At 38.9% G+C, this 143,689-nt stretch overlaps 6 protein-coding genes and 2 long non-coding RNA genes across 15 annotated transcripts in view; 4 read left to right on the forward strand and 4 right to left on the reverse strand.

The window, feature by feature from the left end:
* LOC103137404 (uncharacterized) overlaps positions 1–2,818 on the reverse strand; it is a 5,299-nt gene extending 2,481 nt beyond the window's left edge. Inside the window, exons 1-2 of the long non-coding RNA XR_476131.2 lie at positions 2,541–2,818; positions 1–2,438 (exon numbers count right to left, since the gene is read on the reverse strand). The exon at positions 1–2,438 is cut by the window's left edge and continues 2,481 nt beyond it. This is a non-coding gene — a long non-coding RNA (uncharacterized LOC103137404). The remainder of the gene's footprint in view (positions 2,439–2,540) is intronic.
* Positions 1–29,869, reverse strand: part of LOC103137405 (uncharacterized) — a 106,922-nt gene extending 77,053 nt beyond the window's left edge. The window contains exons 1-3 of one of the 5 annotated variants that reach the window (XR_476133.2): positions 29,518–29,869; positions 20,993–21,149; positions 11,494–11,583 (exon numbers count right to left, since the gene is read on the reverse strand). This is a non-coding gene — a long non-coding RNA (uncharacterized LOC103137405). Of the gene's footprint in view, positions 1–11,493; positions 11,584–20,992; positions 21,150–29,377; positions 29,438–29,509 lie in introns of all 5 variants that reach the window. The other 4 variants (XR_476136.2, XR_001661975.1, XR_001661976.1 and 1 more) reach the window with 4 other exon arrangements.
* Positions 29,870–38,760: 8,891 nt separating this feature from the next.
* anapc1 (anaphase promoting complex subunit 1) lies at positions 38,761–89,791 on the reverse strand. Of its 3 annotated transcripts, none has more exons than XM_007551130.2 (53): positions 89,592–89,791; positions 88,709–88,948; positions 88,459–88,623; positions 88,203–88,245; positions 87,759–87,856; positions 87,413–87,495; positions 87,235–87,308; positions 86,998–87,143; positions 86,744–86,904; positions 85,859–85,984; positions 85,537–85,755; positions 84,961–85,056; positions 83,482–83,572; positions 82,915–82,980; positions 82,646–82,783; positions 81,778–81,921; positions 80,873–80,933; positions 78,494–78,549; positions 77,915–78,046; positions 77,605–77,679; positions 75,496–75,609; positions 74,798–74,967; positions 72,242–72,333; positions 71,819–71,967; positions 71,093–71,171; positions 68,867–68,903; positions 68,653–68,726; positions 67,237–67,415; positions 64,967–65,053; positions 64,713–64,852; positions 64,344–64,462; positions 64,011–64,141; positions 63,692–63,832; positions 61,372–61,524; positions 61,172–61,253; positions 60,098–60,189; positions 59,568–59,702; positions 59,294–59,376; positions 58,320–58,398; positions 58,146–58,220; positions 57,032–57,084; positions 56,632–56,776; positions 56,313–56,506; positions 51,090–51,176; positions 50,494–50,611; positions 48,681–48,758; positions 48,520–48,587; positions 48,244–48,382; positions 47,364–47,450; positions 44,715–44,810; positions 43,921–44,110; positions 39,675–39,806; positions 38,761–39,260 (listed from the first exon to the last, which is right to left on the reverse strand). In XM_007551130.2, exons 2-53 carry the CDS (start codon positions 88,922–88,924, stop codon positions 39,115–39,117), a joined length of 5,934 nt encoding a protein of 1,977 aa, XP_007551192.1. In that variant the 5' UTR covers positions 88,925–88,948; positions 89,592–89,791; the 3' UTR covers positions 38,761–39,114. The 3 variants fall into 3 exon arrangements, with proteins under 3 accessions (XP_007551192.1, XP_007551191.1, XP_016526509.1); XM_007551129.2 differs by having other exon boundaries at positions 56,623–56,776; XM_016671023.1 differs by having other exon boundaries at positions 56,313–56,509; positions 56,623–56,776.
* Positions 89,792–104,102: 14,311 nt separating this feature from the next.
* Positions 104,103–108,501, forward strand: vip (vasoactive intestinal peptide). The gene is made up of 6 exons (XM_007551131.2): positions 104,103–104,250; positions 105,010–105,114; positions 105,398–105,502; positions 106,688–106,810; positions 107,017–107,128; positions 107,683–108,501. Coding segments are annotated over exons 1-6 (456 nt in total). The 5' UTR covers positions 104,103–104,248; the 3' UTR covers positions 107,692–108,501.
* Positions 108,502–117,490: 8,989 nt separating this feature from the next.
* Positions 117,491–121,757, reverse strand: fbxo5 (F-box protein 5). The gene is made up of 6 exons (XM_007551132.2): positions 121,579–121,757; positions 120,296–120,916; positions 119,990–120,160; positions 119,774–119,864; positions 118,978–119,142; positions 117,491–118,138 (listed from the first exon to the last, which is right to left on the reverse strand). Exons 2-6 carry the CDS (start codon positions 120,862–120,864, stop codon positions 117,878–117,880), a joined length of 1,257 nt encoding a protein of 418 aa, XP_007551194.1. The 5' UTR covers positions 120,865–120,916; positions 121,579–121,757; the 3' UTR covers positions 117,491–117,877.
* Positions 121,758–123,366: 1,609 nt separating this feature from the next.
* On the forward strand, positions 123,367–128,627 carry LOC103137409 (peptide chain release factor 1-like, mitochondrial). 2 transcript variants are annotated; one of them, XM_007551134.2, is made up of 9 exons: positions 123,367–123,564; positions 124,123–124,386; positions 125,070–125,149; positions 125,310–125,414; positions 125,523–125,601; positions 126,861–127,024; positions 127,419–127,536; positions 127,743–127,879; positions 128,091–128,627. In XM_007551134.2, the coding sequence occupies exons 2-9, from the start codon at positions 124,134–124,136 to the stop codon at positions 128,301–128,303; spliced, it is 1,149 nt and encodes a 382-aa protein (XP_007551196.1). In that variant the 5' UTR covers positions 123,367–123,564; positions 124,123–124,133; the 3' UTR covers positions 128,304–128,627. The 2 variants fall into 2 exon arrangements, with proteins under 2 accessions (XP_007551196.1, XP_007551195.1); XM_007551133.2 differs by having other exon boundaries at positions 123,367–124,386.
* A 1,005-nt stretch (positions 128,628–129,632) lies between these two features.
* Positions 129,633–137,281, forward strand: LOC103137471 (peptide chain release factor 1-like, mitochondrial). Its single transcript, XM_007551219.1, has 5 exons — positions 129,633–129,671; positions 135,456–135,680; positions 136,073–136,190; positions 136,397–136,533; positions 136,745–137,281. The coding sequence occupies exons 1-5, from the start codon at positions 129,633–129,635 to the stop codon at positions 136,955–136,957; spliced, it is 732 nt and encodes a 243-aa protein (XP_007551281.1). The 3' UTR covers positions 136,958–137,281.
* A 501-nt stretch (positions 137,282–137,782) lies between these two features.
* desi2 (desumoylating isopeptidase 2) overlaps positions 137,783–143,689 on the forward strand; it is a 15,269-nt gene continuing 9,362 nt past the window's right edge. The window contains exon 1 of the mRNA XM_007551140.2: positions 137,783–138,328. Coding sequence (XP_007551202.1) covers positions 138,281–138,328 — 48 coding nt within the window. The 5' untranslated portion in view covers positions 137,783–138,280. The remainder of the gene's footprint in view (positions 138,329–143,689) is intronic.

The following is a 143,689-nucleotide window of genomic DNA, read 5'->3' on the forward strand; positions in this document are numbered from 1 at the left end:
ACAAGTGGTTCTACAGATGCTGCGACTAAAAAAACTGAACTTATGATGTGCTTAAAACTAGACAAAACAGAATAAATATCATAAAATTAATATTAATGTTAACATCTTGGACTTTCTTTGTAAAATGATTATTAAATTAAATGCATGTTGTCCAAACGCTTTCTACAATATAACACCTGAGAAGGCACTGAGTTGCCAGCAATTTACTTTAAAAACTGACCAATTGCCAGTAAATACAAAGAATTCTATTACAAAAGTAGTATTAGTGAACAAACGCTCTGTATCGATGCAGTGACTTTTTAATTATCATCTTATCTAAAACTAGCGACCTGTCCGGTAGTACCCAGCCTGTCACTCAATGACCACAAGAGACAGGCACCAGCATCTCATGACTCAGCAAGGAAAAGCAGGTAGAGACTGACGGGATTTCATGAAAATCTAATTATTACGCTGGTACACAATAATGTTGACATACAGTGAGTGACACTGAGGTGTCTGCATGTCTAATCATAAACTCTGAATCAACAACATGTAGCCTCAGTACATCATTTAAGGTAGCTAGCCAAGTAGTTTCTGACATTAGCTAAGCAAACTAATGTTGCAGGAGGCAGCAATTTGAGAGCATTGCAATTTTCTGATTAATTTTCTGGACTCAACATGAACATGGTTTGGAAAAAAAACAAAAAAACAAAGTTAACATCTTTACCATAGTTCAGATTTAAAGTACTCTGACTGTTATTGTTTTAGTTGTATTCAGCCAGCTCCCTCTTGTACTTTAGAACAGAAAGATGGCGAACAAACATTGCTCTAATTTTTGAGGAAAGACTGAAGCATTGGTAAATACATCAACCAGGGACGCCCAAACGGCTGGAACCTACTTTACCAACTCAATGTACGTAAATTGCTAAGCTAACATGTCAGTGCATTATTGCCACTTGTTGGATTAGAGAGTTAAATTGTATACCAGAGTCAAATGTTGGAGGGAACATTTGAGATAGCATTAGCATTACCTTTAACTGCTTCAACTAGCTAACAGGAACAAGACGTGCTGTACAGCCTGCACTAAGGTAGCTAACACCAGCATTGTGCCAAGCTTAAGAAGGCATGTAGTTTCACAATAGTACTTTAGCTTACCAAGAATAAAATAAAAAAGAACACCAAGTAGTAGAAATCCTTACAGGTCTTAGCAATTTTTAGTTTTGTCAGTTATGCTCGTTAAGAGATTTTGATGATTACATAAAACATACAGTAAAAGCTAATAGACGCTCGAGATAAGCTCCAATAGGACTGCGAGAGGGTCTGGTCAGATATGGTGATTTTGAAAAAACAAAGACATACTGTCCTTGACGTACGTTCATATTTTCATACGTTCATGCATTCATTTTTTTTCCCATCAGACAGAATCGCTAACGCAAATTCAAATTTGATGGTGTTGTAACTTCCAGGAGCTAATGGACCATGATTTTCATATTGATCCATCACTGTGTGCCTTACACATTCTCACAAAACTACATTAGAGTAAAGAATCTAAAGTCAACTCCAGGCAACTAGTTCACCCTCTAAACCTGGAGCTTGTGTTTCTTTATTTTTACGGTACAGCTTGCGGATAAGATGCGCATCGATACAGACTGTGAAACTCTCACCAACACCACTAAAAGATTCATTTCTGTACATAAATCGCTCCCGAGTTGTACTTCTTTGATCATGTTCTTTTTATTGTGAGGACAGCTGCTGCAATATCACCAAGACATCTAACACAAACGCTTTCACTTTAGCCCTTCGAGGTGCGGACAGAGCATCACCATATGATTGAGCGACTAAATTTAGAGCAGCCGGTCACAGGACAAGTGGGAAACGTAGCCAGTGTTCGCCACAGCCAGCCCTGCCACCAACACGCTAAAAACGGTTCCTGTCCCCAGCTGTGATTATCAGAAGTCCAATTTTACCTCACTTGTGCTATTTTCAGTACTTTGCTACAAGACAATGAATTGTGCTTTTTATTTTGCACCACATCTGCTGAATGAAAACCAATCAGGGTGATCTATTTAAAGAGTGCTTTAAGACTAAAGAGAAAAGAATAAGTCTCTAGTAGCGAGAGTTAAAATCATCAAAGATGAGAAAACGCTTTATATTTTCCGTCCAGATCTTTATTTCTTCCTGCTTTAAGCCTTATGCTGTCGCTTAGGTTATAACTTTCTTTGAAGCCTTTTTGATTTGACCACCTGAAGTAGGAAAACGGCAACAAAACACTGGAGCCACAGCTGAGAGTGCAAAGCAGTCATTAAAGTTAAAATATGAGGGGTTCCCTAGAGTCTGCCCACCTCCTCTGATTTTCAAACAGAAAACGTCAGTAATGGCCGAAGTAAAGCTCAGCTTGCTTTCACTTACCAGTTTGTCTCCCTTCATCCTCCTCTTCATCAGAAAGTCGCCAGTGAACACTGAGAAGAGAGGAGAAAGAAGGGAAAAAGAAGAGAGAAGGAATGTTTTAATCACTCTGAAGGAAGCCAACCACCTTCCCACTCACATTGCTGAGTATTCACCTCACACAGACACACAGCACAGCTCAAAGCACAAACTAAGAGATGCCTCCAACAGACCCAGAAGAATCACAGCAAGATAGGGAAAAAAAACATAGTCGGGGGGTTACAGAGTGAAAGAGTGACAGTAAGACAGAAAATGTAGATCCAGAATAGAAAAGAGGAATGAATAGAATGTAGAGAGGAGAGCATGATGAAAGGGGGAGGAGAAAAAGAGCGAGAGTGGGGAAAGAAAAACTGAAATGCATGGCTTGGCTGAGTCATCTGTAACCACCACTTCCTTCACTGCTCTTAGAGCTCTACTGATGACTGGCCAACTTCTAAAACAGGCACACACACACACTAATCATCTCCTGCTTTCAGCTTCACACCACTCAACATCATTTGTTTTCTAAAAAAAAAAAAATATCTCCTATGTGGCTCTACTTCTACATATACCATCACGGGGAGCATGAGAATGGCACAAATCTAACGGGAGGTACAAGGTTTTAATGTTACTGCTTGAAGATTGCGTTTAATTATATATTTAGGAGTTAAGACACTTCAAATAACTGCAGTACACACAGGACCGAGAAGTCTGTTGCATCCTTGAGATTATGGGATGATTATGTGAAAGCCTGGGAAAGCGAGTCATGGGCTGACCCCACTCCAACCAGTCAAATCAAGACCGTTTCCTTTCCCAGAGTCCCCTAAAGGATTGTTTCTAAGTTGGGCTTGTTCAGAAGCTTGCTTGATATGTTGTTAGATGATGGGGAATCACAGAAAAAAAAAAGAAATGTAACTTCTTTTCTAAAAAATGTTTATTATTCCATCTACCCGGCAGCTAAATGGCCCTTTTCTACTGGACTATACAGCCAATGGCTTCTTCATTAGGTACACTATGTAATACCAGGCTGGAGCCCTTTTTATCTTCAGAACTTTAGGCTTTGGCTGCTGCTTGGAGATTTACAATATTTTTGGACTCGAGTCAGCTGTAGTCGCCATGCCAGGCCACTACATGGCGCTGTGATTTTAGAATGTCACTGATCCTTAGCTTCCACCTCGCTAACTTTCACCTCATAGTAAACAGTAACTCATCTCCATCTGCCATGAACAAAGTGGATATGTAATGTGTTCCTTATCAGAGACGGTGCCAAACTGAACAGGTTAAGTAGCACAATTCTAGCCGCGTTTGTTTTTGTTGTTTTATTTCCATGCAAGCATAGAACAAACCCTACAGGCTTTCACACATCCACGCGGGGTTGATACGGAAAAGTTTCACTCGGAGACCTGGTTTCAGATAATGCCGTTGTGAGACATTCTGGTGTCGCGTAAACGAGTGTCTGGACTGCAACAAAAAGGCTACGGTTTAGCCGTGTAAACGGGGAATCTTAATTTTCATGGCATAGATTCCAGAAAAGGTCCTCAGACATTTTGTTTCCTTTTGACATTTGTTCACAGCATCAGTTCTCACCCCAAATGTCCCCTGTTGGATTGAGACCGGGTGACTATGGAGGCCAGGTAAGTGTAGCTAACTCACTTAAGAAGCCATTTTTTGAGATAATTTGAGCTTTGGATCATAGTGGAGTATCCGGCTTTAGGAAGCCATAAGAACATAGACATACTGTAGGGATGGACATGATCAACAACAGGCTGCAGGAATGTTTTATTGGTGTAAAGGTGAAAACCGCTTCACTTTCACGTTGCTGACTCAAAATGTTGACTTTACACGTAGACTACTGTATTGCTTTTTTAAGTTGTGTTACAGGAACTCATCCCACAAAGCATATTTGATACACATTTCATTGAAAGTGGAAAAAATATTTCTATTTAAATATCTCATGTTACAACACAGACATATACAAGTGCGGCCTAAACATGTACTTTTTTATTTTATTTTCAAAGTTAGACACTGCGATTTTTGTTCAAATGTGCTCAGTAGTTCGGGCATTACTGTTTCCTTTTACGTCAGTAGTTCGTGTATTTTTATTATGTTCGAAAACATCGTTAAAGAACTTTACAGACAAAGGAATATTCCTCTGAAAAGTGTCATATCTTGGGCTACAAAATTACTGAAAATGCAGCCAAATTCAATTGGAAAAGCAAAAACACTTAAAAAGTCTGACAACTACTGCTTCAGCCCAGTTTAAATTGGTAAAAGACGCCGTGGCTCCTCGTAGGTCATTTTTGGTTACAGTGCTGTGGAAACGGAAATTCCTAACATTGCTGAGATAAAAAAATACCTTTACATCTCCTCCATGCAGACAACATTTAACCTTTTCAAATGTCATTTAGCCACACAGGCTTAGGCTTATCATAAAAAAGCAAGCTTCATGTAAACAACAGAAATCAAGCGAGTGCATTTTTGGCATAGTTGTGGAGAAAGATTTGACCCAAAAGAGGCCAGCCAGACTTGACTGTCTGGGTTTGGGGAAATAAAACGGCAGTAATAGCACTTCTTTAAAAATGAAAAATTGTCTTGTTGAAGGAGAATTATGCAATGTTTCCTGACAAAAGATCTGATTATGCTTTGAGCACTGAGGCAAGTGGCCCGATTTCTGTTTTAGATCTCCGAGAGAAAAAAAAGTAACTGCACCATGACAAAAAAAAAAAAAAGTAAGATTACAGTTTTTCAGAATGTTTTGTTAATACCCAATAACTCATTTATAGTTCATTTATTCTTGTCAGAAGTTACACTTAACTATGTTTGTAGCGATGAATAATTTTTTTATTTGTATTTGGGTTATTTTATACAGTTTTTCAGATTAGTGTGTCACTGGTACACACACAAACACACACACACAGTTCTTGTGTCAATATGAAATATCAACTCCCTCATCTCAGAAACAGAAACAAACCTAATGAGCCAAACACGACAGCATCACACCCCAGGACTGTTCCTTCTGCGCACAAACAAACATGTACCCACTGAACCGATGAAGCCCGTGAGGTCAGAAACAAATTACAGATTATTTTAAAGTTCGGCTTGTGACACATAAATGTTTGAAATCAAACTAAATTTGCCATCAGAGAAAGACAATTGACCAAATAAAGTTACTAAAAGAAAATGGTGATTTTATCAAGGGAAAAAAGCATCCAAAACAACCTGGAAACAAGCTGCAACCTTTTTAAATCACAACATTGTTTCAGTTTCGTGACCCCCACATGGGCCTCATTACTGGACGAACTCCTGGCTAAAGCAATCACTTAAAAAGAATAGTTTGGGAAAAGCAACACATCAGAAGAAATTCGAGAACAAATCAGAAACAAAGTCACTGCCAACTTCGCAAAGGGTTACAAAGCCGTTTCTATGTTTTTGAGAATCCAGTGAACCACAGCGAGAGCCGTTATCTACAGGAGGAGAAGAACTGGAAACAAAAATGAGCCTTCCTAAGAGTCTTGAAACGCTACTGCAAGAACACAGCGACTGCTCATCCAGGAGGTCACAAACAAGCCGAAATAACAAAGCTCTACAGGCCTCATGGTTACCGCAAGGATTCATAATTCAAGAAATTAGAGTCTGGGGTAAAATGGTGATTGTTCTGAAAAAAACAAAAAAAAAAAATATATATTTATCGAAAAGAAAATAAAGGACAATTTCAGAATCTGTCCAAAATCCTGATCATCTCCGAGTCTTTGGATAAACAATTACTGTCAAGACTAGAGTGGAACTTGGAGGGTGGGAGTCCTTTACACATTAAAACATGACAGTCTGGGGTTGATTTACCATGTCAGGATCTACACAAGTCGCCACAATTGATGGAAACGTCAACTCTCTTAAAAGTGGAAGAGAATGTTGGGAATCATTTCACAATCCTAAATGTGTTTTGTAAAGTGCTTTGTGGTTTCTGACGTGTAAAAGTTGCTACAGAAATAAAGTTTACGTACTTAAGTGGCTCCCACTTTCAAATGGCTTCAAAACAACAAAATTAATCTGTATTAGTTTAAAAACGATAATCCTCCACGTTGCCATTCCTGCCAAGGGTGAGACAATAGGGCCAGTGTGGTTGAATACTTTAAGCTCCTTTAATTACATGAAATCATGATTTGTAAACTCCTTTTCGTGTTTATTCAGATTATCCTTGTCTGGTGTTATTGTTTTTTGATGATCTCAAACGTTTAAGTCATACAGAAAAAAAAACAAAAAAACAAAAACGAATCTCTGCCAGGCAAATACTTTTTTAAACAAATCGATAAACTGACAAATCGGCTGATATTTGGGTCTGCATGGGCCCTAACGCCAAAAAAGTAACGCAAATCCCACTGAGGCCTGAACACTAAATGTCTAGAAGCACAACTAATGTCAAAATAAGATCACAGGTTAAGATCAAAACAGCTTTTATAAGATGGTAGATTTGAACATCACTTTTTATTTCTCATAAGCACCAAATCAGAAGGACATTACCACTTACCCCTCTGCACCTGACAGGGGATCTGACACCTGGCATTGTGATTTCTCGTAAATAACTTGTCATGAGTAGAAACGGTTTCGCTTAAAATAATTCTGGTTGTTTTTTGTTTTTTTTTGTTTTTTTTTTCTCTTCCTTTTGAGGGGTAAATCATAACCCGTGAAACTATCTGCAGCCTGCGCTCGACCAGCGCTTTCGTTGACATTCAGAAACACGTCACAGTGAACCCACCGTTCTGCAGAATGACACATCAAGAGCATTAGTTAAAACGAAAACAAAATTACTGCCTCATCATGAGAAGATCGTCATCAGCAGCATGCAGCTTTGGCCTCCAATGTGATCGGTTCCTGTTTGCAATTCTAGAAGTGATCGGCGTGCAACTGGGAGATGAACTCCTACTCCGTCCAGCTGAGGAAACGATGGGAACTTATTAAACGCAATGCTTCCTCTGCAGTTCCCACGCTTATCACAGCACACTTGAACGATCGGGTACAAATGGCTGCTCACAAGGCCAGACGGGGCCCATGTGGAGTCATAACCACGATGGGTAAAATCGAGAGCACATCCTAATCGTGAGGTTCATTCTGCTGCTCAACATATGAATGGTCTACTTCCTGCTAATGAATAATAATGACACTGATGCAGACATCACTGTAGCCTTGGAGTACAGTGAATGCAAACATGACAAGTATTAAGTATTTTGATCAAAGATGAACTTTTTTGAAGTGGATGTAAGGAGAACTCCCAGCAAACGAGTTCGACACAAAGTTAAAACGCCAGGATGTTTGTCATCGTCTGACTGAATCTGATTCGTCAAGAACCATCCGGATGTTCTTAGGATCATAACACACTCATACTTTATAAGACGACATAAAGTGTGCAAGTTTATGTTATCTTGTAAATTAAGTATGAGATAATATGTCCGACAGATAAAGATGAACAGCTGAACAAGATACGAAATATCAAACTGTATGTCAACATAATTTTCAATACTGTGGCCACATTTTTCAAAGACACACTTCTGTCTAATAAAAACAGAAAAAATGTAAAAACTTCAAAAAGAATTTAGTCTTATTTAGGGCAAAAACATTAACTACTGGGTAACTCAGCCCCTTCTAAGAAAAAAGTTTGAGTGTTGTTTTCCTTTTTAGCAAAACAGCAAATACTACAACACTTACTAGATGTGTTAATATACTTTATGGAAGTGTGTACCTTAGATTTAGTTCTGTATTACTCCAAATCCATACATAAAACTCATTTGTACATTGTAATTGATGAGCTTATAGCTGCAGTCTTTCTTGACTTTTGCATCATATTTTATTTGATGATAAATATGAGGAAGCAAGGTGTGTTAGCACAGGTCCTGACTAGTTTGGGCTATTTTCCTTTTATTATTCGCCACATTGGTCACTAGTTTCCATCCATCCAATCAGTTTGTCCCTAGTGGGGTCCAGAGGGGTACTGGTGTCTATCTCCAGCTGACGTTCCGGGCGAGAGGCGGGGTCACCCTGGACAGGCCACCAGTCTGTCGCAGGGCAACACAGAGACAGACAAACTCCATGCAGAAAGACCCCGGGCCGGGAATCGAACCCAAGACCTTCTTGCTACAAGGCAACAGTGCTACCAACTGTGCCACCGTGCAGCATCACTAGTTTCCCTTACTATGAAACAGAGTCATGAAGTGAAGCATGTCAGTCATTTTTTTCTGCTTTACCATTTCAAATTAATGCCATGCAGAGTTTGTGTAAAAACACACATTGACTGGTGAACATAAACCTGCATAACACTGAGATTCACGTAACATTACAGCGTTTCGTCCATTAATATTTAAACAGATACCATTAGCTGTGGCCATCTGGCATCTTTACAACTTCGCCATTGCAAAGTCCTGAATGTGTTTGACGTTTTTAAAGTCTTTTCAGACATCAGAGTGTTTGTAATTAAGATGCTTCCGTAATTAAGATGCATAGCTAGCATCTGGGGGTTATCGGTATCTTCTGCTGTGGCATCCAAAACACAGGAAGGAGGCAGGAAGGAGGCGGATTAAAGTCAACTGTTTACTTAAAAATAAGAAAACACTAAAGCTAAAGTCAAAAGGTGAGTCCAAAACATGCAGCCGGAGGGAAACACAGGGATACACAACAGGAGGATCTGACCAAGAGCTTTTCTGACAGAGATATTTACGCAGCAGAGATCGTTGCTGAACAAGGAGCAGGAAGCGAATTAGAAACTTGGTGCAGCTATGAGAGGAGGCAAGTAACTGAAGCTGAACTGAGGAAATGGGAGAAGCGGCTGCTAGCATACACAGGGAACATGGAAAACATAGAGACGATCTAAATACACACAGAGAGATTCAACCCAAAACCCAAACACCTCAGAACTGGGACAGTACATCAGTCTCATATGTAAAAATCTCCAGAACGCCTTTTGTTTTTGTCTTGTCAGCTCAAGATGACGCCGATGAATATGCTTCTCTTTTTTTGCATGTCCATGTCATTTTAGTAAAGATCAGGCAGCAGCTTATTGCTATGATTCTCCTCCATGGTTCCTGTGAGCCAATGAAATGAGGGGAGGGTCTGTGTGTGTGTGTGTGGGTGTGTGTGTTTAAAAAACTTAAATACTCTTACAACGACTTACTGAGGTTTTTGTGAACCTTTAACTTCTGATACCCGATTGTCATTTTCTCCAGAGACAAACAATTGTTACATCTCAATCTCAATAATGGTAAATAAAATAAAACTGGAAAAAAAAACATGACAGAGTTGCAATCCCCACACATAAATATGCAAAAAAAAAAAAAAAACAGGATCCAACTGAAACTGAAACCTTATCTGCTTTTATCAGTAAGAGCAGACAGCCTTGAATGCTAAGTTTGACAAACCATCATAGATAAACAATAACAAATATAACAAAGACGAGGCAGAACTAGATTAAAAACCTAACATGGAGGTTCTGGCTGGCTCAGTTGCGACATGTGCAGAGGCTCACGGCTGTCCTGGGTTCAGTTCCCGATCTCAGGCTGCATGCCTCCCCGTTTTCTCTCCTCGCTAATTCCTGGCTTTGTACTATTCAATAAAGGTCACAAGAACCTAAAAAAAAAGACTAAAATTTAAATAAAATTATTAGTAGCAGCATTCCAATAAACGTCAGTGCTCTGAAGTCGAGGAGCAAATTCATTCTCCAAAACAGCGCAGATCCGTCAGAACAACCAGAACCTCTGGTGCGAATTTCCTTCATGAAAAAAAAAAAAAAAAAAAAAACTCTACAGCTATCTGAGTTTATCACAGCTCATTTATCTCTCTGACATGGAGCCACGCACGACCGGTGCACAAACAGAAAGTAAGACTTTGACGAATGCTGGCTCAGCAGAGCACTCATTGTGGGAGGATTGTGGGAGATTGAGTCTGCAGATGAGTCAAGGAGACCCATTATACTCGATATCAGTATGAATGGCCTAGCTCTCTATCTTTAGGTTTCGTGTGGGAATCGAACCAACATCTGCTCGGCCGTTGCCTAGGAAGACCTCTCTGCACCGTGAAAAACATCTGACACAATGCGTTTGTTTTTCAGCTTTGGGTGAAAAAAGAAAACATTATTGCATCCAATGTAAAGGTTGTACAAGTGGTTGTGTTACACTGAACATTTCCAGATTCTTTGGTTTATTACAGATGGATGAGAGAACTTTAGGTGACCTAGAGGGGTTTTCTAAAATTATTAGAAAAGCTTGGCATTTCAATCGGCCAGCTCGGCTGTGCGTAATCGATTTGAGCATCCTGTGACACAAAGAGGAGGCAGGTTCTTCAAAAGATCAAGATACAGCTCTTCTTTGAAGAAGCCTAATTATTTTTCCAGCTAACTGGCTATCACCTGCTTCGATCAGCAGGCAGACAGCATGATCACTACTTGTATTGTTTTTAATATTTCTGACAGATGACCTCTTATCTGTCTTTTGGCAGTGGTTCAGTCAGCCTGCTTTGCAGATTTTATCGTGTGAAGAAGACTCTTTGAAGCAGCGAATTCAAGTTGCCGTTGGCAGCAAACAAAAAAACAAAACAAAACAAAAAAAATAATAAGTTTGCGTTTCAGCATTTCATTTGCCTTAAAGGTCAAATCTGGACAAATTTCAAATATACCAGCCGCAACGCCTTGGGGAGTTTGACTCTGACACTGAGCAGTTGCGAGGTTAGTAATTCGGCAGCTGCACGTGTTGATGAACGATAACGTGCAGTTTTGATTGCATCAGTCAGTCAAACATCAATGGAGATGACTGTGCTCAGAGCTCACAGTGTCCCTCTGCCGAACTCTAGTCATGGTTAAAAGGTAACCTAAACTTTCTAGCGGTATTCAAGCCGGGCGCCGGTCCAGAAACCTGTCATGCGCTTTACCTTTTGCCCCTACTCTCCTAATCCCAGCCTTCATCTCGCCAGTCACGCAAACAAAAGGCAAAGGCGACTTTTAAAGGCTCGCTCGATTCCTGTGCGATAACGTCTGGCTCCGAGAATATCAGCCGATGACGGATGGCTGCACATCTGTTCTCTGCGTGTCAGAGGGAAGTCAGTAACACAGACCTGGAAACGCAAGTCAGCAGTTCCTCGTTTCATTGTCCTCCTTCCAGTTCTTGCTGTTACGGTGCACGGTGAAACGAATGAGATCATTTACTGTAAATAGAGAGAAAGAGAGAGAGAGAAACAGGCTTAGAAACAAAATGCTATGGGGAAAAAAGAATGCTTCACAATAAAGTAAACATTTAGGGCGGCGGCTCTTAAGAAATCTAACCCTCTGAAATAAAACGCAGAAATCACAACAGTAAGATTAAATTACCAAGCCTCTGAATCTTTGAACATATGTCATACATGATAGTATGTTTTGGACTACAGCGAGTCCATGCATTATAGGACATATACATATAACCTTTAAATAATTATCAAATCTAGTTCGACTTGTTTAGGACACGTCCCACAAACGACATAGAAAAGTTGATTGGGGTTCATTTGATGCCAGTCGTAGATTTACTTTGAATTTCTAAAAAAAAAAAAAAAAAACCCAAAAAAAAAAAAAAAAAAACCCAGAAAAGCAGACAGTGAAACAAACACAACGTGGTGGGGTAACAGTTTAGGGTGTAAAATATTAGTAAAACATACTTTTATACTATTAACCCACATCTTCAACACACATTATTCTCTCTTTTTTATCATGAGCTAACGCTATTTTGAGTGTTAGCATCTCAGCTCAGGAACAGGACGATGAAGTTCATCCAAACTGGGAACATGTATTGTTGGTGAGCAAAGTTTGGATCCATAGCAACTAAAATAGAAAAGTGTCAACCACATAAGCAGTCTTTTTGTGACTGTAACATTGCACACATTGAAACTGCAGGATGACCCACAGCCCAACATCGTGCAGCTCTGATGCCGACTGGAAAAGAAACATTTCAGAGAAACCTGCATGCCAGTCAACAACCAGACAGACAGAAGTAAAATAAAATCGAAAGCTGGAGTCATTTTTTTTTTTTTACAAATAATTGCATTCATTTAGCATAAATGCTGCCTCGCATCTTTTGATTTTAGTTGCCAATAAGTTGGAAAGATTTTATCAGGAAGTACGTTATGACTGTTAATCTGATGTTTATGTCGTAATATGTCACCTGATAAGATTCTCTTTAATTAATCAAATTAAATTTTATTTTATCTCCACAGCTCAGGTTTTTTGCAGTCATCCATTTTACTCATTACGTTAGCTTGAGTAGCAAAGAACCTGATTTGACTGGCAGCCAATCAGAAAGATGAGCACAGCAAGTGCTATTTCTATCTCGTACGCTCAATTTTAACTTATATTTTATAACAATGATGATGAACTTATACTGTGTGTTTATCCTTGTAAAATGCAGTTAGCTGCTGCCTTAGTGTGATGAAGTGAATTCATTCAGAAACGAAAGAGTAAGTGCTCAGATGTGCTCTAGTATTTGTGGGGACTGAACAAGGTGTTAGAAAATTCAATCACAACTAATGTAGAAATTGAAGTCTGGTCTGGATTTTGCCCTGATGAACTCACACATTGCCCTCAACATTCATATGGTTGGAACATAAAATTATCAGTGAACTTTTCTTCTTCTTCTAAGAAAAGAAAAAACAATCGGCAAGTTGCAGCTGGGTTCAAAAATGGGTGGAAATAGCTCAGACCAGCTGGATTTGATTTGGACCTGTATCTAATTTGTGTGCTTTGCTTATGCATATTCTCTAAGTAAGAAATTGTGTCAACAGAATTAACATCGCACCACTTTTTCAGATTGTATACATATTATTTGAGACAAACTCAACCTAGAAAAAAAAAAGCTTAATCAGGCCTCTTTTTTTTTTTTTGGCTGAACATCACATGTTGAAGTATGTAACGTTTTCTATTCGAAACCATTTTTCATGTTGACATCCCCTTATCATGCCATCTCCCCACCAGAGTCTTTCCGTACTGAGATCAACCCTCATCGACCTCAGAATTTGTTGCTTTTGCGTTGACATAAGTGGAAAAAATTGCCTGGCGTTGTTTAACAATGGAAACACTTTCCAGCAGAACAATTCTGAGATTTTACAAGTGGGAATAGACACCCACACATCCGCTTACTGAATCTGGCTGTTTTTAGTTCATGTCACAAGGAGTGTGTCTACGTGTCTGAGCACATCTAGAGGGACAACGAACGCCATTCAGTGGCTAGCAGAAGACTGTCAACAACTTTACCAGAGCAGACTAAATTACGTTTAGTAACTTATGTTTGTCAGTCAAAACGAGGCTTATGAAGTTACTTTTGTGATTTATTTCACAACCTGAAACAAGTCAAACTTCTCTGTGCAAAAGTTTTTGAAAGTGGGTTAAATAAATAATGGGAAGCTGTTTAATTAAAGAGGAATTGTGTCCAGATCACATCTGTGATTGGGGCAGATTTTAGCACTAGTTTTACTTCCAAATAAATAAAAAAAATAAATAAAAAAAGTGGGGGGGTGAGGGGCTCGTCTGTTTTTTGCCGTCCTTTTTCCTTCCTCCCTGCAGCTGCCTCGCCTGCTCTGTTCCTGGGAGACTCCGGACACGGAGCTGTCGTGACTCAGCCAGGAGAGGATCTGACTCACCTCCTGTGGAGCCTCGGCACTTAATTCCCATGAAGGTGTTGCACAGAGATGCTATTGTGCGTCTGATTAGGCTAGACATACTGACCGATGGGGCGGGAGCGGGGACAGAGGGGGCAGCGAGACGCTCTTCCTTTGGGAACACTGGCTTATTTGTCTCTGAGAAAGTTTACAGTACTGGTCCTAATTCTGGCATCTTCTAAGAGTTCATTCAGGAAGCCAGACTGTATATTGATATGTTTCTGTGTCCTTTTGTGTGTGTGTGTGTGTGCGTGTGTGTGTGTGTGTGTGGTCTATGATGAATAATGGCTGGGGCAGACCACCATGATCATGTGTTTTATACGCAGATGGGCTCTTAATGATTCCCCTCCATGGAGTCTAAAGTGACCTTTGGGAACTGCTTTGCCACACATCACGCAGGCCGTATTAAACTCAACTCACTGCAGTTTGATGATTTAATCATTTACCATGTCGGAGAAAAGGTGAATAAAGAAAGCTGGTGAAACTGCAGACATGGCAGAGTAAAAAAGTTTCACAGTATTTACACAAAGACTTAAAACAAAACATTTTTAACAAAATCTATTTTGAGCAAAGAAGCCATTATTTTTACTTCTGCCAAAAAAAAACAACAACTTGTGTTTATATTAGTATATATTGAGCAAACATTGAAAAGCTGTTAAATTTAGGTGGTCAAAACTCTCTTGTAAGAAAGACAAAAGTGTTTTAATCTTTCAGCCCGCTGACAGGCAGTGTGTGAATTATGTGGAGCATCTCATCATAAAAGATTTTAAATGGCATACTGGAAAATCTTTAGCTGAAAGCTGCAATTTGATAAACCCGACAATAGAGCATCAGTTTAAATGAGTTGTTTTAAATTTTCTAAAAGGAAAGAAGGTAAAAAGGCGATACCTTAAATATTTCTAAATGGAGACACTAAATGAGCGGCAAAAAACTTTTATGTTTTCCAGTATGTAGATAGAGTTCAGATCAAAATTGTTCATACACCTGGAATATTTAGGTTTACTGAAATGCTTCTTTTGACTGGAAGTCGTGCCAGCAGGAATCCCAACTTGAGTTTGATTAAAGATTAGGGTGATGGCCAGGGGCTTTCCAACAGAGGCGTTGGCCGGGGCAGCAGTGGACACCCCAGGTGTCAACAGTGATGACTGTCAGATCACTACAACGGGTATGTCAATTCAATATGAAACAAAGACAGAAATAATTTGTTTACACTTCCTCTTTACACTCTTCTTCTGCTAACACAGATTTTATCTGCAGCTCCGTTCACCGTTTCACAAATTACAGTTCATTTGTTATTCTCTAACTGCAAGTAGGAAAAAAATTAAGAAAAATGATGGAAAATCAAAGCTACGTTAAAAATAAAAGTGAACAAGCGCTACTCTTAACTGAAACTCTTATTTGAGAGGGCTCATCAGGAAATTGATCATTAGCAAAACGGATAGTTTTCTTGGTCGTTTTGGACTGAGAGAAGGTCGGACGCCGGGCAAGTCATCAAGAAAGTATGTTCTTTAGGTAGCAGGTTACTCAAACTGAATATTTTCTTTCATTAGTATAAGGACTCCTAAATCACCCCCCCTCTGGTCACCACTTTTATGAAAGTCCAGCTCTGCCACTGTCTTTCAACCTCACAGGCCTGGGAATAAAAAAAATAATCACTGAAGATAAATGGTCAAAAATATTAGATGAAAAATGCAAAACGTTGGTCAGAAATAGAGGAAAAACATAACTGCTGTAATGCCACTAAGGGCTTTGTTAATTATTTTGAATTCTGTTTAAACATAAACAGATATATATAATTTCCGTCTCCTCAAATCAAATTTTAAATGATTTGAAATCTAAATTTGTCAGGAATAAGTTTAGGCTCAACTGCAACTACATTAATGCACATGGATGTCTCCGTAGATCTGCGCATTTCAACACTTTGATCACATAAAAAAAAAAGAGAGATACTATGCTTAGTCAACTGTAGGTTCATAAAAAATTGACTTAAAATAAAAAGAAAACCTCGTAATTTCGCCATACAACGTAAAACAAGAGTCTGCTAATAATAGCCTCACTCAGAGGCTATTTCAGCGACGATGGCACAAGCGTCCGGACGCCAACGCAACAGGAGGGAGGCCTCGAAGTTCCACTGCGAGGCTGGAAACTAATAAAAGCTCGAAGTTTCCAGGTCACTGTGTCTGACTGACTTTCACATTTGCCTCGACAATAAAACTTTCACTCAGACACCATCTAACAGTCACCATCCAGTCAGACCAAGAGACGCAGTGTGGGAGGCAAAAGTGGAAAGCGCAGTTATTGTGCTTGCACAATCTCTCTCTCTGATGTGGACCGCTTCAGACGGAATTCATTTAAAGTCAGTCATCTGGAAAGACAGCTGAATAGAAGAAAGGGTTTGTGTCCTTTGCATCAAGCGGATGACTGTTTAAGGTATTTCAAGAAATACCTGAATTTATTGCGGTGTCCTAATTTGCAACAATCCCCACCCCTCCCGGATCCAAGTTTGAACTCATAGCTGGCTACAGATCTTACCGGCTGCCTTTGATAAGCGAACGACTGTACGTGACCTAATGAGGTACGTCACATAGTGTAGCTTTTATAAAGAAACGTGATAATCTGCAGGGATTTATTTTTATTTTTTTTGTATTTCTGCATTTGCTTTCTCAGCGAAAGCGGCGCTTGCAGATTTGCAGAGGCAGGGTTTCTCTCTCCAGGAATCAGAGGGGTAGACCCGACGCTGAAACACATGATGCAAACAACCGGCACAGCAAACAGCCACACCGAATGAAAGCTTTACACTTCTGCTTAACCTGACCTATATACTTTAGGGCTTTAAAGAGAAACTAAAGATCCAACAGAAATCCTGTGCACACAAGACCTTCAGCCTTCTTACTTTTTCTTCTCCCCCCCCTAACAGAACCACAAATCAATGCAGTTTATTGGAGTTTTATGTAATCGACTAACACAACACTGGGGGAAATAAAGAAAGCGGGACGTGAATTTCAAAAACTACAAAGAAAAATATAATATAAAGTGATGTGTACACAGGCCTCTGGAGAATTACAGTTGCAAGTCTGACTAAACTCCCCTTTGCAGAGATGCGATGGGCCTCTCTGCTGCTTCTGATAAATGTTCTCCTGACCCATCACGCCAGTGTAGGGCCAGGAGAGGGTGGACGGTCATGCGTTGGCCGGTTTTGTGTTTTATGAGGGTAATTCCTACTAAAAACAGACACAGTCGATACACAACAGAACAAAAACGACAGAAAACTCAATTTGAATTGTTGAATTTTGATTTTACAGGTAAAATATCAACTGCTCACAATAGTTCACAGAAACAACTTTGTGAATAAATTCAACTGAAATCCTCCTTTCTTTGTCCCGACATCTTATAAATATGTCTATTCAAATTAAAAGCCTACTTTAGTGGACTTTAAGCGTCTGATCATTGCAGAAATGAAGACACAGTGCAAGGTTTAGCTAAAGCAGCTAGATTATAAGAACAATTGGTCTATTTTTGCCAAGTCTTTGAATTTAGCTTAATTTATTAATTTGCTTATTTTCTGACTGATCTCTTTTTCTTTTCTTTTACTTGTTTAGAATAAATTTGCAGGTTAATTATTTGTAGCGTATGTATTTATTTTTGTTTAAGACATGGGTATTTCACATACAAATACAGAGGTGTCAGGCAAATTTATATGCGTGTGGTTGGCCGTATGTATTTTTATCAGTCAGTCAGTCAGTGGGTGAGCATGTGAGGCAGTCAGTCAATCAATCAGTCATGCAGGAACCAGAGCAGGAAAGGCAAAAAAGGATCCTGTGAACACGTACTCCATTGTTTTCCTGCAAACTTTGAATCATTTCACCACAGAACTGCAGTTTTGGACTTTTTTTCTTTTTCCGTACCGCATAAACCACAAACCCGCGGTGCATTGAGCGACTATTCGAGTTACATTCACCTCGAGTTTGATCGCTCTAAAGTTTTCTCGCTTCATGGACACTATCCAGATGATTAAAAACTCGAAGAAAAAGAAAGACGGGAAGAAATTGGAACACCTGCAGTCACCTCTTTGTCATGTCAGAAGTGGAACAATACTACGCAACTCAATCAGTAATCACTGTGATAGGTGTTAAACAAACACACACACGCACGCACACACACACACACACACACACACACACACACTAGACTAATTATTGCCACAGCTGCCCCCACTGGGCTGATCTAGTGTGTGAACCAAAACCTGGCTCTTTCTCACTGCTCCTCCTCCTTTATTGTGTTTATTTATAAAGCGTTCTAATCAATGACAGCCAATCAATATCTGAAATTTCCAGGGGGCGGAGTTTTAAGTGATCATCCATGGAAATAAAAGCGACTCTAAAGACTCGGTTAAAGCCAGTATTTCCAAATCCCCACTAATTTGAGGATTTGGAAAATGCTGCCCTCTCCTGGCTTCAAAGAGGAGTTACATGCACACCACCAAAAGGAGCTTAGTATGACATTGCAGTGGTAGACAGATCTGTCAATGTCTGATCTGTCAAGGCATGGATTTTATCAGATCACCTGAAGCTGTGGTGCGGTATCTGCCAGCTAGATGTTAGCATCTTAGCCCCCCTCCTTAGATTGGGCTGATTTGGTCATCACATCCCACAAACGTTCGACTGGACAGAGATCTGGGGAATCCGGAGGCCGAGTCAACATCTAGCATTCGGTCATGCGCTTTCCTGAACTATTTGTGCTGTGTGTTAGGACACATGCTGCCATCAGGGCACACAGTTTCCATGAAAGAGTGTACACATTTCTTATGTTGATGCAATGAGTCATGGGGACACCCCTAAGGACAGAAAGACCCAAGGTCATTCAGCGGAACACGACAGCTTTGACCCTCTTCCCTTTTTCCCCATGTCCATTCTGATGCAGTGTGTTTCCCAGGTGAGCCATGCACACACATCCAATTACCCAAAAATAATGCAAAAATAATTCTACTCATGGTTGGTTCTTTTGGCATTGAACAAGGGTCAGCACGGGCATCCTGACGGGCTTAAGGTTAAATATACTCCCATAGGCAAAAAGTGGCAATGCTGCAAAAAACTTCCAGTCAAATTTTTCACTTGACAAGTGAGACTTTCAGCTGTCTTTGTACTGCAAGTCTAGGTTTCTGGCAAAGTCATAAACATAAACGGTGATTGCAAACAGTGATCTCAAAGCTTTTCTTACGCTGCTTCTTCAAACATCTTTCATTTGACCAACAATATTAAGAGGTTCCCTTACACAGTGAGATGGTGGAATTAAGAAGCACATTTTTTTTCCTGCCATACCAATTCTAAGAACTAAATGCTCACACCAACAAATAGGTACCCTGACCATTTCATCGGTCAGTCGTCCAAACGTTATGCCTGTTCGGCTTAAGTGTCACTGGAATGGATAATAGAAAGGCAGGAGTGACTTAAATAACCTTTTATTATGACTCTATTTAGAGAATAGTATAGTATCTCTAAAAAAGCAACACAAGTGAAGCTGTGATTGCAGTCCACACAAGATCACCAAACCTGAATAGCAACAGATAGAAAATAGGTCTGATAAATTTAGATTTCAACATTCGGATGTCAGGGTCACCACGGAGCCACCCGGCCAGCAGCTGGTGGTGTTAATGCTTTGGCAGATATTTTCTTGGCACACTTTGTGACGCGTAGTACCAAAGCCATATCAGCCTACCTGTGGATCCTAGCTGACCATGTCCATCCCTTTATAACCTCTGTGTAACCAACCCATCCTCTGGTGAAGCAACATAGCCCACAATGGCATCAGACTCACATCAGCACTGTTCTCCAATGGCAACCACAGCCTCCAGATCTTAATCCAACAGAAAACCTTTGAGGAAATTAGTCCAAATCAAAGGTTTAGTTTCTGAAACCTTTGTCCAAAACTGGAAGAGCTGATCAAAACTAGATATTTCTTAGAACCTGGATGTAGATGTGTAAAAAGCTTTGAAGAATCCAAGCTGTTTTCTACATGCAGTCACATTTCAAGAAGGCAAAGATTTAGTCCAATAAACTGTGTACCGTTTTTAAATCTTGGGAGTACGTCTTCAAAAGCCCCACGCTTTGCCAGTGTGGTGAACTAAGAAGGATGTCTGTGAGATCTGCGCCCTTTAAACTCAGACAGCAGATGGAGACAGAGAGTAGTGAAAGGCCTGGCCCTCAGAGTTTGGCTCCAACCTTGATGGTAAATTGTTTGTTTAAACGATTTTTATAATTGCTGTTATAATATCTGTTGTAATCTCTCAAAAATTAACAACAAGCAGCAGGACAGAAGTCACTGTCTAATGTGAAAGGAAAAGAAAAGCTGATCAAGCTTCCAGACTAACAGCTTTACAAGTATAGTTTCAATATGGCACATTCACTCTGACATTCATTTGCATGCTCCCTTGTCGCACTTGGCTAAAAATCAACTCGATAGTTTTCTCTCCAGTTTTGCTTTCATCAAAAGATTGAAACTTCTTTTGCTGCAGCAAACGTTGTGCAGAAACATTGCCGTTTGGTTCCGTTTTATGTAATAAATGGGCTCTTCCGCTAGAGGGCAATGTAACTCAACGTATGAAAACCTTAGAGAATCTAAAAATCAAAACTACAGTGCATCAAGAGATTTTGTTCTCTCTTTTTTTTCTCAGATCCTAAATCCGAGGAGTTCTCTGACAGATAGTTGTGTCTTCATTTGCTAACAAGCACATATCGTAACCTTCCTAAAATAATGGCCAAAGTTTTTGTTTTGTTTTGCTTTTTGCCAAAAGATGATTTAGGCAAATACAAAAACAATTTTTGAAAAATTAAAAAAAAAAAAAAAGGACTTAGGCTATTATTGTAGGAAGGTGACGATATGCAAGTCCTGCTTTTAAAATGCTCTGTGAAGACTGCGTGAGAAAAATAATCAGTACCTGAAGCTGCAGAAAGTAATTTCTGTTTCATGCACCATGTTATTCCCATGACCTTTGATCCTTTCTTTGATGGCGGCACTGACAGGAAATCCTCCCAACATCGTTGCATGAAATACAAAGGAGAGGACGCATGAAAGAAGAGGCAGAAGCCTTTTGCCTGAAAAGGAAAGCAATTGACAGATGAAACCTCTCTTCTTTTTATGAACAGAGTTTCGCGCTCCACCACCACCACTTCCTCTGTTGTGAAGCTGACGGGTGCAGTTCTTTACTGGAAACCAGTAGCTCTGACTAAGAACACCACAGTAGTATTGTATGGTGAGCTTGTGGCAGCCGTTAGTTGCCTAATTCAGATTGTGAGGCAGTTAACCCCTTAAATGGCATCTACATGAGAACCGACGCGTATCCCCCTTGTTTCCCAGACATACGCTGTGGCAACGTCTTACTGGAAACCAGTGGCTTCAACTGTAAACTGGTATGGTGCGGTGACCATATGGTATTCGCATGCTGCAGGCCTGGGTGTGGGTATAGGTGTGACTGAGCTACGTCGGCTTTGCAGGATTTGTTCGAGAGTTCAACTACTGAAATCAAACAGAGAGCCGTTGAAGGCATGAGAATCCGTCCTCTTGATCTTGCCTGGCCGCTGAGCGTCGTCTAACTGGCTCCTGCGCAAGACTCCGCTGTCGCCAGCAGATTAAAGCAACTCACATGTTAAGCCTTTTGACAAAGACCTTGTAAGAAAGTCGTGAACTTCAAGATGACAGCGAAACAGATGTCAACCCAACTCGTGCCTCCATTAGATAAAGTCTGAATACTATCAGAGGCACCTTATGTGTCATAGATGGAGTATCTAAAAATATACAGCCATCACACGTGCAGAAAAGTGATGTCAGCCAGTCTCAGAAAGAGACACCGACGCCACAACCAATGTGCACACATGCTCTGATATCCACCATAATAAGCTACTTTTTGCCCAAAGTTACCTTTTTAAACAGAAGATCATGCAAGTCAGTTCACCAACACTCCATGTGCACATTGATTTCAAACAGCTAGAATGATGGGCGCGATGCATGCTTACAGCACCTTTTTACTTCTGCAATTTGCACCTTCACCCTCAAGCCTGCGCAAACGCTCCACACAAGTCAGTAAATACTGATAATAGCTCTTCTGCAATCTATTATGCAAAATACTCACTGAGGCAACTGTCTTGTCTAGTGAAACGCTTTTTGTGGTTTTCTTGTTCTGCGTTATGAGAAAAGATTTAGATTCTCATAAACCCTCAGGCTCGAAAGCTAATCAGTCGCCTGTCAAACTACAAACAAAGCTGCCATTCTGAGTTCCTGAAAAGCTGAGATATTGAAGATAGCTTTTTTCTTTTTAATTTACTAAAATAGGCTGTATCACAACGTCGCTCGGTGTTGAGCGCAAGAGGAAGTGCTACTGTCCCCCGTGCTGCAAGCTAGACCTACTTGCATTTACGACCACTGAATTGATGCTTAGCTTCTTGGCTAAATGTTCTGCTACGTACTTTTTTTTTTTTCTTTTTTTTTTACAGTGATTTCTAAGAAAACACCCAAGAGTTGTTGAGTGGTGTTTTCTTGCTGGAAAAGGTTAAATACCTGAAGATCTCATCATTTTCAAGTTCAAAAAGATTCACAATATTTCTCCAATCAGAAAATTGTCTGAGATGTGAAAGAAAGAAAGGCAATAAGCAGAATCCATGCAGACTGGCTAGTACCAATTAAATAAACTCATATTGCAACAACTGGTATTACAAGAAATAGATTGCTCAAGAGCTCATGAAAAATTCCTCAGTGATAATCGGTCTTGTTTGTTGCCAGGAAGAGATGGTACCAGAGGTATGGCAATCAGAACCTCTAACTGTCACTGATTGGTATAAAAACTTATTTTTAATTGTTCTCTGTAGCTCTTCCTATAGAACACGTATGCTAATGGTTGTACAAACAAAGAGTACTGACAACTATTTGTTTGTTCCAAACACAACTGGTGCAATAGCTAATTTGGGAACGCTCATTTGTTAGCAACAAGATGGGACTAGCCAGCATTAGTTAGCATAGCCAGTTCACATTTCAATAAACGTTCTTACAAAAAAACAACATCTCTTTAAAGTGGCCAGGTGATTTTTTTTTTTTTTTTGTAGTTCTTGTATAGTAAAGAACAGAGACTGAGGAGGAATGCTAGGACACATTACATGCTGTAAAGGAAGTTAGACTTTTTTCAAATAAAAATGTCAACACAACCAAAGAGAAAAAAGAAAATGGAGCCAAGTAGATGTAACAAAGTGGAAAAACACTGCCAACTAACTACACTCTGTAGTTTTATTAAGATTTAAGGAAGTTACTAGCAGCTATGAGATGTTAACTGATACTAATCAAATGTAGTTAGTAAGCTAGTCCTCAGTTTACAGCTAGAATAGCAGAGTAATACATTTTCTGTCATAAACTCGGAATTTCAAGATCAGCTCTTGGATCATTTAAACTTTTTTTTAGTCTGAGTATTTTTCATAGAATCTAAGGGGAATATTGACTATTTTAATTCAAACTTGACTGTAGTGATGCTAGGCTAATTTTCTCCCCCTGTGAGCCCAGGGTTTGATGCTACAAACTAGAACAAAGTCATCCTAGATCCAAGTGAATACAGACAAAATATGCTGTTTTAGGCATAGCAAGTAATCATACTTTACAGAGTGTCAAACTATTTATGTAAAGGGAACAGCACAACAGCTCTGACAGAAATGGGGAACATGAAAATGGAGTCACAGCTGCAGGGTTTCAACATTGGTTGTTTGAAGAAAGTGCAAGTAAAGTTCCTCATTCATAACGTCAATGTCAACCATAAAGAGACTAATTTGTTTAAAGACAAATCTGTTTGAAGGACCTGTGTTGCAACCCAGAGGCAATTTTTTTATTATTATTAATTATTTCTAATCTGGAAAATGAGACTGCATGACTAGAAACAAAGTTGTCAAAATTTGAGCCAACAATGAAAAAGCAGCGAGCGAGCCGACTTGAGAGAAGCTTTAGTTTCTGCACAGTGGTTGACGCAACGGCTGACTTTGTTAATGCGGCCTTAGACAGGAGGCTCGCTTTCATTTGAATGAACCACTTGTGATTTGCATTTTTGCAAATCATAATTACTCCATGTTTGCCTCCGAGCAGAATTAGGTGCTGGAGGAAGTGTTGACAGCGAGCTCAGAAAAGTGAAGCGATCCATCTATGGCGGAGAAGTCAGACTAGGTAAAAGTCGGCCGTGTTTGGACTGCATTACAGCTAATCTTCATCACTGCGTCTTTTCCAATAATATGCATAATCAAGTTATTATAAAGGGGTTGTTTTTAGCACAAGTATTGCATTAAGATTAGCAGTCCCCTGCAAGAATCATCTTATAGCTTTTCTGGTCCGTCACGAAGATTACTACAAGAAGGAAGCCTGGTAGTCACACCAATTGGACAATTTTAATGTATTTTCCCCAGAACTAGTTGCTTTGCTTGGGGTTTTGAATCTATAAAATGGTACACATTCATTTTAGCGTTCTAGGCCATGCATAAGGTTTCATGTTTCAGTCTGGTTTTGAAGCCCCGTACAGCCAATCATGCAGCTGTGTCATCAGCTCCACAATTTGCATTTGCTGCATGTGGCGCTGTGGGCTGTCTGAGCAGATCAAAGTGTGTTATATTATCTATCTTTCTTTTATTTACAGGCCCTTATGCGGTAAAATGGTTTCTCAGTTTCAATTGCTAATAATAAAAAAGCCTTGATACGTACTAGAGAATTTTTTCCCACAAATTCAAGCCTCCATTCTGTGACTGGCCCGTTCAATTCTACACCGTCTGAGTCACATCCAGGTGGAACCATGTGGAAAGCATTTAGGCGTGACATGTTTCTAAAGCTCAGTGCCCGCATGACCCGTCAACCACCAAAGAGAAGGTTTACCGTGGCTCATCCACAGTCAAAGAGCCGATAACTTCAGCCGCGCCTCACCTGTCTGAGACAGTTTGAAGCTGAACTTTAGGCGACCTTCGCAACTTTGGCAATCACTTTTGCTCAACTTCGGCCTGAGTTTCCGGAGCAACATCTTGCATGCACATTTCCCTCTTATTTGCCAACGAGGAGGCACAGCACACACAAAGCAACCTGCAATCAGTTGGTTCCGGCTTTGACTTCATTTCCATGCTTACCGACTCGCAACACAAAGGACGAGCAGCACAGTAACAAGAGAAAGGGAGCTTTTTTTCTTCTTTTTTTTAAATACCCCTGCTGCGACCAAGGAGCTTTAGCCAAACAAAATGAATTCCTAAAGAGCTCAAACTGCAGGAAAATTCCAGATGCAAACTGAGTGGAATTTTAAAAATAGAACATAGTGACGAATGTAATGGAGTGGGATGGAGGGGGACGTAAGTGGAGGATCCTTTGCCAATCAGCTTCTTTATGCATAAATGGTTTGCATAGTATGCAAACCTTTCATGCTAACCATTGTTTACAAAACTAAAATCTAAAACAGGATATTAGAAACACTAACAACAGGGGAGGAAAGCATTTTTATCCTCCTGAGAGAGATGGAAATTGACCAAAGCAGCAGGTTATGTCTGCATATTATATATTATTGAGAAAACACATTAGTACTGGTAAGACTAAAGTCTGCACTCCATCAAAAGTGCTTTCACTTGTGTTTTGTTTAGTAAAATTAGTTCACCTAAATGGCACTTCTTAGATTCTAGTGAACACTAACTTAAAGGTATAAATTTATACCACCCGTCCTGTTTAATTGACATTTGCAGCTCGTTTAATAATTATTGCTCTTCCAGCATTTTATATCAACACTCCAGAGCCATTTTATTGTCCAAGACTGATTGAGACCTTTCTGCTATCAAGCTCAGGCTAAGACGTTACTTCAAAAAAAATTGTACTACACTAAGAAACCACTGGGTGGCACACTAAAGCAAGGTAATCTCAGTTCTGATTAAACTATGTCAAAAACTAACCCAGACTTTTGGAGGGGAACATAAGTCCACTGGATTTATGCAGAGAGGATTTATCAGAAGAGTTCCTTTAAAACTCAAGAATGTACTCACACCTCATCTGAAAATGGAGAATACTTTTGCTGATGCCCCACAGAGACGTACTGCTGCATGTGAAATGTGTGCAGAAACTAGTGTTGCTTCGCTTTGACAGTGGCTGCAGTGTGTCTGCTGTTGCACCCTAATAGGGGTTAAGTAAGGTTAGGATTTGCTAAAAGGTTCTAAGCAGTTAGAATTTTACCTGCAATAAGAAGCTGCCCGTAGTTTCATGCGTACCTCTACATATGAATTACTTCAACGAAAATGCTTTACACATTGTGTTAGCTTATTTTACACAGAAGCCTCATCTGTTTCCTGTGCAAATACTTTCTTGGCTTATGTGAAACATGACAATATAGCGTTTGGATATCCCTTTAACGGCGCTGTATAAATAAACGAGGTGCTGCTGTGCACCTTCTCAACCTTACCATAATCTAGATTAAAAATACTTCTTACATAATCTAAGATCTTGTCACTGATGTATTTATAAGTCGGCATCAGTTAACATCTTGCAAGACTTTACAAGCCTCACTTCCTTTTGCATCCACAGCATCGCTGCTGTGGATGCAAAGTGCCTCAAGTGACAAGAGGAAGTTTGTGCTGCGAAGGTTGCCGAGCAGCGCATCAGGCAGAAAATAACGCGATAAAAGCACAGAACAAATTATCTCAAAGTACAACCCTCTCTGAATAAATGCGAGACCAATAAAATATGCAAACACACTCCCTCGCTCTGTGCACACGCACACAAACACACGCATGCATGCTCACTCTCACATAGTTTCTCTTCCTCTCTCTTTTAAAACACACTCAATATTCAGCTCATATCCGGGTTGACAGTTCTGCACCACCTCAGACTCCAGCCACATGAATGAAGGAAACAGGGACAGGGAATCCCCATGTCACTCATTATGAAACTCTCACACACACTTCACACCGCCAGGCATGGTTAATGTACATGTTCGGTGGGGGGTGAGCAGAGAAGTCGGTTGGCGGCAACAGGGAAAAGAAAATGTGAAGAAGGAAGGTAAAACAGAGTTGAGCAAAAAAAAAAAAAACACCAGATGCTTTGAGTTTTGCATGAAAGAAAAGCTGTCTTTTCTTAGAAAGTGAAAATAAGAAGAAGAAGAAAAAAGAAACAGTCTAAGTGTGACGAATAAAGATAAAACACTTTTTAAAGTCAAAAGGTAACTTCAAATATTATTGAAAACAGGAAATTGATGTGAAAGGAAAGTGGTATAGATCAGAGGAAGGACTATTTTTCAGCTAAAAACCACGTTCGCAAGTCATTTTAATCTGATATATCTGTAGCATTTCCCAATAAATGTTGTAAGAAGCTATATGTTTTCATTAACATGTAGCTTGAAGACTTTCGGGAGGTTCCTTCAAAGTTCAGTAGGAGGCTACGTTCGGTCTGGGGGGAGAGAAACGAGAACTAAAACCTAAAGTTACATCCAGAGCAGACAGGACGACTTACAATAGTGGGTTTAAGAGGACGGGACAAGATTTGAGCTCAAATGTGCTTTAAAGAAACTCTTTTCTGTTCAAGTTCAGGCAAGACATTTCTATATATTTAGAAAATGTGCTACAGGTGCACGACTGCAGTCCAGATTCTGTGAAACAGTCAACAGAAAGACACTAGCTTTAGAATAGTTAGCAACTAGCGGTTAGCCAGTCGAGGTATTCTTAGAGAGAGCACCGTTTTGTTTTTTTTGTCAGCATTTTCTTCTAGAGCCAAAATACTGCACTTCCTGTCTCATTTCAAAATAAGAGTCTCAAATGCAGTAACAAGAATTCAGGCTTAAGGCCATCTCCTTCACATCTGTGGCTCACAATAATGGTTTATTACCAAGAACAGCACATAGATGGAGACTGCACAAGACTGAGATATACTCCGAGTTCGAACATGGCGTGCCAAAGCATCCTGTGACACTGCTAATAAAAGCCATGACACAAGTTTTCTTTCTTTTTTTCTAAACCAATAGGAGTATGTTGCAAAAAGAAAACAATGACATTGTGTTTCTTAAAGTGGAGCTTCGACAATGCATCTTATTTTCTCAGGACATCTTATCCCATTTGGTGGTTTCTTGTGTACTTTGAATTGGTGCAAATATGCACAATTGTGTTGAACCCAGTAGAACAGGCTGGGAGGTATCAATTCAAACGGAACTGGACAGCAGCAACGTGTCAATGTGTCTTCAATTAAAATCACTTAACAAGCCATGGAGGTTGTGTTTTGTTTTGTTTTATTTTTTTTTTACTCTGCACTCTAACATAATCGGTTTGAAACCCAAAAATCTTCCATTGAACCAATGACTTATTCGTCTGCAGGTGGCTCTGAGTTGACGCTGGTGATTTCAAATCTAACACAAACAACTTTAACAGGAAATATAACCCTGAAAAAGAAAATATTAAATCAGTCCAAAAAAGTTCAACACTTTTCCTTCACAAAAGCGAACCCAGAGCACTAGTGGAAGGAGGATCCCCACAGCATCATGCTGCCGCCATCCCATCTAAACATAGGGGCTGACGTTGACGTGCGGCGTCAGTTTCCTCCACCCAGTATGTCTGCATTTAGCCCAAAAAGTTCTCGTGTGTGTGCTGTGTCCGCTTCAAGGCTTGTGTCGAACATTACACGGGACTTCATTAGGCTTTTTTTTTTTTTAAATTGGGCCATTAAAGGCTTTCTCATTGTTATGCTCTCATTAAGGGCAGTTTTGAAGACTTGACAATAAAGAGTAGCTTAGTCGCGGCCTTGAAAGTTCTAATTATGGCTCATAAAGGAACTTCAAGCGCCCCGTGAACGCACCACCCAACTTCCCGAGAAGCCGGAGAATGGATTAATAATTTAGGCGACGCCCATTGCATTCCGGCTCGAGTCTCTCATAGGAGTTGACGGTGGTTTCAAAAATAGACAGTGAGATTTTATATAGATAGTTTTGTTTTTGTTTTTTTTGGTTGTTGATGTTTTTTAAGTTTGTGGATGAAGATGCAGTTACTGACAGGTGCTATGATGCATCACGCAGAGCTAAATAACCTTGCGTCAGGTCAAGCCATTCAATAACTTTTAAAAAAAAATAAAAATAAAAAAGGAAGAGGAGGACCTGCATACTATCTGTCTGACACCGCATACTTCCTTTTATCTCTGCACAATCCGCCCATTATGCATGAGTGAACGCTGCACGGCCTCCAGAAGCTTTCAGCTTTTCTAAACTCCATCTCTGATGTGTCAAGTGCAATTCAAAGAAAAAATATAGTCGTAGCTGCAGTCAAGTTGCAAAAAAAGAAAAAAAAATCAGTTTAGGTAAATGCACCTTCATCAAAGTCACAGGCACAAGCTGCTTCCTCATTTGGGCTTTGAAGGGACCGCACAGCTGTGAAGTGGAGAACTTATCTTAACTTTTTTATGCGTTTAATTCATAGAACAACAAAAAAAAAGAACTCACAGACTTACCCCGAGTCACTGGCGGCCAGTCGCAACTTTTGCATGTCTTTGCTCTTTTTTTTTCTTTTTCGTTTTGTTTGCTTTTTTTTTTTTTTTTTTTTTTTAAATCAGCCAAGCATTCACGAGGCGCGCACTGAGGACCAACATGACCCCGACACATTTTCTTTCACTTTCAAGCTTTTGCAGGTCGGAATAATTTTTTTTTTAAAATCTCCCTCCCGTCCTCCTCCCACCCCACCTGAACATGAGCTCCAGGAACCCATGTGCGCGCTTTCTGTCCCATCTTCCCCCCCCCTACCCTTCCTAACTGCTGCACCAGCCTCCCCGCTCCGCTGCGGCTCCACCATTCATACTGAGCCCGTCTGACAGACTTGCAGAGTAATAGATTTTCGCATTTCTGGGCACACCCACCAGTTCAAGACCTCCCATTTGTGCCGCAGCAGAGAAGGCTTGGTCATGAATGGAATTCTCTGGTTCCCGGATGAGCCGTGATCCCACGCTCAGAAGCATGCAGACATTCCGGACCTTTTAACAAACAATGCAATAAGTGATGACACCGATTATGGTGAGGAATGGGAGAGAAATGAAACCTTCTCTTCCGCAAAAAAACAGAAGTTAAAACAGCTTAAAGCTGCAGTTTGTAATAAAAAAAAAATTAGATAGATAGATAGATAGATAGATAGATAGATAGATAGATAGATATGTTAAAACTGTCACGATGTCATGACGGTGTGGTATGAGATAATCTGTGAAACAAGTGAGCTTCTCTGCCTTCTCCCCGTGCTCATTTGAAACAGCCAATCAGAGCCAGGAGGAAGGTCTTAACGCTGTCAATCATTCTTGTATATGCTGTTGACACCAAGTCTTCCCTTATTTTCTGCTATGCTACAACTTCCTCCTGATAACAGTCTGCCACAAATGCTAAGGCTAGTTAGCATGGTCACAAATAATACTCAAACAGTTTCCCTGTACCAATGGTTTCTCTACCATTGGTACATCAAGCAGCATGTAGCCGAGGATGATTGACAGCACTAAGACCCTCCTCCTGGCTCTGATTGGGGAGATGGTGGAGCTCGATCTTTTCATATGCCATCTCATAATATACAATCACGACATAGTGAAAGTTTTACAAAATATGAAAAAAAAGTGACTTACTGCAGCTTTAACTGTCGAAATCTAGCAAGAGAAAAGCCCTTAAACACATTTTTCTCCCCACATTGCCACACTAGCAAAACACATTTCGATGTTTGTGGGATTTTATCATAGGCCAAATGAGTGCAGACATGAAAAGCAGAAGAAAATTTATACACGAGTTTCAATGAGTTTCATCAGAGGAGTCGACAAGAGAGCCATGGAAACTCTAGGTGGGAAGAAGAATCCCACAGTTTCAGGCATGCACTCCACAAAATGGCAAACAGAACGGCCACCGTTGAAAGGAAGCCATGTGGGCTTCATGTCCTGCACATGTTCCACGTGTAGGACAGAGTCAACACGTGGAGCATGGTGGCTCTGTCCATGCAAAGTGTTTGTGTGTGTGTGTGTGTCCAAATTTGCACACCATCTTTAGGGTGAGGCATGGCGCCAGTGGCATCATGCCGTGGGAATGTTTTTCTGTAACAGAATACGTGAGACTGGTTCACCTTAAGTCGGACGATGAGCCTGTGTATAGGACTGGATCGTAGCATAATCATGAGTTGGAAAGAACCAGTCCAGACCTAAATCTTGTGAACCGTCTTATCTTTAGTACGCCATCGATTCTCTTTCAAGGTGTACAATTTTCTACAAACTTTAAAGCTCTGCCAAAAAACACAAAGATGTATTCATGTCTTTACCTTTCCAAAATTAAAACTCTTACCATGGCGGCACTTTGAATTCTACAACTATTATCCATTATCCCACTTCTACAGATTACATTATTGAACATTTTGTACTTGTAATAGCATCTATCCACCTTCTGTGCCCATTCAGTTCATGCGGGCTCATGGAGGATGTGCTGGTGTAGTCTACGGCACCAGAGTTGTGGGGTCCACCCTCGACGGGACTCTGGTGCCTCGCAGGGCAACACGGCTCCTTGGTGAAGGGAAAATACCTGTCTCCAGGGGTCGGGCTACATAAAACACTCTCTGAAGGATTCGTCTCACAACTTTTGTGTTTGCACATCAGGAACTGCAGACAATTACAGTCATCAAAGTTTTGTTTGCAGAGTCTTTTCATGGCCTGTGCCGGGAGGATTGGTACTTTCCCAGCGTAAAGCGAACCATCTGTGATTTAAATCTTACGGCGAATCATCCAGCTGTTGTGAAAACAGATCAGCACAATATATCACTGCAAGCCAACATAAAAAAAAAATAAAAAATAAACTTTATAGAAGTGTTAAATTTTACATGAACAGTAGATACAGTAGATACGCTTAAACTTTTTCATTGTACACTGGCCCTATAAGTTTTGTCACTGACACGAAGTCTACTGGATGCCTGTAAGGTCCAAAATTGACAGAGATGTAGTTTCGTCTTCTGATTGGTTTTTATCATCATATCACTTTTTAATGCTGCAAACAATTTGATTTAAAAAAAAAATTCACAGTATAGTGAACTGCATGAAGAGTAAGGGCTTCTCTAAGCTGATGGGAGGTCCTGTAGAGTTCAATTTAAACCAATGCTAAATCTACTAGGACACTATATTTTGCTATTTTCATATCATTTGCTTATGTTGGAGGAAGCTGGTATATTAAAAACAAGTCATGCATATCCAAAAGGGAAATTTAGAGCCTTTTTGTGAACATGGAGGAAGTAAAAGCAGAAGCTGATATAAAAACGGGAGTGACTTCCTTGCAGCTTGTTTCGTTTAGCTTCGTAGACACATGCTACAAAGAGGAGAAAGAGGTTGTCCCTGTACCCCCCACTACATGCTCAAATGTGTCACCTTCTGTCATTAAATGTTACTTCTCAAAAGGAGTCAAGAGGATTCTCCCAAGGAAGCGCACTTTGTTTTGTAAGACACAAACCGGAGTGCAATCTAGTCAGTTTCTACATAAACAGTTATATAACGTGACAAGGTCTGCAATCGTCAACTACTGCACCAGATGTGACGCAACCGCTGGGTTTATAGTTCGCTTGACCTTTTGGAAGAAAAGTGGACGTTAGAGAAGAGGGAAACGCAGATGTGGTGACATGTCAGGAAGTCCTCCCACACCAGATGTTTCAGTCGTGTTTCTTGAAAAATTGTTCTAAATCCCGTTGAAGCAGTTCCCTCTGTGCTTTGAGCAGCATGCAGAGGAAAACCTAATCTAAGTAAATAAGGGTGTGAAAGCAGCCCGACATGCAGATCACCTGTTTGCATACAGGTGGGAAAAACTTTGTTTTGTTCCAACTGCACTGAGTTGGATGTTTTAAAAGTGACTTCTTATACTTCCTTGAACAGGTCAGGATAGGTCTATGGGCTATACAAAACCTGTTCATTCATAGATTATGAGTTTTCAGTCTGGTTAGTTCGACCTGTGTTACTTTTAGAAAGAGCTGTTTGTTTCAGGGCCTCTTGTCACTTTAAATCCAAATAAGCTGGTGCTGGCCATGCCTCCCAACTTAACGTTTACACTCGCATGTGAAAATGACTGCAACTAAAGAACCGCACATCTTTGACAAGCAGAAGTGGAGCCTCCTGCGCAGCCAACAAGAATGCAGCAAGTGGTTTCTGAGTAGTTGGTCTTTTCCAGCAGCCATTGTACAGTGCAGAACAGCTGTAAAACCAACTGACCAAACGTCCAAGTGCTCTGCTTGGGTTGATAAGTAACGGAGCTGGGTTCAGCTGGGGTTCATTTTGGGGCTGAACTCTTTCTTCACCAGACCAGATTGAAGTGGCACAAGTATTACTGAAGAAAATTTGACACAATTGGGTCTCCAGGCAATCTACCCCAACTCTTCCCATCATCACTCAAACACCTCATCAAGACACCCAAATTCCTCCACTTGAGGCAGAAATTTGACTTGAAGAAAGCAATCCATCTTATCCTCAAGCCCGGCCTCAGATGTAAGAGAGGATGATGTAAGCTCTGGGAAAAAAAAAAAGTAAAGATGAAATCAGTTTTTATTAAACACACCCTCTCTACTACGCCATGAGAACTTGTTCACAAACCGCTGACGACCAGCAGCCATGTGCCCAACCCACAACGTGAGCAAAAAAACAATACCAGCATATTCCATGGCGTTACTGTCTATTAAACAAATATGAGACCAAAAGACAACCACTGTAGTACACCATGATTCAGTAACTTGTAAATCTAACCTTTAACAGACAGAAAAAAAAAGAAAAAAAAGTGAAGCAGTCACTTTCTGTTTGACATGATCGGTCTCTGACATCATTGTGAGAGATTCCACTTTAGTTTACTCTTCTTTGCAACAATGCTCCGTCTCACTGAGGTTTATAAGTATCCATTTATGTACAGCCCTTTTGTTTCCAATGCAGCTTTTAAATCAAGTTGAGATCTGGACTTTCTCTGGACCATTGCAAAAACACTTAAAGTCTTTTACTTTTCAGCCATAATGTTGAGAGTTTGAATTAAATGGATCTAACTTTAGATGTACTCAAAATTTGACAACACAATACTTTTAATGTTTGGATCCCAAGGCAGAGATGGGGGTTTTAGTCAACGACTTGGACTGGAGGGGCTTGGGATTAAAGTCTCATGAATAATATTTACACTAATTAGACTGGTAAATCAGTGGCTATATATAGATTTTTGTTTTGTTTTTGGTCTAAAAAACAAAAAACTTTACGAGTTCTTGTCCTGTGGTGAAAGAATCATTAGAAAAATCACACAAGGTCACGACAAGATGGAAATAGAGGAGTGAGCAGGCTTTTTAACAACGTTTCTGTTCCATTAATGTCCCTGTTTGGGCTCCATTACTTGTCGTTAATGGCGGGATTTCAGTCATTTTCTCCACTTTTCATAGTTGGCAGAGAAAATGCATCTTTGGAGGTAAAAATCGGACTTTTCCAGAGGTTTGCCCTCGATTCTTGCCTACTTTCCTTGCGTTTCATCTCCTTGGTGGTCCTCGGTCGGCCCGTTGTTTACAAGAGAAGATCACAGCCTGGGAAGGAACTGTTTACACGAGTGTTAAAACTGAATGCACAAAACTCCCGATAAAGTTAAGACGTGAGAAAAGACAAAAGGTGGAGGGCGTGTTCTCTCTGACACACATCGATTATTGTGGAAACAAACACAATGGCGTTTTATTTTTTCCCCCCAGAGAGACAGCACTCCTTTTCCCACAGGCTTCACAGATAATGAGCTGCTTAAAAAAACGAAAAGAAAAGAAAAGCAACATTCACTCAAGGTTGTCCGTTTCCCAACACACGCTGCAGTGTAATCTGCCACACTATTACACAATAAAACATTTTTTTCTACACTTAGACCTGATCGGGCATGGCTGAGAAGAATCCACCCAAAGTGACATCTGATTTTAGTTTAATATCTGAATCTTGCACATATTGAAATCCTTGCAGTGTGATGACGGTTCAACACCTTCGCCTCTCTGTCTAAATTGCGTGTGTTGGCCTACGTAGTCAATGCCGACTCAATTATCTCCATTGGAAAGTAGCCTGTTCATACATAAAACCCCAAACCCATTACTCAGTGGAGAGACTAAAAGCAATTAAAAATGAATTTTCTCTGTTAAACCCGATGAAATTGTGGCCCAACAACCTGAACTTGCATACCAAGAATATTGGACCAACCAGAGGTTTTCAGTGAAGGTCTTTCTTGCCGATTTCAGCAAGATACTGCATCATCCTTTTGTCCCCGATGGGGGACTGGTTTTCTAACTGTGAAGATCCACTGGAGAAAAGCAATGAGTCTAAATGAGAACCTGGCTAATTGCATCAAGTCTGACTTTGAAACTATGTAGCCACCCAATCAAGCTCGAGTCCACAGTGGGAAGGAAAGACTAACCGGAACGTTGCCTCCATAATCTCTGACGGGGGGAAAAACGTAGACCTCAAAGTGTGCAAACTTCAGGAACTGTGCTGAAAATGTAAACTAATGTAAATGTTAGCCTCGCTAGAACATTTGTTTGAACTTTACTCGGTTTTTAAGAAAAAAACAAACATCCGAGTCCTGTCTTTTTAAAGGTCTTGAAACACTTCAAGTCATTTGGAAACATTACCATGTGTCTTTTGCTGCACAAAATAATGAAAAATGTAGCTTTGACAAGTTAAGCATAAGATTAAGATCAGTATGCTTTAGTCTGGAGTGTTCGTATAGCTTTGTAGAGCAGAGTCATAAAGAAGTCTTCTGATATTTTTAATTTTGCTTTAACGAGGCTTATCTCTCAACTCTTGTGTGCTGCATCCACAGCTAAAGCATGGGCACATGGAAACAATCTAAAGCTGTCTGATAGTCTTTTCTTTAATTGTAGAAAGCTTTCCGTGGTTTAAAATGGCATAATGCTGCTTTTAAGCACATTTTTTCCCCTTAGCATCACAGCAACAGGGACGTTAAGACCTTTTTAAGGGTTGATCAGCAGAGGCTCCGGACTCCTCCGGCTGTTAAACACCCACACTTTGATCATCTGGAAGACACCCATGGGCTGTACTGGTTTCCTGTGGACTCCGCTTGCTGATCAATGTCATGTGACATTTCCCTGGAATATTTGCTAAGACGCACCGACAGGAATGGGATGCGTTTCCAGGAAACCACAGGCATATTAAACAGCCCAGTGCAATGTGCTGGAAGCGTGAATATCTTAAAGTCGTGATGCTATGCGCCCAAGACAGATGTAACAGTGTAAAGGTCATATGTTGGCATGTGAAGTATTTACCAACTTTACAGAAAATCTGGATGGATACAAGTAAAAAGGGGGCAAATTGACTTATGTTTTCATCAGGTCTTTGTTACTTCCACATATGGTATTGACCACTGCTGACCAGGAAATCATCAAGTTTCAGCCATCATGACTTTGATCTTTCCATTTTTCACCCAAAAGTCCACTGTTAATCATTCATCTGCCAGTAATATTGATGTTGAAAGCAAATTTTATGCAGTTCGTCTGTTTAGAGTTTGGTTTTGTCACAAATGCTCCATGAAAACGTATCTACTCTAAAGCAGATCAAGTGTGGGGTGTTTTAAAAAAAAAAGAAATTACCAGAACTACTAATGTGATTTCTCTTAAGCCTTGTGACAAATCTACCTGACATTTTTTTTTCTTTTATTAGCATTGTTAGCAGTGTTGGAGGGAGTCAGTTTTGTCAGTGTCTGACCTGTCTGTAGCAACTGACTTCAAAATTAACGAAACCTCGAGACGGTAAACCAGATTTCTGCTGCTCATAAAGAATGCCCTAACTCGGAACACGGATGATGTGAAATTTGATTTCCGTGCGTCTAACGTCGTTGCAGGAAACAAACGGCGCTGGCAGTGATGAAAAGAACGTGAAGCATTGTTGTTTAGGTGGAGTCAACTACCGTGTCAAGCCTTTGCCCAAACAATCGTGAGTGATGAAAAAATCCAGGAAGTAAGACACAACAGAAATACCCACAAACGTTTCCTTGTGTCAAAGATTCCTCCACATTCCTTGAGCTCTGAAAATCTCTTCCTTTTAAAGCCTCTGGAATCACCTGGATCCGGTCTGGATGCCTTTTCCGGCGTTATTAATCACTTCTTCAGACTTTGTGCTGCCACGGAGACAACGGAATCTAAATATGGGTGGATCACCTAATTTAAGGTTTAATAGACTCTTAAGATCCCACATGTGTGGCAGAACAGAGAATAAGCTTCAACATGAAGAGAAGAACACCCAAAACACACAGAAAAGTCCCCAGTTAAATGTAGCTTGGTACACAATAAAGTAAACCCAGCTGCAATTTGCATCAAGCCTAACTAGCACTGAGTTAAGAGAAGTCTCTTAGCAAAGCAAACACTTTGTACCACTAGTTTCCTACGGGAATGAAGAGCTGCTCGTTGTGTGGCAATTCTGGGACAAGGGTGTGGACCACTTGTTTGTTCGGATGTTTTCCATTTGCTCCGGAATGTTCTCCGAGCTATTGGTTAAGAGAGAGATCCAGAACTGCAAGCACACACACAGCACATCTTCCCACACACACACACGCACGCACACACACACCCCAACCACATGATACAAGGATTTCCTTCCTCAGTAGAAGCATCAAGATTAAAAAGCTTATAGTCTCTTGAAGTACCAGGACAAGTAATAGGACTTGCCAAGAATCAGTTAAGGAAAATTCAACAGGACTCATTAAATAAGAATGTTCAGCAGTCTGATTAACATTTACATCTTGGAGAAAATGAAACCGCTCATCAAAACTATGTAGCTGAACTACAACTGGCAGCAGCTACAGAAACAGCTTCGATCTGCGTGACTGGAATTTTTCTTTCAAAGCCAAGTTTCAAGCATGTACAGTATGCAATAATTCCCGCGCTGCTTGCACAGACCCCACTGGTCTCGGGATTCAAGTTGTTGCCTAAACAAATCCTTTTCATGCGACTGAAAATGTCTGATACTATCAGAAAGTGTTGGAATGTGTTCTAGGCAGCAGAAAGGACAGAAGAAAATGCTTCCTGAGCACTTTGGGATTGTTTTTTTTGTTTGTTTTTATAGAAATCATTGTTTTAACTAGTTGGATGCTTGTGTTGTGGTCTGCTGACTGTTTTATGGTGTAGTTTAAAGAAACTCTCTGCTTTTATGGATACCAAGAATGATTTAAGTGTTTCCCAATGCTGACTGATGGATTCTCAAGTAAAGCTCCTTTCTGTGTCATACTGAAAAGATTTCAGTGAAGTCACCAAAAAGGTTTTCATTAACACAGCTACCATGTTAGATCCTAATATCAGAAATGTTATTTTCTTTAACAAGTGTTAGAGAAAAAGTCCAAAAATAAAAGAACTGAAAGGAAAAAGAAAAAGAATTTGATAACTTCAGGCTCAAAGGCATCATTTTGTTTCGAGGCACAAGAAAGAAGCATGGACCTAAAAGTCCGCCATTTCCCAGAACAACAAGTAGTGACTACAGATTTGCATCTCTGCTTTGGAAGTCGAGGGGAATCCTTTCATGTGGGGAACCACCAGAAACAACACAACATGTCTTCATCTCTGAATAACTTCAAAGTGCATTTATCTTGACCACAGGGATGAAATGCTGCCAACACCACTCTGGCATCTGTGCTAAATAAACAAGACGTGACAGAAAACTGAGCATGGTATAGAAAAAATAAAAATAAAAATAGACACAAAAAGACCAGAATGTTTACAAGTATTTTCTCTTTTATTGTCATGCCTTACTTTTGGTGCTCTTTGATGAAAGATGCTGGACTCAGTCCCACAATAGATTAGTTGCACCATAAAATTGGTGCGTATGCAGCATGATTGCTGCAGTTTTACCTGTTAACGCTATAAAAAATGCAAAATACATCACTAGCACATATATAAAAAAAAACATACGTTATTCCACTTAACGGAGGTTTAAAGTCTATATTCTCCATTTTTTTCCACTGCAACACTGAAGGCGTCACAATTTGACACTTTTGTTTCCCCCACCTCTTCTTGCAGCACAAGGCTGAGCTTCATCCCTGAGATTCAAACTGACTGGCTTGGAGCATCAGGATGAAAATGCTTGCAGGGGGAACAGCAGGGACTGCGATCCAGATGCAGGACTCAGGAGGATGGACACCAGTCTCAACAGGTCTCTCAGAGGGATGCCCAGCTGGCTGCTACGCAATAATAAATCTGCAAATGAGTTGCAGCCTGTAGGGAAACACGACAAGACAGAGTCATTTCCAACGAAGCCATCTGCATTTACTCTCATATTGCAACTTACAAGCCCTGCTAGTGTAGTTATTTCAGATGCTAAATAATTAAAATCTAGCTTTTTCAGTAGATTAGCATGTCAACATGATGCATCTTGGAGGCTGTGCAAGATAAAAGTCTCAAACAGAAACTAAAGGTGGATTTGCAGGTTGTGACTCAAAAATAATTCAAATTTTCATTTTTAAAACTGTGCATAGAAAGGTCTCTATACAATCCTAATATTCATTAAGTAAAAGCAATTCTTGCCGTTTTCAAACAGCATGTTCGTAAACACAGGATATACACACTACATAAACACTGAGGAAGTTTTCTGCAAACATGTCAGAGAGAGAGAGAGAGAAAATATCTTACCCTCCAGATTTGCTTGCGTATTTCTGAAGCACGGGATGGACCGGTACACCAGAAAGCAGGCCAACATGATGGACTGAGCGTCCCTGGACAGAACCTCACCCCTCATGTAGGAACTCACCACTGAGCTGTGGTCTAAATGAACACAGAAAAAAAATAACAAAACACAGATTTCACCAGACATCACGTTTTATAACCGCCACACAAATCTTGATCTGCTTTTATTTTAGTTATCAATTATAATGTTAATATGGGAGTATTTCAGTCAGGCAGCGGCTGTTTGATGTGCTAAGATGCGTACTGGAAACTAGTAACTTACAGAGAGACAGATGATGCAGCATTCAGAGTACTTCCTGTCGTCGTCCTCATATGGCGTACAGAGTTTTTTTAATTAACTTATTAACTAACATTTGCAAGTCAAAGCTGACAGACGCAGCGATAGATGTGGCATTCAGAACCCCTTAGAAATCTATAGCACTATTATGTTTCTAATTAGGAAGAAAGACAATTTTAGGGTGACATGCCGTGTTGGAATACAGATCCTAAACTGTTTCTGGAAAAAGGAAATCCTTGTAAATAAAAATCCTACCAAACAGGTGGCTTCCATCAGGCTCAAACAAACATTCGGCAGAGGCAATTGTACTTACAACACAAACACACATTTTTTACATGTTGAAATGTTACTGTGAAATGGATCTAAAAAAAAAAAATAGATGAACTGAGAAATCAGCCTGTGACTGGAAACTTTTTAACTCAAAATTCAGATTTCCGTCCAATCACAGAATAAATCAGAGCCAAAACCTCGAAGTCAAGCTAGCAACACTCTTCACTGTTACTCACAGAAAATGACTGACATATTCATTAGAACCATCTCTTAATTGTGAAGAAGCACTTTTGGAAAATTATTTACTACAGAGGCATGTAGGTCTCAGTGTTTCGATACACAAGTTCATCCTTTGCAGCTCTGGTCGTTTCTTACTAAACTTCTTTTGGGCACAAAAGTTCCACAGAGGATGATTCCTACCAACCTTTGGGACGTTGAGCGTAAATGATGAATCAGTGGAAACCGTGAAGCTTAGACTGAGTAAAGTCAGGCTCTGGTATTTTCAGCATCAGTCAGGTGTTTAAAAGGAGTGAGAGGAAACACAGTGATGTAAGAAGCAAACTGGATTTTCAACAAAAACGTGTGGGAAATGGCTGCGGTTTATCCAGGCTGCAGGATGGTGAGAGAGGGCAAGACTTTCAGCAGGAAAAAAAAAAAAACAGTGCAAAACAAAGATGCTTGGATTTTATCCTTTCGAGCGTTTAGAAAATAGCTTAGATAAGTATTGGCAGTTGCTTGGTAATATACACAGAGACTAGTGTTTACAGTTTGTAATGCTAACCGTGGTAACATAAGATGGCAAAGGTTGTTGAAAACAACAGAATGATTTTGTCTGTCTTGTAAATTATTACACTCCTGTTCATTTAAAAAAAAAGATCCATTAACAAGCTGTTAATTTGAGTTATTAAAAGGAAAGATGGCTAGAAAATCAAGATTGGGACAAAAGAAAAAGAATCAGATCAATTGCAATTATAAAACTCATCAAGACTTTCTATTTTTTTGGTATATCTTGTTGAAAAGCCATTTCAAACTTTTACATGCAAGTGATTCTAGGAGAAACATTTAGATTGTTTGTATATAAAATTCCCGCAGCACTGGCTTCTGGGAAAACTGCGGAAACAAAAACACTAAAAATAAAGTTGCTGCACACGTTTCATTTATGGAGAGTTGCAGAGAAGACCAACATTCTTGATCCATGAAGTAAAGTCACTCTGTACTTCCTTACAGCTATGACCCGCAACTAGCTTTAATGAATGTTTATACTAAGAGCAAGTTTCCACTCCTTTTATGACGGAAACATCACCTGTTTCCCACGACTTGCATGGAGTGCTTTCTTTCGTTTTTCCTGAAAGTGTTTGTGTTCGCTGGTTTAGTTATGGAATGTGTGTTTGGGTGTACGTGTCGTCTGTTTGTCCTCTAAACTATGACATTCATGTGCTACACCCTGCACATAAAAAACAAGTGGAAACACATCCACCCTGCGACACCACTGCAAATAAGGGCCGCAGACACGTGTCGAGTGCTGACAGGGTTAAAATTAGCAATAGCGTTTCTCTCGCATGCGCTCAGCAAACAGGAATGCTACGGCCACCTGGCAGTTTATGAGGAGTTTATTGGCGAAACAATACCAGTTGTTGTCATGTTGAAATAATCTGTAACAGTTGACTTTAGTCAGCTGAGTGCCATCACATGACATCCTGCTGACTTTGGCTACAGCACAAGTCATCAGAATGCCTTTCAGCAGCAATAATACCTGCTGTGAAGTGCAAAGGCTTCACTGACATCCTGTTGCAGACGGAGAAAACCAATAAAGAGAGGTGTGAGATGCTGATCGCTGCCTCTGCATTACGCAGGAGAATTTGGAGACGTTCCAGATCAGATTTAGCTGGAGAAAACGGAGATTACCATAATTTGCTCAACTTTGTAAAAACAGTCACCGCAAATTAGTAAAAAGAGCGTTTAGCAATGTTCCACAACTAATGGCTTTACGTACAAAGACGTCTCCAAAGAAAAATGCAACTAAAAGGAGGAAATCAGTCGGGAACTTGGTGCAAAGTGTGTTTTCTGAGACAGAAGATTGGCGGAACTGGGCTGTTCCTGATCACTGCAGGTAATGAGGTCATTACCTGCAGTGTAATGACATCATACCACCAATAAATGGAGGTTGCTTTTCTGCTTTCCCGCCCTCCTAGCTAACCGACTGAAGGCTAGCTCTTCAGATGCTATTGGACTTAGTTACGGAAAACACAACTCAAGTTTTGAAGTCCTTCATTTTCATTGTTGTGGATCACTTTTTAGACTTCCGCCTCTGTGTTCTGCATAATAAGCACATTATCAAAACTCTGTACTGCTAATGCTCAGTCATATTCATGTTTTTACCTTCTTTAGTCGAACCTGCCCAGCTGAACACACAGGCGTGATTGGGTTATGGACACATATTGGCAATTCAATATTAACCTTTATAAGTGAGCAGCAGATTATTAAAATGAATGCAGGAGGAGGCTGGGAGATGGTGAGGGGAAGATTTTTGTGACGGTTACAGTTTTCTGCTCTTTGGGGAGTTAGTAAGGCAAAATCAGCAGCGTCATAGTAACCAATTACCATCAAAAAAAATGTAATTACTGAGAAACCAACACAAAGTTTAAGAGGATTAATAACATCTTGGTACGTGGGTTAATTTGCCAGCAGTAACTAAGCAGTATTGGAAGAAACTGGACATCAAATAATTAAATCCCAAAACATAAATATGTTCCTTATTAAACTTATCTAAAAGACTGTTACTAGAGGTGTGTCAATCCATCGGCCACCGATCATAATCGGCCGATTTCCGTGAAAAGTGTATAATCGGTGATCACCGATCACCGTCTCTTGTTGCCGATCACCAAAGCCGATCACATTTATCTCACTTTGCAGCCTGCGTGTGCGGCTGATCTCCTCTTTCCTTCACACGGCGCAAGCGCGTAGCAACAGATCCAGTCATGTGGAACTATAGCGCTCTAAGAGTGAATGGGGATGTTTGCGTGTTGCAGCGAAAAATTACCTCAAGGGTGAAGCACGTCAAAATGCATCAACACAAGAAATCTAATATGGCATTTAAAAAACAAAAACTTGATGGAGTATGGCTACATCGAGGCTCAATGCAGGAACAAAAGGACATCAGGAGCGGCTGGTAAAGCAGCGCACTACTACAAACACTCACCTGGATTAGTATCACAGTCAGAAAGCTAAACAAATGACCCAAAAATAATTCAAGTTTTCGAGCTGGTGGTGAAAGACGCTGGTTCTGCTCTCGCTCTTGGACCGCCGCTATGCGCTACAGGTAGTAATATTTCACAGACAGAGCGCCGCTCAACCTCCACCTGGTAGTGACTCTCACACCAAACAGCTGCTTTAAGCTGCAGCATCTAACTTAAAGAAAAGATTTTAGATGTTTAAAATATGTCTAAATTAGGTGAATTTATTGCCAGATAATCTCTCCATTTTGCCAGATAACATAGTATCATTTATACCTAAAGCAAAACATGAACAGCCATCCCATGTGATCGGCAGAGATCGGCCTCATGGGTAATCGGTATCAAAATCGGCAGCAAAAAACCTGATCGGAGCATCCCTAATTGTTACAGATCCATTAAAGCATCCATTCACCTTGAAGCCAGTTGTCCAGCGACACGTCGACCGCATTCTTCATGACGGGAAGAAACTCGGAAGTTAGCAGGGTGTCATGTTTGTTTGCAGGACCTCGCAGCATCCGGCCGTCCCATAACTCCACCACCAGACGCAGCTGCCACAAGGGGAAGGTCTGCTGAAGGTCACCCTGATGCAGAGCCCCAACGGCCTGAAAGAAAAAGGCGAAGGCATACGCGCTAAGCTGCAGCTTCAATGTCGCTTAGGGTGTTTAGACAAAAGGGACACGTTGTAGGAACCAGGCTGAAATTAGATTAGCAACTGGAAACAGACGATCTTCGAAAACCTTTCAGATAAGAATGTGGTAGTTTTTTGGATGTGTTGTGATGCAAATAGGAACAGCTGAATTGCCCAATGTCTCCTGGAAATAGAAACCAGTCAGCTGCTGCCAAGTGTATGGCATTTTTTGTGTCATGTCGGAGAGGTTTTAATTGGTGTGATTATCAATCTGATAAATTGACTGCAAGAATTGTTTGTTTTTTTTTTTATTTCCGTTTCAGTGTCAAAAAAGCGAATTAAGACAATTAAGAAGTCAATATTTTTTCAAACTTTTTCCTTTTCATACTTTTCCAGACTGTGTGGCAATCCTGTTAAAAACCAAGAACTGAAGAATCTATAAAAGTTATTTAATACAATAAAATGTTTTGAACATTTTTATCATTCATGACAATATATTTGCTCTACAACCAGCTGCTGTCACACAATGTAAAACAGAAATGTGTGTGTGTGTGTACTGTGCTGAGTAGGTGTGTTACCTGCTCCATAGCAATATATGTTGGCAGCATCTCTGGACACTCTTGAGTGACGCACTCGTACAGCATTGCCGAGAACAACATGAGGCTATCCTCTCTCTGTCGAAACAACAAAACATCAAAGCACGCAGTTACTGTTTTCTGTTAGCATTTCTGTACTAATGACTCTGCCGTCATCAACGTCCCCCTACTTCTTCATTTGTTTTCTGCATTTATGAATGATAGTTCCCATTTCCTGTTGCTATTTCTGCCTGCTGAACATGAAACACATGTTGACATTGTGGAGCCAACGACTGCATTCATATTTGTTCTTGCCGACTAAAAATGACTTTTCAGACATCGCTTCAGGGTCTGCAGCTCACGGCTCTGGAGCCAGATGTGGCTGTTCGGCTAGAAATGCAAAAGAACTGACAAACACTTTAAAATGTAAAAATAATTAAAAAAAATATATATGCTAGCTTCAGCAGCATTTCCAAGCAGTTTTCAAGCAGTAGATAACCAACATTTTCAGAAAAATAGCACAAATGGTGTAGTTTTGTTTGTTGCCAATAGTTTGCAAACTATTCTCATTTTTGATATACAAGAAAAACCTGAGTGTCCCATTTGGGGTTTCTGCAGTTTTCTCCAACTCAAATTTAAAACTTTTTAAGACTATTTAAGACTAATGTGAGTTAAGACCCGTATCGCCAAACATAAACGTCGTCCAGCCAACTGGCGATAAATGTGCACTGACCCACGATGGATGCAAAAAACGCCAACTAGCCAGCAAGTAAGGGAATGTTAGCGGAGAGCCAGAGTGCAATGTCGGCATGTGACTCAAACTTTAGCCTGACAGAAAAGTTCCATGATGTAGAAAACCCCCCATAAATGTACGATATCAAATAGTCCTGCCAAGATAAAATTTAAGACCTCTGATTGACTTATTTACGGTTAATTTAAGACTCTTTAAGGCTTTCATTTCAGACACAGGAATTTAGGACTTTATGAATGTCTGGGCTCCCTGCCACTGAAGGAAATTAAACCCATAAACAGAAATAGAACCGATTTTAATTTAGAAATCTAAACTTTTCCTACACTAGATATTATAAAAATCAAGCTATTTTGCTGCAAAGAGTTGTGCTGCTTTTGAGTCTCGAAACAAATGTTTAATTGGACCGAAGACCAAAGGAAAAAATGTAAATAAAATAGCTCTTGGGGTCGTAAAAGTGGCTTGTTAGTCAAACTTGAAGTTACTTTTTATTCAACAGAGAAAGAGTCAAAGATGAGAACAGAGTCTAAGTGATTTGCTTGTATGAGCAAGTAAACAGTTTTGACAATTACAATTATATTAATCAGAGTGATTTATTTATGTTCATAAATCTCCCAGAGTGCAAGTTATTTCATGCCAACTTAAAACAAAAATCTTGCAATTATCTGCAAGGAATCCTCCATTTTGGTATAAATGCCGTGTTGGAGTAGGCGGCTGGAGGAAAACAGACGTTATCTTCATTTACAAACAGTCACAGTTATGCTCCGATGTGATGCGTTTCCTCCCATTTCAGAGCTGAATCTGAAACTGCAGGCCTCTAATCCACCTAATTAACCTGAAGTCATGATGAAGCAGCCCACCTCTTTCTCGCAAAATAGAGGGCAAGTGATTAATAATCAGACTCAACATCCGTCTGTCCACTTTAAAACAATTAAAATGAGTGTGTGCAGGGTGTGGCACATAGGAAGACACTTTGCTTAAAACAGAAGAAAAACTGATTTTAAAAACATTAACGGTGCTTATGATGGGTGGAAAAAACCAGATGTTGCATTAAAGCTTTCCACATGATCTCGCCATGGTAGTTTGGGCGATCACAAGATAAACACTGGTGGTCTTGAATGAAAAGCCTTGATAACTATCGCCATGACATCCGTGACACAAATTCAACAAGAATTCTCATTTCACAACGAATGGATTATTTGAGCATTTACAGGCTGCGGATTTTTGGTAAACAGACAGGAAGTCGTTTAGCTCTACTGAAGGATGACCAAGCAGTCTGCAGCGGCCGCTTCAAGTTTGTCATAAATCCTCAATCACAAGTTTGCACTTATCCAAGGACCACACGTGTTTTTCAGACAAAACTGGAACATGCCTCTCCCCCTCTTCAAAATCAGCATTTATGATCTCATTCGTTAGTCATTAAAGTTGTCAGATTCTCTAATTGTGTTTATTTGGAGTTCAGTTTTATTACCAACGGCTTGTTCCTCCACGCATTTATATTTAGTTTAAAAGGCGCCTTATATACTGATGATATGAATTAAAATGGATAACAACCTGAATCCAGGTTGAGATATGAGTATGAATAGGAAAAAGCCACATCTGAAAACAACTTCATTTGAATCCCCAGGGAGTTTCTGTCTGGACTAACCCAAGAAGTTTCCAGTGTTTCAGTAAAACCCCCAAGATAAAACTGAAACATGGCTCACAGTTAAATTTGTTTTCTAAAGAAATAGAGGAGGGTTTTTTTTTTTTTTTTTTTTTTAGTTAGAGGTCCCTTTGGCTATGCTGCAGAAAAACAAACACAATAGGTCAAGTCCTTTCCACCTGATAGCCCAGAGATTTTACAAACCCAGCATCAAACTGTCTCAAGCTCTAAATATCTCTTTGCTTGGTGTGAAACTTACAGATTTCAGTCCTTCTGAGGTTTTACAGAAGAATTCAGCAAAGGAGATGAGAGCAGGCTCTGAGGTGAAGGTAGAAATGGCTTCAGGCTGCAAACAAAACAAAAAACAGAAACTCATTTTCTACCCAAAAGAAAAAGGAACTTCTTACAACCGAGATCGGGTTTATGTTTTAAAAATAATAGTTCTCAATTATTGTGGTAGTCCAGTTACGCTATATATTCTTTACTTAATGACAGTCTCATTAAGTGGTTGATTCATGAGCACATGAATCAACAACAATAAAAAAAAATAAAAAAGGAAAATATAAGCCGGCACATGTAGGAAGAAATGACTTTTTGGACAAAATCCTGTTTGAATAAGAAGATTTTAATAAAACAGAAAAAAAGGAAAACACTGAAGGCAGGCAAGAAAGGTCCTCAAGGACAAGTAAGAAAACAAACTGCATATTTTTCCCCTGCAGGTGTATTGACAGAACATACAGACGCCATGAGGTAAGCAGTAATGGTCTGTCAGCTGCAGAGCAGCCAGCTGAACCTGCAGCGGCAACCTGCCAAGACTGGACAAAATTATTCTCTTTAGAGGGGAGGAGACAAAACTTTCCACTCAATACCACTCACTTCTCAGCCGGTTATCAAAATCTACATACTAGATTTTAATATTACATTCAAAGTAACACAAATTGTTCTGCTGGATTAGAAATGCAGCTAGAATTGACTTTATTTTGTTCCAAGACTATTTCTTTAAACACTTTCCAATATTTTCAACAAATCATCTTTAACTGTGTTCAGCCATTATTCCTTATACAAGCCCCTACACCTATTAAAAATTGTTATAATTATTATGATTTGCCAGAATCTCTGTGAAGACCTCTGTCGTTTACCTTGAAGGCCGTGACTCCAGAGTTTCGGTGGCTGACGGCTGTGGCCAGCAGGCTCTTCCAGCCCTGGGGGTCGTCTTTGTAGGGCAGCTGTCCAGCCCGCAACTTCACATACAACACGCCATCTCTGACCAGGATGGACCTAAAAACAGCAAGAAAATAAAAAACCAAACATGTATTTTTTAGGTTGGGATCATCTTGAACAATACAGCTAGAATGCAAAAGGCTAGAAACGTGAAAACTTGAACCTTGTTCCCAAAAGGTTCTGCCTATACTTACTTCAGATGTTGAGTTTCTTTGCTGAGGTCGAGAGACAATTCCCAGTATCGTGGCCCCTTTACTTTTACCTTTACAGTAAACAAAGGGGTTAAAAGGCCTTTCGATGATGTGCTTAATGCTAATTTAGTTTTGTAGGCCAGAAAGAAAAGATTTAACTTTACCTGTTTGAGAAGGTGAAGCTCAGGAAGGAGGGTGGGAGCCATCAGTTCCACTGTCGTCTCATTATACCACTTGGTTCCCTAACGAGAGCAACGATTGATCAAGCAAACATTATCACATTATGCGAGTCGTGAGCTGCAAGAAACCCTGCTCAGGTTTGTTAAAACAAGTAAGATGCATTAAAATATGCAATCAATTTTGACAATTATTATGTGACAACCTATGGAGGTTGACAGCAGAATGGCTAAAACTAAGGTGTTGTCCCATAATTAACATATTGAAAGTAATTGTTACATGACCTGTCAATCTATCTTATGTTTTATCTTTTATAAATTAAATGGACTACAGTGCTGTAGTCTTCAGATCTCTCTTGTTCGTCTGCAGGTGTGCCTGAACTGGATGCTGCACTGAATTCGTCAAACTGAGATTTCTGCTGAGATTGTAATGAAAGTGACGGGACGCCAACGGCAGTGTTAAATACAAACAGCGACTTCAGCTTTTAACCTTTAATCCTCCTTCAACTGGGGAGTCGCCACAGTAACAAGATTTAATTACTTTAACATTTTTCAACTACAAAGTAACAGACAAAAAAACCTGGAACAATGAAAGAGTATTTTAATTAATTTGGAAAAATCTATTTATGTATATATGCACCTGTGGTCAACAAACACATACTTGTATCTAAAGTACGGGTGCACAGATAAATCGGCCGATACTTGCAGGAGAAACCGATCTCATCTACTGGCGCAAAGGTCTGAAAATCAGCCGCTGTCGTCTTTTGAGAGAAGGCAGACTGATGGATTCCAACTGTGATGCCATTTCTGAATTATTTTATTATTTTAAGCACCAAGCCCTTTATTTGAACTTAATTCTGAGATTTTTGAGAAATTGCCCAACACATTTAAAGAGACCAAGTTCTGGTTTTCCCACAGTTTTTGAAACAAATTATACGGTGTTGGGATTATTTGTGATAAACCTCAGTACAAGTACTTGTAAACTGAAATATTTTACAATATTTTCTGTATTAATAAAAATACAGGGGAAATGAAAAAGAAAACTGTACTTGATGACGCACATGAAGCCACAGTGACGTGCACAAAGAGGCCAGCAACAAAACCGGGCGACACAGAACACAATGGGTTCTGTGTTTTGACACATTGGCTTTGTGTATTGGCTTTTACTCTGGAAACCTTTTCAAACAATTCCCTTTGAGGGAGTATAAATATATGCCATGCTGTGTATTCAATATAATTTCAGTTCCTCAAAGTTGAAGCAATGATTGTGAGGCTAAAACACTGAGGTTTTTCATGAACAAAAGTGAGTTTCATTCATATTTTCTCCGATTTTTAAGAATCAATCTTGACACACATTTGAGAATTTTGTATTATATTTTATTATTTTACGAATAAGAGGACAGAACGATAGTCGATAATAGGGAACACCGTATGAAGGAGCCAGAAAACCTCATAACACATGGAAATATGACTTCTGTGATTCAGTATAAGTTTTTATTTAAAATAATAGATTAAAATAATGGAGGTGGTCATATGCGATTAAAATGACTATAAATCTTGTCAAAACATAGAAAAATTAACCAACAGAAATGCCTTAAAGCAGAAATTTGGTTTTACAACTGAAACATGAATGGTAAATATATGGCTGACGATAATGAGAGGCTTTTATTTATGTATTTTTATTTTAAGTGCTGTTCAGGCGGCTTTTTATTAAAAACCTGACAAAAAAAAACAACAAAAAAACAAAAAAACAGTGCTCATATAATCAATTATTGTTTTTAGGAGTGCAACGTTCACTGACCTTGTAAGTGACCTCTAACAGAGCGTAACAAGGCTTCAGAGAGTCGACGTCCACAGGAACCAGGAGCCGGGGTTCTGCAGCCAACACGGCCAGGTGCCGCAGGGCCTGCAGGTGATAGCTGCAACAACATCAACCCAGTTTTCAGTTAAAGACACAAAACAAATGAAAACCCGATATATGAGAAAGAACTGTCATTTTTCTGAACTTATTTGGTTTTTAATGGATAGAAGTATTTTCATATTGCAAAGATGTCAATGAAATGGTCCTTTTTCAATGTAGATTTTTATTCTAATATTGTGTATCGACTTTTAAAATGCTCAATATTTTTTACTGGAATCTGAAGTTGCAAAGTGAAAAATCTTAATTCGCTGGAAAATAATTTAAATGAATGTTTTGCCACATTCAAACTTATCCTGGCAAATGTAGAAAAGCTAAAAATGTGCTTTGTCATTCTGTTCAAGACTGTAGGATCCCTGACAACTGTGTGTTAATTTTCAGGTAGATCCAGGAATGCCTGGTATTTAAGAAACTTTGGTTTTTACATGCAGGGATTTTCTCTGTGTCCAGCAGTGTGTTTAAAAAGGTTTCGGTCTTACCGGTTGTCAGTGCTGTGAGCAGGAAAGTGAGGGTACAAGGCACACAGTAGGGCAGCGATGGCTGAGTTGGAGGTGCTGAGGGTGTATCTACGATGAAGAACAAGATGACAAACATTAAGATGCACTCAGACAAAAGATTTGCATCAAAATAAGTTTTGTGATGTAAACTCAGAACATAATTCCTATAGTAAAGACATTGCAAGTCAAGCAACACTTTGTCGAGTTTTACTCAACATAATGGAACAATTTTATATCTTGCATCTCCATTTTTAATTAAAGAACGTGCTGCATCATAATCGACACAATCAAAGGTCACAGCAGTGCCTCTTAAACATAATGACAGAGTGTCCGCTTTAACTAATTGGATCATTATCCTAATGTCAAGCTGCATAGTGGAAAGTTGCAAGGCTAAAACAGGTCACATCTGAGAGTGTTTAGTAACAGAGGTAAGGAATGTCGCTCTTCAGTTAATGACTGTATTTGTAGTTTTAATGTATTCAAGCTTACAATTGAACCTGTGATTCAACAGTGGATCTTCGCAGCTGTTTGAGGAAGAGAGTCATGGAAGACCGACACCAATTCAGCGATCAATGCAACACTATCCTTTGCGATGAAAGATTTTGACAAGAAAAAATAAATGCACCTCTTCAGTGGTAGGACTTGAGGAGTTGTTGCAGATTTTATTGAGTAGTTTGCTAAGTTAAAGCACGTCAGTTTAAAAGTGCAGTATTGTAGTTTAAAACGGGAAATTTTCCATAACCGTTGCTCGACATCTTCGACATTATTCTTTCAAACCTGCAACTAAAAGTATTCGGCACTTTGACTTTTGGCTGAACATACAAACTTTTTATCAAAGAAATAAAAACAGATACACATAAAAGATGGTAAGTAAGTGGCACCGGACAATTTTCACCTTGATCATCCCGGGCCAGTGACCGACCAATTGTAAAATAAAAAAAAAAAAAAAAAAATTCTGAATGTTTTCTGAGCAGTGAACACACCACACCTAATCAGGCTGCATTAACAACACTCTTCAGTGTGGATGTCGCTACTGGGACAATGAAATGTTAACAAGGTTCTTAAAACTGAAATCAGATGAAGCACAAATGTGCTTCAAGAATTTGAAATTAAACTTTACTTTCAATGACAAATTGAGGAAATGGTTGTACAGGCTGCAAAAGAGTGAGAGAGAGCAAGACTTTTAAAAACAGGTAATATAAAGGCATAAATTCAAGTCAAATTGCTATGTTTTGTTCTTTCAATCTTAACTTTGTATGGAACATGCTGGGTTTGAAAATGTTGGCGGACATTTTGAAATTTTGGATTTAAGATAGGGGTCTACATTTTCTTGTTAATACGTGCAGACACGGGGTCAAGCTAGCTGATCGCTGTGCTAATATGAGAAGATGGAGAAAATTTAAGATGCCAACTCCATAATCAAAATATCAGACATCGAAAATCGGTCAGAAAATTCAAGATGTTATACTTCTATTTTGCAAATGACGATGCAGTCGTGTATTTCTTTACTTGCCCTTGTGACAAAATACTGTCAAAGTGATTATAAAAAAAGAATGTTTCCGACCCTATCCTTAGGGTTTATTTTATTTGTCAAGTTTTTTGCTCTCTTTAAACCACCTCAGCCTCTGCCCAAACTTGAAAAAGCTTGCTTCCCTTAAAAAAAAACACAGGAACCACTCATCTCAGCGACATCTTTTATTTATCTTTTGTCTTTAGATTATTCCAATTGACAGTGCAAGACCACCATGACTTTGCACGGAGAAGTCAAAGTAGTCACATAGAAGTCACAGAGCAGGTTGAAAACCTACAAACAAATGAAACAAAATCAATTGCAGATCACAATGACCTAATTAAGTAGTTTTCCAGGTAATGTTAACAACCTACTTTTAAGTTAACAGTGAATGAACAAATAAATAAACTACATTCTAAACACATAAAACCCATTTCATCAACAAGGCTGATTTGGTCTTCTGAATGCAGATTAAATGATATAATGTCCAGTTCCTACCAGAGTGTCTTTGTGGAAGCTTGAAGCTGAGGCTCTTTGTCTGCAGAGATCATTGTGAGCACAGGTGTGTCAAGTTACCTTATAGACTTCAGATGGGCCTGAGTGAAAGGGATGGGTGCGCTTGATTCTCTCTGATGTGTGTGCCAGTTGGGTGGAGATAGTAAATGCACTCACAAGTGTACTATTTGCTGTTTTAACTTGACATTATTAAATAAAACACTTCCAGGGGTGACTGCAAGTCTGGACACCATGCATGACTTTTTGGTGAAAAAGGAACCAATTTTAACTTTAGTTTCCTCTTAAAACTAAATAACAGGAAGAGAAATTTACTGAGCAAACAGAGACAAAGTGAGCAGAAGAGGGAAAACAGCACTGAAAACATGCAAGATAAGCAATGAAAAACAGGTGAGAAAAATGAATGAGAGGAGTGCACGAGGCACATCTGAATAGGAAAGTCTGATGCAAATAAGCGAGTGGCTGAATGGTAGATAAGCAGAGGGAAACTGATGGGGTGTAAGAATGATATCACTCCAGTTTTGACCCTTCCACTTCTGCAAATCCACAATGAACCAGACCTCGGTGCATGGCATTCAAGCCTGCACTCCCTGCAACTCCGTGGCCCAACATCTACAATGAAGTAGGGGCAGAATAAATCAAAAGGTCCATCAGATTATGACTCTTGTTTGCATTTGCAGCATCTAATGACAGAGTGTGAGCTGTTGTTTCTGTTAGAAACACGCAGGGCGAGGTCAGCAGTTTGAGGAACCTCGTTAGGGTGTGTGTGAGTTTTCTGTGTACACCAGTCATTCAATAAGCTCAAAATAATACTTGCAGCAGGTCTGTGTATTTCTGCACCAGTCACACACAATGAGTGCATGAGGTCTACCTGATGCTTTCCAAAAGCAGGAGATGTAAATCTAGTGGGTGACTTTTGATTTGAAAACCTCACGAGGAGAGACCTATTGTCTTCATTTTTCCATTCTTTGGCGACTTAATTATACTCTGCATGCCCCTTGTAGCAGGATGTATAAGTTAGTGAATGCCAAGAAGAGAAAATGTGATCAAAGTCTTTAACTATTATAGTAGGGATTGTTACTCCACTGCTGATCTCATGACAGCACAAATAAAGATTAGTATAGTCGAAAATACTAATAAATGCAATTATTGCATGTTAATCAGAATGGGCACCGAGACAAAATGACTGCCAGTTTTCTAAATCTGTTATGGAGCACCTTCACTGCCAGGTGTTTTAGATCAAATATGAGGATTATTACCATCAACGGCCACAAATTTCTAATGATTAAAGCGTATGCAACCTTCATGTAAAAGCTGACAAGTTTTTAAAAAATTCCAAAGTGGGCGGAGCCAAAATACAGGCTCAAGTGCCTGGATGAGCTGAGGGGGTTAAGTGCACATGTGGTCAGGATGACGAAAAGCACCGTTTCTAACTTAGCAGTTCTATGGCAATATTTAGATGCTCCTTTTGGAAAAAGAAAAAAAAAATTACCAGCTACAAACCTAACAACATTGTTTGTGTTCCTGGAGTCTTTGGTGTCAACATGTGAAAGCACCATTCGTTCTGCAGCAACTGCTCTGAGCAAGAATCAAGTGCTGCTGTAAGCCTCTCCCACTTCCTAGGTTCTGTAGTCAGACATTGTCCACTTTTCAAATGAGTCACGCATGTGCAAAGCAGAAAAATGCTATTGAATCGACACTCGCCACCTTCACAATTCCAACTGCTGACTTGCAACGGGGGTGTGTGTCTGAGTGGGACGGTTTTATACCCGAACACAGGTGATGTAGACATCAACAAAACTGTTCAGGTCGTAAGCAACAGGAAAATTCAACTGCGGCAACCACCGCTCAACCCAAAGAGGACAGCACTAAGATGGTTTTAGGCCAAATATTACAGGATTAAACATGTTTACATGAAAATGTCTCAAATTGTATATTAGTAAATAGGGGTGCACTGATCACCGATTAAAAAAAAAAAAAAAAAGAAAAAAAAGCCTTACCTGCCAATTCCCGATACCAATTTTTTTTCTGTATGAAATATTTCTCAAAATAGGAAAAAAGCTGCAAAGTTAGCAACAGAGGGGTAATTATTGTTGAAGGTAAACGTGGAGACATGACTTGGTAGGCCATCAGTACAACCTTTCTCACGGGAGAGCAGAAGAGAACACTGTTTGGTGTTTAGACCTTCCTTTACAGAGGTAGATAAGATCGGCTTCACATGTAAGATTCAGCCGATCACCGATTTCCCAAAATTAAGAAAATCGGCACTGATAAATCGGCACCAATAAATCGGCGCACCCTTTATGGATCAATCTGTTTATCTGCAAAATAAAAGTAGACGTAGGGTTTAAGTACTCTGAACATTTTAGGAACATGTATATTGAAGGGCCATTTACACCCCCACTGATCTTTTCATATCAGCCGAGTCCCCTCTAAGACGGACTGTAAATGCAGCAGAAGATAAATCTGAGTAATAAGAAAAACAAATGTAAAATTGCCAGCAATTCTCTTTCCAGCAGCTGCCCAAAGCTTGCAGATGAGGCTGCAGAGGATTCTCTGGTGGCTCCCTCTGCAGACAACGCATTGCAGGGGTGGCTTAGTGGAGGGCCATGAAATCTGAAACCGAAGTCGCAGAGAAAGCCACAGGGTGGTTGTTGTGTGGGTTCCAACTGGGACACAAGTCGAGGTCAGAGCTGGGTCCTCTGGATGATGTTGAGACCCGAAACATCCATCGTCCCCAGGTTTGCACGATGATGCAAGAGGTATCACCAAATCTAACAAACCTGAGTTCTTTGCAGAATCGCTGCTTTTATTATAAGAATAACGGTTTACTGGTTAGATTATTGAAGTCAATCGGGTACAGATGATTATTCATGGGTTTCAGATAAGAAAATCTGTAGAAAGGAAAATGTCTTGAAATATTCCTTTCTACAGATTTTCAAGTGTTGTGTGCTTTCACATGGGAAAGCACATTTGATGCTTGTTGACGCAAATTATTAATCATTAATATAGTTTTATATAGTTTAATATAGTTTTTAAATTATAATTTTTTTTTTTTTTTTTTTGTGGCAATTTTAACTTGCAAATAACAGCAATTTTCCGTAATTTAAATATTGCTAGATTCATTCTCTAAGCATTATTTCAGTGTTTCAGTATTTTCATTGTCGCTGTGTTCATCTCACCTGCCACCTCCCAGGAAGAGCAAGCCGAGGGCCATGTGATGAGCCATGTGGAAGCCGTAGTTCATCTCGCCGCCGGTTCGCTTGTGGAAGAAGCGACACAGCTGCAGGACCTTCAGGTTCCCGGTGCCCGCCATTACCATAGACATCGCCAGCAGGATCATCGACAGGCAGGTTTGTAGATTGTAATAACCCATCTGCTGAGGGGGACCAGAATGCAAGTTAAGGCAAAACAAAGTAGGGAGAAATGCACAAGTACTTTCCATGACCGTGGCAAATTACTGAAAGGTGAAGAACAGAAATAAACACGCACTGCACCCACAGCCGCAGTGCCAGCAAACGACATCATCTTCATGAAGGTCTTGGCGAAGTCGTAGAGGCAGTCGAAGGCGTCGGAATTGGCAGAGCCGGCGAAGCGTAAACCCAACGCCATGCACGCGCCAGCGGTGATGTAGTCTTGGGCTTGACTGAGAAAACAAAACATTTTTAGAAATCCTACGCCAAAAAACAGAAGATTTTTATTAAAATATTTCAATGGATAAAAAAAATAAAAATCAACAAGATGAAAAAATAAAAGTGTTTGTACATGTGAAAGAATATTTGCAAAACCCTGGATGTAAAGAAGTAAAGTAAAAGCACTATTCAGGCTGATTTAACTTCTAAAATAACAATGACTTAGCAGCAAACAAACTTAAACTGATCATTCTGGGTTCTGTACTTACGCCATTGTGTCCATATTGATGTCTTCTGAGGGGTCGAAATTCCCCCTCATGATCTAAAACAAACCAAATAATACAATGAAATTACTTAGTTTTATTGACATGTCGATAAAAAAAATGAAAAGACATCATGGCATCATAATGAATGACAAATGTACCAAAAACTTGTATGAAGTTCTGCAATAACAGAATCATCCCTGGTTTCTTCATGTTTATTTTAATGGTGGGCTGAGATAGAAACAAAGCTAACTAATTTGAGTCATTATATCTAACAATGACAGGAGATGTCCTTTAAAAAAAATGACAATACGGGACATAAGAGGGAGCAGCCTGATCATAAACAACAATGGCCCCAAAACAAAACCCTGTGGAACGCCAAACTGAACAAGACAGGAACGAGATCTGTAAGTTGATGGAGTCAAGAAGATGCATCCATCAGACAAGACAACTTCTACAAAACAGAACGTGACATACCAGCCTAACACCTAGACCTGTTAGGCAGAGTCAAAAGCACCAAAAGCTGAAGTCAGCTCTCACCGAAGCAGCACAGAACATTTACTGTTGCACTCTGCATCAAAATATCATTTGAGATTCTAGGAAAAGCCGTTTCAGTCGAGTGGGATTTACAAAACCCAGACTGAAAGTGGTGCAGAATACAGTACCAATAAAAACCAGAGGTTAACTGCTTGATTGCAACCCTCTCTAAAATCTTAGGCAGAAAATAAAGCTTTGAGATGAGTCTTAAACTGCTGAAAAGAGAAGGATCCTAACTAAACTTTTTAAGGTCAATAAAGTAAAAACAGAAAACTGTTCTGGAAGGAAAACATGCTGACATAGTAGCACTGACACGTTTCAGCTGTTTTCTCTACTTTTACCTCATCAGGATGTTTAATTCTACCACAGATTCACTGCATTCTCTGGCTTTAGCCTTTTGAATCTTGACATTCTGTAGAAATAATTATCCTTAATGTTTGTTCTATAAAAAGCTTCGTCACGTAAAATACACTCTAAGCCAACCAGTATGATTTTAGGGTGTTATAGCAACTTCCTGCGAGCTCTACAAGAATACAACACCACAGGAACAATCAGTAATGCCGTCATCTGTGCATTTTCTCACCTGGGGTATATTACTCTTAACCCACTCTGTGTTCGGCAGGATTTCATCCCACATGATAATGCACCGTGCAAGAGTCTGTTGGAGAAGAGAAGCAAGTACATCACATCTAGGAGAGGTGGGAAAAATATAATCCGACTCATGAGCGAAGAGATGCATAGCTGACGTCACACTAACCCTCAGCAGCAGAAACTCTGGCTTAATAAAGTCCAGCAGAAACCAGGTATCTGGAGGTTTCAGCCAATCAGCAATCGACCTAAAGGACAGAACCGGGATGAAAGAAAGGGAGTGTTAATACCCTGCCTCAACACCTTCTCCGCTAACAGGCAGACAAAGTCGGGCGAGAGTTGACAAAATTAGGAACCCCTTGACCAACTACACAGCTGGGAGGTGGAGGAGTTTTCTTCTGTCGTCAGGTTATGATGCTCTGCGGTTCACATGGATTAGAAGTAGCTCGATTTAGCAGAGATTAAGCACATTTAATAAAGTACTTCTATATTATTTGCACAGATTTCATAATGTGGTGTGCACAAATCTACAATCTGTTCACAAATGCCCACTTAGAAAAAGTTTCAAGTACGTTTCTCTGTATTGCATCCTTTGCACCAAGCTACATCGCCAATGCCCTCACCTCTTTTTCAACCGGATTCGTTTAAAACTTGCATCTTCAGATGATATCAAAGTCACACAGAAGTGGAGAAAAACAAGATAAGATGGCACAACAAGGAAGTAAGAAGATCTTCAGCAAAAAACTGCTATACAAACTACGTCTATAAAGCAGAATAATACACATACTGAATGTATCAATTCATTTAACAGGTTAGGTACTTTAAAAATAGAGTAGAGAAACTCAGTTTGTCACGTAACATTACAAACCTAAATATAGCTTGTGGAAAGTTATGTGAAAGCAGGGCTAGATAATAAGATAATGCACCCAAGCTTTGAATATCTAACAGAGAACTGCTGCTTATCAGAAAAACGCTGCAGGACAACTGCAAACCTCTGATCACATGGCCGTCCACCTAGACAGAAAGGCCATGTGGCTCATGGTACCTCTGGAGGAGCAGCCGGGATTCACAGCTAAGATAGGAGAATGTTGGGTTTGAATACAAAGTAATCCTGGATCAAAACCTCATAAAAACTTGTCCTACCTGTTGTTGGTCTTCAGGTAGATCATGGCGAGGGCCAGCGTGGCTCCTGGACACGTCACGTCTACATTTATTGTGTCACCCTCCTGCGAAGACAGTTATTTGAATGAATAATCCAACGACAGCAGCCTCTATTGCAGCACCGCTTCCATGTTCTTCTGAAACATTTTGGCATGTGAGGAAACCTCATTTTGGCACTTGCCATTTTTACAGCACTGCAATCTGCAATTTCCTTTTTGTATTCTGTAACGCCTTTCAATTCTGTGTTTGCGTCTACCTTGATCTGATAGCTGGGAGACTTGTGCCTTTCCCTGCTGGCCCCGGCCTGAGCTCTCCGATGGCCCCCGACCATGTACTGGTACAACTGTTCGGGAACATTGAGGTCCGTCATTCCGATCAGGTTGCTGCCGTGCTGAAAAACGCAGAGGAGATGGTAACACAGAGAGAGAAGAGGTCAAATGATTAGGGGAATCGATAATAAAAATAAAAATTAAAAGAGACTCACACATTGAAGTGTCTATGTAGAAAAAAAATAGCTTTATAGCAAACAAAAAATGTCATTGCTGAAAATGATGAGTGTTTCCTGAAACAACTACCATCCAAAAACTTGTAAAAGAAACATGTAAGCACAAAACTACAAAAACATATTACTAATATAAAATGCATAAACCTGCAGTAAAACCGAGATTTGGCCTTGAAAAGAAAACAATATTAACAGTTATATAAAGTCAAGAAAATCTAGACTTACAAATGTTTTCCTGTTGCCATTTGTTTCACAAACTTTGTGCTTTTATTTGGGTCACTCACCCCAAGACAAACCATGCCAAGTGCGAGTCCTGCTGCGAGTGAATAGGACTCCCTGTCAGTGCAGTACTCCATCTCTGGACCTGGAGGGCGGCCTTTAAAAACACATCCAAGACTTTATTAGTTTAACTTCATTGTCGTATAAACAGACAATGTCACGACCACAGAAGCAACAAACAACACGGATAAGGTAAAAAACCTAAACAAAATAAATGGTTGAATAAAAGAACGATTTGTAATAAAAACCAATCCAGTTTTTGTAAGATGCATTCAACAGAACTTTATTTGCAGCAGTGACGGCGGTTCTAGTTTTGTTAGACTTTTCAGCTTAATTATCTTAGTCGAAATAAAACAAAGTTTAGAGCAGTATTTTGAAGGCTACAAAATAGCGCAAATTTCGCACAGAAATATAAAAAAAAAATCAATCTAACCTTTTTAAGATGAATAAGTTGATAAAGCTGACAGGATTTGAGTGTTACTGTGTTTCATGTAAAAAATGCAAGGACCAGTATCATACAGACTAAATGTTACAAATTGAATTCATAAACTAAACTTGGAAATTGTTTTAGGACTTAAAACAATAAAAAGAGCTGAAATAACTTAATACTGAAGTTACATGACAGAAAACAAGGTTGGAGATTATCTCTTGAATGTTTTTAGATCAATTGACTTTTGAAATAAAAGTTTCTGTGTCTGTATAAACCATATTGTCTGCTGTTCTTATCTGTGGGATGCCCCAAGGCTCGGTTTAGGGTCCACTTCGTTTTGCTAGATACTAAGCCCCTTGGACATTCATTTTGTGCAGGAACAAGCCTGGGAGTTTCCCCAACAACTTCCTAGAAAAAACTGCATTTTCTAATTCCATTTTACACAAAATATATTTAAAAAAGGCTTTATTTTCAGTTTCCTCAATTTTTCCACATCACTGTATTTGCTGCAGGCTGTGCATATTTTGCATTCAAAACCAAAAGTATAAATTCTGGGACAATTATAAGTTTTATATTTCCAGAGGCAGTAAAGGTTTAAAATAATTTATTTGTTAGCCATTCATCTTTTATGGAAGAAAACAACACGGACCGATCTCAGACAGCAGGACTTCAGCGTTGTGTCTGTGTCCTGTTCCCTGGTACACCAGACCGATACCAATGACAGCAGCAACCTGCAGGACAGACACATTTAAAAATGATTTTAGTGCAGCTTTTGTGCTGGCTGGTAATTGGAGAAAAAAAACAAACACACACAAAAAAAAATAACATTCAAGTCTACAACACACACACCTGAACATTGTGTGGCACGTCCAGCTCAGTGGAGGTGGGAGGGAGCAAAGCAGGAATGTGAATACTGAGCAGTCGGGTGATTGACATGTCCATGGTGCCCAGTTTGGCTGAAGAAACGCCCAGCAGGAGTCCAATGCTGGTCATCTCATGTCCCTGCCACAAACGGAGACAGACACAGAACGAAAATTATTTCAGTCTCACTGTGGCACTTGACAGGTAATCACAGAAAATAACTATATTTTCCTTTACATTCTCACACGCAATGCAGAAAACGTGTCATAAATCAGTTTTTTTTCCAATTAATAATCAATTTTATATAAATGTAAGTACTCTTTCTATTCGAGACTTGATGGTTGAAAAATAAAAAAATAAAAAGGTTTGCCATTTATTAATTTGCGGCATACATTGCTACAGTCAGGCTGGTTTACATAAAGGCACCAGCAAAAACCAAACTGGAAAGCAGGAAGCACTGAAGGTAAACAGTCAGAATGGAGACAGGACACAAAAAAGAAAACTTAGAATAAAAAAGGGACAGGAAGGAAAAATGGAAGCACGCAACAAAGGAAAGAAAGACAGGATGTAGGACACTAAGGAAGCACGGCAACGGAAGGAAGAACATAAGAAAATGGACTCAAGGAATGAAAAGAGATAAATACAGACAAAAGCCAAGGAAGAGAGGGAGTGGTAGCGTAAGAATCCTGTGGTTATTAACTCTTCACAGAATCCTTCTGAACGGTCCCGCGTGTAACATAACAGTAAAAATGTTTAAACAACTATGGATTTGGATAATTTTCCACAGTGGATGTCCAGATAACGACAGCATGCATCAAGTTTATTTTAAATGGTTTTGAATAAGGTGAATTTTTGCTCTGTGCCACAAATTAAAATACGCAGAAATAAAATTTTTACTTGTGTCCTTGCCTTATGTACTTCACTGCTGTTTCGGTTTTATACTGATACTAATGAAATTACTTCCGTTTCATCTCTTAAGTGTATTTTGTAAGGGAAGGTGCTTTACCTAAATTCTATTATGGTTCATGTGACAACATTTGCTTTAAAAATGAGATAATTTAATCGCTTAGTATTTCTGAAATCTTTAAAGCATCTCATTACTACCATTAAAGTTTGAGTGTGTAAAATGTACACCTATTCATTTGGCTGCATTGTTGACTCCATGTTTGTAAAAAAGCAGCTGAAGTCTGGGGATTAATGATCTGCTTGGCTGTGAGCACAACTCGAAATTCTCTTTAAAACCACAGCCATGCACAATTCTGACAAACTGTTCGTTTGCATAGCGGTGTAATTTCTCTTCTACAGCGAAAGTTGAAACCAGAAGAAAACCACCACTGACGAAAACGCTTCGCTGTCAACCATGTTCACAACTTTCATTCACACTGCTGGGCTGAGCTGCTAATACCCGTCTTTGTGAATAAATAAAAGGACACTGTGAGCACTTCCTGATTGGGTTTACACGCTTTTCAATTTCAAATTTATTAGAAAATAGGTTTACTTTATTTCCACTAATCAATACTTAAGTATTCGCCAATGATATTATATGGACACGCGGTCAGTAAAATAACCTTTACGAAAAAGAAAAGAAAAAAAAATAGATTGCTTCCAATTTAAATTTCACTACAAGGCCAGAATGAACATTCTAGCTTGCAATCAGAGCTAGCTGTAAGTAGCATGTGCATTCTTAGTGTAGTCAAATCTTTGAGTGGACCTTCTGCATATTTACATAAATGAGTCACAGGGGATGCACATTGACAACTACAACTTAATTTCACAATCTGAATCAACAAGAAACGAATCTTAACTGCTGAATGGTCGCAGTGGTTCCTGTTTGACTTTATTCATTTTCTCTGTGGTGACTTTTTATTATTTAGGTAAAAGAAAGAACAAAAAAATAAAGTTTTGACGTGCAGCATCCTGTTTTTCTCCACTGAAAGTGGGAAAGCATCGCCTTATTTCTAAATTTCTCAGAAGCCAGAGTTTCGCTTTGACTAGCTGTCGGGCTTTGATGCAAGTTTACAGTTCTCGTTTACGCTCATCTCAAGAGAGGTGAGCATGTTGTTGTGTGTGAGAGCAAGTAAATCAAAGCAAAGGGCAGCATCGTGCCTGTGTACTAAATTCCATGTAAGTTGGCGCGTTTACTGTGTTCTGTAAATTACTGGCGGCAGCGGTCGTTTAGAGCAACCGCCAAGCTAAATCAAGGATATTCATTAGCATCAATCTGCATGTTTCAATCGGGGAATGTTGGTGGGATTTACGTTACAAAATGAACAAAAAAAAAAAACTGTTGAACTCTGTTTGTGCAAACCTTGGTGAGGTAGTCATGTATGTTGAGAGTAGCCAGCTTGGTGAGGTGTCCGTTGAGGCCGAGGGCCATTAGAAAGCCTGCGTACTCGTTAGCCAGCTCAGGGCTCTTTGGCTTGTTGTAGGCGATCCATGCCGAGTCCACCTTAAGATGAGAAGCAAACATAATCAGACCTTTTCGTAGAAGAAAAACGTTTTTCTTTATTGACAAGTAGAAAAGAATCAGCATTTTTAAGCAAAAGACCAAATCTAAACCCGATTCCCTTTTTAAAAAACACATGTTCACATGAAAGCAGGCATGAGTCTTGGAGTTTTACACTAACCTGTGAAGCGGGGGCTATTTTAAGTCCCGCTGCAACTCCATTATGGAAACTGGGCCAATTGGTCATGTTGGGAGGAACATCAATGTTCCCACTGTTGAGATCTACCATAGCATTCCTGGGAGGAGCACGGCCTGGAGCAGAGAAACAGAAAGCAGACAGCATCCCAAAATAAAGGTTATTAATGTTGTACTCAATTAAATCAACCTGTTCTTTTTTTTTTTTTCTTCCTTTTTGTAAATTTTCTTAAGAAAATTCCAGATATCAAAAATAATAATAAAATCTTGAAAGCAGTAAACACTGAGGAAAAAACATTAATGCAATCGTAGCAACAACCTGTAAGGTTGAGTTTTGGTACAGGCAACGGTTCAGTTGGTACAGGATGGTAGGAAAAGAGCGTGAAGAGGCCTCTGCCAACCGGAAGAGCCATCGTCCTCTGGCACAACTGCAGAAGTCTAAAGCAGACAAATAGTAACACAAAAAGATTTCCAAGAAATTAAAAATGTCACACACAAAAACCAAATCACATAAAAGAAAATAAAACAGATTAAACGTCAAACATCTTTAGGCGTGTAAAGCAGGAACCAAAACATTCCAGATGTTTCGCTTCCCTTTAAAAGCTGCTGCATGCTCGATATTTTCTTCCAGTTAAGCATCTATTTTAGATAGTACATTATTATATTAACACAGGCAAATTGTGCTTACTTGTTTTCTTTCTCCTCTATGTACTCGTGGTCTGAAACTTCAGGCTGCTGCACAACACTGACCCGGACCGGCCTTGAGCTCTGGAGGAGCCTTCTGACTTCCTGGATCCTCAAATCTTGACTCCAGATCAGTCCTGTAACCTGAGGGAGAGAAAGGAAAAGACAAAAGATTTCACCTTATCCCAACAGTCCAAGATAATCTTTAGACAAACCAGAAGAAGCAAAAATATTCCAGTCAGGTAACAATCCAGTTACCTCATGAATTATGTCCAACATGCCATCTTCCTCCTCGTCTGCTTCTGAGGATGCAGGAGGGACCAAGGAGAATCCTGATCCTACAGACTGAAAACACTTAGAAGTGAAAATCTTTCTCGTACTCCCTTTCGGTCTCTCACTGAGCCCGAGAGTGTTTGTGAAATGCACCGAGGCGGCTGTGGGCCCGCTCAGGAGGCGGGGCATCCGGGTGGCGATGTACATAGACGATTGGCTGATCGCTTCGTCTTCCCGCCAGGAGGCTGCAGATCACACAGCTACATTAACGCAACATATGATGGATCTGGGATTCGAAATAAACATGGAGAAGAGTGTACTACTCCCCACTCAATCCATTTCCTTCATAGGTCTCTCCCTGGACTCAGTTCAGGCCAGAGTGAGACTAACAGAGGACAGAGTGAAAACGATGCTGGACTGCTTGTCCATGTTTCACAGAGGAAATCTGGTGTCCATCAGACTCTGCAGAAGGCTCTTGGGCCTGATGGCCTCAGCATTAGCAGTGGTTCCCCCTTGGGCGACTCCTTATGAAAGGAGTCCAGTGCTGGGTGGCCTCTCAGCAGAAGCTGAATCCACATGTTTCTCACAGAGTGAGGGTTTCTGCAGCCTGCAGGGCAGCACTACGCCCTTGGTGGAACCCCAGTGTGCTGACACAGGGCGTTCCAATGGGAGTAGTGCAGAACAGGAAAGTTGACACGACAGATGCCCCATCTGATGTACTCATGTCCCAGGAGTACTGAACTGAGGAGCGGACCTCCTCTCCAGAGGGAGTCCCCTGTATGCAGAGTGAAAACTCCATCCGGAAGCGGCCAGGCTGGTCTGGCAGAGGTACGGGCAACCATCCGTGGACCTATTTGCCTCACAGCAGAACAAACAGTGTCATCTGTATTTCTCCCTGCACGATCAGAACGCACCTCTGGGGGTGGACGCACTGGCCCACAGGTGGCCTCGGGTTCTGCTCTATGCCTTTCCCCCCATAGCTCTAATTTCACCAACGCTAGCCAGGGTACGAACAGAAGGGCTGACTATGATCCTCATTGCACCCCACTGGCCATCAAAACACTGGTTAGCAGAGATAACTCAGCTCCTGTGGAAGGATCCGTGGCCTCTGCTTGCATGCAGGGATCTACTGTCTCAGGCACGAGGACAAATTTTTCATCCCCACCCAGAAAGGCTGGCTTTGTGGGCTTGGCCCATGAGTGGTTCAATCTACAATCTGTAGGTCTCCCACAGAGTGTTACTGAGACAATCCAGAATGCTAGAGCTCCAGCAACAAGATCTTTGTATGAGAACAAATGATCTGTTTTTGAAAAATGGTGCTCTGAAATTCAGGAAATCCCCTTTCAGTGTTCTGTGGCCGTGCTTTTAGCTTTTCTACAGGACCTGATTGATAAAAGAAAAGCTTTTTCTACTGTCAAGGTGTACTTGGCTGCTATTTCAGCTTGCCATGTGGGTTTTGAGGGGAAGACTGCAGGCCACCATCCCTTAGTGTGCCGGTTCATGCGGGGGGCTTGCAGCAAGCTCCCTGTCTCAAGACCCATGGCTCCATCGTGGGATTTACCCCTGGTGCAGGATGCTCTCTCTGCCTCACCCTTCGAGCCTCTAGATCGGGTTGAATTAAAAATTGTAACCTTGAAAACAGCACTTCTGTTGGCATTGGTCTCTACAAAGCGTGAGGGTGAAATCCATGCTTTGTCTGTTAACCCATCTTGTATGAGGTTTTCTCCAGACAAAACTAAGGTGACTTTGCTCCCCAACCCTGCTTTTGAGCCTGAGGTGTTGGGGTCATAATCTCCAATTGAGTTGGTGGCTTTTTGTCCCTCTCCTCTTCTTCACTGGAGCAGGAGAAACTGCACAACCTTTGGCCTGTACATGCTTTAGATATCTATTTAGAGAAAACAAAATAGGTCAGGAAAAGTGACCAGTTGTTTGTCTCTTGGGCCAAGAACCCTTGCTCAGCATCAGCCCTATTTATGGGGGGGGCGTGGGGGGCTCCCTGCCCTCTCTGACGCTGACAGGCTTATCTCCAGCCAATCCTGGCTGGCGTAATGTAATAGGAGCTTCTGGTGAGGTTACGCCAGGGGCGTTCCCATTATGAGACACTCACGCTACTCAGAGAACTGGGGTTACGAAAGTAACCTAAAGATTTAAAGAAAATGCAGTTATCTGTAATAAAGTAAGCCAATGACAGAATAAAAGTAAAATTGGATTCTACTACAGATGGCTGCATCCTGATTTCACAAATCTCTACTTACAGCTTTGCTTTTAGCCAGGGTCATCTTGTGAGCTTGCTTGGTCAGGTCCTGTCGGCCAATCAGCAGACAGACTTCCTCTGGCCAATCAGAGGACGGCTGCTCGCGACATCGGTAAATTGCCTCTCTGATGGGCAAAGCCACCCCGAACGGGACCGACTCCAAATCCTTCAGGGTGAAGCCTGCAGCGGTGGGAAGGCAGGGGTGAATAATTTTGGTTATTTAGAGTTTAAAAGCAACCATAAAGACAGATTATGCATTTTAAAACATGGACCAACTGCTGTTAAAATGATGTTAATGAGCAGAAAACAGAAGTTTTAGTAACTGGTCCAGACCCACAGGGGGAGAGAAACCTACACCCAACTTTTAACACGGACAACGAGTCCTCCAGAGGCAGTAAAAAAACCCCCGTTTGATTTAAGAATATATTTTACAAACTATAACCTCAGTAACCACCTTAGAGGGAACTGAACTGGAGGAGTTTAACTTCTATAAATAACTGGGAACCTTAAATGATTCCCTCTTTTAAAAACACATGTTGAGAGCCTTGTGAAACAGCTGCGACAGAAACTGGGTTTTTAAGTTTGAAAATAAAGATTTGCAGCCACCTTTTCACTGGTGCTGGACAGCGGGAATGTTTTCGAGCGAATGTGTCTTCTCAAGATCTCCATATAGCGGAGAAGCTTACAACGCTTCACGGAGGTTCATGACAGAGCGCAGTCTTTTATCCAAAAAGGCCATTTTTTCTCCTCTGCCTGCTTGTATTTGTTTTCTGACAGCCATAGAAAGTAGAGGAAGTTGATGTTTTCGATCTCAGGGTTAGTTGTTGCTTTGGGTTCAGGATAACAGCAATGAAACTGAGGCTGTTTTCCCATTTCCCTTCTCTAAAAAGGAATGAGTAGCAGAGCGACTGGAACAGAACTGAATGCGTTCAAATCCAAATTATGAGAACTTGAGGTTAACTCCCTTTAATGTTTTTAGTATATTTTTAAAATTAATTCTCAACTCAATAAAACCTGGTATCATAAATGTCAGATTAAGCTAAATATGTATGTTTTCTACTGCATTACTAGCTAATTTTTATTTAATCAAACATAATTTACTATTTATCGGATAGTTTATTGTTGTTTTTTTATATAATTATTTCGTCATATGTTTTTATTTGTACTTTCCCCACAATTCCTCCTCTATAGTTCTTATTTTAGCGCTTTATGTATATTCACCTGTATTTACACGCTTGTAAGAAAAGGTCTCTACCAGTAAAGTTTGATTGGCTACATTGCCCCACAATTGTTCTCTTATCTATATAACATATCTGATTTGACTGTGAAAGTCAATTTGTTGACTTTAGCTTCATTGCAAGTGTCAAAACATCCATTGTTGTGAGGTAATGTTGTGAAAATGATTCGCTGCTCGTACCCTGTGAGGTGAGCCACACCACCAGCTGCTCAGCTAGACTCTCACTGGAAACCCTGACCTTCACACTGCTCTGCCTGGAAAAACAAAACACAGAAGTACTTTGTGAGAAAAATCACCAATCATTTCAATCATGATTTGATGACAGAGTTTTTAAACGCACAAAAAAAATGTCATGTCTGTAGATAGTTGTACAAAATCTTTGAATTTATTTTACCTTCTGGAGTTTGGCTCACTAGCACGGGATCTCTGGCCTAGAATGATAAAGACACAGACATTAAACCAAATGTAAGCAATATCTCAACTTCCATAAATGAAGCCTTATTTATGAGTTAGAATTATAACAACATAAGGTATTCTAAAGTTTTCCTGAAATTCTTTAAATCTGCTACTAAAATTTGGCATGAAACACACTTGGATTAAGAGTGAAAGTGCCAGTGTTATGTATTGACCATGCACAAGTAATCAGGTTTCAGTTGTTATTATGAAAATGCCATGTAAATCAAATATGATTTAAAAGAAATGTTATTTTCTAATTTAAAACCTTGAAATTGGGCCTCCGTCTCTTTAAAAACTCCTGCTCTTTCTGAAACTCGGCCTTCAGGATGTCATCACAAAATCACTCCCCCATCAACCATTTAACAACGTTTTTACCAGCGTTGAACTGAGAAGTAGTTTATGTAAAAGGCTCAACAAATGTTTGCCAATTGCTACTGGCTAGTCTGAAGGAGCCAAGTGGGGGAGTCACTGTGAGGCAGATGCTCAGAGGAGGAGCTGCGTCTCAAAGGTCCACCCAGGCGTTTCCACAAGTGAACGGTTGCCATGGGAGATTATAGGATTTCTCAAACATTCATGAAAGAATCAAGGCAACACTCCAGGTGTGTTTATGATGAGGGAATAGCATTATAACATAATGTAAGGCTTACAAAAGTATATTTTACATAATATTGTCTCTTTAAATACAGGATGAGTAAATCATGCTTTTCTTTTTGGTGACAAGGAATCTGTTCTACTTGAAAATTAAGTCTTAATGCTGGAAGGACAAAAACTAAAGTTTTCTCATCACTCACAGGCTCAAGGCTAAATTCGTTGACAGAAGAAAAATGGTGGATCAAATAACTGCCACCAAGGAGCTCTAGTGGGCTTTAACATGAGAGGACAACAAAGAAGGAGGAAAAGCAGGAGACTGTGTAATAATCTGACTCTGAAGCAGAGCACAGTGGGGCTGACAGTTAATATGGGTGGCTTGTCGATAAATGATTACACCGAGGAAAACAAGCTGTCCAAGTGTTGTTTCAGGCCATTTAAAAAATACACAGAACTTTGAGTTTCAGGGACATTTTTTCTGAAAATTCATCATGACCAAAAGATTTGTGCATTTTTGTTGGTGTCTAATGTGGTTTCTGTGCTAGTGAACACAGAATAATGCAGCCGAAGAGGACAGTCTCTAGTAACTAAACCTTTGACGCTGTTACAGCTTCAAACAGACAAATCATTTTATTAAATGTTTTATAAAAGGTTTAGTGAGGGATTTCCTTTGTCAGGAAAACAACTAAGAGCTTCTCCCATTGAAGTGGTCCCTGTGCTGCAACATCCTGTACTAAACGGGTTCTATATAAAGAAATACGAACAGCCAGAAGTCACCTTGGTCCCTTAAAACTTCCACTCTGCTGCTTCCTGAGTTTATATACAGGATCAAAGCACATTTTTTATTTTATCCTTATGAATAGTCATCTTAAAATGACCCATTTAACGAATGCATAAAGCTTTAAAAAAGCAGATCTGGATTTATAAACACCACTGCACACAGGTGTTACACTTACAGTTTCAAGCAGGATTCAAAAACACAAGCTTGCAACAACAGTAGAGCAAGTAACAGACTATTTATATATTAAGCAAAAACAGAAATAATGAAAATGAAAATGATCATAGATCCAGTTTAAAATCTTGTTGCAAGAATCTGGACCTTTGTATGTTTCTGAATTACTTTGCGTTTATCTTTAGGTTCTCTGTCAGCAAGTTCAAAATCAAAATCATCAATAATTTGGTCAAAAACTCAAGTTGCATTATGGTACACTAACCATTGTTATAATAAAGTTAAGAATTTTAATGGAAAAAAGGCCTGGCTGTTCTATTATCCACATCAATCCTGACATGAGAAATTATAAAACCGAACTGCAGCACATTGAAACTCATTTGCGTAAATTTTGTTTCATTCTTGCATCAAAAAACTTCTGTTCCTTTGTCTAAGCTCAAGACAAAAGTAATGAGAAAAACCAACCCACTCCGGCCCCTTTTCCTTTCCTTTCTTTTTTCTTCCCTTTTTGGGCCACACAGTTACCGTTCTCGGCTATTTTAACCACTGGCTGGCTGATTGGTGCACTGCTGCTTTGGTCCAAAACCCCCAACATCTGGTATAAAAATAAACAACAGTGAAACATACCTGCTGAGAGCTTCAGGAGGTACTTCCATTCATTTGTCGATGTAGCATTATAATCTCCAATGATGTACAGAGCATAACTCTGTCAAAAAAAGAAAAAGGAGACCCAAAAAAAGTTATTTTTACATAAAAGGGAATAACTCAAGTGAAACAAACTTCAACGACATTGTTGATATTACAACAACAACAAAAAAAAACATTTAGCTGGTTTTGTCAGTTCTTTTCAACATGACTGAACATGTTTACAAAATGTCAATATTCAGGGTTGAGAGGAAACGGATAATAAAATACGTTTGTGTGTTATTTTAGAAATTTTGTAATAAATTAAACGAATTTAGGATATTCTGACAAAATGTTTCCACTTCGCGTATGTACTGGAGTTACAGAAAGAAAAAAAAAAACAGAAAGTGGACAGGTCATCATCCTACCCAGTTATAATAAGAATTGGCATCAAACTTGCATGGTTAGTAAACATGCAGCATTTATTTTTGTTTTTATTAAGAACATCTGTAAGGGATCAATATGGCTACCACAGCATCATAATGTTAAGCATCAATCAAAAACATTTGATTAATGTTTTTAATCAAACATTAACATTATATAAACATATAATGTTTCTAAAACCTTAAAAACATTATATGTTTATATTAAGAATAAAACAAGGTAAATAACTGAAATCTAAGTAACAATGGCTTAAAAGAAATTCAAATACAGGAAGTGTGGTTATACCAGAACCAGCAGCTTGGTCCTCTGACAGATGCCAGGCAGGTACGGAAATGGGGGGCTCGCCTCCCCTCTCAAGCAGCTACTGAGCCAATTGAACACACATGGCGGATCAGAGCTGAGGAAGGTCGGCCGGTGCATCTGACCAATCACAGCTGATAACAAAGAGTGGGCCAGTCAAAGGTCAAAATAACGGGGAAGAGGAAAAGAGTTCAGTCACTGCTGGTAAACAACAATTACCAGAGAAGTAATGAAATTTAAACTTTAGTTGAAATAATATGCTTATACTGGAATTACCTGGACAAATACAAAGAGCTCTCTAGGCTTTTATGAGCATCAGAACCTTTTTTTTTTTTTTTTTTGGCTTTACAATTACATGTCTTGTGCATTTCCTGCCTGAATATCACATGAACCCATTCAGTCTCTTACCCTGGTCTATGATGCAGCTCTCTGTAAAGCAGCTAATTAATGAAGGGTAGTCTCTCCAGTACAGATCAACATATTCCTCCAGCTGCAGGTCTCTGCAAACAAATGATGAATCACATAAATAGAGTGCAGAGGAAAAGTATTTGCCCCCCTGATATCTGCCATTCAGTCTCCTTTTCCTTTTTTTGCTCAGCGTTAGTATCTTAGATAACGTTCTGGATTTCTTTTTTGCAAACCCCTACATGCATTGTTGACCACTGTTTGCAGTTTTGTCCATTTTTAGATAATTGTGCTTACAATGTCAGCCTGGTGAAAACCAGACCTGGACTCTCGGCTATTGACAAACGAATATTTACTTCCTCCACTGTCATTACTAAAAACTACAGGCAGACTTCTATTTTATAACAGCGCAGAAAATAAACATCGTCGTTCACAACTTTTCCTTCTGTTCACTGATTGGCCAGGTCAAAATTCAACTTGGGAAATCAAAGTCAATGGGAGAGAGCCCAGATAGAGTAGTGAAGAAAGATGAGAATCAAATGGGATTTGTGTAGGAAAGCAGTGGTTGACTGGAAAAACAAAGCCTTAAAAATGCCTTTTTGACCTTTTGCAGACCAAAACTATGACTTTGTTTCTCAGCTGATCTTGAATTTCTTCAGGCTCGATGTGTCGCTTTCAGACATTTTAGCCTTCTTCATGTTGTCAGACAGATTTTAGGTCAGGTGTGGGTAGAAAATTGAAATATATTTATGTTGTGCTAATTTGGTTTGGGCAGCTTGTTTCCCCTAAAATGTTTGTATTTACTCAAATTACCTTTGTTTAATGATCTGAAACATTAAATGAGCAAAAACAAAGAGTAAAAGCTGGGCAGCTTGGATTCTGTCATTTCCCTTTGATTAAAGCAAAGGACCATTTCCATTATTAATAATTCATAGCTTAGAAGATCATGTCTACCTTGCGGTAGTTTTTTTTTACTAGTGTCTGCTGCTGCACACCAAGGCAATAAACTGAAAAGTCATTAGAGCTATTCTAGAAATATCCCGACATTCTCAAATAGCTTCTGTGACATTTAACTAGTTTAGGGCTGCAATTGCCGCAAGATGGAGCAAAAGTAATTAAGAACCATGAACCACTGCTATTGACCTGCAAACCAAGAGCTCAATGGCAGGCAACAGTCTTTTTTTAAGGAACATTTAAAAATGTATTCTTCACATTTTTGTGAAGAATACAAAGATACAAGAATACAAATATAGGGTGCGACACCCTATATTTAGATAGGTAAAGCCCTAATTAGACTAAAAAATAAAATTGTCCTCCTTATCCCTCCATCCCAGATTCAACATGACAACAGTTTAAAGTGAAAACCTACTCTACCCTTCAACTTCAATATTCTGACCAAAAGAACTTGAAAAGTGTAACTAAATTTTGCAGGTGTATAGCATTTTTAATTGGTCTGCATTTAAAATAAAATAAAAACATTATAGATAGTTGTATTACACCCATAAAAAATTAATGTTAGATTATTTTATTAACAGTGATAATAGTTGCTACTTTTGTGTTTTAAACAAAAGCAATCACGTGACATAGTTCTTGCATTTTTTTGAGTTACCACCATGAAACTGGGGGTATTTCCACTCAAAGTTTATTATAGCAGAACAATCTGCCCCTCTCCCAAACTTACCGCTAATGGATATTTAGACAATTTGGGCCAAACGCATGATTCACAACATGATTCTGAATATATTAGTTTCAAAATAAAACTAGAAGCCCTCTGAGTAAATTTGTCCTGGGCTGTGAAAAGTTCATCTGAATACTGAAACTTCCTTCCTTGACTGGCAGAATTTGTATCAAGAAAACAATCTTTATGGCAGAATCTATCTATGGACTCAAAGTGTTTACAAACTAATAAAAACATTTCTGTTTTACAATAGCCCGTCTCCTCGTTAATTTATCAAACTGCCTTAATGAAATGTTGCATTTCCAGAGGAAAGTGAGGCTGAAGATGGGACACAAACTGATGAAATTACTGTGAATGCAACAATATTAAAAAACGACAGATGGCAAAACAATTCAACTCAAACAAAGAGGATAAACTATTTTTAAAATTATGACAAAGCAATCAGAGTTATCATTTGCTTTGCCTGTTAATAAAGAACAGAAAGCATAAAAAATGTCAGCATACTTAAATACAACCCACATACTAACAATGTAGAACAATTACTCTAAAGAGCTCTTCACTCTCCCACTCCTCTTATTCTTTTATTGTCATGGTCACCAATAACAGCAGTCACTTGACAATCTGTTAAAGTTTATTTCCCAACACACAAACCACTGAAGGGCCTTGGATTACACACAAAGTTTCACTGAAAACAATGAGTTGCATTCCCCATTTCCTTCTGTGTGCGAAAGTTCAATGTAGTTTATGAGAATGTTCAACAGGCTGTTTGTAGTGATAATTGTACGCGCCTCGTGTCTGTCTGCCAACATTGTTTTATTATAGAAAGGCAGCTTAATGACTAACAGAACTTAAAAATGGAAAATAAATAAAATGGCGGCTACCTGGCCAACTGCTGCAGCAGACACACCAGTGATGAAGCTCTTGCCCTGTGCAGCTCGTCCAGCTGCAGCTCCTGGTAGAGCAGATGGAGGACACCGAAAAGGGCGGGAATGTGAGGGAACAGAGGAGCCGAACTCTCAAGTTTCAAAGATGAGCTGGAGGGAGAATCCGCCTGGTGTTGGAAAGGAAGAAAAAAAAAAAAAAAAAAGGTTGAAAACAGCCATTAAAAAAAAATCTGAACCGAATCTGGAATTGAAATGATTTGAAGCACATTTGGGGAACATATTGTTCTATATAACTGAATATGAATTAAACCTGTGTTGTATACACCACAAGACACATTAGTTGTGAGTTGGCACCACATAAATAAACTTTAAAGAAATGAGAAAGTATTGCGTTTAAACGTTTTCCAGCAACTCAAAACAACATTTACATCCGTCTGCCATTTAAAATATACACTCCAATTCCCTCCTTTCTGCAAAATCAATATTAGTAACTTACAAAGCTCTTCAAGTCAGACGCACATGATGTATACAAAGATGCAGAAAGAACAAGAGAGGCAACAAAAATGGATGTGGAGAATAACAAGCACTACCTCTTTGAAGAGGCAGAAAAATCTTTTACTTTCATTGATCTTTATATGTTGTAAAATCTAAAAAGCATGGGTTCAATATGGAATAAAGCAGACTGGGTTACGTACAGAAAACGGGTCCTCTTTTTCTGCGGCAGGAACATTGTTGGGGTCCACTGATCCACAGACGGGCTGAGAATTTATCTGACGCTGATAGTGAGATGCCAACAGGTAGTCCCAGTCCTACAAAACCAGGATTATAGATCAATGCCAGTCTGAAGTTGGATTATTGCAACCATAACCACAACTAGATTCAAATGCTAAAAGTGATAACATTATAATGACACTTAGTGAGTTCCTTCAATTCTAGAGGGGTAAAAAATAAAATAAATAAATAAATAAATAAATAAAGTGCTAAAGTCAGATTTACAGCATAATCCAGAAATAATGCCAATGAGCCACATGTTTTAACCAGCAGCACCTCTTAGTGAACTACATAGTTTCACTAACAAGCTATGCCTGTATGGGTTAGATGTACCTTCCGTTATAAAATGCCTTAAATACACTCAAACACACTTTTTCCAACTTCAGACATATCCTGAAACAATCAGAGCAGAGCTTAATGATGGAAAGAAAACCTGTTTTCACTCAACTTGAACATGTTCAGTGAAGTTCAACGGACAACATTAACAGATATTATCTCAGGTCTTTTCAGAGATACTAAAGTTGTCTCTGAGCTGGCACTAGCCATATTTCTATCAATGTTTCTTTAAGCACATTTTGAAGTGTCTCATTAGAAAAGGTTGTAGGAAACAGAAAAATTCAAAATGTTTTTTTCGCTCGCTTGAAGTGGTCTTTGGCTCTTCTGAAAAAGAGTTGATGCACTAAAGGGGTAGATGGAAACACATTAGCCGATTAAGTTCTGACGTAGCAATCTTTCCCATCCACCAGTGGGTCTGTGCCTTACCAGAGGCACAAAAATGTTTTTTGCAACATTTTAAAGGTTTGTTCAAAATCTGTATGACCATCCATGCTGGAGGGAAACGTGGTTTCTTGCATCACACCCAAACTGAGGGCCTTCTAGTCGGAAATCCAAAATCACTGACATTTACGCGTTGTTTGGCTCTATCATCAGCAAAACAAACAAAGAAAATTGTATATTTCTCTCCTTTACTTGGGTTCAAACAAAAAAAAAATTTACATCTCAGGTAAATATTTTACAGAAATGTTTGTTTTGATCTTGTACTGGGATTCAGCTTGGTTAGGCTTTGAGATCCAGGTTTAATTTCTAAGTAATAGAGACATCAGTGCTTTTTAAGACAGTGATGTCAAATTTAAGAGTCTCCTTCCGCAGATTTGTACTTTCCTACAAAATGGCCTGAAAATAAAGAGAAAAATCTGAACTAAGTGGTATGAAAACATGTTCTCGCATTGCTGTTGTGGGCCAGTTATTATTGGTTTTGTTTTTCAACAATTTTCAAAATGGCTTTAAACCAAGTAACCCAATTCTGTTGAAAGGGTGAAGGGGTGTGAATACTTTCTGGAGGCACTGTATATCATTATGTGCAGGTTACAGCAGGGGTTATTCTCAACTAAAATTAACCACACAGTAGCTTAAGTAAAATCTGACACATCTTTCCTCGGGTCAAAAATAAAGCAGCACACTGAGCCTGCAGCTGATTGACATTTTCCAGACGTGTTTGCTTTAATGAGAAAAACACACAAACACGGATTAGCTAAGAAATCCCCTTTAATGAGACACATTTTAAGAAAACCCTCGAAGGCCAACTCGCAGAGGAGCGATTTGTTTCATCTTTCCTTTATATAATTAAAGTGCAGGTCAGGCACTTGAAGGAAGGACAGAGTGAACGTCCACTCTGGAGGTCTTTATTCACACGCAAGCAAAATTGTGTGTGAATGTAGAGCAGAGGACCAATTATATTCTCTGCAACTTCATATAAACTGCACCAATTCTCTCTGTGAGCAAAAGTTTAAAAACTGGATGAGGCTCGCTTTTGGTTGAAAGGATTTAATATATTTGAATGGACTTCTTAAATGGCAGAAATGCAAATAGAATGGCCAGCAAATCTGAGTAGATCTTCTATGAATGTTCTCAAAAATACATCTTGGTTATGTTTCTCAATAATAACAAACAGGACTCCTGATAAATAGTTGTTTTTTTCCCCTCCACAGATACATATATTTGTTATCGTTGTTCACATTATGCATCTTGCATACCTCATCAGAGCCTCCGTCAGAAGGACGAGCCTTCTTGGCAGCAATAACTGGAGAGAGTGGGACTTCAAACTGCAGCTTAAGAAGGAAAAAAGAAAAACGAAAACAAGAAAATGATCAACTGAAGGAATATTTTTGTTTGATGAAAAAAAAAAAGAAAAGTTTTTTAAATGAAGACGTTACATATTTTAGTCAGCTGAGAACTTTCTCAACAGTCGGATCTGATTATGAAGGTGTAACCATCAGTGTTTTTTGAAGATACACCGAACCTCACTGAAAATTGGAAGAGAAGAATCAGAAACAGCTGACTCACGTGTCGAGTCCAGGCCAGGCGCTCTGTGTTGTAGCCCATCAGCGTCATGAAACAGGTGACGAATTGGCTCCACTCTGCATGAGTGCTGGGACCGCCGGGGGCGTTGTAGATGTTGTACCACTTCACCAGAACCTGCATATTTTATGAGAAAAATCTAATTTCTCTCATGACCTAATTATCGTACCAAGATCTGTACTTTTAAAGGTTCGATATGAAGTTGAACAGAGATAATATTTTTGTTCTGCAGAGAAATAAGTAATCTATAATCTGTGGCAAGTTTTAATGTAGATGTAACCTAATTAAATATATTCACGTCATTATTTACTAAAGTAGAGGTAGTTTCTACATGGTAAAAACTAAAAATCATAATAATAAAGTTTAAATGGGGAAAAAAAGTTTAAGGAAACATTTGGTAAGGTTGTGGTAATAGTTCTATCAGCATAGGAAGAATCTGTCAGTCATGACTTAATTAAAACAATAATGAAAAAGTTTAATGTGAATATTAATGTTTCAGATTTATTTAGCTGTGCACTCTCAACTCCATCAAATCTGGGTTTCAACATCCCCACTTTAACAAACCTTCATGGCAACGTCTTTGGGCAGGATGAACCGAATTGCTTGAAGGCACTTCCTCACTGCAACAAAACAAAATGAAAAAACATTTTTTTCTAGAGTTTCAATTGAATTGCATCCTAAACCCCACAGAACTTCAGGTTGAGTCATGCAAGAGGCCAACCAGGTGACTGGATTTATTAAAACTACAGTTTTTATAAAGATATTTTACAAAAAAAAATTTAAATTGAATGCATTTATCCTCCTCTGATCATTACCTTGAACATAACAATTATAATAATAATCCTAGCTTCATTTATTTAAAGCAAGAGCTCTTTCCTTGTGTGATATCCATTTTATCATGACAATATGTGGCTGATGCTTTTTAACAAATGCCAAATAAGAAAAGGGAGAAGAAAAAAAATAAAATAAACAGTAGCACATTAATTGATGTTGCTGTGTCTGACCAATCAGATTCCTAATCAGCATCACTAGGCTGTCTTAATTGGTCGTCCGAAGTCAGAAAGGTCGAAAAGGAAGTGGATAAATGCCATTTCATTAGAAGAACGCCTCGTCCGTTCGATCGATCGATTACTAAATAATAGGAAACAGTGCAGGAACGAGGAACAGGCAAGAAACAAAAGGGAGATAAAGTCGTCTTCAAACACAGCTGACACAGTGGGAATTAATTATAGCTGAAAACAGAAATAAATTACCATTTTGGTTTACAGTAAAAACCAGAGCTCCCACAGGACAGATAAGATTTAGATAGTGGAAGATGACAAAGCTAATCCCCAGTTTAACTGGTCAGATAATGCATTAGAGCTACATTACCTTATTTCTTAGACATTAAGATATGGCAGGGATTAATACTTTTAGGTCGAAGCTGTATTACCAAGTAAAACTGTCAATTTCCCTGATTTATCACCTCCCTCAGGATAAAAGCAAAATTATTCATGTAAATGTCTCGTAAAGGTTGTAACCAATTGTGCCTTATGAATCGTATTATACCATACAGAATTATCAAATAACTTATGAAATGACAAAAACAATAAAAAAAAATCTGATTGCTCTTTCTTTGCAGGTCATTTTCAAAAGCAGAGAAAAGAAACAGACATCATTAAAGCAAAGCAGAAAGGTCAGAATGACAGAGCCTCTTATTACACAGCAGCAGATTTCATCTTGGTCCTCCATCCTCAGCTGTCAATTATGACAAAGATGCTTTTTATTTTAGAAAGCAACTGCTCAAAAACTCCAAAACAGAACAGCATTCAAGCATTAGCTTTTCCTGAGAGAAAAAATCCTGCTACATCAAATAGACGTAAAAGAAAAATCCAATAGATAAATGATCGCAGAGAAGCAATTCATTCTCATGCTTTATTTCCAACTCTACAAATTAGATGACCTAAAAGTAGATAATTCCCAAAGGTGTTGGGGTCCAAAGAATAAATTGTTTCATGCGATAATTAACATCAAAAAGTATAATTAGGTGTTTAACTGTACACACAAGTCATGTTAGGGACAGACTGGTAAACAACCCCACTAGCGAGCCGACTCTGAGCTATTAGGCTGTGCACAACGCAGGATTAGAGTACTTCTATATTCATTATAAATTAAGAGATTTTTTTTCCTCCAGTTTGAACTTAACTGGATACCCGCCACAAAACAAAAAAAATAATTAAATCAAAAACTAAAAGATGTTGTATTAACTTAAAATTATTACTTTTTTCAGTATTCTAATTAATGTTGCTTTATTACCTACAAAAAGAGTATTTCTCCTAATTGGAACATACAAAATGAACACGTCATGAAAATGTAACTCCTACTTCACCGTCTTGATAAACACCAACACATTTCAGTACCTCTATCAGCGTTTTGGATGTAATATAATAATGGAGGTGAGAGAAGAAAACTTAATCTTTCTCGATGAAATATTTCTGATGTCTTTATTATTTTTAAAAATAAATAATCAAAAAAAAATTATGAGAACAAGTTAGGTTGGAGATGTCCATGTGATTTTTTTTATTTTAATTTTTTCTCCCCAAGCTGCAGAGAACATTGACGTGGCGGATTAATTATAACCATTAAGAAGCGTCAGTGTGTGTGTGTGTGTGTGTGTGTGTGTGTGTGTGTGTGCGCGTGTGTGTGCGTGTGTGTGTGTGTGGGTCTGCTTTGTAATGGCATCCTCCAGTATAAAAGATTTTACGTCACTGTGAAGCATAGAGCAGCTCGCAAACCTAATTCTGAAGCGCTTGACTGCTCTGACTCAGTCATTTCTGTCTCCATTTGTCTGGGCAGCAATGGGGCGAGTAAAAAGAAAGAAAGTAAATAATTTATTAACACATTGCTTAATTAGACAACAACCACCTTGTTTTTGTTGCCTGTGCTAAATCAAGAGTGTCTTACCCAGCTCAGAGGTAGCTATCTCTGGGATACAGATCCTCAGCATCACGCCACTGCTTAGCTCCTAGAAATAAAGACAAATAGCTCAAAAATTCACATTACAACTCCAATTCCACACAGATGTTGGGGAAACAGATGAGGTGTTTAATAAGACACTTTCAGCAGTGCAATCCTCCAATCTATACAACTGTAAACTCCAACTAAAGCAGGTAAATTGAATTTGTCCAGCCTCTATTAGATTATCTCTACCTTTGCTTTTTCTGTTGCATTATGAAAAAGATACTCTGTGCAAAGGCCAACTGGTTTCTATCAGGAGATGGAATCCCTCAGCACAAAAAAAAAAACCTGAGGTAAATAGAAATATAAATTGATTTGTGAAATGAATGATTGTCTAGAAGTGGAACGCATACACTTGGTGAAAATAAGTGTTTTTGGAAAACAGAAACAACAGATTTACTTGAAGCCAGAAACTTCTGCAGCGTTGGACCAGAACTGGAGCTCCAGCTGAAGGTTCTTTGGGGAAAGTTTCCATTCCTCTCTTTACTATGTAGATTGTAATTTAGAAGCAGTTCCCTGCTTAACATCATTTATGGAACTGATTTTTAATTTTTATATATATATATATATATATATATATATATATATATATAGACAATCCATGAAAAAATGTAATGAACTTAAGATTTTTTTATTTAATTTCAATGTGCTAAAAATTATTTTCAAATAAATTCAATTTCATGCTGTAAAAAGGTGATAAGGATTTAGTTATGATTTGATATTAAGTACTTTACCGAGGAAAGGGATAAATGTGTGGCGTTAGCATTGGAAATGTATGAACAGAGCGGTAAAATGTCTGAACTGTTTCAAAAAAATAAAAAATAAAAAACAAATAAAAAAAATCAACCTACCAGAGTGACCCGGTTGCACACAGGGTCCCGCAAAGAGAGGATGAAAGGTGTGGCTTGTTGAAACGAGAAGTCTTCAAAGAAAGAAGCTTCCTGCTGTTTAATGTTTAGACTCTTCAGCTCCGACACTGGAGAGGGCATTGCATCCTTAAACAAGGAATGAAACAATGCACTAATTAATTTTTTTTTTAAATCAGGTAAGATGACAAGACAAGAAAAAATATGCCTGAAATACTAAAATACCGCAATTTCCGAACTATTAAGCTGCACCCGTAAGTTTTAAGAAAAAAAAAAAAAAACATACATACATATACCTATCTACAAGCTGCAAGATGTCCACATTGTAACATGAGATACTTACACAGAGATTTTTTTTTTTTTTAATTTAATGAAATACATACCACTAACAACAAGTACATACAATACATACTCTTTCCTGAATAGTATCTGTAACATGACAACATGAAAAAGTAAAATTAATACAGCAGCCTACCAGGAAAACTCCTTGATTACCAGCTTCATCAACCTAAAACTACTAAAGTCGCATTCTTTAGCATTTGAATTAAACAGCCTCAGAAAATACATAGTTGCTGCAGCGTTCAAAGCACGTGAGAAAAGTAGCGACTTACAGTCTGGAATTTACGGTATTCAAACATGGACAGGAAAATTTGCAATAAATGTAAAAACATTAACTGTAGAGTACTTCTGTCAAATTTGACAATTTAAAATATGTACATAGTATGAATATTCAAGTTAAAAAGACAACTCAACACATAACTTTGTGGAATAAACGCAACCGTTTCCTACTTCTAGTCTGAATAATACATCGTCAGTGCGTCAAGTGGAGTGCATTAACGCCACATTCTTTTACCTCATTAAGCCTGTGGATGTGCCTGCTGCCTGCATTAGCAGGTGTACTGACTGTCTCCACCGGTGTGCTGAGATAAGGGAGTTGATTGGTCAGGCTGATGGAGTGAGACAACGGACTGGGGAGATGCACCTTACTGACCTGCAGGAGCATAAAGGAAGCCGATTCAGGACTGCATCACTAAAATACTCTATTGAATAAGTTAACACTAACGGTATGTGAGGCAGCTGAGTGTTAATGCAGTTATCAACCTGTCCCCATGTTGTCCTTACCCTTGTGATTCCTGTGTAAATAACTAGACTGCCACAAGCCTCCAGAACCAACATGGTATCTATATTCTGGAGAGCAAAAACATCATACAAATGAGACTTTTCAAAAAACAAAGCAGAACTAAAAACTTTCCATTTGTGTTTTTTTCCCTCCACAGTGCTCCAAAGTTCAGAATATTTTAGACACATTTTAGGGCAGAAAGCAGAGAAAATGAATTAATAGTTAAATAAGATATTTCAGTATACAAATATTTAAATTGTAATAAAATTATCTAAAATTAAATGGGTTTTATACTAAACTCAAAAAATATACACATGGATCAAAGTCTAGATAAAATGGACCTATAAACATTTTTTATGTTTTTTTTAAACATAAAAATGGAAATTAATAAGACACCAAAATGATGAAATCAATATAATTTATTTCTTTTTTCATATAACCAATTAACTTCCATCTTTACATTAAAAAGGGGACAAAAGAAGTAAATTTATTTAGGGATTAGAACACGCCGCTTCCCTTTCTGATAGGAAAATGTTTTGGAACTGGTTGTACTGGGATGCCATGAATACCTGCAGAGGAGCAGCATCTTTTGCAGGAATGGTTGTGACGGAGGGGAAGATGAGCTGAGTGGCATCATTGCTCTCTATAAACTTCACGCATCTGTAGGAACAAAAGCACGGCCATTTGTAAGTGCACATTTCACCGTTTAATATGATAGGGAAGGGAAAAGGAAGAAGGAAAAGCACAGAAAAACATTCTAGATTAAATTTGCTTTGTAGAGATAATCAATTCTCATTGCTCTAATGGCTCTTTAATGTTGACCCAATTGTTTGGTAGGATTCAGACAGCATCCGTCAACTACACTGTTATTGCGCCTTCTTCGTTGTAGAGCTTTAAATAAAGACATGATCAGATCTTTACTGGATAGAGAAACTCTTGAAATTCAAACTAAAATTAATAAAAATACAACAGGGTTTGGCAAATTAGAAATGTAAGTACAGACTCAAAGCCAAATATACGGACAAAAAAAGTGATGTACAATATACCAGTGTTTGTTTTTGTGCTTTTGGTTCACTGCAAACACAGATTCCAGATAATGATAGTCAATCCACCTAAAAAATGTTATAAATTACTTCCATATCAAGATCAAGAAAGTTTTAGGGGTTGCATCCTGCTACATCAGCTGTTTTCTTGTTGTTGTTTTTTGAGAGAGAGAAAGAGAGAGTCTCAGTTTAGTTTCTGAATTATTTAATCAAAGCATTTTCTGCACCATTTTAAAAAATTAAATAAAAAATAAAATAAGAATTACAAAATATATTGCTGCCATAATGATAAATTATTAATCATTGCAGCAAAGATGTTCAACAAATGCACATTTATGCAATCGTTTAATTCCCCATTACTTTATTTTTGTGTGTGTGTGTGTGGGGTTTGGAGTTGTCGCAGCAGCAGCTGTTGCTCTTGGCAACCGCCTATATGGCCCATGTCAAAGGCTGGTCGTGTCTGACATGTAAACACCACACTAGTATATAGTACTACACAGAGAAAGCTTATTTGATACCAGAACTTTTTTTTCCTTACATAAAAGTACTTTTCACTTCCTGCTATTCCAGCATTTTCATTTAATTGTTTATTTTTCTGTGTTGTATTTTTTGCTGCCTCTTGGCCAAAACTCTTTTGAAAAAGAGGATCTTAAATTCAATGTTTTTTTTTTTGTTTTTTTTTATAAGAGTTAAATAAAGGTTAAATAAAAAAACTCACTAAGAGTGACGTAACTAGATCTATAAGCTGCATCAATAATTCTGAAGAGTATAAATGGTATAAACTTCAAGTTTAAGGCTTGCTAATTAAACTTGATGTGGGAGCCAATGTGGTGTCAGATTGTACAGAAAGAAAACAAGGGAGCAGCTGTAAAGGACATGGATTCATTCCAAGTTGGAAAAACAAAAATGTTTTTGTCGCTTCTTATGCAATAATCATCAATGGCAAAATAAAAGCCATTGATAAATAAAAGCCAAAAATTGCAGAAGTAGTGAATATTTGCTTACCTCAGGTGTTGATGTGATTCCACCAGGAAGCAGAGATAATGGTTCTCACACAGGTCAGAAGTCAGAAACACTTTAGAAGCTTGGCTGCTCATCTCCCTGAAAAATGCAAGAAATCAGCACTAGTAAAACACTGAGGGATACAAAACTGAAACAGCATGACAGAATGTGTAATAAATAGTTTTTAGGTGTTTTGTACAACTTTGTCATATTCACTATTCCCAGAAAAACTAACATTTTGCTTAAGTGATCCACAGAAAATAATATTCAAACATAAAATATGAAAATGAATAAAATCATTAGAATATTATAACACAGACATTGACAATTTCATTAGTAAAATATATTGTTTTTATTTTTATTGGGGTATCTTTTTGTCACACAGTAGAGCAACCCCAGTTTCTAAGATGACAAACCAGAGTAGCTTAACATGACAGAATATTTTTTTAAAAGCATTCAACTGGAATTTAAAGATAAATTTATTTTGACACAGAACTAATCTAGTAGTAATCTGTGTAATATCTGAATCCCAGGATGTCTCTGGGTCTGTGTCCAACACGGCTCTCCGTGGTTTAATACCTGTGACAGCCAGCGGAGACCGCCTCACTCCACAGCTGCTCCACGCAGAGGTCCGGTATGATCGGCTCCATCTCCGGCATCACCACGCTCTCGTTGGCGGTGCCGTTAGGAGACGGCAACAAGCCGTGGTGCCCCCTGGGGGACGGGCTGTGGAAGGACGTGTTGAAACGAGACGCGCCAGAAAAGGACGGAGCAGCCATGCCAGGAGAGTGGGCGCGACTAGGATGGACGCAGGAAAAGAGCGAGAGAGAGAGCAGAGACATTTTACCCTTTTCATGTCCCAAAGTGGAGTGATAAAGCTGTGGCTTACACTCATTCCCACCTTAAGGCGGCCATGTTGGATATACTTGGAGAATGAACTCGAGAGTGAACTCCCGGTGAGGAGGTCATGATCCTGCTCGGGTGACTGTGCAGAGCACTGTAGTGCAGAGGAGAGCTGAACGCAGAACTGAAGGAAGAAGACAAAAGACAGGGTGGGACAACTACTTCTTAGAGTTTTTATTTATAGTTTTGAGCAAACTTTGAGGAATTTCAGTATTACCACTCCAAGTAAAACTGCAAAGCTTGTTATGACGAGCAGTAATAAACCTACCTGGCCAGACATGAAACTGTCTCTTAAACAAATATCTTTGAAAAACTGGGTAACTATCATTTTCACTAAAATGCTATTTATGACTAGCAATAGACAAACTTTTTGTGTAAAAAGAACTGGATTCAAAGATATAGGTAAAATGTTTAGCTAACCTAAATATGAGCAAAAAGGCAAGTTATTCTCTTAAGTAATTATTATATAATAACTTAAGTGTTGAATTTAATACATTTTAAAGGAGCCTTAAAAATTCTTACATTTCTTACCAAAACCCTGTTTGATGGTGAATTATGAAGCCAAACGCAGCACAAAGTGTTTAACTTCTAACTGTGAAAGAACTATTTTTTTTTATCCGAGTTCAAAAGCATTGATTACGTTTTAGATCCCATTTGACTAACAGCTAAAATGCCATTTAGCAAATAACAGCATAACCAATGTCTAAGCAACAAATAGTCTGACGTTTTGAAATGATTGGACAGGCCCGTCCACAATATATAACAACAGATTTTAGAAGTGAACCAGCAGGAGATAAGTTCTGCAAGACTGAAGCATAAATTCCAGTTTCTTAAAAATAAAATAAAATGAAGGAAAGCAGGAATTTCTCTTTTTATCCATTACCTTATTCCCGCTGCAGAACCCTGCCCTCCACTTCCTCCACTACCTCCAGGTGAGTCAAGATGGGAGGCGTTACGTAAATGAGATGCTAGAAAACCTGAAGTCATCAAACCCAACGGCGTCCCAGCTGGTTCTGTCGGACACCGCAGGACCGTGGAACGCTCCTGAGAAAGAGGTCAGGGGTCAGACAAAGCACACATTTTTGTTCAGGATTTTTTTCTTTTCTTAATTTTTAGCCTGAATGTGAGGTCACTCACATCATGTGTGACTTTCCGCAGGGCCCACACTGTGTGCGTTCCTTGTATGGTATCATATGATACAACTATAGAGGGCTGGCAGCAGGTGAACACCATCTTCATGTTGGAGTCAGACACATACTGCACCCGGGAGCCTTCAAACAGACCTGCAAAGGCATAAGAAGAAGCCCAATATCAGTCTGGTCAATAAACACTCAGACAGGTGGAAAGAGCCCAACAAACAAATCTGTGCTGTACCTGAAGGTTTGTACACAATGGGTGCAATTTCATCTAAAGGATGCAGCATGCTGAACACTGTTGGAAGAGGTTCTCTGTAAAGAAAATACACAGGAATTTAATGAGGAAGCACTAGTTCAGGTTTAGACATCTGCCTTGAGCTTGTATGTCCAAGTGTTGATGGATTTTATCATCTTACCCAGGAGGATTCGGCTGTGTGTCATTCGCTGCGTTTTTCCTTTCCAGCAAAAGTCCAAACTTGGTCGCCCAAACGTTTGAAACCTAAAACAGACAATATGAGACGGATGAGAAACAAAGCCGTTCACTGACAAGCTTATAGAAAAATTATGTAAACATAAAATCAGGCAAACATTCATGAACTTTACATTCACATTCACTTGGCTAATTTCCACTGATAAATCTCTTTTTCCAATTATTACTTTTTAGCACAGTCTTGGAGAATATTATAGATTAATTTAGTGGTAAAACTAAGAATCTAGCACAAGGAAGTGCATCAAGTTGTGTCTGTTTATTTTCTCCCTCACCTGGAAAGGTAGCGGTGAGATGAAATCTTTGCCCGTCACAGTGTGTACGTTAATGCAGCTACTCTGGACAATACACACCGTTTGCTCCACTTCTTCGGCTGAAAAAGAAAATAATCAAATTCTTTCAGCATAAATAGACCGAGAACAAAAGTAAAGGAAAAATCACAGAAAGTTTAGCATAGGCCTGTCAAGATAACACATTTTGCTGAAGAATAAATTGTCCCAGAAATTATTGCAATAAACAATAATATGGTCACTTTGAGATTATTGTTAACCAGATAATGGCATAAGTATACCCTGTCTAAGATCAATAAATAAAGAGAGAGCGACATGAGAAAAACAATCATGCAATTGGAAATTATCAAGTTCTTTTAAATTTTTTCTACAATTAATTGATTTATTGCAACAGGTTAGCCTTTTAGTAAAAGCTTAATTTTACTGTACCGTCATTGTTGTTCTGAGGAACAGCAAAGTTGCACCATAAAGCCTGCATGAAGTAGAAGACAGTCAGCAAGTACAGAGAAATCATCATGTTCTACTATGTTTAAAAAAAGATATTTGAGACCAGTTTTGATGAAAACAAACAATGAAAAACATAATTAGCATCAATATTTTGCAGAACATGATGGTGAAGCTAAAACACTTTTACACTTTCCTGAAAAACATCAAAAACAGGAATCTTGTTTTTCCTATAACCCACCTGCTGCACTGGGCCGTCCACAGTGAAGGCCTTGTACACACTGGAGGCTTGTGTACGACTCCCTTGGCTCCAAACAGCCATGTTTCCCGCAGTGTAAAGTTCTTCCTCAAACTCAGCCTCATCCTCTTTGACTCCTGTGCAACCTTTCCTGAGCTGCCAAGATTCCTGATGATGGAAAGAAGCCACTGCATGTTTCAGATGAAATATATTTTTCAAAGAAAAGTTACGTGCAAAAGCTGTGCTGTCTCACCCTCTCTCTGTCCTGCAGACTGACTTCCTGCAGGGACCCCACCAGCCCGGCAGCACCGTCGGAGGACCAGAGCTCAGAGGCTGGCTGGAGCTCCCTAAGCTGCAGGTTGAAGGCATTCGGGTGGTTCCTGCAGTGCTCGCGGCCAAAAGGGACAAACGACTGCAAATCCCCTGCGGCAATCATCGTGGCTGTCTCTTCATACACGACTTCCGACATGAGTTCCAGATTTCAGCATTATTTCTGGGGAGAAAAAGTTTGTGGGGGCAACTGTTTTTAGCTTATTTTTCACAATTACTTGATCTGACCTTATCTGAGGAACAAGATGATTCTTCAGGGTTTTGAGATCAAGCTGTTTTTGTTTTGTTTTTTTTTCTGTAAGGAACACAATCTCATATTCATTGTAGCTCCAGCACCTGTAGACAACCACTGCAAGATAATGCAATAGTGAAACTATTGTGGAATATTGCAGAACATGTCAACTGCAATTTACCCATAACTGTGCTAAATTGTTGTTCATGTTTCTGAATCCAGTGCAATTCAGTTCTGAATAGTTCCATTAATCAGCTAAATTAGACACCAACAGGAAAAATCTGATAGCATCTCCTTATTCTCTTTCATTTATTATGACAGTGCTTTTTGCTCAACCCTTTTAATACTAATACGGTCTCGCTTCAAACCCCACCACAAAACCAAACAACATACTGAGCTTTAACGAGAAATACTCCAAAGCAAAGCTCACTTCTTGTCAATTAACTTCTTAGAGTAAAAAGTAAAAAAAAAGCTAACAATAGCATGCTAACGCTAAAACATCAGAGGTTCAATGGCATCAAAGCTAGATTAGCATGTTAGCTGTGAGTTTACTGGGAGGAGTTTACCCACTTACCAGCTAATAAGGAATAAGCAGGCCCTTGTCGCGGTGTCCTCGTCTTTCCTTACTGTATAGTTGGCTTGGCCACAACGTCTTCAACCGTGCTAACATAAAAACGAGTCGGTTGTGTTGCTCAAAATGTAAAGTTGGCTACGACAGGTTTTCAAATGAGCGCGGACATCTTTGCTGTTCTGACAAGCCACTTCCGTCCTGTTTCAGCCAATCAGCAGAGAGAAGGGCTTGTGCTGGAAACTGATAGGTGGATGCGTTAAGGGACTGTCAGGATAGAGTAGCACAAGATTCATCTTTGAAAGAATGATGAAAATTGTTCTCTGGATTCAACTGGTTGGACTTTTTGCGATGTAAAACCTTTTGTTGTTGAAAAAAGATTTGTACATTGTAAGTTGTGTAAATGGTAAAAAAAATATTTGTACAATGTACGTAACAAAATTTTATTCTGTCTATATTATTGGGTTCTTTTGACTACAATTTTCTGTATCTAATCTGTTTTGATAAGACCCTTTAGATACATTTGTTATTAATTGGATTCATCTAACTATAAGTAGTAGAATTAAATCTCCACAGAAAGAGAGCTTTAATAATGTAACCATGAAATTACCAAAAATTACCAAATTTATTTTCTTCACTCATGAGTGAATTTATAAACTGTAATCTGTCTTTGTGTTTTGCTTAACAAATAATTCCTTCTGATTCTCTGAATGACCTATGAACCCATGTTGATACAGCAGTTGTTTCTTTTAGGACAATTATTTTTTTCCCCACATCATTTTAACAATATATTTAGTATTTTCTTGTTTTTGTTTTTTGTTGTTGTTGTTGTTGTTTTTTCTGTTTTAGATACAAGCATTTAAAAGCAAATTACATTAACCACTTGTTGAAGAATATAAAGGATGGAAATTCCATTAATGTTTTCACTTTTATGTAACTCAAAAGAAGAACATGGCACCTTTAAACATTTGGTTTATCTTCCACAATGTCACACAAAGAAGTTGAATGTTTGACCATTTCTAATCAGAAGAGTACACATCCTCTAGGCATAGGTTTAGTGTATGTAAACTTTGAACCTTGAAAATGGTATGACTTTTTTTTTGTTTTTTCATGAAATACTATTCATTATTTGGGGATTTAATAAAATGCTGGTGATGCTTGCTGACGTAAAGCGGGAAAAGTTGAGTCACATATTTCAAGTCTGATAAATAAAATCTATATTTGTCATTAGACTGTACTGCATTGTGGATTTGTGTTTTCTTTTTACACTCATTTTCTTTTTCCCTGGAGATCTAAAGGTGGCTCAAATAAATCTATTCACTTAAAATAAAAATAAAACTTTTATCATAGTTTTACCTAAAACATGTTATTTCCATTATATCTAAGCACAAAATAAATTTTATCTCTATACCAATATTCAAATGTATCCTCAGCAGAAGTCATTTAACAAGATCATCAATTGTGGCATTACCATGACAAACACTACCTAAATTTTGACATTCCTGCTGTTATAATCAGATCTATATGACGAAATTTATTGTGAAATTTTTTAGGAGTAAATTAAGGAAGTTTTTTTAACCAAATTCTTGTGTTTTGAAAAAATCAAATTAAAGATCAAATTAATTTACATTCAGTAAATCCACTGAAACATGAAGAGTTTTTGAAAACAACAGTAAAAATGTCACCAATTTATTAAACCTTTCTATGTCATCATACCTTGGGATCCTAATAAAGACATTACATAAAGCCCTGTCTCTCCCATTATGAAAAATTAGGCTGATATTTATAAGGAAGGGAGTAACTAATTACTGGAATATGTCTAGACATTAACATTTTAGCCAAACTCACCCACATATATTTACTATTGACAGTAAAATGATGTCCAGAAAAAGGCACATACAGTGGAACACTGAAAACTATTCAATTAGAGCATAAAAAAAGCATATTTAGGCCATGACAAGAAAATCGAATGTAGCCTAAGTTTTCATGCTGTTGAAAGACAAACTACGCAAAATTTTACATCATCGTGACACAAAAAGCACAATGACAGTCGATAGCATAGCTGGCTCTGGACATCTACAAGGTATTACGCAACTGTCAGGTTAGATCAGGGAAGCGCTTTCCAGATGCCAAGCAGAGAAAGAGGGAGACAATGTGGCAGAATATTTTTATCTATTGAATAAAGTGCTGTTGACTGGCTAAAATCAAAATGATGAGTCAAATGACTGTGGACATTTATTTTGCTTCACTCTGCAAACTGCTGGATTGTTTTTTGTAGACTATGGACAGATTCAGGGCTGGGTAGATTTAACACAACCAGGTTTGAGTCATGGGTTTGACTCGGGAAGACAAACCTGGAGTCAAAGGGTTTGCAAAACATGCAAATCCAACGCTTGCGTGTTTTGATGTGGGGGAACAGGAACATGGAAAACCCAAAAGAGGCCCAAATAAGAGTTTAAAGCCAGGAAATGATTGCTGCAAGGCAACTCTTATAGCAACAGTTCTACGAAATGCTCAACAAAATCGGAGAAAACAAGCTGGTAAATGCAATTTTACACAAAATGGATAACACATTACAACTGAATTGTGGGAGCAAAATTTATTCTTATACTGTCTGTTGAATATAGCTAGCACTAGCTTGCGCTAACTACTTAGCAACAAAAAGCTAATGTTATGTTATAGATGAACAAATTTGCTCTCTAGTATGAGTTAAACTCATAAGAGCAACCCAGTGACTGCATTTTTTTTTATCAACTTACCTGAAGTTATTTCATCCTGCGGATGAGGCTCAGTGAAAGAATGAAAAATATCAATAATAAATAAATAGCAACAGTTTTCACAGTGTGGGATGTCTTGATTCTATGTTACATGGAACAATGTAAGGTTCAGAAATGTTTCTAGGAAAAGTAATTATTGGAGAGATTGTTGCCATGTTGAGCAAAATTGTCCATTTTCACACTGCTTTTCCACGAAAACAAGCATGTTGAAATTCTATAACTCAAAAACAACCATGACGAGCGTCTCATCACGCTCATTTAGCTGAAGAATGCCCGATGATTGCGATGAGGTCATCCTGCTTTGACAGGTATTCAGGTTTTATTGCTGAAGGGAAGTGCATCTGTGACGCACTAAGGTAGACTCGCACTCTGGTGACTTGAGCTCTAAAGCCGGCGGTTTCGAATGCGTCAAAGATCACAACCGGTCTGTCGCAAATCTAGCTCTGGGTGAAAAATGATGTTTATAAATATGTCAGATTCTCCCACGCAATCCAGTGCAATTCAGTTATCTAGGTGAAACTCATAATATTCTGTTTTCCTCGATTCTGCACCACAGCAGGTCATTTAGAATCATTTTTGTCAATGTATTAGATTAGACTGTATAATAAGACATTAATGGTTTTCTTTTTCAAAGGTTTTCTTTGAAGTTTAATATTAGAAATTCTCTTAATGATTTAATGCTCATGAATCATTTTATCTGCTGAAAGAGAGGAACGAGTCCAAGCAGGAGAGAAATAAGTAGTTGGAATTCTTTTAATGACGACAAGCAGAAGAGTTTTCATGTGATTTAGATTTTTATGATTATCCCGTCCTTTCTAAAAATAAAAAATAAAAAATATCCCATGACCCCAGACGAGAAAACAACCTCTCGCGGCACACTTTGACATGTCATTGCAGAAAGACCCACCTGCAGCTAATGACATTCACAAAGGCTCTGCTGGTGCTCAGGTGTGCCGGTGACCCAGCACACACAATGGCAGCGCAGCACAGAAATGGAATGCGGCCATCACAGAGGTATGAGCCCCATGATGTCGATGAGTTAAAATGTCTGCAGCAAAAGAATGAAGACTTTGAAGAGAGACAGTATCACATCGATAGATAGATAGATAGATAGATAGATAGATAGATAGATAGATAGATAGATAGATAGATAGATAGATAGATAGATAGATAGATAGATAGATAGATGACATCATTTTCCAACCAGGAAGAGCAGTGTAATCCGATTGGTTCCCACAAGAGAGCCAGACGGCCCCAATGCATTCTAGGTACATTTTTCCAGTTAATGAGAGCTAATGAAGGTAGTGTGAGTGTGCGCTTGTGCAAGTGTGTGTTGCACCAATTACAGTCTCAGGACTGCATGTGGTGCGTAATGGCTGGCTTGGGGTTGAATCCAGACCAAATGTATTTATGTCTTTAGTTAATTTAGGATGCATTGAAGAGCTCTGGAAGGCTAATTGAGCTGTGTACCAGACAAACACCAAACAATCCCTTCGTTAACTAAACCTCAAGGGAGTGGAGCCTTGATGAGTCCACTGGCTGTGGTTTTGTTTAGTGCCAGAGAGAATAATTCTTATGCGTTGACGTTTTTGTCACACTCACGCAACGCATGTGATAGACTAACTTTAAATGAAACATACCGGGAAGTAAGACAAAAAAACACAGCACGTGGTTTTTGAAAATGCTTATCATAAATAAAGAGCTTAAAAGTGTGGCGTGTGTTTGTTATCAACTTACCTGAGCCGGCATTTCATAGAACAAGCTTTTGCTGTAATTACAGCTGTGAATTAAAGGTTAACAGTAACATTTCGTATGAATCCAACTGGTTTGAAGCTTAGTGTTATTCCCAGTTTAAATGTAAATGTTAGCAACATGTTTCTAATGAGAGATGAGAGAAGGGAGGTCTAAAAACATTTCCAAATTCAATTCCCTGATGTGCAGATATTGTCTAAAAGCAAAGTTCTCAAGCAAAGATGTTATGTTACAGTTTGCAGCGAACTGCAAAACAGAAACCTTATGACTTACTTTCAGCAGTTGCTGTCTTGTTTCCACTGATCTTGAAAGTGCACGTCTCACAGGTGCCACGTTGACACATTTGCACACATCGAACGCACAAGAGATGTTTCCCTCCTACAGAAAGTTTTTTGAAATAAACTTTTGCATGCAGAAAACAGAAAACCTTTAACGAAAACATGCTCTGATCCTAACTTTGTCATCATTCCATGAAATTTTGAATAATTACACTTTTACCGCTGTCCATATTCACTTGTATGAAACTAACATGGCCACCGGCTGGGACTCTCCAAGTCATCAGTGAGAAACAGAACTCCAGATAATCTGCGTCATAATCATATCATTTACATTAGGGTCCTTTTAGCTGGTCGTTTCTCTAAATTTCCTCCGGTCCTCTGATTTCTTGTGATCAATTTCAGCTCTGAATGCAGCTTGCATCCTGTTCAAGTGAATTGGGTTTAAGCATTAGAGACGTTCAACTGATTCATCAGGGTCATCTCTTCAGGTTGGGGATCACAATCCGTCATCAAAGCGAATGGGGTGTGCATTTAGCGGCAGAGTGGGGTCACATGGTAGTAGCAAAAAGAAAATAGGTTGACATTTGAGATGATAGTTGTTGGTTTATGGAGAAGATTACAGTTCTTAGAATGCCAAATATTACTTCTTACTTTCTTAATTACATGTCTCTGAATAAAAAATAGGAGAACCATCCCACTTTTGGTTCCAAAGGTTTTTTTTTTTTACAACACAATAAAGATGTACGCTACTGAATTATGCCTGTTTTGCCTTCTGCTACAGTTAGAGCAATTTCAGCCTGGACTTGAATTTTCAACAGAAAATTAAATCTACTATTTTAGTTTTTGTGCTTGTACAGCTGCTTAACAGTTTGCAGACATAATGTTTTTATGGACTTGCAAGAAAACTTGTGAATGGCCGTTAAAGACTGGAGTGAAAGTTCAACTGAGAGAATGAAAACGACTCTAAACATACGACTAAAACTACTTTTAAATTACCTTATTCATAGCACATGATAAGGTGCTAGAATGGTCCAGTCAAAGCCAAGACACAAAACCGCTTGAAAATTTATGGCAAGAGTAGGAAAGTGCTGCTTAGACAATGTCCATCCAATCAAACTGAGCTCCAGGAATTTAGCAAAAAAGAATAAATAAAAAATTCAGTCACTGGACACCGAAACGCTAGAGCCTTGCATCTGCTATTGGACTTAAAGGCAGAAAAAGAAAAACATCAAGAACAAACACCCTGTGATTATTTTAAGAAACTTAAACATGTGGTCTTTATAAGAATTGCTTAGTTTATTTTACCTTCTTTGTTTTTTTTTGTTTGTTTGTTTGTTTTGTTTTTTTGTCTTCCACCTCCCTCCATGTCTCAGACATCCATTGTTCCTACCTCCGGTGCGGCCTCTCTTTCAGACACTTTTCAAACACTCTTGTCTCCGTGTCTCTGAGTGCGTCTTATCTCAGCCGCTGCTCTCCATCTGTCTACCTGCCGCGTTCACTCAGAGGAGACGGAGACGAGCGAAAGTGGCAGCGAGACCCCAGCGCGTCCCATCAGGCTGCCAGCTGTAATCTGCAATCAGAGTTGTTACTCTGCGGTTCGCTAATTGGATAATGTTGGCCAAAGGAGGCACTCAGCCGGCCAGGGGATTCCCCTCATCACGCCGACTGCTGGAAGAGTTGCGACGCAGAGTCTCTTGCTACAAAGACACGTAGATATAATAGCTACATCGCTAATCTGTTACCTGTCTTTTTCTTTAACGTTTTTGAGCTCTCTCACATTCTGTAGTGTGTTTTCTTTGTTTCCCTCACTGCCTGAGCTGGTACGGTTGTCAAATTTACCAGCTCGATATCATGCTAACGAAAGCACCTGAAACAGCCTTGTCTGAAGGCGTAGGGTTGTTTCTGATGGACTCAAGAAAATATAACCAATCAGAGGGTGACAATATTTTCATTGTGCTACATAACTAAGGTAAAGCTAATAAGTAGCAGTGGCGCCACTAAGTGGGGGGTCAGCGGGCCGTGACCCCATCTTGAAAACTGCTGGCCCCGTCAGAGAATTAAATTCATATAGTCATCTTCTTCAATGACAGAAATGCAAAACCCAATAAATAAATAAATACAAAAAGAAATTAATATTTACTATATGTAATGCATATTGAAGATATAATAAAAAATTTTCCTCTGTTCTTTTTTTTTATTTTAAGCTGTGCCTTTCTATAATTTTTACCGGCTCGGTCCAGGCACCCTTATGAACGTTTTCTGGAACTGCCACTGAAATAGTAAGGAATTCAGCAGATATTCATGCTAACCATTCAAAATGAATAAATAAATAAAAATTCTAGTCTCTGTTTCCAGTGTAGCAAAACAGTACATAACTTTAGTTACTACTAGAAGTAATAATAGCCTTTATGTGCGCATATGTCTTGGTTTAGCTGGGAAATACATTTTTACAGAGTAAAACTAGTCCATGCAACAAGAATCCTGTACAACTTCAATGCTTTTTGGAATTTTGAATTAGAATTTCAGATTAATTCGAGGTTTTGACTAGTTACTGGGGGTTTAAGTGCCAAACTCTGGGCACCTCACAGGAGGAAGGTGGAATCGATTCCACAAGACAACTACGCTGTGCAACACTCACCCGTTTTTTTATGATAGTCAGAGAGCCTTAAGACACTTTTCTATACAGTTCCACTTCTTTTTCCATCATCCCCTTTGTATAGGTAGCCTGTGTGGGTGCAAAGGTAAAAACAAAAGAAACAAAGAAGTAATAATAAAAAACACAGTCAGCTCAGCATTAAGGCATCAAGGTTTCTGGGTATTTACTGTAAGTGTGTGCTCACTTCCAAGACAGTAAGAACAAAGACCATCCTTCCTCTGTCTCCAAGTTCTGTCTGCGTTGCAAAGTGATGACACAAACCAGACAATTCGAAGAAATTAAAGGTACAAAAAAAAAGTTCTTAGTGAACAGTAGGTGTCCCCACAGGGTTTCTGGCTCTTTTAGTCACAGGTGTTGCATTTACTGCCAGGACTAGCAACAGCATGTGGTGTTGATGTAGTTCGCAAGAAGTAAGCATGTGGGACATCTTGATTTTGACAAACTGTAGTCACTTGTGGCTGTTTCTGGCCACCATTTCTGCAGACATTAAATCATCTGCACTGGTTTTGTTGATGGTGAGATTTCAGCAGACACAGTTACCTCTTTACCTCTAACATATGTGGAATTATGCACAAATGCTTATCGGTCAGCTTATTTTCTTGTAAGATCAGGTTTTTTTAAATAATAACACTTGTTTCCTCTTTCTCTTTCCTTGTTTAAGGACTGTAACTTTTAACATTCGAAACGATGGAACAGTCCTTTTTACTAAGTGATAATAGCCATCAGTCACAGAGTCATGTAGTTTTCCCATCGATGTAAATAATCTAGTTATTAAACTCATAAACTGATTACATTTGTTTACATGTCTGGTAAGAATGAGTAAAAACCCAGAGAAAAAATAATAATCAAGTGTTTCATTAGCATAATCTCATTCCAAAAACCTTTAGAGCAATCTAGCCTCTCATTCAAGAACAGACGTTACATTTAAAACTACTTGTTTTTAACAAAACTACCAGGATTCATAGCTGTTACTATGCAAATACTATTGTAAATTTGTCCAACTTTCTTTGCTTTATGTAAAATTTCCCAACATTTCAGAGAAGAATCCTGGACCTTTCCATTTTTCACGTCCTCTTTAGCTCATCCAAAGTCTGTGGTCCTGTCTTAGCTGAGATAGCAATGGAACAGGATTCGTTTTGTGTCTGTGAGCTATTTGTGTGTTCATTTAACCGTATGTTTTGAATCCTTAATCTATAATCTTGACAAATTACTATACATTCTAGTTTTCGGTGAGTTTTCATTATGTAGTTCACTGGAGATACAGACCCACAACACCACAGATGTAATAGTGAGCATGAGGAGTTTTTTTTTTTTTTTTCCCCACAGTTTTGCTTCTTTCGAACATTTTATGTATTGCTCAGGCTGTCGATCTGGACTGGTAATTTTTTTTGTTTTCTTGTAGCCATTTCCCAACATGAAGAACGGCACAAAACTGCATCATCTCTGATGTGGAAATGAATGGGTCACATTCTATTTACACCAAAGGAAAACATGAAGCCACAGATTACTGCTAAAAAAGCTCTTACAATAAAAACATTTTTTCAAGTGTAATATTTACATTTTTTATTTGTTTAGCAATATTTCCACGGCAACAACAATTATTACTATTTACATAAAAATCATATAAGATCATGTGGGATTTTTTTCTGAATAAATTCCCACGAAAGACATATTGACATTTAATATCTTTTTTACGAATCAGATGCTACTGCAATAAAAATGACGTTATTAGGACTTTTTACACTTATTTTGTACAAATAAAACCATCTGGAAATAAAGAACCACAATATGTTAAGCATTTACCTTTCAGGTTCAATATTTAGCACTCGATCCACTGAGACTCGTATTTGACTCCGCAACGATAATAATAGATATAAACTGCTTTATAAGACTTATATATTTTCTCAAACCAAATTATTTAAAACTAATTACACTCTGCATTAACCCCGTAGCTAATCAGTGTTCCTGGATGCGAGGATGAAGTCATTTGCTGTGCTCAGTGGACAACACAGTGTGCAAGAAGTACGGAGCAGGGAGAGGCTGAACTTAAGACAAAAATCTGAGTAAGACCGGTTTATTTGAACTCTCTGAGTGAGAGCCACCATCTTACAAAATTTTAAAGGCGCCGTGGTTTCTGGCAGCCAAAGTGAACGACCCGCTGTTTGTGCTGAACTAACAAAGAGCCCCGACTGTGTTGTCCTGAGCGTGCACACAGTCGAGATGGTCTGATTCACGTCCATAGGAACGTTTTCCTCTGTGCATTCCGTCAACATCAACGTAATGCGGCTGACATTTCCTCCATCAGCTTCCCTTTCCTGCTGGGATCTGTCTCCAGTCACTGCTGTCAATTAGAGCAGCTCCTTCTCCCTTGGACTTCTGCGTAATCCACTTTTTCTATGAACTGATCACATTAAGGTTTACGTAGTGCCATCATGGCTGCGAAGAGGTGGTTGTGGTGGAGGAGGAGGTCGTCTGCTGACTGGAAGGATATATACATAAATATATAAGAGATATAAATCTCTGTGCAGTGGTAAATAGGATTTGTAGTCATTATCAGGTGCATAACCACAAATGTGAATCGAAATCAATCCTGCTCCTTGGAAAATGTGCGTAAAACAATATTATTTGTTTTTGCTGCAGGGAGCAAAATTTAATGCAGCTGTGTTGTGCTCTGGAAACCAAACACCACTGATGATTTTTTTTTATTAGCACAAATGCAACGTTGCCTTTCTTATAACTGCAAAACCATTTAAAGCTGCTATCAATCATGTTCGTGATTATTTGTACACCGTTGCTTTGTGAAATTATACACAGATAATAATTGATCTTCTGTATTTGACAGTGTTTGCAGTAACTTATACATAACCGGTTTTAATGTAGAAACTTTTTAAGCTGTTCGATCATACGTCCTTTGAAAATGTTTCTGTACGGGGAGAAGGGATGTGGAACAACATCGGTTTTCTAACGTGGTCATGTTTTATTACCAGTAGTTATCCATCAGCTCGTGACTCTGAGGTTTTTCAGTCCCTGAGAGAATTCTTTGCCTCCAAACGAAAACTGTCGCTTAAATACAGTGAAGTGTAAAACTAAAATATTGAAAATATCTGAGCAATTTCATCTTAAATTATGTTGTTAGCTTTTTTTTTTTTGTCCACTTATAACTTGGGTGGAGTTGAAAGGGGAGCTTCAGATGTAAGTAAATGTTTCTATCCATTTCTTCAGGTCATCTTCCCAAGCTGAAAAATGAAAGTTATGCAATAAACACACAACCACAGACATCCAGTATGGTCTTCTCTTCTTCACATCGTGCAAGCCAATCCATCTATAGATCGCTGGCCTTGAGGCTGCCAGATTATACAGCTGTGAGTGCAAAACAAGAGGGGAATAAGTTAGAACTTTCATCTGAGCAATAGGATGAGAGCACGATCCCATTCAGTGCATCAGATACAAGCAAGTTTTTTGTGGACCATCTTACTGTGTACACCAGATTCTTCTGTTTAATGTACTTTTCAGATCAGACGGACTCTGGAAGAACATGCTATTTGTCCTCTCTGTGCACTTTCGTTTTGAATCAATTCACAACGTCTCACTCGTCCGGCAGTCCCACATTATCCCTCATGATTGTTATGGATTATATTTTTTCCCCAAGCCTGATCAGAATGTAATATTGGTGGCTCGACTTCAGGCCCTCTTTCTTTGTGGCCACTTTTCAGCTGATCTGCAGGAGTCTAGATCTCAAAGGAAGGATGATCTCAGAGGGGCTTGTGATCTTGTTGTCCATTTTAAAAAGTAGCTGATCGCTTGTTTACAGTGAAAACAGTTGATCTGGAAAACAAGAAGGCAGATCAAAGCTGACAGGAGTAAAGTGGAGATAGTGACCGCACTAACTCACCTGTCTAGAACGATACATGAAACATTAACCAACATATTTGATGTGCATTGATGATTCGAAATGTTGTGTTTGTTTCTAGTTTCTCAATTGGTGACTGCATGTTGTTTTTGTGACTTTTTATTTTTGTGTTTTTATGCTGTAAAGTACTTTTAACTGCCTTGTTGCTGAAATGTGCGATACAAACTTGATTGATTGATTGATTGATTGATTGATTGATTGATTGATTGATTGATTGATTGATTGATTGATTGTACTATACAATAGTTTGCTATAGCAAAGATGTAGGTGATCATGTTTTTCCTGATGTTTTCCTGTTTTACTATTATTCTTTTCATTCTTCAGTTCATTACTACATATTATCTTTTATTGTCTAAAATAAATTATACTTGCGATACATGCTCATTTTGTCCCTCTAATTCTCTCTCTTTACCGTTCTTGTTCTTTTGTTGTTGTTGTTTTGGGGTTATTTTTCTTTGTTTTGTTTTTAATCCATGGAAGAAAGTTGATATCATAATTGTTAAAACTATTTCCGTGCTTGTTGAGCCATATGTTTTGGATCACTCCCCCTTTGCTGCTGTCCTTTAACAATATGTCCCGTACCATCTGTGAGTGGTGGTAAGATAAAAGGGACTTTTGTGTAAGCGTATACTGTCATATTCATACCCAAAGGAAACAAAAACCCATGGATCACTCAAAATAAAGCTGCAGTTTTTCCACATTTCTACTTTGTTACATCAAGAGTCTCTCTTTATCCTCTGTATCTCGCATGTTTCAGCCTATCATTTTCATTTTTATTTTTCCACTGCAGCGATTCAAGATAAATGGTTCATACTCATTCGGATGGCTGGAAAGACGAAAAGAAGGACGGACGGACGGACGGACGGACGGATGGATGGATGGATGGATGGAAGGATGGACGGACGGCAGGACGTGCGGATGAGGCGCCAGCTGACGTCATGGCTCTTTCACTGTGCTGTTCCAGCAAAACAAACCGGGCACATCGAGAACACTGTGGGTGGACTCAGAAACAATTCAGCGCAGCGTGGCGGTTCTTTCGTAAAAGCCCCCAAACAACCTGAAAAAAATGAAATAAAAAATTACAAAAAAAACAGCATCAGTGTCTTTGGGTGTAAAATACTTAGCTGCGTTTATCAGCGGTGGTAATTTCAAAGATTTCCAGAGCCCATTTTGCTTTGTGAATAAATGAATGGATGGAGCGGGCAAGGAGAGAGGACTGGAGGATTTTGTTGACATTGTTGATGAGTGAAGTATTTATGTTTTGAAGAGGCAAGAAGATGACAAAGAAATAATTTATTCCTAATAGTGTGTCTGATTATTTAAGCTCCAAATTTTTTTTAATTGATTAAATCATCTCCTCCATTGACAGGTTTTTGATTTTTCAGAAGATGCTCCTTTGTTCTTCTGAAGACTTCTGGATCCTTCTAATATACACTGAAATACAACGATTAGAACAAATACTACATTCTGAAGAATGAATGTTTCAGTGCATTCGATCTGATACTGTGATGATATTAAACAGGTGAAACCACAAAACATCTTAGTTCAGAGCAAACCTGAACTGGATTTAAGCCATAATAATAAAGGATCTTTGTGTGCTTTGATGAACTCTAATGATTTTGGTATTTTGACTTTCAATTAAAAAAAAATACTACTATATGAAAACAAAATTGTTTTTTTTAAGTGTCCTTGGAGTAAAACAGAAATATTACACAAAAAAATGTACAAAGTGTCAGTGTTTCTATTCTTACTTTTTAAGAATTTATCCAGTACACAAGATTATAACTACACAATTACAGTTTTCGGATTTTATCCGTCTTTGTCAGATTTCTGTCAGGGAGTTCCAATCCAATGTCAATGTCAAATTTATTTATAAAGCACTTTTAACCCAGTTAAAGCTACACCAATGTGCTGTGCAACAGTCTATAAATACACTATTTCTTATAAAAGACAACAATCAAGAATTAACTCACAACTATTACAATCAATCGCGATGATTTAAATGACATAGAATAAAATAAATAAATTCAGACACAAGGAAGTCAGAATAAGTTCCTCCAGAATAACTTCAAAGAATACAAAGCTTGACAAACCCACAGAACTACACATTATGGCAAAGTAAACAGACAACACTGAGGACCAGAGAAAGATACCGCCAAAAAAGTAATAGTGGTGCAACCAGGATGATCTGACAAGGCTCAATGTAGTCTAGTGGTATTAACACAGGGGAGGGTGGTTACTGGACAAAGAACAGCTGAGATGATTAGCAAATAAATAGAATTTGTGATTGGAGCAGGAAATGTTGGTACTGAAGGGTATGACTTAAGCTCAACAGTAGGAAACATGAAACTGTCGCTCCTAAATGACGACCATCCTGTCATCTCGTACTGCTGAAGTGTTTTTGTGGAGACAGTCAAACCTCCAGCCTTCCTATATCACCGGATCTGAACGAGATGGCCTGTTGTTCCAGCCACTGCACTGGAGATGCAAAAGCCACCACTGACCTGGACAATCACCTCTACCAGAATGATTTCATTTTAGCTTGGCGTTTCATACCATCATTTCCCATAAACACTATCCCCACCAGTCTCTGACTTGCACATTTTCTGACTTAGAATTCTGAGTCATGTGGAAGAAACGTCTCCAACATCGTTTTGAGAACTGGGGTCTCTCAAGGTTGTGCGTTCGGTTCGGTGCCATTCATAATGTTAACGTGACAGGGACACGGGTTCTTAATCAAGTGGAGAAGACAATGAAACGACCAGTCAAGAGGAGGTAAGGACATTGTTGCCCCCCAAAAAACCCCTAAATGTCCAGAGCTGCTTGCATCCTGTGATCCAAGCATCCAGGACAGAGAGAAATGAGCTGCGACTTCAAAATGTAGGTTGAAGTCGCAGCTCATTTTAACCTTCGGGGAGTTTAGGAGGGGGGTTTTAATCTGGTGAGTCAACCCGAAGAATAAGTTAATTTCTCCTCGCAACTAATTGGAAAATACACACTCAGAGTAAAACTTCCGACAGACCTCTGCACATGGCCTCTTCGGTTCCGACCGTGAGCAAGACCGATGACGGAAGCGGCCATCCTTTGACGTCTCCTGCTGCCGCTGATGGGGCTCACGTCCCCCCACCTCCCTCCTGCAAGCCAGATACATCCAGGTGTATAAAACGGGGACAGAACCGACGGCGAACAGGAACAGGCAGACAGAGGCAGACTGGGTCAGCAGTTTGGAGCTACAAGCAGCTGTATAGGATCAAGAGAAGAACCGACGATCGCAACTTTCCGCAGAGCAAATGTAAGATTCTTTTATTTTATTTATTTATTTTTATTTTTTTCTAGGAAATGTTTGGGCTTCTGTTTCAGAATTTGGGTGAAGTTTTCTAAGTAGTAACTTGTTGCGTATGACTTCAAACACAATGCTTTTTATGGAGTTAGCAGAATCTCGACATTACTTCATACAGGCAATAGACGGACATTTGTCCGCTTTCCTATCACATGAGCTCGCTGTTGTCAGTGCCATGCGTAATTACGCATTGAATTTTGGACGATTTCTAAGTTTATATAAAGATTTGTGGTAATCTTGAAGGTTGGCGTGTGATCAGTAATCTCACCTACCAAAAGATTAAGCTTAAAATGAGAAATTTTTCTCTTTCATAAAATCTGGACTTTATCTTTGCGCAACAAAAAGACGCACGCACGGTCGAATTAAATCTCGACCATTCCAGCGTTCCGTAGGACATTTTGGGGGTAAAGTCGGAGCATTTGAATCAGAAACTTGGTTTTAAAAAAAATAACTCGTCAGATTTTACCGTTCAGCATTGTAGTGTGTGGTTTACAGCTCTTCATGGCACCGTGCGTAATTACGCATGAGATACCCTGAGTTTCATACCGCTTTTCAAATTAAAAGGATTCACAGATCTGTTGTTCGAGGAGTAAAAAAAAAAACTTCTCCAATTGTGTGTGTCTGTGTGAAATTAAAAATGTAATTTAGAAGAAAAAATATTTTTTTTATTTAAAAAAAAATGGAATAACATGCCTCCATTTCCTTCCTTAGGTGTAAAGCGATGGTACAACGGACCGGCCCCCACCTGCTTCTCCTAATAGCCCTGTGCAGTGTGTTATACTCCCGGACTCTGAGTCTGCCGTACACATCCACGAGGTGAGCGCAGACCTCCAGCATCAGAGCTGAGTGCGTCTCGGACGAGATCTCAAACACGTGATTCAGGATCATTCGACTTTAATTCATCTCAGATAATCAGACCGTCTCCTAAAACAATTGTACTTTGCGCATTTGCATTTCCTCAGAGTACAGTTGCCCTTTGCATCATATTTAGCACAATTACAGGTCAGACTGATGCGCGTCTGTTTCACAATAAACAGATGTTCGGATGGAGCCAGTCTGAGCGCCTTCTGATGTGACCCGCCCTGTAATTGTTTTGCAGACCGACGAGACATGCAGACGGTTTGTTCACCAGTGGATACAGCAAACTCCTGGGGCAGCTGTCGGCGAGGAGGTACCTGGAGTCTCTGATCGGGAAGCGCGTCAGGTAGGCGTCACACATTTTGGACACGAGAGTGAATATTATTGCATCGTGAAATATACATATAAAAAAATAAATTAGGAATGGTCTTGTAATGTAAATTAAACAGAAAAAACAATATTCCAACTTAGCTCACAATGAATTTCTATAATCTTGGATTTTAAAAAGCATTTTAAAAAATGCAAGAGCTAATAAAAGAAAGCCAACAAACCAACAATTACCGCTTCCTTAGGTCTACAAATTCAAAAAATGTGTGGGGACTGTAAGTGTAGATATATTTTATTTTACCCATCATGTCTCAAAACACATTTATTATCTTGTCAGTTGCTCTGGGGAGAAAAAACAAACAAACAATGCATCTAAGAGGAACTGTTATGTGACAGAAATAATAATCAATAACTTTGAAAATCTTCTTTATCTTTGTATTTTCACAGAAATATACGAGCATAATATGAAGAGTTTTAAAGTTACAAACACAACTTTTAATAATTATTTCATTCCTGCACAGAAAATAAGATGTGAATGTGTCCTGGTAACTCTGCTGTTTTTATTATGTGAGCAAAATTTGAAGTTTAATATTTCACAAAATGAACAAAGTTTTTTATTTTTTATTTTTTTATTTTTTATTTTGAGTATGTAACAATTGTAAATTGTTGAAGTCCCTTTAACCCTTTTTTTGAAGAATAAAGTGGTTGTTTCCCCTCTGTACAGTGGAAAAGCTACATATAAAAGTAATGGGAAAAAGAGACATCTAATTAATCACATTTTCTTTTTCAATTTACTGTGTTTATTTTCATAATTAATATAAATATTTTTTCAGTTTTTGTTCTGAAGAGATTATTTCCACTCCCATTATTTCATTTTCTTTATAAAATTGGTTAGACAACAAAAAAAAGTTTAACTTTCTGACAGGAACAAGAAAAAAACAGCAACAGTTTATTTCACTGATCGTTCAAGAGGACCAAGTGGCATTTGAAATGAAAAGAACTGACCTGCTCCATGATGCGTTTTGCAATTGGTTAAACATTTCTAAAGGTTAATTTATGCCATGGAAGCTCTCTGTTGCATGTGTCCGATACACCCTGGGAGAACTCAAACACACACACAGACACAGACACATGCACACACCCGACCTTGCCTGTGCACAGAAATCTGCCGCGCTCTGAACTTTGACCTCCCCCTTCTGTTCAGTGATGACCTGATGGAGCCGGCGAAGCGCCACACAGACGCCATCTTCACAGACAACTACAGCCGCTTCCGGAAACAGATGGCGGTCAAGGAGTACCTGAACTCTCTCCTAACGGGAAAGAGAAGGTGGGACTCCCAAAGCCTCTCGTAGTCACACTAGATTTTAACACTGTAGAATCTGGAAAAAAAAACAAAAAGCAAAAAAAAAAACGAAGTAAATAAATATCACAAGCGTTTTCTGTCGGCATGAATTTTATATTTCCCGTTCGTGTTTTTTTGCATGTAAAAAGAGACTCTCGTGTGACTTTTCCTCTCTTGTTAAACACAAACAGCCTAGAAGATCCTGGAACCAGCGAAGCGGAAGAGTCCAGGGATGAACCCACCTCTTTCCAGGAGCGCTACAATAACATCAACGTAGACCACCTCCTAAACAACTTTCAGCTGGTGAGTATCTTCACGTCTTCTAAGTATCTCTTAAGCTTTGACCGAAGATATGTAAAAATACCCAATTCCACCCAATCCTTGCCTGGAAATGTGGCAAACCTTACCTAAATTCAGAAGCAACAAATGTGGCTCAGACTGATCCACAGCATATTTTTTTGTCTTACGTTAGATATCGAGTTGAATAAAAATATTATCCGTTAACACGGATAAGTTTTCTTTTGCATCATACATTAATAGTCATTCATTGGTAAAGGCAACATAGTGGATTTTTACTTCTGTTAAAACAGTTTATATATGACAGGTACGTGCCATTTGAAAACTTTCCCCAATATAGGTATTTTTCAGGTTGCCTAACAAAATGGTGCACAATCTACCCTGTAGTTCGACTGTAAATCCCACTAGAAATACTTATAAAATCCAGATGCTTCATGGTGTCTGTCCTGCTTTTAATTACTTTAGTAAACATAGGTAACTGCTTAACGCTACACGTCTGAAAAATTATTGATTTTCTGTTTGTTTCGAATCGGTAACCTTGTCCTTTTTCTCATTTGCAGCCACTTTGAGGAGGGGTCCACGTTGGAATGAATACCTCATCTCATCTTATAAAAATGCTATTTACAAAGCAAACAAACAAAAAAGAAATAAACACATTTAAAAATAAAAATGCACACACATGGTATTCGATGCAAAGGACATTCACAACGGGATCGGTGTGGCTATTTATCTATCCATCTACCCAGTACATGTTTACACTGTATGTATTCAGATCATGGTAACGGTTAAAGATTCTACAGGCAGCACTGAGTAACGTGTGTCTCTGTGTGTGTGTGTGTGTGTGGTGTGTGGGTGTGTGTGTGAGCGCGCGCAGGTTTGATTGGTCAGAAATGCTACGAGAAGAGTTTATTTAAAACAGGGGCCACTTTTATCTGTTTTCAGATTTCGTTCTTTTTCCCAAAAGTTTCTCACATTGGCGTCAATTTTTTTTTTCCTTTCGAAGACGAACATCCCGATTTCCAAAGACGATTCTCAAACTGCGTGACGTCTTAAGGAATCCTCACAGATTTACATTTGGAGACAATCTGCTAGAGTCCATTTGATTTTCAGTGGCATGCATCTCCATAAGCTTTTATTTTTCTTTTCTTTTGAAGAATACATAGACATCACAAATTTTGCTATTATGTTGAACTTGTTGCATTTCCTGTTTTTGTCTTAATGTCTACAAAAAATGGTGTTTAAATTGGAAAGTTCAGAAACAAAAACAGATTTTGCTCCAAATTCTGGCCTGATTTATTGACTTAACTCGTAAACGTAAATGCTTTTGGAATATTAATTGTAGATTTTAACTTTTGGCAAAGCAACTAGGAACTTTGTTTTTTTTAAAAAAAAACATTTCCTAGCTAAATAGTTGGTTGTTCAATCAACATCATTTTGAAAGTTGTGTAATTGGTGTACCTCTGTGTTTGCATTAGACCTGTAGCACACAACTCTGTCATTAAAATGTGCGTTTATAATTATTAAATGACTTTAATTACAAGCCAATCATGTTCTGTAAGATCTTCCAGTTTGTCAGCTGCAAAGGGACTTCCATTGATTTCTGCATATTGAGAATTTCATAGTATAACGAAAAATCTGCCATTTTCTGTTGTCTTTGCATGTTAAATGATATAAATTGTAACAATGGGCTCCGTTCATTTCTAGTGGTGTTTTCTGGAATGATTGTGGGGCGTTTTCATCGAGTCTGTAAGCGAGTCTTAGGTTGTGAATGAAGGAGGCTGCAAGGCAAAAGGACGAAACTTGGAAAGGACACAGATGCATATAATCACTTTATACTATTCAACATATAGAGCAAAGAGGTTTTCATAGTGCGTGGAACCGCCTTTGGCACATATAATGACGAGGACACGTGTGACCAAATAAAAGATGTTGGTTTATTTTTCAAAGCTGAGTCGTTTTGTCTGGCTGTGACTGTTTGATGCCAACAATTTTGTCATTTTTATTTATTGACATTTTGGGCGGGGGGGGGGGGGGTTTACCCCCCAAAAAATTTAATACCAGACTTAAAAAAAATAAAAAATAAAATAAATAAATAAATAATAATAATAATAAACTTTGAAGAAAATGGACAAACCTTCAGATGAGCTAGAGCAGATTATCATGACCCAAAGGTCATCTGTCCTGACCTTTTTCTGTGATGTCACTCAGAGGACGACATCACTTTGGGATTGACATGTACAATTATATTTTATTTCTCCTCTCTGCAGTCTGTTGACTAACATCAAATCCACTGGCAATTATATAAAAAAATCTTAGCTTTGTAGTATCAAAGTTTGCCAACAGACAAGTTTTTGTGATTTGATGTAAATATGCACCTAGGATATAAATAAAGCAACAATGGCAAATATAATAATAATTACCTGTTAAAAAAAAACATTAAGTTACAACTGAACACATAATTTGTCTATAAAAAGTTTTTTTTGTTTTTTGTTTTTTTTTTAAAGAGTCTGTCATATGAAAATCACCTCATGAAACCCTTTATTTAATTGGTTTAATTGAGGGACATGTGAAAGACCAAGCAGCTGATCACTTGCCTGAACTCTGAAAGGAAAAATAAGTCTGAAAAGAAAACACAAAGAAACTGGAGTGTGTAAAGCAGCAGGGAGAACGAGTTCACTTCAGCACCACGGACAGAGACAGCTAACCGCCTGCCAAATTAAACCTAAAACAAAAAGTGACCATGTTTCAGTTTCTGACCTCCTGCTCTGGTTGGAAACATTTTCACGTTTTCTCGTCTTTTTGTCTTTGAAACGGAGAGCAGACAGGGAGGAAGTTCTATAAACAGAGCCCGATTATATGACAGTTCTAATTAGCCACAGAGTCTCAACACTTCCTTGCTTTGAGGGAAAGGTTAAAGCAGTGCACTCTCTGGGTATTATGGGACAATTAACAGATGGAAGGTGAACAGTTGTGCTTTCCCTCGCTGTCCGTTTCCCCATTTCGTTCCATTTGTGCTTTTTACTATCCTCTTTTCATTGTTGCAGCTGATGGACAGAACGCTGACATGTGAAATGTTCAAAGGTTGGGATGTTATGACCCTGATTTTGTTCATAAATGTTCTTCACAGCCTTCACAGAACAACTAGATTCATGCTCAAAATAAAATTCAGACAATTTGTCTTTATTTACTCAATTTCAGTGGATTTATGAACAGGAGGCTGATTACAAGTGCACAAATGTTCATTAAATCCAGTAAAATACAAAGAAATATGGGTTTAAATGTGTCAAAATGTGAATATGACTATGAATATTTTTGGAAGGTACTGTCACTTCTGTGCCCAAAAGTCCAGCTTGAGTGATGCTCAACGCCAGACTAAAACAAAATTCCCAACCTGAAACGTTTTTATTTTACATTCCCCTTTAAAAATAAAATAAAATAAATAATTGTAAAATGCCTTCTGTATTCTAATTATCAAGAAAGTGATGATGAAAAAAAAAACATTCTCTCCAAAAAAAAAAGTTAATAATGAAATGAACCTTTCTTATTAAGCAAGTCCAGATTTAGTGTTTCTCTTCGTTAAGAACAAAAAAAAAAAAAAAAGCATCTCCATTGATTAAGTCGTCACAGCTTTTGAAATCAGTCGGACCATTTTTCTACACACCTCCGTTTCTTCTCTGGCTGGCCTTCGCCGTTTCTTCTTCGTTTTCTGATGTGACGCAGGTCTGTCGCATCGCGCGCAAGGAGGTCAGCGACGTTTAAAGGTGTAAAAGTTGTCGCTGTATAAAAACTGTTGTCATGAGTCGCACCAGAACGTGAGTTTTTCACTGAAGCGGTGTTTCAGGCAAAGACAGAAACGGTGAAGTCTGTGGTAAAGTTCTGCGTCAGGGTTGTGATCTGTGGCACTCCTGTAGATGTCTGCTTCGCTCCGTTTAACAGTGGAGAAACTGTTTCCCTCTTTCTTTTTTTAGATTTGACACTTGGTTTATGTAACGTATTTATTTAGTAGCCAGACAGATTTACATAAGGGGGGAAAAAAGTTTTAGGCAATTATGAAATCAAGTCTGCTGACACCAACTGCTTAAGGGAGAAGCTGCAGCAATTTTGACCTTTTAGACCACCCCTACTTATTTTTATTTATCTATCTTTTTCCAGAAACTGCTTTTTGTGTGAGCTTTTTTTTGTGTGTGTAATTAGGGTTATTGGCCTATAACCCAAACTCAGAACAAAACCAGTGACTTTTGTTCTCTAGAGATGCTACTATTGCATCGTTATCCACTGGGCGACTTGAACAGAGAAAAGGAAAGTTAACAGCAGAAACTTTGGCTCATTTCTGTACTTTTCACATTTTGTTCATTATCCACTCGGCTTTGTGTTTACTGAGCCACCTCCAGTCACTTCCCAATAATGTTCACATATCAAAATTGCATTAAAGAATCTGTAATCAATATAGAATAATTTGGTTCACGTTTCAAATTATATGCAGGTTTTTCATTTGTTTTGTTTTGAGGTCCTTCTCGGTTTTCATTGTGTTTTTAAAAATCTTTGTCCTACGTAGAATGTTATGCACTAGCAGAATGAAGGCTGGTCAGCAAATATCATCAGTATAGTGTAGTACATGAAAAAGAAATGTTTCTTATACTCTAATAAAGCTTCTTTTTTTTTTTTTTTGGAAAGGTAGCATATGAAACTGTAATCAGATGACTACAGCCACTTGTTCTAATTTACCAAGCAGCCAGCAAACTAAATTTTAAAAAGTTATATTTTCTATCAAACTTTTTTTTTACGCTCTTTTTTACGTATGTATCTAATTTAATTTTAAAGGGGTTTGAAATTGGACACTCAGGATACATTAAAGTACTTTGCGAGAGAAAAACACAAAATCTGAAGAAAATAAGACAAATTTGACTGCAAAAATGTACTATTTCTGCACAAATCCGTGACACAGATAATGTTATTTATGTCTGCAATATAACATCAACGAGCCTGCACATTTACTGTCCGTGTCCTTGTGCTGTACCTTTATGATTACTGGCTGCTTTGTGGAGAGGCTTCACTCATTAAATATCATCATATTGCTGATCTTAATGGACCTAACAGAGCAAAAATAGAAGAGAGAAAAGGACAGCTGCCTTTTAATACCAAGCACTGAGTATGTGGGTTTGTGCGTGTGAAAGAGAGAGAGAGAGTGTGTGTGTGTTGTTTCTTTTCAGACAGGTAAATCAATAATTCTGCAAAACACATACTTGAATCTTCAAATTCACAAATAAAGAGAAGCTCATTAGTGGATAACACCAAAACACAGCAGTGTATTCAAAGCCTTTGATGAGAGACGATGCTCTTATATCCTTAGCTCACTGTTTGCAAAGGAAAGTTTGTGCGATGAGTCACACGGACATTTAGGCCCTTATGAAAATTCACAAACATTTTTCTTTAACATTCGTTTTGTGGTTCAGTGGTTAGCTTTTACAGAAAGAGCCGAGCAACGGAAACAAGGCGTCGTGCGTTGCTGAAATGTACGGAGAGCGCATGAATTCATGTGGAAGTAAATTGCTCGCCTGTAACATTTTAGTCAAACTCGACAAAGCCAAATACTAACAGGCTAAAATGGTCACGCAGTTCACTGACAGCCGAGTGACGTATCATGTGCTGAGACACGACAGGGATCAGGACAGAAATCTAATTAAACCGCCTTGATGAGCTTTAACTGTAGCTTGATTTCACTCTGTTCTCGTGATTTAACACTCTTTAGCATCGTTAGCAGAATAAGAACCATTAGGCTTCCTATTGATGAGGTGGAATAAACTTATAAACAGGACAAAATATTATTCAGTGGAGGAAAAAATTACACTGAAATACTGACAAACTTTAATTATCTGCTGAAAATAAAAGCTAAGATGTTGCATTCATTAGCAACAGCTATCTAAGTGTTTTGACTTGCTAGTTTAGCGACAGCTAGTTTTGCTAGTTTAACCCTTGCTAAACTAGCTAAAAGGTCATGCTGTTGCTAAGAGCACTTCATCAAAAATTTTAGTTATTTGCATAACTATCCATTCAGATTATTGTAGGGTTTTGTTTTTTTGACAGATGTGTTTGTTTTTCAATTTAATTCAAGAGGATATTTGTCAAATTGAAAGGTAGCAAATGATTTGTCTTATTTTATATGCAAGGAATCTGGAATTTTGGTAGTGGAGAGTAAACTTTGCAGAGCCGGGCTTGTTTGTTTTGTTTTATTTTGCTCCGCTCTTGAATCATTTCCTCCTCCATTCATGTTTCGCTGCAGGCGCTCGAGTGACAGCCTCATTTCTGGGCCTTTACAGTTCCGCCTTGGCGACATCCAGCCAATTGACCTGTAGAAGTCACTGCACATCAAAATCATCAAGTCGAAAAAGGGGGGGGAAATAAAAATAAAAACACATCTCACATGTCGTGCATGTTGCCTTGTCGTACACCAACCCCCCTTTACTTCCTCAGTCCTGAGGCCGAAATGAGCTAAAAGCAGAAAAAAACTGTTAAACTTCAAAAGTGGCGGACAGATAAAAATGCTGAAATGGTGAATGACAGGACGAGAGAAGAGATATTGAGAAAATAAATACACAAATTATCGACATATCTCTGGCCTTCATTTCCAAATGGACAGGCTGTCAGAGGGTTTTTGTTACAGACAAGTTCATTATCAGACATCACACAATCGCAGACACACATGTGACAGGCCGCTCTAATGACTTCCACAAGCAGCAGGTCTGATTGTGTCAGGGATGTGCTGCTGCCGCGCCTCCAATCAATAAATCTGCCGGATAAATGATCCCGAGTCGCCGTGGGAGCGAAAGGCCAGAGAACGGATTAATCACCACGGCCCTGACGCCGGCTCAGATACTTTACAACTATGTCCCTCGAACACCATCATCATGAAATTTTCTTGTTGAGAGAAAAGCTGCTGCCTTGGTCTTTGTTATATTAACTCACCTGTGGCCCCACTTTCAAACTTTCTATTAAAAAAAAAACCCAAAACAAAAACAGCTTCCTGTTTGATCAGTTGTGATTTTTCAATATCTCACGATACACAACTTGGACGGGTAATGAGAGTATTAATCAGAGACTATGGTAGCTCTGGAAAAGCTGTAGAGAGCCACAGCTCAGGTAAGAATCTGTCAACATGGCAACTATTATTCGGCAAGAAAAATGTCCCATTTGCAGTTTGTCACGTCTTATTTAGAGCAAAACAGAAAACAAAGGAGTTCTCCCCTCACTGCTCTTTGCAGTTGCAGCTTCCTGGACAGTAGGGGGTGCTCTGGAAATTTTAGGCACAAAAGACTTGTGCTCTTTATATTTAAAAGAGAAACATAATGTGAACCTAAGGCCTTCGCTTAGTTTAATATGACAAGTTTCTCCAAAAACATAGCAAATTAACCTCAGTCATACAGCATATTAACTTTGGAAAGCTAACTTTCCAAAGTTAACTAAAACTGTGTTCATGTTTTAAAAAAATTGCTTTACCTTCTTTTTTTTTTCTTTTTCTTTTTTACAAAAAATTTTCATCGTATTGTTCATTTGCATTGATTCAACAGTTCAGTTTGGTTTAACCTTACGTCAAGCTACGAGGTCTGAAATTATTACGACTCTATCCTCCAACTAACCCCAAGTTTGGAACCGTTAAAGATAAAGAGAGCTGTGACACAGGCACATTAATAAAGACAGAAGAAGAAGAAAATGAGAGCTGACTGCTGTGCGTGTTTGTGATCCCAATAGAAGCAACTCTGCTCCGAGAGGCAGAGATGGGAGACAAATGGGTCATCTTGCAAATGTCAGGGGTAAGCGCCTGGTGTCAGTGATGCTATTTGTAGATCCATAACTCATCTGAGTGATGGGGGGATGGAAGAGAGGGGGAAGACAGCGGATTCAGCCCAACCTGTTTGAGGGGAAATTGCTGATATCGTGGGAGGAATTTTTCAAAGCGTACAGAGTGATTGTTTTAAGCAGGTGCGTTTTCCAGAGCTGCAGGTCAGATGAGGAGATTACCTGAGATTTTATCACACAAAAGCCACAAGATTGTTTTTTTTTTGTTTTTGTTTTTAACTCACCAAAGCTGAATAAGAAAGGCAATAAAGTAACAAAGTGCATTCAATAAATGTCTGCTTTGCAATTATTGGAAGGAAACTGATATCTCTAATTCATCACAAGGAGATCCTGAAGCTTTGCTCATGACCGGCTCTAATTGTACTTTCACATTTTATCGTTTGTTTTTTAAAAAAATTCAGCAGTCTGCATGTCTACATGCAAGGGAATCACAAAATAAAAGACAAGTGGACGTAATTTCAGTTTCAGTTCAGTTCGATTAAGACTTCATTAAAGGCACAGAGTCCTGGTACATAGTGGAGATGAAAAAAAAATAGAAAGAGGAAAAGAAATATAGTACAAGTACAATAAGAAAAAAGTAATTATCCATCAACCACAAAATGTAATATTGCATTTAAAAAAAATCTCACATTCTTAGCAAATATATTAAATAGCAGAATAAACAAATCAGATTTAATCAGGAATAATTCTCACTAACAAGTGTAAGGGCGTTTGTTTTTTTTATTATTATTTTTATTTTTCCTGGACTCAGAGGTCATTGACCAATGTTAAAATGTGCTACACCTCAAACTTAGATGACATTTTTAAATGCAGTGCGATAAAGCTCCACAGAGAGCCTCCCGGCCTGAGAAGGTCTGACCAGATGAGCCAGTGGGAACTGGAACAACTGGCCCTCATGCTTTATGCACGAGTGTAATTGAAAAAGAAAAAGAAGTGGCTAGTTTAAAAGCTGATTTTAATGTCAACCTAAAGGCAGGAACAATACATCCATTTAAATGCTCGGTCAGATGTTTTCCTCCTTACAAACCCCGCTGGGGGGGGGAGAAGATTTAAACAACCTGTGACTTTGGTTTCAGGGGCGTTTTCACCTCAGACTTGACAAAGATAACTCGCCGATCGCAGGTCCAGTTCTTCTCCAAGCTTACAGTAGGAAATGCTGGTTGACGTATTGTGTTCTCCAGATGTAATGTGAGAGATAAGGCGGCCCTGCAGATGCCAGGGAGGGGAGCGGAAAGGTTAATGTCCCACCTTCTGACCAGGATGGGTTTAAGTGCCGGAGAAACAAGGTTGTGTTAAACAATTTACTAAGCAGAATTGCTTAAATTCACCCATGTTTAACAGCCTAAAATAAAAAAAATAAAAAGGATTTTTGATATTTCAGATGTGGATTTTTCTGTGTGTTTTCTATACTTAGCAACTTGTTGCATTTCACAAAATGATGGCTGTAAATTCTTCTCTTTGGGTTTCTGGTATGGTGTCCTCTTTCTTATTGTCATTTGCAGTGATTTTGCTTCTGATCAAAATTTGTTTAAATTGGGGAATGAGGTGTCACTTTTTGAGAACTTTCAGCCTACTTCGTTAAATGATTTTATTTTACAAATCAGGCAGTAGGCATATGTGTACCAAATTAATGTTAACCCCTAAAAAGAAAGTACAGTACAGTTAATTCATGAATTTAAAGGAGGCAAGGCCAAGTTTGTTTGGGTAACTATTTGGAAATGTTAAAATCATAGCTAACTCTTATCTATGATTTTAACATTTGATTATCTGAAGTGATTTGTGACAAAAGAACAAAAAGCAAAAGCGAGAAATATATAATAGAGGAAATATTTTCTTTTACAACAGTACATGCCAGACACAAAGAAGGACAATATTTTGTTTAGAATGTGTTATTGGAAGTCTTAGCTAGTTTTTTGTAATCGCTACGGTATGCTTTTAATCACCGGTACAGCCGATGTATTTCTTTTTTAGCACAGCAGCATAGAATGGAACATGACCTGTATATCACCTTTCTAAAATGACCTGTCATATTGTGCCTGTTTTTCCCCAAAAACAAATCTGGCAAAAAAAAGGTTTATTTTTCCAGAAACACTTATTTAAAAAATGACTAAGGGCATTAGTTTGGGTAGGTGACAATATTGTAAATTTAAAAAAAAAACTACTCATGACTAACTGGATCAGAGAAATTAAATTTAAGAAAATACTGCCCTCTTGTGCAATAAGCTCCAATTATTCTTAGGAAAGACTAACCAAATGTGTTTTCACTGTCAAAAAGGAAAAACTAACTATAGAGAGGGAGAGAGTTATTCTTCTCAGTTTGTTGAAGCTTTAAAAATTTTTTACTTTGCTTAAATTTTTTATGAAAAAATTTAAGCATTTAACTCTAATCTCTTGCTACAGCTCATGTTTATGTTAACTGACTGTTAAAATTCACCAATTTAAAGTGATGAAGTTGGAATCGAGTAGAAACACCTTTTGTTGTTTTTGAAGGAAGAAAAACCACAACCCAAGAGATTTTATGGAAAAATGTATTTACAAATAGATTATATAGCTGCAGAAAATCTGAACAAGACCTACTACGATAAACATTTATTTAAAAATGCCTCTAAAAGAAAATTTACTCACATTTATTCTATTTTAAAAGACAATAAAAATGTACAGTTTAAAGCTCAACATTTTTCATAGCTTTCTTTGTGAAGAAAAAAAATATTTATACAATAAAAGTTGCCGCTCACAAGCAGCAAAAGTTTTGGGTAGATTACCCCAGCTGTGCTTCAAGTGCTCATCTCATGAGATCAGAGTTCGGCGTGCTACAGTCATTTATGATGCCGTACTCAAAATTTATGTAGAGTCTCTTAAAAAAAAGCAGAAAAAAAAAAAGCAGGCTGGAATGACCCTTTATCACAAGCGCTTGACGTTTCTCTTGCTGCGAGCGCTGCCCGGGATGATGGGGGTTTCTTTGGAAGGACCTGAATGGAAGTGGGGTTTGACTGTCCGACAGGGGGAGGAGCTGTGGAAGGGCTCCTGGCAGCGAGTGCAGAAGTCAAAGAGGCAGCTGGACCGAGAGCATGTGGCCCTCTGGGCCTCGGCCCAGTAGGTGGCAGGAGACCCACAGCGCCTGCAGGAGCGCAGAGACTCGTGCTGCTTCAGAGTGCTGGCAGCCTGCAAACGAGAGACAAAGATCAGGATTGGTGAACTTGACAAATTCCTGGAAGAGGGTTTGTCCACTTTTCCTCCCCTACAGTAAAATTCAAGCATTTTCAAGGCAACTTTTTGGCACCAAACTTTGGAGATAAAAACAATACAAATAAACTAAACATACAGCTTTAATTCGTTACATTATATCATTTATGACTGTCGATGCCTTGGATTGTATTATACATTCTACAGCAGGGACAAAGTAAACTAAAATGTAGCAAAATTGTATATTTTGAAATGCCTCTTACACACATTTTACAACCAATTGATCCAAGAACAAAATACAAATTAAAAACCAAACAAAAAAGATCCCCAATTTCAGTAAGGTTTAATGTACAACATCACAGATCAATAAGCCATTGAGCCATTATGAATAATAAATATTCATTATATTGAAACAATCCAAAAAATTGTTTTAAAAAGTACATGACCTGCCTGCTCAACTTAAATGTTTAAAACACAAAGAAAGTAAAGAGAAAAATCTAAAAAATGTTTACAAGGTATTCTGGCATTTAGCAAATGGAAATATTTTTTGGCAATTCTAACTAAAATAAAAAATAAAAGCTTCATCTGATTTAACTTCAGACACTGAGGGGGAAAAAAAAGTCCATTTATTAGGTGAATGAAAATATCTAGTTTTAACTGTAACTTTTCTAAATGTAGGTTTTCAATCAACTTCAGAACTTTCTTACAAAACTGCGGTTTGAATATCAAGCACTCTCCAAACCTTAAACAACCAATTCAAGCATTTTCAAGGATTTCAATCACTAACTTGTGGGTTAGCATGAAACTAAGAGACTTACTTGCACAAATTCGTCGAAGCGTGTGCACTGTGAGGGCATGCTGCTCTTCTGGCAGGAAGCAGTGCGTCTGGAGGCCAGAGCCTGCATGCAGGATAGCACCACCCTGGATGCACCAACGTCTCTGGTCAGACCGCTAGCAGGATTTCTCTGAGAGCTTCTCGACTCCTAAAGGTTAAAAGATACATTGTTAGCATGAAAAACACAAATGCATCAGGTGTGCTTGAAACTGAAGTAATGCCCATCCCTACTCAAACTGCCTTGCACTTAGCTCCCACCAACTGTGTATTCTGTGAAACGACCGGAGTTGGGGGTGGGGCTGGTCAACACACTGCTGCTGCACCACAGATCTATCAACATGTATCAGCTTAGTTTCATGAGGTAACCTAGTAGAGGAGTCCCAAGACTTGAGACAAGAGTTTGTTTTAGTCGGTTTAAGATGGAGGGTTTTTTAAACTAGACTAGTTTTTTCTTAGAAAAACCATGTTTTTTTGTTTTTTTTTAATAGTTGCCCTTTTAGCAAACACTAGACCACTTCAACTGCACCTGAGTTACTAGAAGTCTCTTGGCTGTTTACCCGTCAGACTCATCATTTTAGGTTGGCAACCCCTTTGTAGTTGTGCCATACTACTCCAATTTTCTGACAATGCTGTTCAATGCTAAAGATGTTATTTTATAAGCTAACTGCTTTAAATTTATCTATAACTTCAACACTGGCCTGTCTGCTACTTTCATTGGTCTTCATAATCCTTGCTAACAAGTTTCCATATCATTTGGTTGCTTCTGTCAGTTTCCTCACCCTGAGTGCCTGCTCAGCTTGCCGACACCTCCTCGCAGCAGCCGAATCCTCACATATGATTTTCTTCCACGTCTTGCTCACATTCTTGCAACTGTAATGGAGAAAAACACAGACATATGAATGTAATCATAAAAAAAATATGTTACAATATACCAAGAATATCTGCCAAGAATATCTGTTTGTTTTTTTTTCCTCATGAGGAAGAATTAAACTTACCTTATGAGGTCCAAGTCTCCCAGCAGAGCCAGAATGTCTGTCAGGATGCCTTTCATGTTCCTGAAAAGCAGAGACGTGAACATGTCGACGTTCTCCAGGCCAATTTGTCCTCCGATCACACGATCCAAAGGATACTTCTCTGCTATCTTTGAGATGACGCTAAAGTCATACCTGCAAAACACAGCATCCAACCATCACTAAACAGAAACGACAAGAAATTATCTTCTGAAACACAGACCAGTGTGCGATAATTGCAAAAATAATCACAAGGGTATATAGAACGTTGGAACTGAATTAAAATATTACCTCCTGTTCTTCTTGTAGCTCTTTGTGAGCTCCTCACAAACAGCCTGCTGGAATCTTAAAATGGGCAGGTTGGGGGTGACGTGATGGTGGTTGGGGGTGGACGACAGAGCTGCTGTGCTCCTTCCATGACGATCCACAGGTGTGGAAACTGCCAGAGACCCTGGAAAGCTGATTCTAGTCCTTTGCTGGCATTTTGAGGGGGAATTACTTGCTGAAAGCCTTTTCCCCTGGTGTGTCTCAGCGATATGGTCCTCTTCTTCATCTCCATGGTGATCAATATGACTATTCTGCAAAGATAAATAACCGCTGTCCTCAAAGTATTCTTCCAGGGCCCCATCTTGCTCTCTGCCACTGTTGTTCTCTTTGTTGTGAACTGCACTGATGCTGCTCTTAGTGGAGAAGAAGACAGTCGTCTGTCCAACTGGCCGATCCTGAGATATAACAGGGGCTGGTTCTTTTTTGGGGGAATCTTTGGCATAGAGTACTTTAGACTCTGCAGCTGCTGCTTCTGCTAATGGGCTTTTCTCCATCGTGTTTCCTTTAGCAGACTTGATCGTGGGACATTTCATGGCAACTCTTTTATAAGTAAACGTGTGCTCTGACTGAGCAGTGTGGTGATCTCTGCAGAGTCACAGAAAGAGATGACATGTCAGGGATCGTGTTTAACGTGCGGACGTGACTGACGCTCATCAAGTAGCATTGCTTCTTTAGAAGAAGCCTAAACTCTCACAAACATCAGCACAACACACAGTACATGTTAGAGTAACTCTAAAGGTACAATCAATCATATAAATTAACGGTACACGTCTTAAAAGCAAAATAGTTGATTTTGGCGCGATGCGGATTTGGCGGAAAGATGGTTTTTCTACGTCACCTTTACGCTAAGTTTGTATACCCCACAGTTAAACAGGGTTTAATGATGACATGAAAAATAGGCTAAATCTCCCTTTATGCACAGGTCAGTCGATTTATTAATGATGCTTTTATTGATTCCCCTTATGAGAATGTGTGCTACACTTGGAACGTAATACAAGAACTACATGCAAAGTAGCCTAGAACTATGATGCAAGTTAAACTCAAATTATACTAAAATAGGGTTCCGTGAAGCTTTCATATTTTGGTTATTTCCTCTTAAGTTGTGTACAAAGTTGTAAACCAGTAGCGCAAGAAAACACCACAGCTAATCATACACTGTCTTGCTAACACTAAAAAATGACAGTGTCTATATAAGAATAAAAAAAGACCTGACTTTAGCCTGAAAGATAATTAACAAAGACTCATACCTTCAGTTATTCTCCTAAAATAACGTCGAAGGCCTCTTGTTTCTGTTCCTTCGGCTCTCTCCGCGCCGCTATCTTCCCGTCAGAGAAGTCGCTTGACAAAGTTAAAATCTTCTACGTCTGAAAAATCCGCCAGTTGCGGCTTCTTATTTGAAATCCGTGCGCAAAGGTACAAACCAATCACAGTAAAGCAAATGCTGCCGCTTTGCAGCATCAACCAATGAGATTTGTGGTTGAGCGGACGTGACGTAATTGGTTCATTTGCGTTGTATTCCGATGAGAAACATATCCCTTGGCGGATCCTCTTATCCATGCTGCTATCCTGTCAGGATCATGTTAAAATATGAAAAGTGGGAGGGAAAAATCTCTGTAAATTGTAAATAAGAAAGTTACTAATATATTGGTAATAATAATCCAGTTATCTTCCAAACATGCAGGTTTCTGGTTTGGCTTCATATTATATTTATAATACTCCAAATTACTTTTGTGAAAATGTCGTGCAAGTCTTTGAAAATACGAAATACAGAGAAGCATTATTAGCCTGCATTGTTATTAATAACTTGGTCACTGTGTGCATTAATTAACAAATTCCATTGTTTGAACTGAAACAGGAACACAGCTGTTGGGGCATTGTTTCCTGATTATAGTCCCACCTCAGTGGGAAAATGGAGCAAAAGCTTATAGGAGCTCAGGTTTTACTGGAATTGTCTTACCTTCTCAAACATTTCAGAGTAAGCAAAGATAATGTGCTTTAGACAACTTTTTTAAAACTTTTATATATTACCTCTACATCACAAATAATTTATTTATATTTACTTTGGAAATAATTAACACCAAAAATGTTATGGCTTTACAGGCACAGACTTGTGTGACCTGAATACACAGCACAGTAGGAGCTACCTTCTCTAGTTTGATCAGATATGTGAAATGTTAGTGTGAAAAATAACTGTTGCCAGCTTGTGTAAGATAAACACTACTAGGAAACTGTAAGAGACAGCAAAAAAAAAAGGAAAAAAAGTCACACCCTTGCCTGGAATGTAGTGTGTGAAGTGGCTTTCTCACTGAAACCAGAGAGTGAGGTCATGGGACAAGAGTGGAGTTTCAATAGGAAGACCATCTAATGATGGTGCATTTTACACTTCTTTCAAAAGTCTTCACTTAACTTTAGTGTAAATGGATTGAGGTTACGCTGAAAGTAAAGGTCAGCAAATAGGCCAATTACGAACCCTCGTGAAGGTCCAGTTGTTTGTAAGAGAACTTTGCATACTGAAGTGCATTCAGTGATAATCCCTAGATCTACCCTGTTCAGAGTCTAATTTGAAAGGCTAAATTGTCTTTTCAGTTGCAGATATTGCAGATCACTCCATGGCACTCAGTAAGTAAAGGATGATATCACATCATTTGTCTCTGTAGTCAATATGGATCTACTCCGCTCTCTGAAATGCTTTGGAAATAATAGATACATTTTCGTTCATTCAAATAGTGCCTTGATTTCAAATATAATATTTTTATTTATCTTTGTTTGGCTTACTTTTATTGTTTTTGGAATAAATGTAAACCAAACAAGTAAACCACCAACTTTCTTTGGGAAGTTGGTAGTTTGTGAAATTATTCAAAAACTATGTGGATATTTTAGTGAATCAGCTATGCAGGGCAAAGAAAATTAGTGGTGGAAAACGATTCCTTTGTCATTAGCTCAGAAAATATGTTTGGCCTGATAATCCTTATTTTATGTTCTCATACTGAAATGAGGACTTCAGTGAGCCTTTAAAGCCATTAGGGGGCGCTAACACAACAAATCAGTTTGAAAGAGTCCTGCGCATGCGTACGACGACCAACATGTCTGCGCTCTTGGCAAGGTGGTAAAGGAGCTGCATTATTGCAGCAAGCGTTAATAACCATTTCATTGAAAGTTTGAAGGAAATGAATGAGCAAATTAAGTCGTGTTTTGACCACAGCAATGTTTCCGACAAGAGGGATACACTGACGGTAGCTTTCAATCGTTTTACTACCGCTGCAATACTTTTTCTTTACTCTGTCAGTGACGTTTTAATGTTTTCCAATCGAACCTAGTCATAATTACAACATTTCAACTTAGCTTTCTTGTTTTATCAGTTCGTCTTGCAGCCGAAACGTTAAATGTATGTTTGAATTTTGAGACTTCCTTGGCTATAGCTACTGAAAACGTAATTTGACTTAAAAAAAAGTAAGTTCTATCAAATTAAGGTGTGTGTGTGTGTCCCACCCCCACACTCTTGTAGAATTGAAGGTATCGTCTTTTTATATACCTTGACCTCTAAAAACACAGATGTGGAGCCTTTTGGGGGGCTATTTAACAGCATGCTCCAAAAGCAGATAAATTCAGATTCTGATTGCTTCACTGTTACAGAAAGAGAGATTAGGTAAAATATACAATGGCTTTCAGGAGATTTGTAAGCCTTCTCTCTAAAAGAAGTGAGTGGGCACCCCGCTTCCAAAACCCTGGCAAAACTGTTTGCAAGCATCCCACTCATCAGTACGTAAGAAACCAAAGGCTTCTTCATACGGGTAAACCGGTCATGATGATGAAGCTGTTGTCGGTGGATGAGCTATTCGCCAAAACATCTCTGCAGGAGCACCTGAAAAAGGTGGAAAAACAGTATGACGAGTGTTTACAGGCAGTCACTTACAGTGGCGCAGAAGATGAGCGAAGTGAAGATGACATGAAGACCAAGAGAACCAAAGTGTCCCTGCTGGCTCCTCTCATCCAGAACATCCGAGAGCTGGACAAGAAGCAAAAAGAGGTCACAGACATGGAGACGCTCCTCAAAGGTGAGCTGGAAAGAGGTTTTGAGTTGGCATTTATTGAAGGAATCTCTAAACCCGATCACATTCTACAGGATTTTGGTCTGGGGCCCGTAGTTATGGAAGACAGTTGATTTTGAATAAACTGTGTATATTTGATCATTGGTTCTGGACTATTATCATGGTAAAAGGCTGATTTTTTTTTAATATATATATTTTTTGAAATGTAACACCAAAAAACTTAGTCATTACTTTAAAGGAGATGTCTGTGGCAGATAGAAGAAATAAAAATGATCAAAGGTCCTAATCATTATGAAAGTGTGCACAAGCTTTTACACTTTGCAGGTATTTTATGTGGCAAATATGTTGATGTTCAGTTCAACTCTTAAGCATTTCTAAAAGAGAGTTATTCTTAGTTTTGCACATAACATTTGAGTTATTATTTATTTATGAAATAAGGGCGAAACACACTTTTCCTCCTTGTGTTGAACCACAACAGAACACTGCAGTGAAACAGAATAGCAGTAAATGTTGACCGCTAGCTACTGATTTGTTCTTTTTATTTTTTTTTTTTTTGGGCCCATAATTTGGTTCTTTTTGGGTTCATAATGTTGTTATGGTGGGGTTCAGATTTGTCAAATGGCCAAAGTGGAATTTGGAAAATAATAAAACGGGTTTCACTGTTTTTAACCACATTCTCATCTTCTAAGATGATGATGCGTCCCTACGAGAACTGGCTGAGCTGGAAAGAGAAAGCTGTCTGCAGGACATTCAAGATCTGAGACAAAAGGTAAAACTAAAAGCTGCAAAATGAAGTAGAAGACCAGAAAACAGTGCTTTGCAACGTCAACTAATGTCATTCAGTAGCAGCGTTGTTGTGATGTGCTGTTTTTTGTTGTTTGTTTGTTTTCAATTATACTACACACTCATATTTCACATTGACCTTGCAGATTTTGGAGCTACTGATCCCTGAGGCGGAGGTCGATATGAGCGACCTCGTTCTGGAAGTCACAGCTGGGGTCGGTGGTCAGGAGGCCATGCTGTTCACCGCTGAGGTCTGCTCATGATCTTAGATAAAGACCCTTGAAATGCTTAACTGATGATGTAGTTAGAAAAGATACGCTGTTGGGATGTACAGCTGTTTGTTGTTCTCTCTCCTGAAGATGTTTGACATGTACGAGGGCTTCGCTCAGTACCACGGCTGGTCCTTCGACGTACTGGAGCACATGTCAAGTGATTTAGGTCAGTTGATCTTAATATTTCGTTTACACAGTCATGTTGTTGTTCAGGCAAACTTTTAAGAAACACATTTCCACAAGTCTTTTAGCTCTTTTATTGAAACCACATTCTCAGATTTTATGTGGCAATGCTGAAGACTGCAGTGACACTTTTAGTTCAAACAGAAGTAAGATGGAGTTATTATTTGCATATTTCTCACATAAAGTGTTGTTGACTCCAGGAAGCAGGAAATCAGCTAACCATCTAACCAAAGCAGTGCTGCAGATTGTACAATCAGCTTCAGCCCACTGCCTATGAAGTGAAACGGTTAGTCGTTTTTGCAGAAAATGTAATTCAGTTCCTTTAATGCAAAAACTATGGTTGCTTTTAAGAGTCACCTGATTAAAAACAAGACTGAAACATCCACATTTTCTTAGTAGCATTGTTTCAGAACAGATGATCTTAAATGCTTCATGGACTTTACACCAGAGCGTGTTTGTATTGATTTATACTATGACAGATTACTTTTTAAGCTACATATCTCAGCTCAAACTTCCAAAGGACGCCTATTTCCTTTTCCCTTTATGATGCCATCGCAGTAACTGCTAACAAACTCAAGAGGGAGCTCTTAGCTGTGGATCAAAATGCTAGATATAATCAGGCTCTTCACTCTATGTGGCATTGAAATAACTCAAAGTTTTCCCTTGGCCTTTTAAACCTAACTCATAAAATATGACGGAAAACGAAATTTAAAGGTGTAGTTCAGAAAGTTTGAGATTAGTTTAATATGTACCCTGTTACAGGTGACGCTCTTGTTTCGTAATTGATTTTCACACGGGCTTGCTTTCTGTCAGGTAGTCACCGATCAGAAACGCATCAGTCATTCTCTCTCTGCGTTCCACACAGGAAGACCTTTGGTGATGCACCGCTTCCTGTCCCCCTTTTCCAGTGAACATATTGGTCGCATTCTGTGCAAATAATTACATGAAAATGTGACTGTGGTTTGAAGTTAAATAAAAGTAGAGTTTCCATGAACTGATGTGACGGTTTTTTTTTTGGAGGTTTTGGTGTTTAGCTTTTAGCCTCCATTACCATCGAATCTGAATTCATACTTACCAAAGACATCAAAAGCACTATCTGCTGTCGGTAAAATATTAACTGCTTAAAAAGTTTCAACAGAACCTGACAGCATCTCAGTAGTTTGTGCTGATCCCTGGACCTGAGCACATGTTCACGTAAGACGTTTTACCGATCTGCGGTGCTGCCTGCTTCAATGTCACCAGGCGGACTGCGGCACGCGTCAGCCAGCATCAGCGGCCCGCACAGCTACAAGAAAATGAAGTTTGAGGCCGGAGTTCATCGAGTTCAGAGGGTTCCCAAGACCGAAAAACAGGGAAGGATGCACACCAGCACCATGACTGTGGCTGTGCTGCCCCAACCTACCGAGGTACGGCTCAGCAACGTGAACACAGTCATTACAGACACATCTGAATAGAAATCAGTGCACAAAACGAGCATGCTGTGTAGTGAATATGATGCATGTCAGTGGGAATGTCGAAATGACGTTTCTGTTATCGAAAAATAACAGAGAGATGTTTGGATTTGGTCCATTGTTTTGAATGTCATCATATGTTACATTAGGTGATTAGGGCCACTGAGCAAAAAAATAGAATTCTGACTTTCTTTCTGGATTCTTCTGTGATCAAAAGTCAAAATTCTGAGAAAATTATTTTTTTTCAGTGGCCCTAATTCTTTTCCCAAGTTTCTGTTATCAGAAGTCTGTGTAGTTTCTGCAAGATTTCTAGTTTTGTTGTTGATTTTCCTCTTGATTTTCTTTTTAGATTTCTTTCACCATAAACCCAAAGGATCTGAGGATAGAGACAAAAAGAGCGAGTGGAGCTGGCGGTCAACATGTCAACACAACAGACAGTGCAGTCAGAATAGTCCATCTTCCAACAGGTAAAACGCGTTACCGAAAATCAAACATAATGCTTTTTTAGTTTGTCACTCTGAGGAACTTAACTTCCATAGCTGCTTTTACGTATCCCCCACTGGAATTTACAGTCATTTTGATTCTTAAGAGAAATTAAGAAAGGCATGCAACATTTTTTTTTTAACCAAGCCTTGAATGAAGATGATCTTAAATATTGGTTTGTGTCTGTCAGGTTTGGTTGCAGAGTGCCAACAGGAACGCTCCCAGCTGAAGAACCGGGAGAAAGCCATGAAGGCTCTGACTGCAAAACTGTACAACATGAAGCTGGAGGAAGAGACCAGCAAGCGCTACAACCAACGCAAAATCCAAGTGAGATTCTGTTTGTTTAAAAATAGTCTGATTTAACTAATTAATGACAGATTTAAAATGTTTGGTTTTTCTACCTTATTGTTGACAAAAACAAAAAAAGGTCAAATACAATGACTTTTTGATGACGGTACGAACAACTATTCATGTGACATGTTTAAGATGTATGCAAAATGACCAAACACGCCAGGTCAACCTCCTGTTTCTTTTTCAGGTCGGCACAAAAGGCAGATCGGAAAAGATTCGGACCTACAACTACGCCCAGGACCGCGTGACAGACCACCGCATCAGCATGACGGTGCACGACGTCAGGGGCTTCCTGTTGGGGGAGGACCTGTTGAACGAGATGAACTCCTCGCTGCAGGAATTCTCCGATCAGGAGATGCTCATGGAGCTGCTAGAAGAGGGCAGTCAGGAGGAATCATGAGTATGGCCACAGATGGAGAGGAAACGTCTTAATGCAACACTGGGATACTGATCACTTGTACTCCACCTTGAATTCTCATTAATATTTGCCACTGTGCATTGAACTGAAGTTGAAGTAGCTTCTTCAAATTGAGACTGTAGACCTTGACTACATGGATTTGTATAAGTAAAAAGTTATAATTTTTTAAGGCTTGTCATGATTTTACTTTCAAGTTTTTCAAATTGCAAGTGAAAGTGGTAGCTGTTGTTTTGACTTCATAAATGTCAAATACTGAGTGTTGGATGAATCTCATTTTCTTGACAGAATAAATGTAACATCATTTGATAAAAGGTCCCTTTATGAGGTGTAGTTCAACCTCGTGCTCTTTTTAGCCATCAACAAGCTAGGGGGCATATCTGAGTGGATATTTGACCACTACTCAACAAATCTGTTAGCGTTATTAATGAGGCAGGCTTTTTGAATGCTACACACATTTTCAACATAATTCAATTCCTTTTCAATTGAGCTTATTTATATAGTGCTGCCAACACAAGTCACCTCAAGGCACTGCACAAAGAAAAATCAATTAAACCCAGTCATACAGGCAGACTAAAAGTCAATTACATACATTCTAAATTGATCCTAATTGAAACTGAGCCGTGTAGTTTCAAAGGCTCGATGTTAATTTGCTTATTCTGATCTAGAAACTGTTTTGATGTGTGTATTTAAGATAATTGCGCTAATGGAAACCTCAAACTTTCCTTGCTTCGTCCAATCTTATGGAATGAACTACATTACCCACAATGCCTGTCGCGATAAGGTTGAACAATCGAACGCAGAAACAGCCAAATGCTCTCGCAACGGTCGCATCCACTGCTACCGTTAGCGGCGGTAGCAGTGGGTTTTTTTCTTTCTTTCACAGTAAATTGCGTTTTTAAATCTTAGAAGTATGTTGTTTATTAGAATAGCTGGTCTTGGAAGATGAAACCAATTTTTTTTCGCTTTTAATGGAGAACAAATATCCCTCCATACAACGTCGGTAGCCGAGCGGGTTTAGCAGTTGGTTCATTTTGATACCGAAGAGGCTCATCTGTCCGCCGCTGCTGCTCCCCCCTCAGCGGGGATTTGGACAAAGCCAGTCAGATGTTGGACGATAGGATAAATATCCGGAACTCTTCGCGTTTTTAGACCGGGTTTTGAAATTGACTTTTCAAACTGAGCACCACTTGTAAAAGTGACGGCGGCGAGACAGTTTAGGAGGGCGAGAGTTTGGATCTCGCACTGTGGGAAGGAGGAGGAAAAAGCCGCGGGGAAGAAGGGGCGAAGGGGGCCGAGATCCTGATGCCAGTGATGGCAAACGAGCCGATCATCCTGAACGTTTATGATATGGTAAGAAAAAACAAAAGGAAAATGAAACCATGTATCTTTCCTTTGCTTCTTTTTGTTTCGTTCGAGAAACGGAGCTTGCGATAGGAACTGAAAAGCTTTTTTTTTTCTTCATGAGAGTAAAGTAAAATACTTTTGCACATGTGCAAACATTTTAAGGTTTTCATCCCAAAAGTTCTTCGGTACCCATATTGTTAGATCAATAATACAATTCAGCTATCGAAATGTATTTGTAGAAGTAGTGAACAGGAGCGGCACCAGATTTGTTTTATTAGGGTGTCCACTTGGAGGAGAGCAGGTGGGTGGGGCACACCTTAAAGAAGTTTTATTGTTTTCTTTGCAGAACTTTGAAATTGGGATACAATTTCAAACTGTGATTTAGTTCACACCATGTAAAAAAAAAAAGTTCTCTTATTGTAGGACACATTGTGTTCCCTGCCAAGCTGTTGTGCTGACAGCACTTTGTGGTTTCTTCGTATGAAAAAACATATGCAAGTTCATTAAGACGACCACATAAAGCTAGCTATAGAAAGTGAATTACTCTCTTATGCATTTACAAAATAAAATCCTCTGCTGTGCTTATGCACTTTGTAGAGTCATACATTGCATGACTGTACTGGCCCTTTGCAGTGCTAGTTAATGGGATGTCATACACAGGAATCAGTCAGATGGAAAACTTTAATAAGGAAAAAAACATGGATCTATGTTCCGAATAGAATCATGATCCTTGTCAACATTTGCGTTAGCACTCACATTAGCATCCATTAAGGTTTATAGATTGTCAGTCATATTTTGGCTCCACCACATCGGGTTGAACCCGTTGCAGCTAAAATGGTCCTTCTGTCTGTCATTATGTTCTACTCCATCAGAGCGATTCCTCAGAGAGAAAGCCTGCCAGACCTGATAAAAATCAATCCATGTTGGATTTATTATCATCAAAAAATTATATATTTTTAATATTCTATTTTAAATTCACATTTTTCATCATGCTTTTATTATAAAATCACATCTATAGTTCATATCTTAAAGCACCTATCAAAAACCATGGAGATGGGAGCTAAACAGGCTAAAAATATATATATTTTAAATGTATAGATAGCTTAAGTTTACTTGCACAGCATTGTATAGCCTACTCTTCTGATTTTATTTTTTGCTTAATATAATTTTGTTGTTCGGAGAAAAGTTTTACCCCTAAGCTTCGTTGCCGTGTTAAGCCGGTGTTACCAAATCATAGCCAAGTTTTCAAATTAGACCTGCAGAATCACTATGAGGAAGATGATTTCAAACTGATACGTTTGTTTTCTCTCTCCAGAATTTTCATATCAGGAAGGAGGAAAAATGTTCTACAGTTTATTTTTATTTATTTATTTTTCCCGCTGAAATAAAATTGGCTTCGTTTTATAGCATTCTTAAAAGGAAGTCCCTTTTTTATTTTTATGTGACATATGAAGTGTATTGTATATTAAGTACATTTACAACTTGTTGATGTTTTTGGTGCAAAGTGAGACCGCGGATGAATTTGAGTAACAATGCTTTCACCACGTAGGGCCGAGTCAGTGATTAGGTGTTTTGCTAGTTGATCTGTTGATGAGTCATTGATTACTGTGGATATTCCCTGAAGCGACTTGATTACACCTAAAATAGTCATTGACAGACTATAAAACCATGAGCGGCACTTTAGGAAAAAGTGTGACGACCGTAAAAACCGCAGCTTCCTAAACATTTTCTCCAGACATTTGTTCCCCACCAAACGTCCTGTTATTTTCTCCCTCTGTCTTTAACAGAATCAATATTCTGTTGAAGAACAATGAACTTGTTTTGAGTAGGTTACGGAGTTTACGATGGCAGTAAAGTAGAGATGAAAAGATTCGAGAGCTTATAGAAATCTGTCCCCTTTATCACATTGTTGAAACTTTTACCAGTTTGTTTCTTCCTTCTCCCTGCCTTTCTCCTTCTCCATCTTGTCCTTGTCATCTCTTCTCTATCCCAGCTCATCTACTTCTTTCATCTTTCTGCCTTCTCTCCTCCCCCACTCTCCACCTCTTTCACTTCCTTTGGTGTTTTATTTGACTTGCCGGCCGCAGTCGTTTCTTCTCGATAAATTCTGAAAGGCTCTTATCTCTTCGTCAGTTTTACTGCCGGCTGGCTGCAGAGAAGCCGACATAGTTTTGCATGCAACACATTCCCCCTGACAGAAGCAGCTCTGTCTCTTTCTACAAGACGATTTGAAGTGCAGCTTTCTGCCGGTCTTTTGGGTTATGCCTCTACCTGCTTTGCACATATAAGAGGCAGACTTTTTTTCCACCTATTTTTTGTAGAATAATGCAAACTTAGTCCGGTTGAATGGCTGGCGTCTTTGAACATAAATTGTCAACTTCGTTAGATTTAAGTCTGGGTTTTGACTTGGCCATTCTAAAGCATGAATCCTAACCCCTGGTGTCTTTGAGTCCTGGTTGGGTGAAGCTTAAATGCAGCGTGACTGACAACCCTAGACTTGAGATGAGGGCATCTCCACCTTGTGAGCATTCTCGCATTTTCTCATGTTCCATCCACAAACGTCCGCGTCGTTACGATATTTTCTGATTTCAGTCCATTTTTGTACAGCAGTTGTGAAGGAGAAGGAAATGATACATAGCTCTTTATACAAGGTTCAGGCTGAGAAGTGTGACTCCCGTTTGTATTCTGCCCTGTCTGAGTCAGTATTTTGTGGAACCACAAGAATTGCATCATTTGTGTTACTTCTCTACCAGCTTTGTGTAGACTGAAAACTTTTAAGTATTTAAGCTCAGTCACACTGGATGAAGAGTGTTTTTTGGTACATTAATAATTACTGACTTATGTTTTTGTTTTTCGCCCCACGTAGCTTGCAAAAAGTTCAGTTTTGTGCTGATTTGACCAGACCTCTTTCTACATGTTCTTTTCGTAACTTGTGTTAAACTTCAAGCTGCGAGCTTCTTGAGAATCTATTCTCAAGTTTTCACCAGCTACCTGAAAAGCTTAGAAATACTTACTAAAGACCTCTCCTCGTTAAACTCTAGATTGGTTTGAAAATAAGCTATGTGTTCTCTCAAAAGAACATGATTGCACATATAGTTGTCAGTTTTGTATCTTAGCTTCTCACATTGTGTCATTCCAGCACAAATTGTGGCTATCTTTAAGTATGAAAATGCATGTTAAAATAAGTTTAGGGCTTCTTTTGTCTTGTGGTCTAATTTTTATATTGTATTCAACATAGCAAAACGAGACATTTCCCTCTGGAGTGATTATGGCTTTGGACCTCTCCAGATCGGTTATGGTCGGTACTGGATGACTGATTTGCATGTTGGCTTGTTAGGTCATTTTCGGACTGACTCCGTTTGTAGACTGACTCATTGTTTGCAGGGTTGCACAAACCTGTTTCAGCTTCTTTGTACTGGTCAGATTTAAATATATTTTATTGTTACTTGGAAGACTTTTTCTTCCCCCCCACATTGTAGTCCAAGCTTGATCAAGAAATGGGGAAAAGTAATGATAATGCCAAGAGAGAACAAAACTGAGAATTAGTCACAGAAACATGAGCTTTTTGTTTCATAACGATACTCAATTATTTACTACAAAACATATTTAATGCATTCTGTAATCAGTAGTATTTGTCTCCTGCAGTAAAATTATCCAATGTTTGTATATGTCAGACCATGTAATTCTCTCCAAATGCTTGCGAACTGTGAGACTGACCTAGGTTTTTATACCAATGGGTCTGTTTCTACACTGCTACACTTTCATTAATCTTGATGGTAAACAGTGGAGGTGGGTAATTGAATAACCGCACCGCTACTCCCCAAGAATAGCTTCAGCTGAAGTTGTACAGGAAGTTCATCATTCATACGGGACTGTAACGACCCAGTTTTAGTTTGAGCGTTTGTAGCTGCTGAATCCGTGGGTCGCACAGCTGGTGCTTCAAAATCAGTCCAAAAAATATATATATTTTTGAATATCCTGATGAACACAATAGTCACAAAGTATTGGATTTACCAATGTAACAATGATAAATTCCCACCCTGTTATAGAGATGTACCGGTCGGGTTGTTCCTGGCTGAAACAGGAACAACCCGGAACAGGAACAGGAACAAACAGGAATTCAATTGGCAGCTTGAATTCTGCCAATTCAAGCTTTGACCAATTTGGATTTTCCATATTTTTGTTGTTCCAAAAATATGAAACGGATACGAGAATAAGCTGCAGTTTCTTTTGCTGCGGTTGTTGTTTCAAATCCAACAGCAGATTTATTAATTCATTACAAAATGATTCCTCTTTAGCTATATGTCCCAAGCCTCTCTTATCAACTCAAAATAAACATGTCAGATTGTTGGAGTTCTTAGTTTAAGTCTAATGAACTAAATTAGTTTTCTAACTCACTGTAGTTTTCTATCATATTTTCAAGTGTTGACCGGCTGATTACAGAATAGAGCCAATGAAGAGACAATTTGGACCGATTCCACTGTCTGTCTGGTTGATCAGTTTATTTATCTCCAAGCACTGCTAGGACATTTGACATTTTGCCAATATCCTTCTTGTCTGTACCTAAAAAGCCTGATGAAAAGTTATCTTTCCATTTGAGGATCAATATCCTCACGTGATTTTCAGGAATGTATGTGCAGACACAAGCGCAGGCCCCGTCCACTCTCTCTCTCCTCCTTCCACATCCAGCCCCCACCCCCTCCAACTGTCCTGTTCCTGCTACTAAGTGGATTCTCTGGCCAGCTCTGAGTGCTTTAGTACAGCACTCTAATGAGAGAGCATTATCTTTACACCACCTGTCTGCCTGCCAGACTGTCAGACAGACCAGTAGTATATCTAACACGTTTTCTCACTGTTCGGTCAATGACAAGACATGATAGGAGATTGGGTTTAGGTGTGTAATGTAGCTGAGGAGGTCGTGTTTCTTGTGTTGGCCGCAGATCCTTTACTGCATGAGGTAAAGTGTGTCGTGACCAAGATTCCCCGTCTTCTGTGCCGTCTGATCGATGAGGTAAAGTGAAAGTCTGGTGATGCAGCAAAAACAGTTGGAGCACTTTTTAATGAGACAAACCTTGATCACTGCAGAAGTAGAGTAGAAAGAAAATTGCTGTGCTACTACAGTAGATTGGAAGCGATAAACTATACTGTGTCTTTTCTTTTACTGTCCCTATCCTGTATTATGTTCATGTCATTCAACCTTATTTTAATGGGGTTTATAGTTCAAAAAAGATCATAGATATGCATTTCCAACAAGTGACAAATGCACCCAAAGTTGTTCCAGTAAGGTCTCTGGATTCCACCTGAAAGTAAGGCTTCTACACAGAGCCACTCTTCAGTTAAACTGTAACATTTTTGTTAGGATCCAGCTGCTCATGTACACAACACCAGTGACCGGAATGTCTTACACCAGTATTTTTTTTAAAGCAAGTGTAACACCCCCATGTGAAGTACTCTGCAGGTGTGAAGGCGCGCATGTGCAGAACGGATAACAAAAAAAAAAAACAATGGTGGATAGCATTGTGCTGTTTTGTGGTGCTTAACCTGTTCAGTTTAGCACAATTTTTAGATAAGGAATATACGTGTTACATGAGCACTTCGTTCATTGGCATTACTGTTTACAATGAGGGGAAAAGTTGAGGGTCAAAAGCGCATTCGTGTTGCATGACATGCTAGAATGAAAGCGTCATCTAGTGGCCTGCCATGTCAGCTACATCTGATTCTGGGTCCGTTAGTGGTGCTGTCTAAACGGCTTTTTCCCAATCAACATCCGAAAATACCGGTATTTTCCAGGCAGAGGTCTCATGTAAACNGTTTTACCGATCTGCGGTGCTGCCTGCTTCAATGTCACCAGGCGGACTGCGGCACGCGTCAGCCAGCATCAGCGGCCCGCACAGCTACAAGAAAATGAAGTTTGAGGCTGGAGTTCATCGAGTTCAGAGGGTTCCCAAGACCGAAAAACAGGGAAGGATGCACACCAGCACCATGACTGTGGCTGTGCTGCCCCAACCTACCGAGGTACGGCTCAGCAACGTGAACACAGTCATTACAGACACATCTGAATAGAAATCAGTGCACAAAACGAGTATGCTGTGTAGTGAATATGATGCATGTCAGTGGGAATGTCGAAATGATGTTTCTGTTATAGAAAAATAACAGAGATGTTTGGATTTGGTCCATTGTTTTGAATGTCATCATATGTTACATTAGGTGATTAGGGCCACTGAGCAAAAAAATAGAATTCTGACTTTCTTTCTGGATTCTTCTGTGATCAAAAGTCAGAATTCTGAGAAAATTATTTTTTTTCAGTGGCCCTAATTCTTTTCCCAAGTTTCTGTTATCAGAAGTCTGTGTAGTTTCTGCAAGATTTCTAGTTTTGTTGTTGATTTTCCTCTTGATTTTCTTTTTAGATTTCTTTCACCATAAACCCAAAGGATTTGAGGATAGAGACAAAAAGAGCGAGTGGAGCTGGCGGTCAACATGTCAACACAACAGACAGCGCAGTCAGAATAGTCCATCTTCCAACAGGTAAAACGCGTTACCGAAAATCAAACATAATGCTTTTTTAGTTTGTCACTCTGAGGAACTTAACTTCCATAGCTGCTTTTACGTATCCCCCACTGGAATTTACAGTCATTTTGATTCTTAAGAGAAATTAAGAAAGGCATGCAACATTTTTTTTTTAACCAAGCCTTGAATGAAGATGATCTTAAATATTGGTTTGTGTCTGTCAGGTTTGGTTGCAGAGTGCCAACAGGAACGCTCCCAGCTGAAGAACCGGGAGAAAGCCATGAAGGCTCTGACTGCAAAACTGTACAACATGAAGCTGGAGGAAGAGACCAGCAAGCGCTACAACCAACGCAAAATCCAAGTGAGATTCTGTTTGTTTAAAAATAGTCTGATTTAACTAATTAATGACAGATTTAAAATGTTTGGTTTTTCTACCTTATTGTTGACAAAAACAAAAAAAGGTCAAATACAATGACTTTTTGATGACGGTACGAACAACTATTCATTTGACACGTTTAAGATGTATGCAAAATGACCAAACACGCCAGGTCAACCTCCTGTTTCTTTTTCAGGTCGGCACCAAAGGCAGATCAGAAAAGATCCGGACCTACAACTACGCCCAGGACCGCGTGACAGACCACCGCATCAGCATGACGGTGCACGACGTCAGGGGCTTCCTGTTGGGGGAGGACCTGTTGAACGAGATGAACTCCTCGCTGCAGGAATTCTCCGATCAGGAGATGCTCATGGAGCTGCTAGAAGAGGGCAGTCAGGAGGAATCATGAGTATGGCCACAGATGGAGAGGAAACGTCTTAATGCAACACTGGGATACTGATCACTTGTACTCCACCTTGAATTCTCATTAATATTTGCCACTGTGCATTGAACTGAAGTTGAAGTAGCTTCTTCAAATTGAGACTGTAGACCTTGACTACATGGATTTGTATAAGTAAAAAGTTATAATTTTTTAAGGCTTGTCATGATTTTACTTTCAAGTTTTTCAAATTGCAAGTGAAAGTGGTAGCTGTTGTTTTGACTTCATAAATGTGAAATACTGAGTGATGGATGAAACTCATTTTCTTGACAGAATAAATGTAACATCATTTGATAAAAGGTCCCTTTATGAGGTGTAGCTCAACCTATTGCTCTTTTTAGCCATCAACAAGCTAGGGGGCATATCTGAGTGGATATTTGACCACTACTCAGCAAATCTGTTAGCGTTATTAATGAGGCAGGCTTTTTGAATGCTACACACATTTTCAACATAATTCAATTCCTTTTCAATTGAGCTTATTTATATAGTGCTGCCAACACAAGTCACCTCAAGGCACTGCACAAAGAAAAATCAATTAAACCCAGTCATACAGGCAGACTAAAAGTCAATTACATACATTCTAAATTGATCCTAATTGAAACTGAGCCGTGTAGTTTCAAAGGCTCGATGTTAATTTGCTTATTCTGATCTAGAAACTGTTTTGATGTGTGTATTTAAGATAATTGCGCTAATGGAAACCTCAAACTTTCCTTGCTTCGTCCAATCTTATGGAATGAACTACATTACCCACAATGCCTGTCGCGATAAGGTTGAACAATCGAACGCAGAAACAGCCAAATGCTCTCACAACGGTCGCGTCCACTGCTACCGTTAGCGGCGGTAGCAGTGGGTTTTTTTCTTTCTTTCACAGTAAATTGCGTTTTTAAATCTTAGAAGTATGTTGTTTATTAGAATAGCTGGTCTTGGAAGATGAAACAAATTTTTTTTCGCTTTTAATGGAGAACAAATATCCCTCCATACAACGTCGGTAGCCGAGCGGGTTTAGCAGTTGGTTCATTTTGATACCGAAGAGGCTCATCTGTCCGCCGCTGCTGCTGCTCCCCCCTCAGCGGGGATTTGGACAAAGCCAGTCAGATGTTGGACGATAGGATAAATATCCGGAACTCTTCGCGTTTTTAGACCGGGTTTTGAAATTGACTTTTCAAACTGAGGACCACTTGTAAAAGTGACGGCGGCGAGACAGTTTAGGAGGGCGAGAGTTTGGATCTCGCACTGTGGGAAGGGGGAGGAAAAAGCCGCGGGGAAGAAGGGGCGAAGGGGGCCGAGATCCTGATGCCAGTGATGGCAAACGAGCCGATCATCCTGAACGTTTATGATATGGTAAGAAAAAACAAAAGGAAAATGAAACCATGTATCTTTCCTTTGCTTCTTTTTGTTTCGTTCGAGAAACGGAGCTTGCGATAGGAACTGAAAAGCTTTTTTTTTTCTTCATGAGAGTAAAGTAAAATACTTTTGCACATGTGCAAACATTTTAAGGTTTTCATCCCAAAAGTTCTTCGGTACCCATATTGTTAGATCAATAATACAATTCAGCTATCGAAATGTATTTGTAGAAGTAGTGAACAGGGGCGGCACCAGATTTGTTTTATTATGGTGTCCACTTGGAGGAGGGCAGGTGGGTGGGGCACACCTTAAAGAAGTTTTATTGTTTTCTTTGCAGAACTTTGAAATTGGGATACAATTTCAAACTGTGATTTAGTTCACACCATGTAAAAAAAAAAAGTTCTCTTATTGTAGGACACATTGTGTTCCCTGCCAAGCTGTTGTGCTGACAGCACTTTGTGGTTTCTTCGTATGAAAAAACATATGCAAGTTCATTAAGACGACCACATAAAGCTAGCTATAGAAAGTGAATTACTCTCTTATGCATTTACAAAATAAAATCCTCTGCTGTGCTTATGCACTTTGTAGAGTCATACATTGCATGACTGTACTGGCCCTTTGCAGTGCTAGTTAATGGGATGTCATACACAGGAATCAGTCAGATGGAAAACTTTAATAAGGAAAAAAACATGAATCTATGTTCCGAATAGAATCATGATCCTTGTCAACATTTGCGTTAGCACTCACATTAGCATCCATTAAGGTTTATAGATTGTCAGTCATATTTTGGCTCCACCACATCGGGTTGAACCCGTTGCAGCTAAAATGGTCCTTCTGTCTGTCATTATGTTCTACTCCATCAGAGCGATTCCTCAGAGAGAAAGCCTGCCAGACCTGATAAAAATCAATCCATGTTGGATTTATTATCATCAAAAAATTATATATTTTTAATATTCTATTTTAAATTCACATTTTTCATTATGCTTTTATTATAAAATCACATCTATAGTTCATATCTTAAAGCACCTATCAAAAACCATGGAGATGGGAGCTAAACAGGCTAATAATATATATTTTTTAAATGTATAGATAGCTTAAGTTTACTTGCACAGCATTGTATAGCCTACTCTTCTGATTTTATTTTTTGCTTAATATAATTTTGTTGTTCGGAGAAAAGTTTTACCCCTAAGCTTCGTTGCCGTGTTAAGCCGGTGTTACCAAATCATAGCCAAGTTTTCAAATTAGACCTGCAGAATCACTATGAGGAAGATGATTTCAAACTGATACGTTTGTTTTCTCTCTCCAGAATTTTCATATCAGGAAGGAGGAAAAATGTTCTACAGTTTATTTTTATTTATTTATTTTTCCCGCTGAAATAAAATTGGCTTCGTTTTATAGCATTCTTAAAAGGAAGTCCCTTTTTTATTTTTATGTGACATATGAAGTGTATTGTATATTAAGTACATTTACAACTTGTTGATGTTTTTGGTGCATAGTGAGACCGCGGATGAATTTGAGTAACAATGCTTTCACCACGTAGGGCCGAGTCAGTGATTAGGTGTTTTGCTAGTTGATCTGTTGATGAGTCATTGATTACTGTGGATATTCCCTGAAGCGACTTGATTACACCTAAAATAGTCATTGACAGACTATAAAACCATGAGCGGCACTTTAGGAAAAAGTGTGACGACCGTAAAAACCGCAGCTTCCTAAACATTTTCTCCAGACATTTGTTCCCCACCAAACGTCCTGTTATTTTCTCCCTCTGTCTTTAACAGAATCAATATTCTGTTGAAGAACAATGAACTTGTTTTGAGTAGGTTACGGAGTTTACGATGGCAGTAAAGTAGAGATGAAAAGTTTCGAGAGCTTGTAGAAATCTGTCCCCTTTATCACATTGTTGAAACTTTTACCAGTTTGTTTCTTCCTTCTCCCTGCCTTTCTCCTTCTCCATCTTGTCCTTGTCATCTCTTCTCTATCCCAGCTCATCTACTTCTTTCATCTTTCTGCCTTCTCTCCTCCCCCACTCTCCACCTCTTTCACTTCCTTTGGTGTTTTATTTGACTTGCCGGCCGCAGTCGTTTCTTCTCGATAAATTCTGAAAGGCTCTTATCTCTTCGTCAGTTTTACTACCGGCTGGCTGCAGAGAAGCCGACATAGTTTTGCATGCAACACATTCCCCCTGACAGAAGCAGCTCTGTCTCTTTCTACAAGACGATTTGAAGTGCAGCTTTCTGCCGGTCTTTTGGGTTATGCCTCTACCTGCTTTGCACATATAAGAGGCAGACTTTTTTTCCACCTATTTTTTGTAGAATAATGCAAACTTAGTCCGGTTGAATGGCTGGCGTCTTTGAACATAAATTGTCAACTTCTTAGATTTAAGTCTGGGTTTTGACTTGGCCATTCTAAAGCATGAATCCTAACCCCTGGTGTCTTTGAGTCCTGGTTGGGTGAAGCTTAAATGCAGCGTGACTGACAACCCTAGACTTGAGATGAGGGCATCTCCACCTTGTGAGCATTCTCGCATTTTCTCATGTTCCATCCACAAACGTCCGCGTTGTTACGATATTTTCTGATTTCAGTCCATTTTTGTACAGCAGTTGTGAAGGAGAAGGAAATGATGCATAGCTCTTTGTACAAGGTTCAGGCTGAGAAGTGTGACTCCCGTTTGTATTCTGCCCTGTCTGAGTCAGTATTTTGTGGAACCACAAGAATTGCATCATTTGTGTTACTTCTCTACCAGCTTTGTGTAGACTGAAAACTTTTAAGTATTTAAGCTCAGTCACACTGGATGAAGAGTGTTTTTTGGTACATTAATAATTACTGACTTATGTTTTTGTTTTTCGCCCCACGTAGCTTGCAAAAAGTTCAGTTTTGTGCTGATTTGACCAGACCTCTTTCTACATGTTCTTTTCGTAACTTGTGTTAAACTTCAAGCTGCGAGCTTCTTGAGAATCTATTCTCAAGTTTTCACCAGCTACCTGAAAAGCTTAGAAATACTTACTAAAGACCTCTCCTCGTTAAACTCTAGATTGGTTTGAAAATAAGCTATGTGTTCTCTCAAAAGAACATGATTGCACATATAGTTGTCAGTTTTGTATCTTGGCTTCTCACATTGTGTCATTCCAGTGCACATTGTGGCTATCTTTAAGTATGAAAATGCATGTTAAAATAAGTTTAGAGCTTCTTTTGTCTTGTGGTCTAATTTTTATATTGTATTCAACATAGCAAAACGAGACATTTCCCTCTGGAGTGATTATGGCTTTGGACCTCTCCAGATCGGTTATGGTCGGTACTGGATGACTGATTTGCATGTTGGCTTGTTAGGTCATTTTCGGACTGACTCCGTTTGTAGACTGACTCATTGTTTGCAGGGTTGCACAAACCTGTTTCAGCTTCTTTGTACTGGTCAGATTTAAATATATTTTATTGTTACTTGGAAGACTTTTTCTTCCCCCCCACATTGTAGTCCAAGCTTGATCAAGAAATGGGGAAAAGTAATGATAATGCCAAGAGAGAACAAAACTGAGAATTAGTCACAGAAACATGAGCTTTTTGTTTCATAACGATACTCAATTATTTACTACAAAACATATTTAATGCATTCTGTAATCAGTAGTATTTGTCTCCTGCAGTAAAATTATCCAATGTTTGTATATGTCAGACCATGTAATTCTCTCCAAATGCTTGCGAACTGTGAGACTGACCTAGGTTTTTATACCAATGGGTCTGTTTCTACACTGCTACACTCGCATTAATCTTGATGGTAAACAGTGGAGGTGGGTAATTGAATAACCGCACCGCTACACCCCAAGAATAGCTTCAGCTGAAGTTGTACAGGAAGTTCATCGTTCATACAGGACTGTAACGACCCAGTTTTAGTTTGAGCGTTTGTAGCTGCTGAATCCGTGGGTCGCACAGCTGGTGCTTCAAGATCAGTCCAAACATATATATATTTTTGAATATCCTGATGAACACAATAGTCACAAAGTATTGGATTTACCAATGTAACAATGATAAATTCCCACCCTGTTATAGAGATGTACCGGTCGGGTTGTTCCTGGCTGAAACAGGAACAACCCGGAACAGGAACAGGAACAAACAGGAATTCAATTGGCAGCTTGAATTCTGCCAATTCAAGCTTTGACCAATTTGGATTTTCCATATTTTTGTTGTTCCAAAAATATGAAACGGATACGAGAATAAGCTGCAGTTTCTTTTGCTGCGGTTGTTGTTTCAAATCCAACAGCAGATTTATTAATTCATTACAAAATGATTCCTCTTTAGCTATATGTCCCAAGCCTCTCTTATCAACTCAAAATAAACATGTCAGATTGTTGGAGTTCTTAGTTTAAGTCTAATGAACTAAATTAGTTTTCTAACTCACTGTAGTTTTCTATCATATTTTCAAGTGTTGACCGGCTGATTACAGAATAGAGCCAATGAAGAGACAATTTGGACCGATTCCACTGTCTGTCTGGTTGATCAGTTTATTTATCTCCAAGCACTGCTAGGACATTTGACATTTTGCCAATATCCTTCTTGTCTGTACCTAAAAAGCCTGATGAAAAGTCATCTTTCCATTTGAGGATCAATATCCTCACGTGATTTTCAGGAATGTATGTGCAGACACAAGCGCAGGCCCCGTCCACTCTCTCTCTCCTCCTTCCACATCCAGCCCCCACCCCCTCCAACTGTCCTGTTCCTGCTACTAAGTGGATTCTCTGGCCAGCTCTGAGTGCTTTAGTACAGCACTCTAATGAGAGAGCATTATCTTTACACCACCTGTCTGCCTGCCAGACTGTCAGACAGACCAGTAGTATATCTAACACGTTTTCTCACTGTTCGGTCAATGACAAGACATGATAGGAGATTGGGTTTAGGTGTGTAATGTAGCTGAGGAGGTCGTGTTTCTTGTGTTGGCCGCAGATCCTTTACTGCATGAGGTAAAGTGTGTCGTGACCAAGATTCCTCGTCTTCTGTGCCGTCTGATCGATGAGGTAAAGTGAAAGTCTGGTGATGCAGCAAAAACAGTTGGAGCACTTTTTAATGAGACAAACCTTGATCACTGCAGAAGTAGAGTAGAAAGAAAATTGCTGTGCTACTACAGTAGATTGGAAGCGATAAACTATACTGTGTCTTTTCTTTTACTGTCCCTATCCTGTATTATGTTCATGTCATTCAACCTTATTTTAATGGGGTTTATAGTTCAAAAAAGATCATAGATATGCATTTCCAACAAGTGACAAATGCACCCAAAGTTGTTCCAGTAAGGTCTCTGGATTCCACCTGAAAGTAAGGCTTCTACACAGAGCCACTCTTCAGTTAAACTGTAACATTTTTGTTAGGATCCAGCTG

The sequence above is a fragment of the Poecilia formosa genome, unplaced genomic scaffold (genome assembly GCF_000485575.1).
Source record: "Poecilia formosa unplaced genomic scaffold, Poecilia_formosa-5.1.2 Scaffold40, whole genome shotgun sequence".
Taxonomy (NCBI): domain Eukaryota; kingdom Metazoa; phylum Chordata; class Actinopteri; order Cyprinodontiformes; family Poeciliidae; genus Poecilia; species Poecilia formosa.

Excerpts from the sequence above, each read along its gene's own strand:
- anapc1 (XM_016671023.1), bottom strand. The coding sequence starts at position 88,924 with ATGTCGGAAGTCGTGTATGAAGAGACAGCCACGATGATTGCCGCAGGG. Across the intron at positions 87,309-87,412 it reads ACACAGCCGAATCCTCCTGG|AGAACCTCTTCCAACAGTGT; the intron begins GTAAGATGATAA and ends TTTTCTTTACAG. Across the intron at positions 82,784-82,914 it reads TTTACACAGGAATCACAAGG|GTCAGTAAGGTGCATCTCCC; the intron begins GTAAGGACAACA and ends ATGCTCCTGCAG.
- vip (XM_007551131.2), top strand. Across the intron at positions 105,115-105,397 it reads CTGCCGTACACATCCACGAG|ACCGACGAGACATGCAGACG; the intron begins GTGAGCGCAGAC and ends ATTGTTTTGCAG. Across the intron at positions 105,503-106,687 it reads CTGATCGGGAAGCGCGTCAG|TGATGACCTGATGGAGCCGG; the intron begins GTAGGCGTCACA and ends CCTTCTGTTCAG.
- fbxo5 (XM_007551132.2), bottom strand. The coding sequence starts at position 120,864 with ATGAAATGTCCCACGATCAAGTCTGCTAAAGGAAACACGATGGAGAAA. Across the intron at positions 119,865-119,989 it reads GGAGACTTGGACCTCATAAG|TTGCAAGAATGTGAGCAAGA; the intron begins GTAAGTTTAATT and ends TCTCCATTACAG. Across the intron at positions 118,139-118,977 it reads GCTTCGACGAATTTGTGCAA|GCTGCCAGCACTCTGAAGCA; the intron begins GTAAGTCTCTTA and ends TCTCGTTTGCAG.
- LOC103137409 (XM_007551133.2), top strand. The coding sequence starts at position 123,990 with ATGGCTTTCAGGAGATTTGTAAGCCTTCTCTCTAAAAGAAGTGAGTGG. Across the intron at positions 127,025-127,418 it reads TGCTGCCCCAACCTACCGAG|ATTTCTTTCACCATAAACCC; the intron begins GTACGGCTCAGC and ends TTTTCTTTTTAG. Across the intron at positions 127,880-128,090 it reads ACAACCAACGCAAAATCCAA|GTCGGCACAAAAGGCAGATC; the intron begins GTGAGATTCTGT and ends TTTCTTTTTCAG.